At 50.1% G+C, this 138,612-nt stretch overlaps 7 protein-coding genes and 1 long non-coding RNA gene across 14 annotated transcripts; 5 read left to right on the top strand and 3 right to left on the bottom strand.

Moving 5' to 3' along the window:
- Window positions 1-9,887: 9,887 nt before the first annotated feature.
- On the bottom strand, window positions 9,888-18,874 carry NGDN (neuroguidin). 3 transcript variants are annotated; one of them, XM_072840259.1, is made up of 11 exons: window positions 18,462-18,874; window positions 17,931-17,990; window positions 17,025-17,096; window positions 12,688-12,825; window positions 12,360-12,444; window positions 12,224-12,276; window positions 11,891-12,014; window positions 11,626-11,794; window positions 10,716-10,872; window positions 10,506-10,563; window positions 9,888-10,057 (listed from the first exon to the last, which is right to left on the bottom strand). In XM_072840259.1, exons 1-11 carry the CDS (start codon window positions 18,498-18,500, stop codon window positions 10,038-10,040), a joined length of 975 nt encoding a protein of 324 aa, XP_072696360.1. In that variant the 5' UTR covers window positions 18,501-18,874; the 3' UTR covers window positions 9,888-10,037. The 3 variants fall into 3 exon arrangements, with proteins under 3 accessions (XP_072696360.1, XP_072696361.1, XP_072696362.1); XM_072840260.1 differs by having other exon boundaries at window positions 18,327-18,482; XM_072840261.1 differs by lacking the exon at window positions 18,462-18,874 and adding an exon at window positions 18,089-18,360.
- On the top strand, window positions 18,423-22,332 carry LOC140640678 (uncharacterized). The gene is made up of 4 exons (XR_012037322.1): window positions 18,423-18,638; window positions 20,121-20,246; window positions 20,991-21,074; window positions 21,909-22,332. It is a non-coding gene; the product is annotated as an uncharacterized lncRNA (long non-coding RNA).
- Window positions 22,333-43,428: 21,096 nt separating this feature from the next.
- LOC140640676 (myosin-7) lies at window positions 43,429-65,738 on the top strand. Its single transcript, XM_072840258.1, has 40 exons — window positions 43,429-43,631; window positions 45,217-45,270; window positions 45,739-45,947; window positions 46,244-46,387; window positions 46,679-46,835; window positions 47,016-47,043; window positions 47,651-47,759; window positions 47,843-47,935; window positions 48,039-48,102; window positions 48,439-48,537; window positions 48,772-48,875; window positions 49,527-49,665; window positions 49,758-49,876; window positions 49,981-50,130; window positions 50,382-50,552; window positions 51,159-51,468; window positions 51,741-51,808; window positions 52,174-52,261; window positions 52,966-53,083; window positions 53,231-53,354; window positions 53,616-53,752; window positions 53,993-54,248; window positions 54,858-55,100; window positions 55,250-55,426; window positions 56,210-56,355; window positions 57,454-57,544; window positions 58,409-58,798; window positions 59,024-59,150; window positions 59,326-59,444; window positions 60,189-60,385; window positions 60,935-61,118; window positions 61,308-61,473; window positions 61,619-61,743; window positions 62,321-62,629; window positions 62,878-63,081; window positions 63,201-63,326; window positions 63,523-63,798; window positions 64,674-64,769; window positions 64,876-65,010; window positions 65,600-65,738. The coding sequence occupies exons 3-40, from the start codon at window positions 45,747-45,749 to the stop codon at window positions 65,615-65,617; spliced, it is 5,808 nt and encodes a 1,935-aa protein (XP_072696359.1). The 5' UTR covers window positions 43,429-43,631; window positions 45,217-45,270; window positions 45,739-45,746; the 3' UTR covers window positions 65,618-65,738.
- Window positions 65,739-70,435: 4,697 nt separating this feature from the next.
- On the top strand, window positions 70,436-96,284 carry MYH6 (myosin heavy chain 6). Of its 2 annotated transcripts, XM_072840253.1 has the most exons (38): window positions 70,436-70,566; window positions 70,891-71,109; window positions 72,406-72,549; window positions 72,783-72,939; window positions 73,023-73,050; window positions 73,326-73,437; window positions 73,746-73,838; window positions 74,560-74,623; window positions 74,842-74,940; window positions 75,403-75,506; window positions 75,594-75,732; window positions 77,147-77,415; window positions 77,667-77,837; window positions 79,013-79,322; window positions 80,198-80,268; window positions 80,551-80,638; window positions 80,725-80,842; window positions 80,990-81,113; window positions 81,356-81,492; window positions 83,280-83,535; window positions 83,669-83,911; window positions 84,061-84,237; window positions 84,508-84,653; window positions 84,899-84,989; window positions 86,940-87,329; window positions 87,646-87,772; window positions 87,852-87,970; window positions 88,361-88,557; window positions 89,093-89,276; window positions 89,466-89,631; window positions 89,776-89,900; window positions 90,818-91,126; window positions 91,375-91,578; window positions 92,720-92,845; window positions 93,052-93,327; window positions 94,940-95,035; window positions 95,727-95,861; window positions 96,208-96,284. In XM_072840253.1, exons 2-38 carry the CDS (start codon window positions 70,909-70,911, stop codon window positions 96,229-96,231), a joined length of 5,820 nt encoding a protein of 1,939 aa, XP_072696354.1. In that variant the 5' UTR covers window positions 70,436-70,566; window positions 70,891-70,908; the 3' UTR covers window positions 96,232-96,284. The 2 variants fall into 2 exon arrangements, with proteins under 2 accessions (XP_072696354.1, XP_072696355.1); XM_072840254.1 differs by lacking the exons at window positions 92,720-92,845; window positions 93,052-93,327; window positions 94,940-95,035; window positions 95,727-95,861; window positions 96,208-96,284 and adding an exon at window positions 91,726-91,845.
- Window positions 96,285-97,778: 1,494 nt separating this feature from the next.
- On the bottom strand, window positions 97,779-100,535 carry CMTM5 (CKLF like MARVEL transmembrane domain containing 5). Its single transcript, XM_072840256.1, has 5 exons — window positions 100,171-100,535; window positions 99,145-99,297; window positions 98,552-98,644; window positions 98,175-98,259; window positions 97,779-98,074 (listed from the first exon to the last, which is right to left on the bottom strand). Exons 1-5 carry the CDS (start codon window positions 100,294-100,296, stop codon window positions 98,061-98,063), a joined length of 471 nt encoding a protein of 156 aa, XP_072696357.1. The 5' UTR covers window positions 100,297-100,535; the 3' UTR covers window positions 97,779-98,060.
- A 1,036-nt stretch (window positions 100,536-101,571) lies between these two features.
- On the bottom strand, window positions 101,572-104,467 carry IL25 (interleukin 25). The gene is made up of 3 exons (XM_072840255.1): window positions 104,333-104,467; window positions 103,912-104,156; window positions 101,572-101,947 (listed from the first exon to the last, which is right to left on the bottom strand). The coding sequence occupies exons 1-3, from the start codon at window positions 104,339-104,341 to the stop codon at window positions 101,692-101,694; spliced, it is 510 nt and encodes a 169-aa protein (XP_072696356.1). The 5' UTR covers window positions 104,342-104,467; the 3' UTR covers window positions 101,572-101,691.
- Window positions 104,468-113,254: 8,787 nt separating this feature from the next.
- Window positions 113,255-122,700, top strand: EFS (embryonal Fyn-associated substrate). Of its 4 annotated transcripts, XM_072837930.1 has the most exons (7): window positions 113,257-113,563; window positions 117,240-117,320; window positions 117,407-117,518; window positions 117,773-117,913; window positions 118,017-118,739; window positions 119,103-119,192; window positions 120,321-122,700. In XM_072837930.1, exons 2-7 carry the CDS (start codon window positions 117,310-117,312, stop codon window positions 120,753-120,755), a joined length of 1,512 nt encoding a protein of 503 aa, XP_072694031.1. In that variant the 5' UTR covers window positions 113,257-113,563; window positions 117,240-117,309; the 3' UTR covers window positions 120,756-122,700. The 4 variants fall into 4 exon arrangements, with proteins under 4 accessions (XP_072694030.1, XP_072694029.1, XP_072694031.1 ...); XM_072837927.1 differs by having other exon boundaries at window positions 117,240-117,518; XM_072837929.1 differs by lacking the exon at window positions 117,773-117,913 and having other exon boundaries at window positions 113,255-113,563; window positions 117,240-117,518.
- Window positions 122,701-124,590: 1,890 nt separating this feature from the next.
- Window positions 124,591-131,084, top strand: SLC22A17 (solute carrier family 22 member 17; the record flags this gene model as incomplete). Its single annotated transcript, XM_072840239.1, has 10 exons — window positions 124,591-124,911; window positions 125,077-125,586; window positions 125,679-125,782; window positions 127,920-128,074; window positions 128,680-128,845; window positions 129,040-129,185; window positions 129,404-129,509; window positions 129,670-129,887; window positions 130,222-130,333; window positions 130,446-131,084. Coding segments are annotated over 10 exons (2,127 nt in total), but the record flags the coding sequence as incomplete, so codon positions are not given.
- Between the last annotated feature and the right edge of the window lie 7,528 nt (window positions 131,085-138,612).

Raw genomic sequence — 138,612 nt, 5'->3', positions numbered from 1 at the left:
GGATTTAATTAATTCAGCAGCTAATTAAAAATGGGAGAGGAAGAGTGGGAGAGGAGGAGGTCATGAGAGACAGAGCCCGCCTTAGTGCAGAAGGCACTGGAGATGGTTCTGGGTTGGTTGGCACCATGCCACCGCCCTCCAACCCCCTCCCTCCCATAGCACGCAGAACGAGGGGGGAGGGGCAAGAGTGAGGGGCACAGACTGGCAGAGGCTCTAGACAGACTCGTTCAGTCCTGCCGCTGCTTTGTGCTGGGGAGAAACAGAAAGAGGGAGAAAATGAGAAAAAAAAGGGAGAAACACGGACAGATCCACACTCAGGAAGAGCAAAAGAAGAGGGCATCGGATCCAGTGACTCCTTTCCTCTTCAACACTGGATGAAGCAAAGAGGAGAGATTGTTCATCCCAAAAGAGAGCCAGCATCTTGGGGTTCCCTGGCTCCTAAGGACCACTGAGGACAAGATGGGAAAAGATAGCCACTAATCCTCAGGAGAAAAAGGGATAGCTTACTCTGACAACCAGAGACCCACTCTGCAGCCATTCTTCCCATACCTGCCTGTTTTCTCTGCAAGTGTAGGAAATGAGGAAGATAGCTATTGAAAATGAAAGATGGAGGAGTGGAGGGAGTAGGCACAGATGGGCGACGGGGAGCAAGTGGACGAGAAGGAGATTTAAAGGAAGAGGAATGAAGAGTATATATACATGAGGAGGGAAGGGAGAAGTGGGAGAAGGCAAAGGAGAAGAAATAAATAATGGAGAAGGAAGAGGAGGAAGTCAGGGGCAGAGCCACGCTTTGTTTGCCACGATGGATAAAGAGGGATGGAGTGTCCAAGCAGAGGACTTCCACATACTGATCCCACCCAGCCTAGGCCAGGCAGAGGGAGAATGGCAGTAAGGCAGGGAGGGGCAGGACCAGATCCTTCTCTGGGTCAACTAAGATGCCGGAGACAGGGAACTCATCTCGCAGGACCTTCTAAATACTGGATATTTCTGCCAAACCAGGAATTTATCAAAAGCAATGGAGAAAAGCTTCCAAATGAACAGAAAAGGAGGCTAGGATGACAGGAGGCTGCAGAACCCGATTCCAGGAGCTCCAACGGGGAGATGGGTGAGGAATGGGATTTTTAGTATCACCAAGCTGGCTCTCTAAGGGTATCATCTGATACTGAGGGAAATACATCCATTAGGGGGTTGATTTGAGGATTTGAGGGATGAGAAAGAGAGGAAAGACTGGGCTTCAGAAAGCACCCCTTTGGTGGGAGGAATCTAGGAAGCTTTGGAGCTTAAAGCCTTGGAGGGAATAAAGGAGGGCAAGAAGGAAGTCTTCCATCAGTGATAGATTACATAAGGCTTGACTGAAAGAAACAGGAGGAGGGTGTGAAGCCAGATGAAGCTTTTCTGGTGTTAACTGCCATAGAGCTGAATGCAATGGCAGACAGAGGTCATTGTAGCTAAGAGACAGGGTTTTCCTGGCTAGGAATTCTGATTTGATCTCTTTACCACCTAGGGCTTCCTGCAAGAGCTAGCAGTGAGTGAATCACAATTGGGAGAAAGGAAGTAGAAACTCAGGGGCTCTTTATTCTCTAGAGTTCACCAGTGGGGCTAAACCCAAGGCTGGCAGATGAGACAAAGCAGTTCTCAGAGCAAGTTGCTACTGGCTCAGTCAGAATGGAAATACATGAATGCTTTCTGAGCCTATTTTCTAGCTCAGGTTTTAATTAACAGTAAAAACTATATGGACATTTATTAATATAGCCACAATGATGGTTTTACACTAGATTCAGGATCACTGGCACTAGTAGGAGGAAGTAGGTGGTCCATAGCCTTTTGTTCTTTTAGTGGTCCTGGAACTGAAGAGTTAGTTGCAAATAAGCAGCGAGGAAAGAGCAGAGACCAGAGTTTCCGGTATCTACTTCTAAGAGCCAGAGCTATCCAGCTTCAAGATACTTTTAAGGGGGAGAAGTCTTAGGGCAAGGGGCATATTAGCAGTAAGGTCAAATTAAACATGGAATGGGAAATAGAAGCCAGGTTTGGAAATCCCCTCCCTTGACACTGCTGAGGCACTTCTGATAGGCTGGACTGTGGAACACCTAAGGGCGTTCGGGCCAGGTATCTCATTCAGCCCACATACCCCAGCTCTCCCACTGCTGATGCCCTCCCTCAGCTGGCCAACCAAGGCTGGGTTAGTTTAGACATAAACCTGACTTGCTGCTGGCTTCAAGGCTGTCAGTGACTCTGAGGATGCAACGGGAACACTGGTTTCCAAGAGATAGCCAACAAAGTCAGACCTAGATGTCAGAGAGGGTATAGGCTCTAATGCCAGCTCTGCTAATGATTTATTTATAAAATTTTGGACAATCACTTCCCTCTATAAGGCCAGAGTTAGAGAAAAAAAAAAAAATCAACCAATTTTAGCTACAGCACCGTAAGCACTAAAGGAGGAAGTTAAAACTTACAACTTTTCTAGAAGGGAACTAAAGCTGAAAAGTTCCTCCCATTCACTGCAACACATATTTACTGAGCCTTGCTTTTAAGAGAGGGACCTTAAAAGAGAGAGAGAGAGAGAGACAGACCTTATTAAGGGATGCCTCAGTGGCTCAGGAGTTTAACGCCTGCCTTCAGCCCAGGGTGTGATCCTGGAGTCCTGGAATTGAGTCCCTCATCCAGCTCCCTGCATGGTGCCTGCTTCTCCCTCTGCCTGTGTCTCTGCCTCTCTCTCTCTCTCTCTCTCTGTGTGTGTGTGTCTGTGTGTGTGTGTGTCTCTCATGAATAAATAAATAAAATCTTTAAAAAAAAGAAAAAAGAGAGGGACCTTAACAGGGATCACTATCTATATTACAGGAGTCTGTGACCCTAACTAGAGAGTCTGAAAAAGGGCAGTAAAACATTCAGCTGAGAAAACAAAGAGTGCACTGGCCTACCTGCCTCCATCAATATGCACACCTTAGGAAGGTGGGAGAGGCAGGCAAAAGAAAGGTTTTCACAGGCACCTGCAACACAGTGAAGATAATACAGTGAAGAGTGTGGTGTTCTAGCCCCCATTTTCACTGATACTCCTTCCTGTGCTCTGCTGGGCAGGCAACTCTGCTTCTCTCCAATGTAGGAGACAGCCCTGACCCACACATACTAGGGAAGTGGGAGCCAGTCACTCTGGGACAGTCATATATGCTATGGAACATCTCCTCCCACCAGGAAATGAAGGAAGGAGGCCACATATCCATACATAATTCAAGGGCACACACAAGGCAAAGAATCAGCACTGTTGCCCAGAGAGTTGCTAGGATGCTATTCATCCATAAAAATAATTCAGTAAGAGAAAAATTAGGCATTCTATTTTTTTTTTAAGATTTTATTTATTTATTCATGAGAGACACACAGAGAGAGAGAGAGAGGAAGAGACACAGGCAGAGGGAGAAGCAGGCTCCATGCAGGGAGCCTGACATGGGACTTGATCCCGGGTCTCCAGGATCACGCCCTGGGCCAAAGGCGGCACCAAACCGCTTAGCCACCCAGGGATCCCAAAATTAGGCATTCGAGAAATTGGATCACCTTAGGATAAACAACACTACTACGTTAGTTGAGGAGCTATATTGGTCACATGATGGGCCATCACATGATGTCTCCAGATAAAGCAGCAAAGTGGGGTAAGAGCCAGGATAGTGGTTTAATGAATTTGGGCTATATTCTGGAAAGACTAAACAATAAAGGTAGCTATGGCAGAGTAAGGTCACCATGTCAAATTTGCTGAGATAATGGAGACCCAGAATGGCAGGAGGAGGAAGCAGGCTACAAGAGCAAACTGATGTCCTACAGCCAGAACTGTGCTCAGCAGACAGCCAGGATGCCCACCAAGCAGGCATCATAGCTGTCCTGGCAAGAAGGATCTTCTCAGACTCAAAAGATCAATAATAGGACATCTCCTGAGGGACCAGAGAACAGGTTTTAGAGCATGTTTTTCTTCCAGAGTCTTCAAATATAGGGTAACAAAAGCATGGCTATCCTTAGCAATCTAAACCAGAAGTTTTGGGATGTAGCCCTTCTCATCTAAATTTTTGTGACTCTCTATCTCCCATTGTCCCAGCACATGGAATCAAATTCTGTGAATTCAGATAACACAGTATTCCCTTGCCAGCTGAGTGCTCATTATCCAAATCCAGGAACTGAACAAATTTGGACAGCCAAGGATACCTTTGCTTTCCCACTTCCATTCACCCCCTCACAGAGCCTTGTCATTCACCTGACCTAGCCTTCAACAGTGACTCCCCAGTTCCCCTCACCCTGCTCTCTTCTCACCCACTCTCATCCATAGCCACTTTTCATTAGGAGAGTTATCTATAAGATACCAACAGTAGAAGAGATAAAGAAAGAAAAAGGGAGTATGGAAGAGTGTATTTTAGATAGGGATGGGGGACAGAAACCTTGCAGAAAGAAAGAGAGAGAGAAATTAGAGGAAGCAAGAGAGCTGGAGCTGGGGGAGGGGAAGATGGCACTGCAGGGGGTGGGGGAGAGCGCCACAAAATTAATTTGAGGAAGGGAACAGTAGAGGAGACGTCCCTGGAATAACAATCAGGCAGTTGAGAGCTGGAGAAAGGGGGGAGGGCGCCAGGGGGTGGGAGGAATGGTGTTAGGGAGGGGGCCCAGCATTCAGAGCTACAGCAGCACCACCTATGGGCATGGCGAAGGATTACAGACAGCAACAAAAGAGGCCCCCACCTGGGCACGGGAGTCTGGGGTGCAGGTTGGGAGGGAGAAGCTATGGCTTCTGCCTTTCAAACCTCTCGGTAACCAACACGCAGGCTAGAAGAATAAATTCTATATGGCTCTCCTGGGAAAAAAGGGACTTAACAAGGTAAGGGAGGACACAGAACTCCTGGCCTTTTCCATTCCAAGGGGGTCTCCCCCTCAGAATTCAGGCAGTAGAAGGGTATGAAAGAGAAGGAATGCCAGGTACTGAAAGGAACCGTGCGTGGGCCTGCTTCTTTCATTAGCTTGAGAAAGGATTTTATCTTTATTTCCAAGTGATTTCCTTTCCCCACTGGATGCTGGAGCACAGCTCCCTCCCTGGGGCAATGGATGCCCCTCACTCAGCTGCTTTCTCCCAGCATTGCCTTGAAACTCCCAACCATCATTAGAAGCCCCCAGGGAGCCACCAAGCTCAGAGAAGGAAAAGAAGGGTTCCCCCTATACCAGTCAAACAGACCTAGGAGGGGGACAGGGTGGAAAGAATGAAAGAGAGAATGCAAAAGCTCTGCAGAGGGAGGAGAGAGAAATGTGATCAGTGGTATTTGTTGTACTTCGAGGGAGGAAGGATCCGTCACATTTTTAATAATAATAAATACATGAAGACAGATTTGCCAGCACTGCTGCAGCTCCTTAGGAAGTGTGGGGGAGGGGAGCCAATGCAGCTGCAGCACGGACCACTACCCCCCTCCCCTCCCCCATTAGATAGGCTCAGAATTGCAGCAGCTTTCCCCTCCCCCTCTAACCGCAATCCTCCCCATCACAGCCCACCCTTTCCCTGGTCCCTTCACACAGCTCTGCCTCTCCCTCCACCACCTCTCTCCCTTTCTACTCCCTCCTAACCCCAGACTCTTTCTTTTCTGCACTGGTCCTCATTTAATATGGTCTTACTCCAGCTCTCAGAAACCCTAGTACCCATGGAGTCCTCCCCTAATCCTGAGGCCCTGCTCTTTCCTACCAGGCCCCTTTCAGCTACTGGCAATCTCCCCCATACAACACCCCCACAGAACTAATCCAGTACATTTCAGCATTTCCTGAATTCCATCAAAAAGGGCTGGTTTTTCCCCCTATTTTTATTTCAATGTGACCTCCTTTCTCACAACCTTAAATATAATGGCCATTAAATGTGCTTGTGTTCAGGGGGTGTCAGGGCCTGGGGACTAGGTGACTACTGCCACCTACTGACCCAAATTTGTTCAGGACAGACCTTTAATATACTTCTTACACAGTAACACTCTGTTATTTCAAGAGCATCAATAGCTTAAACATGCGAAGGCACGGCTCTTGGGGCTTCTCTGAGACCCTCTCAACAATGAGATCAAAGAAATACAAAAGCAAGACTGGGCAGAGAGCCAGAGTAGTGATGCCTTTCTCCATACAGAGGCAGAAAGAGAGGCTGAGCACTAGAAATGAAGGAACAAGTTTAAGTCTCCTCAAGGGTCCATAAGCAAAGAATAGGGAACAGAGTTCCTCTCAAGAGTTGTTTAAAATTTTGTGCATCATAATATGAATGATGTTACCTCCTGTCCAGTTAGTTCAGCCAGAAAGGGAAAAGGCAGGAGTTCACCCACATGCTTCCATCAAGTTGGCCAAATCCTTGAATAAGTCTAAATATGGATCTGAGAGTTACACACCTAATAGATCCCAGGGAGGACTGGGATACTCAAGATTGTTGCAGACTCTCAATCTGCTACTAATCAGAACGGGAGATTGGACAGATAAACTGGGATCTGCAAAGTGGCAGATCTATACCATGCAGCTTTCTGGATTGGCTTAGCTATGTACCTTCCACCAACAAAGGCAGGAAGATGAGAAAGCCTGAACTCTCCATGGTACTGAAAATGGACACAATCAGGTCATCCCTGCCTTATATTTTTCTAATAAAAATACATCCATAAAGATTGCTGTGAACTCCTGACAAACATTTCCCCAAGCTGACATAAAACAGTAACAAAAATACGCAAAAAGAGGTCTTGGTCAAACTCTCCTCCCCCTTCCTCAGATGAAAAAACTAAGGTAGAGATACTAAATTACTTGACTAAAGCAAGGCCAAAACTCTTTTTACCATGACAAAACTGAACAAGTGCTCATATGCACTAATAACAGACATTACTTAGTCAACATTGGAAATGATCTGTTGTTAGCACTTCACTGAGGAAATCTGACATTCATGCGGTCTAACAATCAGATAACTGAATATATGAGTAGGAGTAAAGAAATAAAAAAGCAAACAAGAGCCATAAAGAAACCCCAAGATAAAAAAAAAAAAAAAAAAAAAAGAAACCCCAAGATTCTAACTCTTAGTTCCGTTGCTCTACCATTGTAACAGTAGTTTTCAAACTACATTCTATGGAATTTGAAAGGTTGCTTGGAGCTACTCAGGAATCTTGAGAAAAGCAGACTATGAGAACACAGAGCTCCAGAATCCTTCAGCCCCACTTTTTAACTTTAACTTCACTTATCCAAGTAAAACTGTCAACAGTGCACTCCACATGGTATTTGATGACCCTGGGGCAAATATTCTCAGAAATTATTTAACATTTCGTTGGAAACCCCTTTTAAATAGTGTCTATCGGGATCCCTGGGTGGCGCAGTGGTTTAGCGCCTGCCTTTGGCCCAGGGCGCAATCCTGGAGACCCGGGATCGAATCCCACGTCGGGCTCCCGGTGCATGGAGCCTGCTTCTCCCTCTGCCTGTGTCTCTGCCTCTCTCTCTCTATGTGTGTGACTGTCATAAATAAATAAAAAAGAAAAAATTAAAAAAAAAATAGTGCCTATCATCTAGAAAACCAGGAATAACAAGATATCCTGGGATTAAAGACTGGATTGAATTAATATACAATCCACAAGGTAGGAGTTTGTTTTTTTTTTTTAAAGATTTTTTTTTAAGATTTACTTATTTATTCATGAGACACACACACACACACACACACACACACACACACACACATGAGGCAGAGACACAGGAAGAGGGAGAAGCAGGCTCCTCGCAGCAAGCCCGATGTGGGATTTGATCCCGGGTCTCCAGGATCACGCCCTGGGCCAAAGGCAGCACCAAACCGCTGAGCCACCCAGGCTGCCCAAAGGTAGGAGTTTTTGTTTGTTCAGTTAACTGGTATACCATGAAGAGGGCAAAATAGCATCTGGAACTTGTCGTTTCTTTGAAAGCAAGACCTTGAATAGAAATGGGGCAGTAGGCAAGGGGGAGCTAGAGGCTATAAACTACCTACCGCTATTTTTAAAAAGGAAAAAAACAACCTGAAGACTTTCATGAACCCCAAGATACTTGAAGGCCTGCATACTCTGTTCTTGTCTAACTTATAAACCATGTAACCTTGGGCAAACTGCTTAAGTGTCTCAGTTTCCTCACCGGTAAAATATAGAGATGGTATATAATTTGTAAGGACTATGTATAAAGCTCTTAGCTTAGTATGTATCACAAAGTAAGATTTTAGAAAAAAAAAAAAGTGATCACTTTCCCTTGGAAGTTCCCATAACCCAAAAATCTTAATAAATTCAAAACAAATGCAATAGTTATTCTTAAGAAGCGAATGCAATGGTCCTAACAAAAGTGTTTTTGAACTGAACCTCCTGTCCAGTTAGTTCAACCAGAAAGGGAAAAGAATCTCTGAACCTGTTCTTGTGGCTCTTTGCTTAGATTCACTGGAGCAAACAATTATGAGGGTCCTGCACAGGTCAGGCTCCCTCAGGTCTGCCAATGACTAAAAGTTCAAGGCCCCAGAAATAAGCCCATCCTGGAAGGAATCTCAGAGATTCAGTCTAACACATTCATTTTTCAGCTAAGGAAAATTGAAGGCCAAGGACGTTAAGTGATCTGCCCAAGATCAGAGTGAATAGTTGACAGTCCCAGGTTATCTCTTACTTTCTATTAGGCTACAGCTGCCTAAAAACAGACCCCACCCTATTGGGCAGACCCGTGTAAATCCAAATTCACAGGACTCAGCATCAATAAGAATTTAGTGATGTAGAACCTAATTATACCTCTCTCCATGACACTGTCCAGGAATGCCAAGACAAAATTAGGTCTTTATGAAATCCCAAGACCTCATAAAAACTCCAATGAATTTATTCTACAGATTCAACTTCTGTCCCTTCCTGTTCCTCTTTTCACTTTCTGTATTATCCAAGGCCTGATGGATCTCTTACCAACAAAGATCGTTCTATGGGCAGAATACAAGATCTCAGGTATGTAACTCCTACCAGTCTCTTGACTTGGACTGATAATTCTGTGAGATTCTCAATCTTTTGGTCTTCAAGCTAGGAATTTTCTGCCTGCCTATTCCTGGCACTCTTTTGCAAGCTCTTTGTAAAAGGACTGGCCTTTACTGACAGGTAAACTGGGGCCTTAGTTGAGGGAGGGACAAAGAGGCTACAAAACACAAGACTATACTGATTCTTCATACTCTAGTCTTCTTGTTCACTCTGCTATTCTCTCCAGATAAATTCTGGAACTGACCAAAGATTGGTCCGATATTTACGCTATTTTAGAAAGAAAAAAACGTTCAGAAGTGGAGACAAGGGCAGCCTGGGTGGCTCAGTGGTTTAGCGCCGCTTTCAGCCCAGGGCCTGATCCTGGAGACCCAGGATGGAGTCCCCCGTCAGGCTCCCTGCATGGAGCCTGCTTCTCCCTGTGCCTGTGTCTCTGCCTCTCTCTCTCTCTCTGTGTGTCTCTCATGAATAAATAAATAAAAGCTTAAAAAAAAAAAAAAAAAAGAAGTGGAGATAAAAGTAACTTGTCAATTGGGAAAGCTTCTATATAGCTTTTCCTAGTCAGGTATCAACGGGGGTTTCCTGAATCACTGATGCCACCTGGTGGGCAGCATGATTCATTATCAAAACCCACACATTTAATATGACTTGTATTTAATTATAACAAATAATTCACAAACTTGTGGCAATGTGGGTTGGAAAAGTTGACTACACTAATCTTCCAATATTTTTTGTTAAATAACCAATTTATCATTTCTGAGGAAAATATACTATCAAAGGAAACTTTGATATAAAAGTTTGATATAAAAGCCAAACTTTTCTCACTCCCTCTCCAAAATTTCACCTTTCCCTTTTATTACCCTCACCAAAAATACCCCATACCCAATGATTCCAGTCATACAATACATGTGCAAAAGGGGCTTCATAAGTAAAATCAATTTTATTAATAAAGATCTTTCCACATATCCAGAACAATCAAGGAATTCCAAGAGAATAAAACCTACATACAGTGAAATTAAAGAAGTATCCCAGGATGACAACAAACATACATATAAATATGCACACCCATAATCACCGCCGCCTCCGAAAACCTGAAAGGAAGGGAAACCAAGAATGAGGCAAAGGAGAATTGGAAAGGCTGAGGGGACAGAAAAAAAGAACACCTAGAGAGAAGGACTCAAGGGTGGGTCCCCTGGGCAGTACTCTCTCCATCCTCCCAGGGCCAGAGACCAGAAGTAGGAAGGAAACTGAAGTAGGATAACAGTTCATTCAGGTGGCACTTTCACAGTTCTACTTAAGGAAGCCTGCATACAAACTGTGGGATCTTAAAGACAGATTCCAGAAATGTTTTTTGTGAATGATGCTGATTTTCGACTTGACAAAGAAGAACAAAGCCCACCTCTACAGAGACCAACGCCCAGTCAGGAGGAGATACTGGAAGCACTGATGAGACCTAGGATGGCAAATCTGGAGAGCTGATATCCCAATTTGTACTGTCTACCCTGCACTTCACTATCCTAGTCCTAGCCATTCACTGACCTTTTTTCTTCCGACCTTTCTTCAGTATCTTCTTCCGCTTCTTGATAGGATTCTGATCCTGGAGACAGATGGAGAAGTGAAGGGATGGTGGTATACTTCCAAGTGCTAGCATCTCTTCCCGCATTCCACATGGTAATAAGCCCTGTGTACATCTGGCTGAAATCAAGGAGGCTATCTCCCTGTGCCTGTGTCTCTGGGCCACAACCTTACCTCATCAAGATGAGGGGTTCCTCCTGTCAAAGCACTGATGTCACTGAAGTGTGTGAGGGAATGGAGTTGTGAGCTCATGACATTTGCCCGTTTTCGCCGTCCTTTCTCGCGTTTACTAACACTTAAACGCACCATCATGCTCTCCTCATAGTTAATCCTGCCACAGAAACACAGATAGTTTACAACATGCTTAGTCCATATGCACAGAAAGCTGCAGCCAAGAATGAGGGCCCAGGTATTTACTCACCCCCTGTTCATACGGTTCTCAAGAAATTTCACAGCAAGTCAACAGAATATGTAAGAGCAAACTAAATGTCCAATATTGAGCTTCCTCAGTGCAATTCTTATATTAGAACCTCCCTCCTCCCTAGAAATGAACTCACAGCCCACCCACAAGAACACTTGAACTATTATATTGGAACTCTTCTACTTCACCTTCGTAAACAGCATTCCCTACATGGGCCCCTTCATTCAAATCTATCAACAGAGACTGATACTGGGGCAAATCTGATGAGTCTATATTCGTGGTACAGTTGCTTTTCTGCTTTTCTTCCCTGAACTTATCTAGCACTCTCAATGTCATTATAAAAAACTGACTTCATTGCCTTGTACAGAGGTGAGAGCTGTGATAGCGAAATACATTATTTTTAAAGCCCCACAGGGTGGAACTGCACAGACACCCCTTCAAATAGCATTTGCTCCACCTAAACTATTGTGAAAAAGAAAACATTCTTCCTCTAGTTCCTATTCTGTACTTCAGATCCCTAATTCTTAAAAACCATCAGCCCGTTTTCCACTCTACTTTCTCTAGAATATGAGTTCTCTTGATACCAGATTTAATTACATTCATCCAAAGCATAAGGACAGTTTCTATGGTATAGCAAACAATTTCCATTGCAAGGACTCAGACCTATGTTGATCCTCCTGACTCTGGCGAGTAACATGAGGATGCCGAGCATCACGGATTTCCTCTGGAGCATCTGAGTATTGCTCCTTCAGTTCTCGAATGACAGAGCTGCTCAATGCCCGTTTTTTAGCCCGTTCTAGGCGCTTTTTCTCCCGCTCAGCTTCTGTTTCATCTACGTGATAAAAAATCAGCAAGGGTTATCCCAGAACAGAGAAAAGGATAAGAGAGATGCAATTTGTGCTGAGGAGGCAGCAGCCACAATTCATACCATAATGTACTGGAACCAAGCGTGGCGGAACATATTTCTTAATTGTTCCTTTTGCAGATTTCTTCCCTGAAGCTTCAGATTGGCCTTCTTCTGTTTGATCTTCCTCCTCATCCTCAGAGCTCAACTACAGAAAGGAACATAATGTCCATAAACTTAGGAAGTGTCAGACAATAAGAAAAAACAAAGCCCGGAGTACCCTGGGGAGAAAGAAAAATCTCATACTCTACATTCTAAGGCACAAGATGGGAGTCCACAGAAGAATCCCAGGAGATCTGGGATCACCAAGATCCGGCTTAGGGTCTTCAGGAAAATCAGGATAATGCAACCCCTTACCTTGCTCATCATATTGCTGGGATGAGGCTTAAAACGGAGTGGGTCATTCTCACCTGAAATAAGAAACCCAAGAGAGTTTACAAGATTTAGAAATTTATGATGGTCCCGACATAACCTTATAGCTTCTGCCACTTACTGAGGCTGCCTGTCACTGCAGTCTTGACTAGTTTGTCAATTTGATACTTCAGTTTTTGGTCCAAGGGACGAAGCTTTTCCAAAACCTATAATGTGGTTAGATAGGATTACATTATCTCCCCAAAATTAAACATACATCAGAGTCCCTATATTAAGTTGCCAGATAAAGCACCTAAAAAGTAGAACAAATGAAGAAGAAAATATTTTTTTTTTCATTTGGCTTCCTTACTTGATCATGAAAACACTAACGTAAATGAGAGCTATTCTGTGACAGTCCTAGAGTTCAGGCTGTGGAAACCTAGAACACTAAGATGCCAAGTGCTTCATACCGTGCGAATCTCCACCAGTCTCAAAACTGCAGGATGTCCCTGAAGAGACCCTCCTGAGGCTTTGTCCAGGATGAGATGGGTTAAATCCATAAGGTACATGAGCAGTAGCTGGTCTTTTACTTCCAAGAGGCTGAGACCCTGAGGTGAACAAGAATAAGAGATGCAAATTCAGTTTTAGCCAGAGAATCAGGAGGAGAGCAGAAGATAAATAGGTTATATTTTCCAAGTTCAAGTTTTTCCCAATCAGTTTATATAAGGCATCTGGAAGAGTCTCAAACAGGTGACTATACCTAAAATGGCCACAGAGAAAACAATTATGCTAACATGAAAGAAGCAAATCTCTGAGAAGTACTAGAAGACACTAAGGGCAGGAAAAACTTATTGTTTGTTGTTACTTTATTAGTATCCCCCAAATAACTATGAGGGTTTCTCAACTTCAGAGCCAGACATTTGGGAATGGATAATTCTTTGTTGTGTAGGCTAATTGGGCCCTGCAGGATGTTGAGCAGCATCCTTGGCCTCTATCCTTTAAGGCCCCTCCAATTTTTGATAATCAAAATGCCTCCACATACTGCTGAATCTTAAATTAACTTAATCAAAACAATTACTGATTTTAGCTCCGTACAATAGAATTATGTGATACAGTTAAAAACAATGACCTACATAAGCTGACATGGACTTAATAATTCCATGTCAGCACACTTCCTACACTACGATTCCAATTAAGGCAGGGGAAGTATGATGCATACACTTATTTAAAAGACTTTACTTATTGAGAGAGAAGGTGTGTGCATGCGTGCAGGAGCAGAGGGAGAGGGAGAAGCATACACCCCACTGAGTGCAGAGCCAGACACAGGGCTCAATCCCAGTACCCTGAGTCATGACCTGAGCCAAAGTCAGATGCTTAACCAACTGAGCCACCCAAGCACCCCAGAGTTTATTCTTTCACATAATAGAAAGTAACACATGAGCCGACTTAAGATACAGCTGTTAAAAAAAAGTCTTTGTGATGACATAAAATGGAACTGAAAAAGTCCACAGCCCTGGGAAGACCTATTTCAGACAGGCTAAATATTCTGCTTAAGATTACAGAGTATTAGGAGTACAGCTGAAATTCAAACCCAGTTTGACTCCAACACCTAAGCCCTAAATATCTTTAAACCAACATGCAAAGCTCTTGATCAAGATAAGCACTAGTGTGATAACAGGAAGAGAAGCAAAGATTTTAAAGACAGATTGCGTTTAAGTTTTGTTTTTGTTTTTAAAGATTTTATTTATTTATTCATAGAGACAGAGAGAGAGAGGCAGAGGGAGAAGCAGGCATCATACAGAGAGCCCGATGTGGGACTCGATCCAGGGTCTCCAGGATCACGTCCCAGGCTGCAGGCGGCGCTAAACCGCTGCGCCACCGGGGCTGCCCTTGTTTTGTTTTTTAAAGATTTTACTTATTTATTCATAGAGACACAAGGGGTGTGTGTGGGGGGGAGAGAGAGGCAGAGGGAGAAGCAGGCCCCATGCAGGGAGTCTGATGTGGGACTGGATCCCGGGTCTCCAGGATCACACCTCAGGCTGCAGGGGGCGCTAAACTACTGCGCCACCGGGGCTGCTCGCGTTTAAGTTTTGAATCAAGCGTTTGGTAGTCAAATAATGGGTAAGTCACTTAACCTTATGGCCTCAGTCCCTTCATCTGTAACATATACAGTATTTCCTTCCTGCCCCAAAGAGTAATTATGAGGCTTAAATAAGATCATATGAAAGTACTCTCTAACCCATAAAACACCTATTAAGGTTCTGGTCCTGAAAGATAAATTACTAAATATCTGTTCAATGAATAAACAAATACACAGTGATTTAAAAAGGTATTTTTTGTTGTTGGTGGTTTTTTTTTTTTTTTTTTTGGTAATATGTCACATGCTCTTCTTGAGCCAACCAGGCACACCCCTATAAGTGATCTAATATACATGTTGGCAGCCCAGAACCAGTCAAGAATTTGAGAAGCAGGTTCTTCTGACAAAGCTTGGACACTATCAAAGTTCAAAGTGAATTATAAACATATGAGAAAAAAAACAAAAACACAAAGATAAAAAAATTAGAAAAAATAAACATAGGGAAGAACAAAACTGCATGAGAAGAAAAGGCAAAAAAGAGAATATATTAAAAATTCTAGGGATCCCTGGGTGGCGCAGCGGTTTGGCGCCTGCCTTTGGCCCAGGGCGCGATCCTGGAGACCCGGGATCGAATCCCACGTCGGGCTCCCGGTGCATGGAGCCTGCTTCTCCCTCTGCCTGTGTCTCTGCCTCTCTCTCTCTCTCTGTGGCTATCATAAGTAAATAAAAAAATTAAAAAAAAAAAAAAATTCTATTAGCTATAGGAGTGCCTGGCGGGCTCAGTCAGTGGAGCATGCAACTCTTGATCTCAGGGTTGTGAGTTCAAGCCTCACGTTGGATATAGAGATTACTTAAGAATAAAATCTTTAAAAGAAAAAAATTTTTTTACAGATTTATTTATTATTCATGAGAGACACACACAGAGAGAGGCAGAGGGAGAAGCAGGCTCCCTACAGGGAGCCCGATGCAGGACTTGATCCCAGTATGCTGAGATCATGACCTGAGCCAAAGGCAAACGCTCAATCACTGAGCCACCCAGGTGCCCTGAAAAAAAAATTCTATTAGCTATCCTTCTAAAGCACAAATCTATCATAAATCCCATATTTAAAAATCCTTCAGGGGCACCTGGATGGCTCAGCTGGTGAAGTGTCTGACTCTTGATCTCAGGTCAGGTCGATCTCACAGTCATGAGTCTAAGCCCAGCTTTCCCTAAGCCTCCTTAAGGGAAAAAACAAAAAACAAAACAAAACAAACTTGACCTTCAATGATTCTTACTCAGCTACTATAATGATTTTCATACTTTTGTTGACCTATGGAGTATTTCGCTTAAATAATAACTTAGGACAAAGCTTAATATATAAAACAGGTAACACCAGTTTTCTAGTTCAAGGACCTTTTTTCATTTGGTTTCAGGAGGACCCAGAGCCCTCCTTCTACACTGCTCCATATCCAATGATCTCTAAGAAGGTTCTACAAGACCTTAATTTGGAAACCACCATATCTTGGGATGCCTGGGTGGGTCAATCGTTGACCATCTGCCTTTGGCTCAGGGCATGATTCCAGGTCAAGGGATCAAGTCCCACATCCGGCTCCCTGTGGGGAGCCTCATTCTCCCTTTGCCTATGTCTCTGCCTCCCTCTCTGTGTCTCTCGTGAATAAATAAAATCTTAAAAAAAAAAAATCACCACAATTCAATTTTTTTAGGTCTCTTTTTTTTTTTTAAGATTTTATTTATTTACTCATAGACCCAGAGAGAGAGGCAGAGACACAGGCAGAGGGAGAAGCAGGCTCCATGCAGGGAGCCCGATGTGGGACTTGATCCCAGGTCTCCAGGATCACACCCCAGGCTGCAGGCGGCGCCAAACTGCTGTGCCACCTGGGCTGCCCCCATATTTCAATTTTATTTTTTATTTTTATTTTTTTAATTTTTATTTATTTATGATGGTCACAGAGAGAGAGAGAGAGAGAGAGAGAGAGAGAGGCAGAGACATAGGCAGAGGGAGAAGCAGGCTCCATGCACCGGGAGCCCGACGTGGGATTCGATCTCCGGTCTCCAGGATCGCGCCGTGGGCCAAAGGCAGGTGCTAAACCGCTGCGCCACCCAGGGATCCCCATATTTCAATTTTAATACACACATCGTTTTCATTTTAACATCTCTAAAGTCAAGATGTATCTTTTTATCAATGGTACCTTAATGTTATGCCACGGATTAACAGGCATTTTTTTAGTACACAAAATAAGTGGTATGTCCCCAATTAACCCAATCTTAGATTAGAAGAAATACTATAGTTGGCCTATGAAGCTCTTCACAGTGACTACTTTTCTAGTCTTATTTCCTATCCCGTCCCCAACACATTGTACATCCAATCACACTAAATGACCTCCTTTCCTGGTATATCACCATGCTTTCAGGTCTCTGCCTTTGTACACGCTGTTTCTTTCTGTCCCCCTAGACTCTGAGAAGCCTTTCCTGACTTCCTCTGTTCTTCTGGCAATTATTTAATCCCTCTCCTTGGCATGCACAGCACTCAGGAGAACTCTATGAAGTGATTGCTATTGCTTATACCTATTGCTTTGATTGGTCTTTTCCACTAGACTTCAGTACAGAAAATGGGTCTTATTCATCTTTGAAGCTCCAGCACTTAGAACCTACAAGACACTCAATAAACCTATGATGAAGGAACTGTTGAGAACAAGTCAAGGGATGCCGACTCTTCAAGTATGTCTTACCTTCTCTGTAGGATAGGCTCTAGCTTGAACTTTTTTTATCAGAGCTTGTATTTGTGCAGTTACAGCCATCACCTGAAATTATCCAAATAAAACAACTGATGAGAATACGCTCAGTCATCTTTTTGACTTATGAAGGGCAAAAGCTAAACAATAAACAATAACACCTAAAAATTACCAGAGACATTGTCTAAAATGCAGGACTACCTTCTTTTCAGTTCTGGGAAAGGACAGGATAGATGATTTTTGATACTGTAGCAAAAATGTATAAAAAAGTTCCACCTCTTCTTAAGGATACAGAAACTATCTTACCAGACTATGGGGAGGGGATGGGAACTAGGACAGTGATGGTGGTGGGGTGAACTACCTTATGTACCTTTATCTGTACTGTTTGAGTTTTTTTTTTTTTTTTTTTTTTAGATTTTATTTATTTATTCATGAGAGACACAGAGAGAGAGGGAGAGACATTGGTAGAGGGCGAAGCAAGCTCCCCGTAGGGGGCCGGATGCAGGACCCAATCCCGGAACTCCGGGATAACACCCCCCCAGCCAAAGGCAAACGCTCAACCACTGAACCACCCAGACGTCCCTGTACAGGTTGAGCTTTCAACCAGTACACTTGGGTACCCAAGGGGCAAATCATACCAGTTTTCCCAGCATAGGTTTCCTTAGCTATAAGAATAGAGGAAATTCATCCAGATGACTTCTTTTTGGAGTTTTCTGTATTGCTTTGGATGCAGGAATCAATTACTTTGAATTCTAGCCTGAGAAGGTTTTCATTGTCACTTGGCTCTCATGGTATTTGGTACTATTCAATACATGCCCTCATACGACCAAAGTTTAGGGGTGAAGCACACAAAATCAAAGCCAATCCGTCACTAAACCGTCCCAAAGGGGTGACATGACTCACCTGCTCCTGAAGGTTTTTCAAAAGTGTGACGGCACTTGGCAGGTCTGACTCCAGCATCTCCTATGAGAGAAAGATGGAGAATTGAGAAAGGCCCTTTTGTCAGAATTATGAGAGGAATAGGCTGTGGGGTGGAAAACCCTCCTCTTTCCCTCAGACACCTCACACTTCCGACATTCCCACTCCACTCCACATGCAGCCTCGCTTCACAGCCGGCCAGTCGTCCGGGTTTCTAGGAAGAGCGGTAGCTTCAGCTCCGTCACCCTACTGCTGCTCTCCCCCTGCTGTGCCCAGGTGGTTACTTCCTTTCATCAGCCCCCTTCCCTTGCGCCAACAATTTGCCCAGAGCCGCTGAAGGTATAGGAAGAGGCCACAATAGCAACGCAAAGAAGCACTCACGGAACTCTCGGGGGCCGCCATCTCCACAAAGCCCGCCTCTTCCGGGGCGGTACTTTCGGAGAGCTAACTTCGTTATAGACTTGATAGACAATCGCCGCTTGCAAATCTGAGCCAATAGGAATAGTGACCCCTCACCTCCGTTCCGAACAGGAAGTGCAGGAGGAAGAGCCACATCCAGCCAATAGAATGGGAGAACTAACTAAATTCGTCAGCTCGAGGGGGAAATCTAATGACGTGAAAAAGGCTCGTGGAAATGGGGCGCGTGATTCGTAGATGGTGCGGAATGTTTGGAGTGAAGCCAATAGAAACGAGGCAAGTGACTGACCGACAGTTAGAGAGGGCCAATAGCAAAAAGAAGTTTGCTGAGCAAACGGAGAGAGTATTGGCTTCCAGACGCCGCAGGACCTAATCGTTTTCACCACGCTGTCCTCGCGTGGCCAGAAGTGACCGCTAGGCGGCAGGCCTCGGCGTCTCAGAGGGAGCTGGGTTGCGGGTTGCAGATCCGCCAGTGCTGGCTGCCGCTCAAGGCAGGCCTCGCGCTTGTTCTCAGACTGCGCGAGATTCCTCAGACCGCGAGGCCCTCGGGTCGGCCTTGTGACCGTTGTCTCGTGTGACCCTGGAGAAGTCCCTCTGTCTCTGAGCTTTTCTTTTCTTCTGTAAATAAGAGAGTTTGGCCAGAGAGGCCCAGAGCCAGGCTTTAGAGACCGACAGCTAGGACACTCGCCCTCTCACCTCCTCGTCGTGTGCAGAGGGGGCGCTGTGGAAAGGCCCCCTCCCCGCCCCCCTCCCCCCCCCCCCCGCGCCTCTCCAACACGCCTCACCCCTACCCGTTTAGGGGATGGGGACGTACGTGAAAGCTCGGCTTACAAATGAGGAAGCCAGTTAGGATTTACGTGACTTGCCCCGTCACACACAGGTTCGCAGCAGTATTTGGTCCAAATCCAGCTTGTGTTTCATTATGCCCTGCCTCATCTTTTCTCAGTATTTCAAAATATGACAACTCATTCCTGCTTCTCACAGGCTGATAAAGTGAAATGGGTCGGTATTCACAGCTTCCATCCTCTGCCATAAGAAATAAGCACTGCAAAGGTTAATAATGGTCTTGACAATTGGTCTTTCCAGGGCGAGGTGACCTGAACTACAAATCAGAATCAGATCTCCTGACTTGGAACCGTATCTCAGGCAGAGTGGGAAGATACTGGTTTCTAAATCTTTGGCTGGACTCTAAGGGTTGTATCCAGTCCCCGTGCCTCTTAACATCGGTTTGCTGCCTCAGGCCCACCATGGAAGCTCAAGGGTGCCTCAACAGCCTATTCATTATTATTATTTTTTAAAGCTGTATTTATTCATGAGAGACACAGAGAGAGAGAGAGAGAAAGAGAGGCAGAGATATCGGCGTAGCGAGAAGCTGGCTCCTCACAAGGAGCCCAATGTAGGACTCGATCCCGGATCCCAGGATCTCGATCTGAGCCGAAGGCAGGCACCCAACCCGAGCCACCCAGGCGTTCCCAGCCTATTCATTCTATCAACCAATAATCTTTGTACTGTTTGTCAGGATTTGTATTATGAAAGTTGACATTTCAACATAAATTCTCATACTTGTTAGGTCACAAATAAGCTTTTCCTTTCCTTGAACTTGAAACTAATCTGTTCATATGCATTGTGATGTCAGTGAGGAAACAAATATACTGTTTTGTTTTGATTATTAATTACTTGCCAATCATTCTTTCGTAAGAAAATCTTGGAGTTAACAGTGAAGTACGTCTTTTTTTTTTTTTTTTTTCTTCATGACAGAATGAGAAGCAGAGACACAGGCAGAGGCAGAAGCGGGCTCCCCATAGGACTCAATCCCAGGTCTCCAGGATCACACTCTGAGCGGAAGGCAGCCCTAAACCACTGAGCCACCCTGGCTGCCCTGAAGTAAGTCTTTGTAAAAATTTTCCAAGACTCAACCAACACGTATTGGTAAAGAACACATCATTAAATTTATTGTTTTCTATTTCTTTCAGCAATTTCATAAACTGTCAGTCATTAATATTTGCATGCACTGTAATTCCTGTCCATTCCTCTAGATAAAAGGACATGTATTTTTTTTTGCTCTGACTTCTTTCGGAATTTTTCTCTTTGGTTTTTGCAGTTCGAATATGATATGTCTAGGTATAGGGGTTTTTTGTTTTTCTTTCTTTTTTGTTTGTTTGTTTTTCTATCTTTGAGGTTTTTTGTTTATTTGGTATGTATCCTGCTTGGTGTTTTCTTTCTTTTTTTTTTTTTAAAGATTTTATTTATTCATAGAGACACAGAGAGAGAATGAGAGGCAGAGACACAGGCAGAGGGAGAAGCAGGCTCCCTGCAGAGAGCCTGAGGTGGGACTTGATCCAGGGTCTCCAGGATCACGCCCTGGGCTGCAGGGGGCGCTAAACCGCTGCGCCCGCGGGGCTGCCCTGCTTGGTGTTTTCTAATCTAAGTGTCAGGTTTGGTTTGGTTTCTGTCATTAATTCTGGAAAATTTTCAGCCATTATTATGTCAAGTACTTATTCTCCTTTATCTGTTTTTTCTACTTTTGGCATTCCCATTATGTGTGTGTTACAACTTCTGAAATTGTGCCACAGTTATTGGATATTCTGTTCCTTTTTTTTTCATTTCTTTTTTCTCTTTGTATTTTAGTTTAAGAAGCTACTATTGACATTTCTACAAGCTTACTGATTCTTTCATCGACCTTTGTATAGTCTACTGATAAAACCATCCAAGGTATTGTTACTTTTTGTTAGCATTTTTTACTTCTAACATTTCTTTTTTATTCTTTTCTAGAGTCTCCATCTCTACATTACCCATCTATTCTAGCATGTTGTACACTTTTTTTTTATTAGAGCCATTAGCATATTAATCATAGTTATTTCAAACTCCCTGTCCAGGGGCACCTGAGTGGTTCAGTCAGTTGGGTGTCTCTCAGGTCATGATCCCAGATGCCTGGGATGGAGCTCTGCATTGGGCTTTCTGCTCAGCCAGCAGTCTGCTTCTTCCTCTCCCTTTGCCCCTCTGTCCACTTGTGCATATGCTCTCTCTCTCTTAAAAATTTTTAAATAAAAAATTAAATTAATAAATAAAAAATAAAATCCCAGTCCAATAATACATTAATCATGTTTTAAATTTTCTATATATTATGATGCTTTGACATCATAGGGGCCTTGTTAATCCTGGAAAGCCCTTCCCTGAGCTAGCTAAATTCTAAAGGTAAACCTACCTTTCTTTTTTTTTTTAATTTTTAAAAAGATTTTATTTATTTATTCATGAGAAACACAGAGAAAGAGACAAAGGCAGAGAGAGGAGCAGGCTTCACGTGCAGGGAGCCCAACGCGGTACTCAACCCCGGTCTCCAGGATCACGCCCTGGACTGAAGGTGGCGCTAAACCGCTGAGCCACCGGGGCTGCCCTAAACTCACCTTCCTCCCTTCCCTTCCCCTTCCCCTTCCCTTCCCCTTCCCTTCCCCTTCCTTCCTTCCTTCCTTCCTTCCTTCCTTCCTTCCTTCCTTCCTTTCTTTCTTTCTTTCTTTCTTTTCTTTCTTTCTTTCTTTCTTTTTTTAGATTTATTTATTTATGAGAGAGAGAGAGAGATGCAGAGACACAGGCAGAGGGAAAAGCAGGTTCCATGCAGTGAGCCCGACCCGGGACTCCACGCGGGACTCCACGCGGGACTCCAGGATTGCCCCCTGGGCCAAAGGCAGGTGCTAAACCGCTGAGCCACCCGGGGATCCGCTAAACCCACCTTTCTTATGCAAACCACTCAATCCAAAGTCCATGTCTCCATCCATCTCCTTTATCTCTTAATATCAAGCCAATATTTCTCCTGCTCTAAGTGACCCCAGGGACAGGTACATAGACAACTAGAGACCACCACTATAACCAAAAGCTCACTACAAATCATTCAAATTAACCAATCCTAAGATGTTTGCCCTGTCCTGTCTTGCATTTACCACAGAAGATACAATAAAGGATTGTGTTCATGCTTTCTTTTGTCCTTTTGCCTCCTGACTGGCTCTGGTGCTCCCCTGTGTGGCCCTGTGTCTCATAGCATGTCCCCTCTTCTCAGGGATTGTGAGTAATGAACTCTTCTTTCAAGGCCATTTACTCTGTCCTCTTACCATACCTGATTAAAACAAAATCCTGGGAACATGTATGTTCCCTGCCATGTATGAATCTGGTTCTCATGTTGCTTTGTCTCCTCAGATTTGGGGGGTCATTTTTTGTTAGCTTTTTAGCATGACTTGTAATTTTTTCTTAAAAACAGGTAACGATGTACTGGATAATAGGAACTGAGGTGGATAGGTCTTTCATATGAGATTTTATGCTTATCTGGCTAGGAGTTAGGCTGTGTTTACTGTTTGCTATAGCTGTAGGTGTCAGAGATTTCAATTTCCTCTAATGTCCTTTTTGTCTCCTCCATTGTCTTGGGTTTCCCTTGAAACTCCTTCTTAAACAGAATCCAAGCCTTTCAATTCTTTCAGCTATAACCCACTGTTATTACATAGGAGTCCTATTGATATGGTGATAAGGTGAAAGGGAAAGCATCCTATCATCCTATGATTGGATCTCAGTATTCTAGTGGGCCTATGTCCCTGGGCTGTGACCTTCATGAGTGCCTCTCAGGTTTTTTCCCCCTTACGTGAGACAGGAAGACTGGAGGAGTCTTGGAGTTGGGTAATCCCCCTGCCCCAAAGTCATGTATGGCTTTGGTGAAGGCTTTTTCCTTGCTGGATAGGCTTTTGTTATGGAGAAACCTCTGAGCTTATTTAAAAATCATTACATTACCTTCCCTTGGCCAAACATGAGGGAATTTTTCTCTAGCCTTCACCATGAGAACCTTGTGGGGCTCCTGGATGTAAACTCCACAGAAGTCAGGAGCTCACCTTAGACTGGACTCTTAGGAGTTATTAACTCTCCAACTACCCACACTCAGCCTCTGGCAAGTCTTCAGTTATCATTGGAGTGTTCCTATCAGTTATTGGCTCCAGCAGCTCCTGACTTTTGTCTGTATTCACCTACCTCTCCAGTTTTTAGGGTGGCAGTTTGTTATGTGACCTCAATTCTCTGATGGAACTAAAAGTTTGTAGTTATTCGGGTCAGCCTTTTTCTTGTTGTTAGGATGGGAGAGATGACTTACAAGCTATTTACATGTTGTAAATAAAGTACCCTTGGGACGCCTGGGTGGCTCAGTGGTTGAGCACCTGTCTTTGACTCAGGGTGTGATCCCGCAGTCCTGGGATCGAGTCCCACATCAGGCTCCCTGCATAGAGCCTGCTTCTTCCTCTGCCTGTGTCTCTGCCTCTCTCTCTGTATCTCTCATGAATAAGTAAAATAAAATCTTTAAAAAAAAGTCCCCTCACCAGATTCTTCATCAGCAATATGCCTTCATTTTAAACTTAAAAATGTTGTCCATGCTTATCTTTCAACTAGAAAAGTGATTTGTATTTTAACTAAATAAGTACTAAAATTTAGTTACCACCTATGATCTACATAGACATCACTGTAACTTGTGCCGTCTGCATAAAATACTCAAACACGTTATAAAGTTACATCAATTTGATTGAACAAATCAGTCTTTTGACACCAATTAGGTTGGCGGTGTGTTTAGGGATAAATACTGGACATAACACATGCTCTTAATATGTATACTACAGTATAACAATATCTTATGTTTACTAGTTAAAATAATCCTACCAAAAGAATAAAGCCATATTGAAAATTGGTATAGCCATTATGGAAAATATTATGGATTTTCCTCAAAAAGTTAAAAATAGAACTACCTTACCATCCAACAATTGCACTGCTAGGTATTTACCCAAAGAATATAAAAATGCTAATTCAGAGGGATACATGCACCCTAATATCTATAGCAGCACTATCTACAATAGCCAAATTATGGAAAAAGTCTAAGTGTTCACTGACTGATGATGGGTGGAGCTAAAGAGTATAATGCTAAGGAAAATAAGTCAGAGAAAGACAAATACCGTATGGTTTCACTCATATGTGGAGTTTAAGAAACAATACAAATGAGCAAAGGGAAAAGAGAGAGAGAGAGAGAGAGGCAAACCAAGAAACAAACTTTTAACTATAGAGAACTAACTGATGGTCACCAGAGAGGAGATGGTTGGGTGGGGGAGTGGATTAAATAGAGGATGGGGATTAAGGAGTGGACTTGTGATGAGCATCAGGTGTTGTATGGAAGTGTTGTATACCTATATTGTACACCTGAAACTAATATTACACTGTCTGTTAAGTAACTGGAATTTAAATTAAAACTAAACAAAAGAACAAAGCTGTATTTTGTAGAAAAGCTGTCTAAAAAAAAAAAAAGCTGTCTACACTGCTTTAGTTTTTTAAAAAGAGTTTTATTGAGGTATAATTTATATACCATAAAATTCACCTGTTTTAAGTGTGTAATTCAATAACTTTTAAAGAAAATTTACAGAGTTGTACAATTATCACCACAACCCAATTTAGAATATTCCCATCATTCCAAAGGGATCTTTCATGCCCATTTGCAGTTTATCATCATTCCTGTTTATAGCCTTAGGCAATCACTGCTTTCTTTCTTTATAGATTTTCCTTAACTATACATTTCATATATATGAAATCATATAGTATGTAGACTTGTTCATCTGGCTTCTTGCACTAAGCATAATGATTCTGAGTTTCATCCATATTTTAGCATATATCAATACTTCATTTCTTTCTTTTTTTAAATATTTTATTTATTCATGAGAGACACACAGAGAGAGGCAGAAACACAGGCAGAGGGAGAAGCAGGCTCTACGCAGGGAGCCCGACGTGGGACTCGATCCTGGGTCTCCAGGATCATGCCCTGGGCTGCAGGCAGTGCTAAACCGCAGTGCCACCAGGGCTGCCCCTACTTCATTTCTTTTTATTGCTGAATAATATTCCCTTATGTAGATATACACATCTTATTTATCCATTCATCAAATAATGAACATCTGGATTATTTCCACTTTGGGGCTATAATGAATAATGCTGCTATGAACATGTTTATGCAAGTGTTTATGTGGATATATACTTCCATTTCCATTGGGTAATTAGAAGTATGGCCAGGTCATCTGATACATGTATATTTACCTTTTTAAGAAACTTTCGAACAATTTTCTAAAGTAGCAATGCCATTTTACATTCCCACCAGCAATGTTCGAGGGTTCCGGTTTCTCCACATGTTTTCCAAACTTCTTATTGTCTGTCTTTTTTAGTATGGCCATTTTAATGTGTGGATGTGTGGATGTGAAATGGTATCTCATAGAGTGTGGATGTGAAATGGTATCTCATAGAGGTTTTAATTTAAATTTAATTTGAGGAGAGCCCTGGTGGCTCAGCGGTTTAGTGCAGCCTTCAGCCTAGGGAGTGATCCTGGAGACTTGGGATCTCGTCTCACATCAGGCTCCCCGCTTGGACCCTGCTTCTCCCTATGTCTGTGTCTCTGCCTCTCTCTCCTTCTGTGTCTCTCATGAATAAATAAATAAAATCTTTTTTAAAAAAATAAATTTTATTTTAGTATCTTTTCATATGCTTATTTATTAGCCATTTGTATGTCTTTGTTGAAATGCCTTTTTAAATCTTTTGACAAAAAAAAATTTTTGACCATGTTAAAATTCAGTTGTCTTCTTATTGAGTTGTAAAGTTTCTTTATATATTCTTAACACAAGTCCTTAATCAGAAACATGATTTGCAGGTATTTCTCCAAGTCTGAGGCTTAAATTATAATTTTCTTAATGGTTCTTTTAGGTACAAAAGTTTTTAATTTTTATGAAGTCCAATTTATCAATTTTTCTCTTATGGATTGTGCTTTTAGTATCATATGTAAGAATTTGTGCCTAACCAAAGACTTTCCCTGTGTTTTCTCCTAAAAGTTTTATAGTGTGGAATCTCAAATTTAGGCCTATTGCTCATTTTAAATTATTTTTGTGTATGGTGTGAGGTTAAGGATCTAAATTTATCTTTTTGCATGTAGATTTTCAGCATCATTTGTTGAAAAGACATTTTCCTCCAGTTGCTTTGGAATTTTTGTTGACAATCAATTGATCAGGTTTAGTTTTAAATTTTAATTAAAATTCAGTGTCTCAGTTGTTCTAAACACATTTCAAGACTTTAATAACCACATTTGGCTGGTAGCTACTGCACTGAACAGTAAAGCTCTGGGGACACAAAGATGAAAATATTACAGTCTCTGACCCCAAAAACCTTACAGTCTGGTAAAACAAACTTAAGAAAATCAAAACAGAGTATAAAATGAGCAACATGCTAAAAATAAAAAGCATTAGCAGAGGGGGAAGGGGAATATTTGTGAATATATTAAACAAGTAGCTATATATATTGGTCAGGGATCTCCAGAAACAAAGCCAATAGGAGATATTATAAGAAATTAGCTCACACAATTATGGAGGCTAAGAAGTTCCACAATCTGTTGTTTGTAAGCTGGAAACCCAGGAATGCTGGTGGTTCAGTAGCAGCCCTAATCCAAAGATCTAAAAGCCATGGAGAGTCAATGGTGTAAGTCCTAGTCCGAGGACATAAGATCAACATCCCTTCCTCCACCTATTTGTCCTGTTCTGGGACTCAATAGATTGGATGAGGCCTATCCACATTGGGGGGGGGAACCTACATTACTCAGTCTACTGATTCAAATGTTAATCTCATCTGGAAACACCCTCACAGACATACCCAGAAATAATTTTTTTTAATTAATTTATTTATTTATGAGAGAGAGAGAGAGAGAGAGAGAGGCAGAGACACAGGAGGAGGGAGAAGCAGGCTCCATGCGGGAGCCTGATGTGGGACTCGATCCCAGGACTCCAGGATCACGCCCTGGGCCAAAGGCAGGCGCCAAACCACTGAGCCACCCAGGGATCCCCCCAGAAATAATATTTAACCAAATATTTGAGCACCTTGTGACTCAGTCAGATTTACACATAAAATTAATCATTACACTATACATAAAAGTACTCATAAACATTGACTCAGAAATCTATCTCTTAGCATTTGACAAAATCATTCAAAAGACAAAGTAAATATTTATACATGTATATGTGTTTACATGTGTATATGTATACATATATGTTTATTATATGTTATAAAACATTATAAGTTAAAAAAACTACAAAGGGTGTTGGAGAGTGACTGTCAGTAGGTATGAGATTTCTTTTTGGGGTGATGAAATGTACCAAAATTAAAGGTGATGGTCATACAACTCCAAGTACACTAAAAACTAGTGAATTGTACACTGTAAAAGGGTGCATTTTGTAGTATATGAATTATATCTCAATAAAGATGTTATAGGGCAGCCCCGGTGGTGCAGCGGTTTAGCACCGCCTGCAGCCCAGGGCGTGATCCTGGAGGCCCTGGATCGAGTCCCACGTCGGGCTCTCTGTATGATGACTGCTTCTCCCTCTGCCTGTGTCTCTGCCTCTCTCTCTCTCTGTCTCTATGAATAAATAAAAATAAAATCTTAAAAAAAAATAAAAATAAAGACGTTATAAAAAATATAAACAATCACGGAACGCCTGGGTGGCTCAGTGTTTTAGTGCCTGCCTTCGGCCTAGGGCATGATCCCGGAGTTCCGGGATTGAGTCCCACATTGGGCTCCCTGCATGGAGCCTGCTTCTCCCTCTGCCTGTGTCTCTGCCTCTCTCTCTCTCTGTGTCTCTCATGAATAAATAAATAAAATATTTTTAAAAATATATAAACAATCTAAATATTCAATAAGTAAATTTTCATATTCTCAGAAATTTAAAAAATAGCCCCATAGCTCCATTTATTGATATGTAGCTTCCTTTATATGCCAAGTACTATTCTGAACACTTACATGTATTAATTCAGTGGTTTTCAAAGTGTTATCCTCAAACCAGTAGCATCAGATATGCAAATTTGGGTACCCCACCTAACCTATGGAATTGGAATCTTTGAGGATCTCTGAGGCTGGGACCTAAGAAACTGTGTTTCAACAAGCCTTCCATGTGATTCTGCAGCATGGCCAAGTTTGAGGTATCACTGAACTTACTTAATCCTCACAGCAAACCCATAAGATTGGCAATAATGTTTTTGTCCTCATTTTACAGATATTAGTGGAATATCTACAGTCATAAATATGATAAAATCTAAGATTGTAGAAACACAGAATGCTCACTGATAGAACATAAGTTTGTATATAGTATGTACACACAGAGAAAAATATCTCTCACACACACACGTTCTCTACTTGGAAAGAAGTAGAGAAATAAAAATAGTTAACGTGATTGGATAGGAAACCTTGGGTGTCATTTTTTTTTTAAGATTTTATTTACTTATTCATGAGACAGAGAGAGAGGCAGAGACACAGGAAGAGGGAGAAGCAAGCTCCCTGCAAAGAGCCCAATGCGGGACTCAAGCCCAGGACCCCAGGATCACACCCTGAGCCGAAGGCAGACACTCAACCACTGAGCCACCCAGGCATCCTGAAGAGACCTTTATTTAATACAGAAGGCTTGTTTAATTCACTTCACAAAAGCATGAACAGATGATGCATCTCTTCTGTAACTTTTTAAAAAATATTTTTATTTTATTTATTTGATGCAGAGAGAGAACCAGAGAGCACAAGTGGGGGAAACAGCAGAGGGAGAGGGAGAAGCAGGCTCCCCATGGAGCAGGGAGCCCCATGCAGGGCTTGATCCTGGGACTCTGGAATCAAGGTCTGAGCCAAAGGCAGCTGTTTTACCAACCAAGCCACTCAGGCACCACTCTCCTGTAACTACTTAGAGACAAACTGAATTAACACTAACACCAACTACGATAGAGGAATACTTAACTGCAAGAGCTAAAAAAAAACCTCTGCTCAACAAAGTTGTGATGACAACCAACAAACCATTAAAGACATGGATTCCCAAACATGGCTAAGGATGGGTTACAGGGGTGACCGACTACATCTCACAGCACAGCATCATAGACAGGGTAGGGCCAAGGGGGCCTGGAAGGGTCGGTTGACATGTTAACTGTGATGCATAAAACTGAATCTTACAGCAGGGCAGAAGATATAGATCTTTACCTCTCAGAGAGCTTTATCTGTACTGGTAGTTCATGCTGTGGTCTATGCTATGTGATGACTAGGAGGAGTGAGGAGGGCCTGCGTTGTGCCTAGAGGGGCAGACAGAAAGAGTCCTGACCAAGTCAGGAAGATAGGAAAACCCAGCCTGGGATAAGGGAGCTATACATAGTCCAGTCCAACCTGTGAAGGGATAAGCTGTGACCAGGTTATGAAGTGTCTTTAAATGTCAGCCAGAGGACCCTAGGCTTTGTCTCAGAGACAACATGGAGCCCTAGAAGTTTCTACAAATGACAGATAAGTAAGAAATGGTACTTTAGAAAATGGAGTCTGCCAGCCATTTGGTGCAATGAACAGTTGGAAGACTAATCAAGGTGCTGTTGCAATTATGCAGGTATGAAAAGGGGCACAACTGAACAGGTAGACTGCAAGGAACTAAGAATTACTAGATGGGACCTACTGAAATGGGGTAGATCTTGGAGAATGTTGTCACTGTGGATGCTAGAAGGAAGTCCAGACTGGCTCGGCAGCTGATAAAACGAGTATGTCTGTTAAATAGTCAGGAAGATGTTCTAACAAGGGGGCACTAGAACAGGTTTGGAAAGCTAAGCAGACTAGTGGTAAGGATAGATATCACTCAGGGCACCTGAGTGACTCAGTCAATTAAGCATCTGCCTGTGGCTCAGGTCATAATCCCGGGATCCTGGGGTCCAGCCCCACATCAGCAGCTTGCTGCTGCTCCATAGGGAACCTACTTCTCCATCCTCTCTGTTGCTCCCCCTGCTTGTGCCCTTTCCCTCTCAAATAAATAAATAAAATCTAAAAAAAAAAAAAAGAAAAAAGAAAAAAATAGATAACACTCACTGAACATTTGCTGTTTGTTGGCAGCTGTGCTTATAACTTGTTTTCTTTTCCCTTAGCTTTCTTGAGGTGTAGTTGACAAATAAAAATTGTGTGTATTTAAGATGTACTATACGATGTTTTGATACATATATACATTGTGAAATGATTACCACAATCAAGCTAATTAACAAATCTATCACCTAATATAATTACCTTTTTCTTTTGGAGGTGGTGTTAAGAACAATTAAGATGTACTCTCAGCAAATTTCAAGTACACAATACAGTATTGTTAACTATAGACACTGCGATATACATCAGATCACCCGAATATATACATTTTGCATGTCTGAAATTTTGTACCCTTTGAACACTTCCCTCAGAGGTTGGTAAGCACCATTCTACTCTGTTTCTGAGACTTCAACCTTTTAGATTCCACATACGAGTGAAATCATGCACTTATTTCCACATGTACTTATTCCACATATGAGTGAAATCCTGTGACTTATTTCACTTATCATAATGTCCTCCAGTTCCATCCATGTTGTCACAATAATAAGATTTCCTTCCTCTTAAAGACCGAATAATATTCCTTGTGTGTGGAGTCAGATTTTCTATATCCATTCATCCATTGACAGACACTTAGGCTGTTTCCATGATTGACAATTGTAAATAATGCTCCAATGAGCATGGGAGAGGAGGCAGATATCTCTTTGAGATGGTGATTTCATCCCCTTTGGATATATACTCAAAAGTAGGATAACTGGGTCATGTCATAGTTTTATTTTTAATTTTTTGAGAAACCTCAATTTTTTAAGTAACTCCACATACATGATTCTTAAGCCAAGCGTATGGAATAGATATTACCATCCACCTGTTACAGTAAAACTGAGGTTTAATGCTGAGGTTCCAAGCAAGATCTTCCTGGTTCCAAAGGCTGTGCCCTTTCCTCTGGATTAGTGGTTTCAAATATCAATGTGCATTAAATCACTTGGGGGGGAGTATCTTGTTAAAATACAGATTATGTTTCAATAGACCTGTGTTGGGCCTGAGATCTACAGTTCCAGCAAGCTCCCACTGATGCAGATGCATGAGTTCATGGATCACATTTTGAGTCACAAGACTTTGCAGGACACTCATTTTTTTTTCCTCAGAGCGGTTAAGTAATTCACCCAAGTCACACAGCTGGTCCATAGTAGAACCAGGGTTTTTGAACACAAGTCTATTTGATTACAAAACCTATGTTCTTAGATATTAAGATATGTTGTCTCCTTTTATTAGCAGGAGACAGGGCCCCCAGCTTCCCGTGTGGGGCTTAAGGGAAAAATCTAATCTCTAATCTCTGGGTAGATGGGAGCCAGAAAAACTAAGAGGGTTACCAAGACAGGGCCTCTGGCAGAGGGAACACAACCAGGGCTCAGTTACCAGACTGGGGCACAGGGTGGGGCCCAAGTCTTAGGAACAAGATAGAGGCTAAGTTTCTGGAACTATGCACAGGGGCAAGGATAACTAGATGCTGAAACTCCAAGTCCAGCTGGAGCTCACTTTATGCCTCCTGTGTGGGGCCTGATCAGGGACAGGACTGACCTGCAGGTGAGACAAAGTAGAGCAGAGGAGAAAATAGACACAGAGTTGTGAGCCAGGGCACCTTCCTACCTTCCTCCCCAGGATCCTTGGCACTCCCCAGAGAGGCTAGGCTTTCTTACAGCTCACCTGTATCCTGGGGGGGCTATCAACCCCATTCCCTGCACTCTCATTTCCCACCCTCCATTCTCTTGATTTCAAGCCTTCCTCTCATCTCAGTCCTCCATTGTGCACACTCCCTGTTTGTACAACAGGATAGTTCCATGTTTCAACACCTTAACCTATCAACCTTGCTCTATTAGGACTCATAAAAAAAAGTCTGCTTTTCTCCCCGCCCCCCCCATCCCTCACTCATTTTTCTTCCCTTTGATTGGCCAGGGCATAGGGTAGGTCTCTGGGAAGTCAGAAAGCAGTATTAGTATTACTATTAGCAGTACTAGTACTAGTACTAGTATTAGACTCAGTGCATCTGCAGTGGGGTATGAGAGGCCCATGGGAGCAGCATAGAGCAATGTGAGAGTTGAGAGTAGGGTATTTCAGATGCTTCTGGGCTTATACTTTTGCATCAGGAAAGCAGCCATCCATGCTACACCAGCTGTCGACTCAAGGGCTGCATCAGATCATCAACTATATTAGGATCTTGGACAGAACTTTTGATTGACTTTTGGCTAAAGGCCACCTCAGAACTTCCACAACAAAGGACAGATACAAATGTGAGTTAAAGAATAAGTTATAGAGCCTAAAACAGAAAAATGACCAGATAAATTTTTGAGCATGAAACATGAGACATTTCAGAATTGCCTTTGCCAAAGAAATGATCAGAGATTATCAAGTCTTGTATACAGATACAGATAATAGCTTCTGCTACATACTAGGATGATTTCCCATGACCTGAGAATCCACCATGTGCGTGCTATCACTTCTGCCCCCAAGAAGAGTCTCTGTCCAAGTTAGTCTCTCCTAAAAGGAGAATGTCCAAGGGGCAAAAAGAGCCAGGGCAGAAAGAGGATGTTTGTCGACATCTTCTTAGAAATCCTTTATCAGCCTCCTTGAGTCACCTTAAAATTCATTTTGGAAAAAAAAAAATTAATTTTGATTCATTTTTGAGAGCTGATTACTGGTTAGCCTCTGGAGACTCTGGTAACCATGCAAATGCAAAAAAAGAAAAAAATCATGCAAATGCAAGATGAGAAGAGACCTCTGGAATCAGAAGCCTCCAAAAACTACAAACATTTAATTTTTGTATATCCCAGTTAAATAAAAATCTCAATGTATATTTTATCCATACACATAAAAGGGCCTGTATGGATACCCTCTAACTACTAACCGTGGTCACCTTTGTGGAATGGGACTGTGAATAGGAAAGAGGTTTCGCTCCTTTTGCCCTATAGAAGATGCACTGTTTGAACATTCAAAGTCATGAGCATTTCTTTTATATTAAGGACAAAGGAGAGGAGGAAGGGAGGGAGGAAAGAAAAAGAGATTTGAAAGAGAAAAGAATATACAGAAAGGCAAAAAATACAAAGAGAGGGAGTGAGAGAAAGAAAGGGAATAAGAGAGAAAAGGAAGAAGAGGAGCTCCCTCTACCCTCGCCCTGAATAAGATCCAGGGAATCTCATCTATGTCCCTTATCCTGCAGGAGCAGTTGGAGCCCTCAGAGGAACACAGAACAGCAGCTGTCCACCTTCTTTGGTGTATTATTCATCACGTATTTATTTTATTTCAATTTGCCAGAGTTGAAAGAGCTCAAGATAAAAATACACATAGTTTTAGACATTTAAAATATTTTTTTAAAAAGATTTTATTTATTTATTCATGAAAGACACAGAAAGAGGCAGAGACACAGACAGAAGGAGGAGCAGGCTCTCTGCAGGGAGCCCGATGCAGGACTCCTCAGACCCCGGGTTCACGCCCAGGGCTGAAGGCAGAAGCTCAACAGCTGAGCCACTCAGGTGTCCCTGGCCATTTAAAATATTAAACAATGAACAACATTTAGGGAGACTTAGGAACAAGAGGCAGGGGAAGGGAACACATAAAAAGAACATGTTGAGCAAGAAAGAAATAGCAGGTTCAAGTAAACAGCAACACATACCAGTCTGTTTAAAAACCCCAGGAGGCCTCTACTCCTTGTCTAAGCTCTGAAACCTTGTTCCCTAGAGGCTGGGCCAGAAAGGTAAACCTAGAAGACTTAGTCTCCCTTTTTCCTTCAGAATGCCTGCAGCATTGGCCAGTTACCATGGATGTGGTTGCTCAAGACCCAACCCTCTGTTCAGGATCCATCTGGCACTTACCTTCCACAGAGGCCTCCCCTCATTGCCCTCTGCCCTGCTGCTCTGCCTTCAGGGACAGCACTTCTCCATTCCTGTACTTATGTCCTAAAGTTTTCTGTTATTTTGCATATGCTAACTATTGTCACTCTGGACCTGTGATCATGTTGGCCACGTGTTCATGGATCTGAAAACTTTGAGGACAAGGAGGCCTCTGACCTGGCCCTTCACCCCTTTCAGTGTCTAGGGGCTGCCTGGTCCACAGAAAATGTGCAGTGACCTTCCCTCCCCTTCTCATCATCTCTCCATGCTCTCCCCCAGTGACATTGCCAGAAGCCAAGAAGGGACCATGGTTAACAGATGACCACACAGGCACGGCTGTCTAATTCTAGCCAAGGGCATGAGGGAAAGGACAGAACCCAGGGACCTGTGGCCTCTTCTATGAGAGGACACAGGGCTAATAATAGGAGGGGAGATTAGGGAGGGATTTGAACTGCATTGTTATCTCACAGGAATGGCCTTTCAGAGTCTTTTTTTTTCCAAGCTCTTCCAAGACCGGCACCACCCCCTCCTTTGCCCTGTGTCCCTCTGAAGGAGTGCTCAGTGTCTTTCACCACTTCTTTCTCTCCTCTTTCCATCTGCTCTTCTCTGTTATCCCCTGTCCATTCTCTCCCCATCCTGTCCTCCCAGCCCCAGTCTTCTTCTGCCCCTCCCCAGTCCTCATCCCTTTTCTATCTCCTGCACCTATTTTCCCTACTTCTCTGCCTTGATCTGCTTCCTTCCACCACTCCCACAAATCTTTCATACATATCCTCCTTGCCCACTTCTGGGCACCACTCCCAGCCCCTCTCCTCCCAGGCACCTCACTGTCTTCAGCTTCAAACACCAGACCTGTTTTCTAAGCTGGTGGACTTTGTCTCCCCTTTCCTAACACATTTGAACCAGCTTCTCCTTCTGCCTCTGTCCCCTTGCTAAGCCCTCCCTCAAAGCTGAGCTGCACAGGTGCAAGTAAAAGAGAGATTGGGGTGGGCTGACAGACTCCACTCCCCTAACAACTAAAAATCACCACCACCAGATACCAGGCATTGGGATACCTCTGAGAACAAGACTCAGGGCACACAGGCCATAGGAGACACCTCCCTGAGCCGAGCCACAGCTATTCTTAGGAACCCAGTACCACAAAAGGGCCTTTTGCTGTATTTCACACCACGCCCACGGAGCTGCTCTTGGGAGCCAAACTGTAATCTCAGAAACAAGGGGCCCAAGTTCGGGGAGGTCAGGCTGGAAACTGTGCCCCCAGCCCAAACTTCTCAAACCTATGAGACTCTGCCCTTGGGGCAAGGTCACCTCCCCGCCATGACACACAGCCACAGCCACACAGCCACACAACTCTGCCACTCTCTCTGCATTCTTGGCCTATTCACTCTACAGCTGAACCTCAGCTCTGCTGGCCCCTACCCCTACCCCCCCACAGTACCTCCTGGTCTGCCCCTCTCACTCAGGCTCCCAAAGGACCCTTTTCTGGCTCTCCCCTACTCCCAACAAACCAACTGCCTCACCATCTTGCTTCCTCCCCATTCTTCCTGCTCAGAATGGTTCAGGCTGTTTTGATCTAGTAAATCCTCAGCCTGTTTGATAAAGGCCTTTCCTTCCTTGCTGTTGGTAGGGAAGCTAAGATCCCAGCTCTGGTGCTTTCAGGGTGGAAGAGACTGACCAGCTCTCAATCTTCAGTCTGGTCTGTGGTTCTGAGGTGTTCTGGCAGTCAGGCTGTCTGCTGCCCCTGAAAAACTCCCTTAGGAGAAAACAGCAGCCAGCTTCCCGGGCTCCTCCTTTGTTCCCAATCAGGTCCGGGGAAGTTGCTTGCGACCCGCCCTCAGGGCTGAAAGGACCCACTTAATGTGGTAATGTGGGTATCTCTTCGTGTTCTTAATCAGTTGCTAATAGTTGTATGGATTTTGCCACAAGTGCAGCAAAGGGCAGGAATTAAATAGAAGGGTCAGCCTTCCACCCTACCTCCCGCTGCAAGGAACCAGCAGCAATCCCCTGGCAGGGTTATGGGCTGGGGCAGGTGGAGGCACCTGCACAGTCAAAGCGGCAACATCATCATTCCAGGTAAAATAAAAATAGTGAGGCATTAGCAAGCAGAAGAAGCTGAATGACAGGCGCTACTTGTGCTTCTGGTTCACTCTCTAGGGTGAGATCCCTGCCCTCCAGCCCTACTTTGTCCTCATATAGTGGGCCACAGGAGGCCAGGACCTTTCTCAGGCAAGTGGGTAAGGATCACAGGATGACAGCATGGCTGCTCCAAGCTTTGCTCTGAGCTCCTGAGAAGTGTGTTTGGAGGTGAGGGGGAGTTGGCTGAGCCTTTCGCTTGCAAGCCTGCTTTATGGTGGTGCGTACCACAACTCTCCAGGTATCCCAAACCACCACTCAGGCTTCCAGAGAGAGAAAGGCAGGTAGGAAAACAACTGGAAAATGCAAAAGGGAATGGGAAACAAAATAAGGGTATTTCTTATCACCTCTCTTCATGAGTTCAGGATTGCCCGATCTTTTTTTTTTTAACGTTTTTAAGATTTTATTTATTTATTCATAAGAGACACACAGAGAGAGGCAGAGACACAGGCAAAGGGAGAAGCAGGCTCCATGCAGGGAGCCCGACGTGGGACTCAATCCCAGGATCTGGGATCATGACCTGAGCCGAAGGCAGATGCTCAACCGCTGAGCCACCCAGGCGTCCCAGGATTGCCCGATCTTAAAAGCACAACTAACTGTGTTACTTGACCCTCTTCCCTTTTAGTTTCTGTCTAATCTCTTTTATTTCACTGCCAAGCTCCTCAAATACACGGTGGCCACTCACTGCCTCCACTGCCTGGCCGCTCATCCTTTTCCTAATACCTTCCTGCAGCCTGGCTCTGCCCTGTGACTCTATGGAAGGTCCTTGCTCCAATGTCACCCAAGTTCCTTATCTCTGTCTCCCTGCCACTCAGCCTTTCTTTGGCATCTGACACTGTGGCCACCTGCTCCTCTTGAAACTTCTGGCTTCTAGGAAACTGCCCTTCTCCTGTACTCCTTGGTTCTTGAATGTCCTTCTCCCTTCTCTGTGAACTTCTCTTTCTTCTCCCATCTTTGCACCATGAGTATCTCCTGGAGATTTTCCTCTTGTCTCCATCCCATGGCTCCTTCTGTGTGCCCTCCCCACCAATGCAGTAGGTCTCAGGCACCAGCCCTGACCCCTAGTCCCATTATTCAAGCTTCCTACAGGAGAGCAAAACGTCCTCCATTAGCTGCCCCTCCAAACCCCTACACCAAACATTTTGTCCTTCCTCCTGTCTGTGGAAAAGCTTGTCCCCGTTGCTACTACCCCCATCCTTGCCAACATCTTGTGGTCATGAGTCTTCCTTCCTCCTTTCCTGTGTCCAGTCTCTCAGCAAGGCATTTCTTTCTTCCTTAGAAACCCTTTCATCGGGCAGCCCCGGTAGCGCAGCGGTTTGGCGCCGCCTGCAGCCCGGGGCGTGATCCTGGAGACCCAGGATCGAGTCCCATGTCTGGCTCCCTGCATGGAGCCTGCTTCTCCCTCTGCCTGTGTCTCTGCCTCTCTCTCTGTGTTGCTCATGAATATATAAATAAAATCTTAAAAAAAAAAAAAGAAACCCTTCCATCCTTGCCCCTTTCTCTTCACATTTGCTGGCCCTGCCCTCCTCCCAACCTTGATTGCTACTCTCCCCTCCTCTGTGTCTCCCTGCCTCCAGCCTCTTCTCCCTCAAAGCACACAATAATACCCCTGCTTGGCCCCTCCGATTCTACTGTCATGATGTCATAGTGACTATCCCCGATTCAGAGCTCTGGTCATTTTTCATTATATATTGTCCACTTTACTGGTCCGGGAAACAGGGCAGCATTGGTAGAAAGCACCCTGTAGCAAGACAGACCTAGATTTGAATCCTAGTGCCACACTTGCTGCTTGACCTTCAGCAAACATCTTGGCCTCTCTCAACCCTGTTGCTCAACCATAAAATGCAATTTAATTGGCAAGCAAGTGTAAGATAATATGTATAAAACACCAGGTTGTGCCTGGCACATGTTGACTTTCCACACACAAACAACCATTTCCCCTCTTCTAGAGTATGATCCCACCTCAATCTCCAGATTCCCCATAGTCCAACCAGGCATACATCATCTGAGTCTTCTTGACTTCACCATGCCTTTTGCCTGCCATGCTTTTTGGTCATGCTATGATTCTTAATCACCTACACCACATCCCCATTCCTAGTGTATCTCAAAGCCCTCCCCTCCCTTGGAGCCTGTTTCAGGTCCCCTCCTAGAAACCTTTGACTGTTCCAACCCACACTGAACAAGAGCTTCTCTGCTCTTAGGTTGTTCTGGATCTGGGCCACATCGTGTAGCCCTGAACCATTCTCCCTTGGTTTCTAGTATGTTGCCTGGCTTCCCAAGCTGATGGCAATGCCTGTGGGTCAGATGTCATGTATCCTTCTGTAGTCTCCACAGAACTGGGCATGCAGCAGAGTCAACAAGGCATCTGATTAAGTGACTGACTGGGACCCAGCTGGGGGGAAGAAGGATAAGACAGGCTGGAGGCTGGAAGGGAGGCACTCCTGGCAAGTTCACAAACACCAGTGCTCTGTCTTCAGACTGGCTATAGAAGGTAGCTCAGACTCTGTATCATAGGTGCGTACAGAGATGTATGCATACACAGATATATATGTATATATGTACGTAGGCATGTGTGCTTGTGTGCACTCACCTGCGTTTATAATTGAGGGTAGAGGTGGAGAGATAGGTGATGGGCCAGGGAGGCCTGCTTAAGAAAGTGGTGCCTCTAGCAGAAATAATGAAGTAGAGAATCCCTTCTCCCCTTGGGAAGGAGGGCAGATGGTTACTCAGCTTCCCCACTGAGCAATTACTATCGGCTCCTTGTAAATTGCATGGTCTTTCCGTATCTTGGGCTGATCTAGGCATGGCAGCTACAGGATACTGCCCCAGGGGTGCCTGTGACCAGAGCAGAGGTCCTTGGGTGAAGGAGCAGGGCTTGTGCTGGGGCTCTAGGAGAGGCCCAGCATAGAGAGTGCAGTGTAAGGCTCCAGCTCTAGACACCAAAATGTCTGGCAGGCAACTCTGGGATTCTGTTTCTCAGTTTGCCCAATTGTTTCACATCACAATACCCTGGCCATTCTCCTTCCAGAAGTGTCTAGCCCCCTCAGTATCCTAAGTCTGGCTCTAATTCAGTGATGAGTAGGACTGCTGAAGGAACCCAGGTCAGCTCCATCTCTGAAGGCTTCAATTTAATCTGCCTCCCCTCTACAACCCAGCTCCTGAATCCTAGAGCCAGCCCACCTCCACCAGGCAGTTCCACCCAGGATCCCTAAGATCCTCAGCCAGGACACATACAAAACAATGTAGCTGACAGTTGGTTTGAATGGCCAAGCAGCCTCCAGCTTGGGACCTCTGTTCCCATCAGGTATCCTTGTCCGATACCATCACTGAGCCTGGGTGACTCCTGGTGGACTGCAGTTCAACATATTGACCTCCCTTGAGGGCAAGCCCTTGGGCAGTAGTCAGGCACTGCTGCCTCTCCTGGCTTCAAGGCTTGACTGTAGGCCTGGACTGAGCCCAGGACAGCTTGAACACGTGGCCTCTTGGTCATGATGTTCCCAAGGGCAGCCCTGATCTGGGTGGAAGAGGCCACAGGATTCCTAGATCTCTGATCCACCCTGGCCTTGCACCAAGTTGACTTAACGAGGCTGAGAGAGATGTAAAGATGTAGAGGACCTATGGCAAGGTAACCAGTCCTACCACTTGTAGTCAGGTCTGTATTCCTAATGGTAAAAGCTGCCACTTCATGAGGGGCCACCATGTGTCTGGGACTGTGCTGGGTCCTTTACCTGTGCAAACCCTAAGGGACTTAATAGTCCTGAAGGGAAATGTGACCATCCCCGGGTTACAGATGACAAAACTGACTCAGTGAGTTGTGACTGATGTTGAACACACAGCTGGAAATGGCAGGTACAGGTGGGTTTTTTTTTATTTTTTAAGATTTTATTTATTTATTCATGAGAGACAGAAAGAGAGGTAGAGACATAGGCAGAGGGAGAAGCAGGCTCCTTGCTGGAAGCCCAATACGGGACTCAATCCCTGGACCCCAGGATCACAACCTGAGCCCACGGCAGATGCTCAACCACTGAGCCACCCAGGTGCCCACAAGAACGGATTTCAAAGTGGATCTTTGTTACTGACCCCAAAGCTCCCCAGGCTGTTCCTTGCCTCCCTTCTGAGGCTTCCAGCCTTGGCCATGCCCCACAAAGCCTTCCTTTTCAGGAGTTGTACCCCTGGAAACACTCCCTGGAGGCCAGACCCAGCTTCCCAAAGACCCCAAACTAAACTGAGCCAGCCCCAGCCCTGGCCCATGTCCTCTTCCCAGCTGTCCACTGCCTATCAGAAACCAGAGACTCTGGAGTAGAATGGGGCAGGGTACAGAGGGGTACAAAAGATTTTGAAGCTAGCAGGAAGACAAAAGAATGACAAGAAGGAACAGCTGTTTGTAAAGGGAAACCTGACACAGGCACAAAGCTCAGGCCCTAATCCCAGGCTCGTGTGGAGCCAGGGTAGGGGTCCCCCCAAGGTCAGGATTTTAGGGGTAGGCATATAGGAGCACTGGACCCCACCGCAGGGTGGGCTCCTTCTCCCATGTGTTCAAATAACTGATGCCTCATTCCTCTCCCTGGGCCAAACCCCCTGTCTCTCCCTACTCCTCTTTTGCTCCTGTTTCTGGGGTTGGGGGTTTCTTTCTGGATTCCCTCTTTCCATACTGAGGTCCATTCTAACTTACCCTAGTGTACCCCCTCATTCTCCATTCCTGGTGGTAATTTTAGCAACTTTTTCTCTGAACTCCTGCTGGCATGTCACAGCAAATGGCCCCTGTTTGGGCCTGACATTTGATCAGGGTGGTGACAGAGCTCAGACAAAGCGGGCACCATGCCGGGGGAGGGGAGGGCAGAGCAGGGCAGGAGAGACAGATCACCTTCCTTTCTCTCCAGGCCTTATATGGTCTACCTTGGTGAAGCTGCCCTCCCTCCAGCCCCTCTTTATTTATAGCATTTTGCTCTGCCCTCCTTTGTCTTGTCGGCTCTCACTCTACAGTACACTCTGCACGATCCCCACCCGCCCCCACATGGTGGGGCCCCCTGGCCCCTTACTCTCCCCACTCAGGAATGTGCATGCAAGCAAAAGCACTGGCTAGAAGCTGAGGTCCATATTGCACTTCTACAGACAGTTGAATAGACCTGTCAGGAGGAAGGGTCTTTATTTTGGTCCCTGTTAGATCCTTATTGACTAGAACAATGCCATATCAGTAGGCGTCCAATAAATACTTGTTGAATGAAGGGATCAGCAAAGCTGCAGCTAGTTGAAGGAAGAGAATCCTGACAGAGTCAAGGGAAGGTGCCTCAGGGCTGGGGAATGAGTGGGGTCTTTAAGGATATCAGACCCTCCAACCTGTCTCCAGATCCTGGGGAAATGAGGCAGAGAGCTTAGCAGCAGAGGGGGTAAGTTCCAGTCTGTAGTGGAGCGGTTGGAGCACTGTAATGCTGGAACACCAATAAGTCAGTGCCCTCCAAGCCCAAAAGAAGGAAACAAAGTTCAACTGATCTCCTAAACGTAGAAAAGACTTCCCAACTCCACGGTCAAGGAGGCTGGCCCATGGTGAAGACACTGACTTGGAAAGGGCTCGGCATCCTCTGGGTATCTCAGTTGCCCGCACCTATACTTGAGCCCTGGGAAATCTCACAGGGGCAGTGGCTTTGGGCTTGGGAAGCTGGATGGAGAGAATAAAAAGAGATTTTGCCCTTTGTCACCAAACCCTGAGGTCTCTACCAGTGGGCCTAATTCCTCAGCCCCTGGGAGGGCTTAGTCCAGATCCAAAGTTTGTTCTGCCTGGTGTGTTAGCAGCAGAGTCCACATTGGCCCCCCTCAGCAGACCTACCATTCACTTGCCTGTGCCTTCTGCTGTTCAAGGCCCACAGATGGTGCCTGGGTTACCAAGCAGTACCCCCTGGGGCCCCACCTGGATTTGCCCTTCCCTGCCCTGCCTACCCCACCTTCAAAATGTACCTGTTCTGCACACCCCATCCCCCAGGCCTGGCGCCCTCCTTCCAAACTGACAGCTAATCGGCTGGATTAAACCGCATGCGCTGAAGAGCTGTGCTAGGGAAGGAGGGGGATTTCAAAGCAAACCACGCAGTGGTTGCCTGGACACGGAGCCAGTGAAGCTTGCACGCACCGCACTGTAGCTAGAAGAGGGTGGCGTTAGCTGTGTTCTGTGCTTGTATGTTGAGGTCCTTTTCTTTATCTCCTTTGTGCTGCTTTTAAGGCCTGCAGGAAAGGAGGATATTTTTCCTGTCCTTCTGTCCCATTTGCCAGAACACCAGTCTCACCAGGTCTGGAGAGAGACCGCGCCACAGAACACAAGAGGATAGGTGGGCCAGGCAGCAGCTGTCTTTGTGAGGGGTCTCCTAGCTCAGAGCATCTATGTTATCTATGCCTCCAAGAATGTCTGGCTCTGAGCTAGAGCGTTCAGTACCTGAAGGCTGAGCCAGGAAAATGAGTCAGGCAAGGGGCTCCTCTAGGACCACCAGGCAGCAGCTGGGTCGGCCCTCTGAGTACAGTGGGTCCTGACCTCTGCCCTATCTGCTTAGCTCCCCGCACTGCCTGGAATCTCGCCCTGCCTAGCTGCATGACCTTAAAGAGGGCACTTCCCTTGTCCATAAAATGAAGGACTAACGAATGGCCTGCCTGGCTCTGAGGTTCGGTGACCTCAACACATTGCCTGGCTGGTCCAAGGAAATCAGTGCCCAAGCCAGAGTCCTCATCTCTAAGCTCCCTGGTCTTGTTCTTGCCACTTGGCTGGGAAAGCTCTTTCCAGCTGCCCTAGTCTAGCCCCCACTGGGGGGCCGTGGCCCCAACTCTGCCCTACCCCTCTGCTGTTGACACTCACCCCCTCCCATCTCACTGGTGGACATAGGACCCAGGCCAGGAAGCAGAGAGACACTGTTAGTGGGGCTGGGCCACCAGCTCAGGGGGCCAGGGGCCAGAGGGGCAGCAGTGTCAGAGGCCAGGAGAGCCCTGTGGGGGAGGGGGATGGAACAGAGCCCTGCCTGCCTGAGGTCATTGGTGGTCTGACCAGTCCCCTCTCCTGCCAGCTATGGAATGTTGAAGCCTGGCCTGGGAGATATTTTGGCTGCACTTTGAGCCATCCCCGCCCCCTGGAACTCAGACCCTGCACACTCCATGCCATAACAATGACGACCACTTCCAATTGTTTCCTAGCTGGATGGGGGGTGGGGAGCACTTTGGGAAAAGGGGGGGAGCCTGGGGGAAATGCTTCTAGTGACAACAGCCCTTTCTAAATCCGGCTAGGGACTGGGTGCAGGTGGGGGTGGGGGCGCCTGCTGCCTGATATATACAGCCCCTGACCAGGCCAAGCTCCACAGCTCTCTCTCGTGCTCTGTCTTTCCTTGCTGCTCTCAGGTAGGAGCGCCGAGCAGGAGGCCTTCCTCTGGGATAAGGGGGCCCCAGCTTTAGGAAGGGCTCCTCTAGAAACAGCAAGCTGCATGCAGGGCTTCATGCAGAATACCAGGTCTGATCATTGAGCACACCCAGTGCAGGTGTAAACATGAGTCTAGGTGCCCTGGGAGTGGGGAGGTTCATGTATTGGGGGTGTGTGTATGAATATCTATATCTGAGCATATGGGACCAGAATGTGTTATGCATTAGAGGTGTATGTGTGTGTGTTTTGTGTACAAGTGTGCATGGTCTCAATGTATGGTGAGGGGAGGGTGTGTACCTCATTGCCTAATTAAGATACAGAAATATCAAGTGGGAGATGTGTTTACGATCATGCCTTAAGACAGCTGATCCATTTGAGTGGAGGGAGAAGAAGATGGGAGAGAGCAATTAGGAAATATATATGCTTAGAAGCTAGTTCTGTGGGGTCTGTAATGAGTAACTACCCATATCCATGCACATGGAGGTACTTGTATGCACAACCAGGAGTCAAGACTGCTACAGTGTGTGTACACTCTGCAGAAGGAGTTCAGAGGCACATGGTGTAATATTCCAGGGTTTTGTGGGGTTTTTTTTTTGAGATTTGTTTATATATTTTAGAGAGAGAGAGCACATAAGTGGGAGGGGCATACAGAGAAGGAGAGGGAATCTCAAGCAGACTCCACACTGACTACAGAGCCCAACTCAGGACTCGATCTCATGATCTCACCGAGATCATGACCTGAGCTGATACCAAGAGTCAGACGCTCAATCTACTGGGCCACCCAGGCGGCTCTGCTCCAGGTCTTTGTATACTTGAAAATACATAGTGATCTGGGTTTATTTATACCATATACATACTTAACAAGCATCTCTGTGGCCAAGGCATAACGGCACACTGGGAGGGATGTGTGTGCTGAGGTATAGGAAGGAAGCGTGTCTGTATGAGGCATGTGCATGAGCAGCAGAAATGCATGTTCATCAGAGGACATGTGGAGAGTGTTTGGCTGTGTGATGGGTATGTCTATGAGAGGATGCCCACAAGGGTATCCTCTCTGAGAATATCCACCAAGATTGACAAACGAGGACAGAATGAAAGAGAACTGGCTTTGGAGTCATGGGATATGGGTTCAAGGCCTGGCTTTGCCAGTTATTATTATAGGTTCTTGGACAAGTAAACCCCTTAAACTTAATTTCTTCATCTGTAGAATGGGGTGAGGCTTGGGTAAGAGAGGATGTGTAAAAGTGCTTTGGAGACTGTAAAGCACTGAACAAATGCAACCATTAGTTGTTTCTCAGGTGGCTCAGAGTATAGGCAATACTAGATGAGTATAGGCAAGGGTAGGACCATCTCCCAGATGGGAGAAGGAGGAATAGGCATCAGGAAATCATTAGAATTAGAGCTCAGGATAAAGAACAACAGTGTTCAGAAAGCCAGATAGAAGACAAGACCAGGGAAGCTGGCCACCACTCCCCACCTGTTCTCAGGCCTGGGGGAGGGGTGGATGCTGAAGGGCAGAGCCAGGGAGCAGCAAGGAGGTGGCCCTGACACAACCTTCCCTCTTTCCAGGTCCCCTGCAGGCTTGAGCCCCTTTCATCTAGTACGCACATTCGAGAAGCCAAGGTAAGAAAGGTGAAGATGAAGTGTGGGGGAATCCAGGAAGATTGGCCATGACAGCCCCAAAGCCAGGCTATGGGATTCTAGTTTCTGCCTTGCCTTGGGGAGTATGTCTTGGCAACCAAGAGCCCCTTGCCTGTGACTAGGGAGGAGCCAGGGAAGGACAAGGATTTGAGATGGACACAGTTAGCTTTCTGCTCCAGAGAAGCCCAGGATGCTCCTCACTCTTCCAGGAGACCCCCAGGCTGAACAAAAGTTAGCCTCCCCTTCTGCCCTGACAGGTTTGCTAGGCTATTTTCTTGAGTTGAGGGATCAGCTTGAGAAACTAGGGATGCAAGATGACCTGCCCCTGATTCATGAGTATGGTGCTAGATTCTGGGGCTCCCACTGAAAGAGAGAGAGCCTAGGGAAGGGGGTGGAGGGTGAGTGGGTGGAAGGACAGCCAGCATCCTCTCTCACTCCCACCCACTGCAGGTGCAGCCATGGTGGATGCAGAGATGGCCGCGTTTGGGGCCGCTGCCCCCTTCCTGCGCAAGTCAGAGAAGGAGCGGCTGGAAGCCCAGACCCGACCTTTTGACCTCAAGAAAGATGTTTTCGTGCCCGATGACAAGGAGGAGTTTGTCAAGGCCAAAATTGTGTCTCGAGAGGGTGGCAAAGTCACCGCTGAGACTGAGAATGGCAAGGTGGGTGACAGAGCTGGCATGCGAGGCCCTCTTGGACCACCCCCTACCCCCTCTGGGGTACGCAGAGGGGTTACCACCAGGCCCCATTACACACAGACCTGAGGACAGTCTGATTTCACTTTCTTTGGGGCAGCGATCCATACCTTCCCAACAGCCCTTCTCATTCCCACTATCGCATCCATCTTCTTTCTGATCCTGGGCCCTTCTCTCTTGAACACCACTGTCCTAGAACTGGTCTGACTCCTTTCTGGGCAGAGGGAGAGTTGACAATAGGCCCTGCGTGGGGGCTGTTGCAGACGGTGACCGTGAAGGAGGACCAGGTGATGCAGCAGAACCCACCCAAGTTCGACAAGATTGAGGACATGGCCATGCTGACCTTCCTGCACGAGCCCGCTGTACTCTACAACCTCAAGGAGCGCTACGCCTCTTGGATGATCTACGTGAGTGCGCCACCCAGGACATCCTCTGAGTCTAGTAGCTTCCTGATCCACATAGGCCCACCTCCTAGAGCCACAGGTTTCTGTTCTTTGTGTCCAGACATTACTGCACTCTATACTGGCCCCTGCAACAGGTTCAGTTCTAATAACCCCCGAGGCTGGGATAACTCAGATTTAGTGCTTTCATAGATTTTTCCTTTCCCTTCTTCCCTTCCTGGGATTGTTCTCTAACTCTGAAACCTGCCATTACTCCCCCTTCATCACTAGTAACTCAACCCTCCTTCTCTACACTAGACCTACTCGGGCCTCTTTTGTGTCACCGTCAATCCCTACAAGTGGCTGCCGGTGTACAATGCCGAGGTGGTGGCCGCCTACCGGGGCAAGAAGAGGAGTGAGGCACCGCCCCACATCTTCTCCATCTCTGACAATGCCTATCAGTACATGCTGACAGGTGACAGGCCTTGACTGCAGGGTTTTCTCAGGAGCCACATGGGAGGGAATGCACATGTTGATTTGGACAACTGAGAGATGCCTGGAGGGAAGCAGGGAGGTGGGGCAAGGGGGTAGGTGGATGCCAGGCAAGAGCATCCTCTGTGGCTCCTGACTTTTCTTCCCTGCTTGCTCCCAACAGACAGAGAAAACCAGTCCATCCTGATCACGTGAGTGTAGCTCCTAACTCATTCCCTCCAGACTTCCCTGATCCCAGTTGCCATTAGGGACCCCAGCCCTCATGCATGGACCCGGAGTTCTCATTTCCCTCCACCTTCATGCCAGCTCCTCCTTCTTCTGTGACTTTTACCCCTGCCTTTACTTCCTATTTCCTTTCTGCTTCCCACCCTTCTTAGAGTTTCCTTCTCCCATTCCCTGCACTCACTCTCCTCTAAATCATTGCTTACTTATCCATAAGCCCAGTATCACCATGTCTTCTTCCCCTCACTTTCTTTCATCTTTCCCTTCAGAAACCTTCCCCATTCTGCCACCACCACCCATTCTTTTCCAAAATGGCCCAGGCCCACTTCTTCACATTGACCTTGCCTAGCTAAGACCAGGTTCCTTCTGTTCAAACCCAGCAGCTCCTTGTGGTATCCTTCCCAGTGCTCCCCTTGATCCCATGTGTGTTCGGGATGCACATTACCCAGCAGCTTCCTGCTTCGGGGGTCCCACTCAAGTGGGACCAGACACTCTCTCCTGACTTGAGGCTTGTTTGTATCAAGCAGTGTCTGTTCACTGCTTGAGCCCCTGACGAGCCCCTGACTGTCCCAACAGTGGAGAATCTGGGGCTGGGAAGACAGTCAACACCAAGAGGGTCATCCAGTACTTTGCTGTTATTGCCGCCATTGGGGATCGCAGCAAGAAGGATCAGACCCCCGGAAAGGTAGGCCTGTTGTTCTACATGGGCCTGCACTGCAGGAAGAGAGAGGGAGGCCTCTCACCTGCCATCCTTCCTGACCTCTGCAGGGCACTCTGGAGGACCAGATCATCCAGGCCAACCCCGCCCTGGAGGCCTTCGGCAATGCCAAGACGGTCCGGAATGACAACTCCTCCCGCTTTGTAAGTGGTCTCTGACATTGGGTTGGGGATTCAGGGTGGTGGAGGGATGGCGTCAAATATGAGCCTTGCCTTAACCCATCACTGCTCTCCTCCTTCTCGCCAGGGGAAATTCATTCGAATCCATTTTGGGGCAACCGGAAAGTTGGCATCTGCAGACATAGAGACCTGTGAGTGCCATGAATCTGCTAGGACTCAGTTTGAGCTCACCCTCATTCTCTGTGATCTCCATCCCAACCTGTCTCTCTCTTCTCTCTATCTATGTTTCTCTTAAGGTCTCTGCCCTTCAGTCTCTCTCCCTCTCTTTCTGTCACTGACTCTGTATCTCTGTTTGTATATTCATCTCCCTCTGAGACTCTCTTTAGTTGTTCTCTGCTTCTGTCTCTTCGTGTCTGTACGTGAGTCTCTCTGTCTCTCCCTTTTACTTGCTACATTGACCATTCCTTTTCCTCTATTTCTTTGTACCTAAATCTCCACATTTCTCTCTCTTTCTTCTTCTCTTACAGACCTTCTGGAAAAATCCAGAGTTATTTTCCAGTTGAAAGCAGAGAGAGATTATCACATTTTCTACCAAATCCTGTCTAACAAAAAGCCTGAGCTGCTGGGTGAGTCAGAGCTACCCACCGAGACCAACTATCTCCATGGCAACCTGGTCCCCTCTGCTTGTGTCTGCTTGCTGGCATGCCCTGGGTTTATGGCACTGTTGGATTCAGTTCTGTGGGATGTGGGACCACATTAAGCCTTGTCACGTGCTTTCCTGCAAGCCCTGTGCTGTGGCAGGCAGCCCAAGTGAGAGCCAGAGGTTTGTGCCCCATCCTAATCACATCTTCTCCTCCCAGACATGCTGCTGATCACCAACAACCCCTATGATTATGCATTCATCTCCCAAGGAGAGACCACAGTGGCATCCATTGATGACTCTGAGGAGCTCATGGCCACTGATGTAAGTGTGTGAGAACCTGGTCAAGAGGTGAGGGGACTGTCAATGAGGAGTAAATGAGGCCAGTTCGCTGGCTCAAGAGGAGAGCTGAGATATTGTTTATCTATTATGCAAAGTGGTATGACCCTCCCAAGGGCCAGAACATGTCCTATGACCAGGATGTGTTAGGGAATGGGGATGTTGAGATAGGGTGGCTAATATTTGGTATTCGAGCAAACAGAGAATGTTGAACATCATGAGACAGAAAAGCAGACAAGCCAAGAAGCAAGGCATCATCAAGGGAAGGGGGTGGGTCATCTAGTCGCCATGGGGCTGGAGCAGACTATTAGGTGAAGACCAGATATAGACAGGTATGGAAGGTTCAAGTAGGGAAGCAAGTGTAGGGTCTAGAAGAGGGACAAAAGTAGAAAACATGAGTGGGTAACCAGAGCAGCTTCAGAGGACAGCTATGACCATTGATGCCAGATCTGGGGCAGTATGCACACCATCCTGCTCTTATACCTCCAGTCTTGGTTTTGGAATTCGTTGCTGGGTATGGGAGTCTTAGAAGCTACAGAGATTCAGGAGAGAAATTCTCTCTTCAACTGAAGAGGGATCTCATTTGCCTGCCATACTTCCTATTTTGGGGTCCACCAATATGGGATCTGCCTACAGAATGCCTTTGATGTGCTGGGCTTCACTTCAGAGGAGAAGAACTCCATGTACAAGCTGACAGGTGCCATCATGCACTTTGGAAACATGAAGTTCAAACAGAAGCAGCGAGAGGAGCAGGCTGAGCCAGATGGCACTGAAGGTGGGAGTCTGGAATGCTGGGGGACAGCTTTGGGCCACATCTGTAGAGGAGTCATCCCTTTACCAATTTGGCTGCCGGCTCTCTCTTTCCAGAGGCTGACAAGTCTGCCTACCTCATGGGGCTGAACTCAGCTGACCTGCTTAAGGGGCTGTGCCACCCTCGGGTGAAAGTGGGCAACGAGTACGTCACCAAGGGGCAGAATGTCCAACAGGTGGGTCATGTTCAGAACATAAGTGGGGAGGGAGCTGGCATGCTGCGGTGGAATTCACTCTCTGTACTAACTCTCCTCATCTGGGTCTCTCCCTTACCTTCCAGGTGGCATATGCCACCGGGGCACTGGCCAAGGCAGTGTATGAGAAGATGTTCAACTGGATGGTGACACGGATCAATGCCACCCTGGAGACCAAGCAGCCACGCCAGTACTTCATAGGAGTCTTGGACATCGCAGGCTTTGAGATCTTTGACGTGAGTGGGGGGAGCCTATGCATAACGGGCAGCGGGGGGACCGCGCGGGGAGAGTGACTCACTCATTCCCATCTATTACCATCATGGCCAGTCTCAGGAAAGGCAGTGGGGCTCAGGAGTGGCAGACGCCTCACCCTGTCTTCCACAGGAGCTCTCCTTCCCTGGGAGGAGCATGGGCACGGGCCTGGGCTGATCCCACTGGCCACTCAGACCCCTGCCTGCCTGACCCACTCCACCCCCACCCCCTGCAGTTCAACAGCTTTGAGCAGCTGTGCATCAACTTCACCAATGAGAAGCTGCAGCAGTTCTTCAACCACCACATGTTCGTGCTGGAGCAGGAGGAGTACAAGAAGGAAGGCATCGAGTGGGAGTTCATCGACTTTGGCATGGACCTGCAGGCCTGCATTGACCTCATTGAGAAGGTGCTGCCTCCACCTGCTGCCTGTGTCCCCCTCCCCTGTCATCCCAGACAGAGTGCCTGAACTGCTCACTCACATCCTACCCGAATGCCCCAGTCAAAATGGCAGCCCCTCTCCCTGTTGGAGAACATGATCTGGGTCCCAAGCTCTGTGTTGTCCTGACCACCTAGGACAGGGTGGCACAGGGAGAGCTGAGGTCCTGGGGGCTTGAGAATGGACACAGGGAGGATGGGCAGCTCCAGAAATCCTCCCATACCAGTGTGTTTATCAACCTTAGGTTTAACCTGGCTTGAATATGGGGCAGGGAGTCATAAGAATGTGCCTGTTTTCAACCACAACATCTCAGGGATCTGGGCAATAGAATGATGTCTAAAGCATCTAAAACATCCACATTCCCAGACTTTCACAAAGGTCCCTCTGAAATCGAACAAACTCTTCCACCTTGGGAAGCCATGAACAGGTGCAAGTTGGGAAATAACTGGACTCAAAGCTGAGGCTGATACTTTAATTCCCAAAGGGGAGTCACCATAAGCAAATATCGACCTTAAAGCAGGAACCTTCTGCATCTGCATGAAGCATGCTCAGTGATGCTTTCCCCCCTACCCTCAGCCCATGGGCATCATGTCCATCCTGGAGGAGGAGTGCATGTTCCCCAAGGCCACTGACATGACCTTCAAGGCCAAGCTGTATGACAACCACTTGGGCAAGTCCAACAACTTCCAGAAGCCACGCAACATCAAGGGGAAGCAGGAAGCCCACTTCTCCCTCATCCACTATGCTGGCACTGTGGATTACAACATCCTGGGCTGGCTACAGAAGAACAAAGACCCACTCAATGAGACGGTGGTGGCCTTGTACCAGAAGTCCTCCCTCAAGCTGCTCAGCAACCTGTTTGCCAACTATGCTGGGGCTGATGCACGTAAGTAGAGACTGGAGCCCTGGGACAAAGGAGCAGCATCCCTGCCATGGTTCTGAAGCAAGTCCGTTGCTATACTCCATCACTTTTCTGTCAGGTTGTGCCCTAAGGTTTACAGGTTCAGTGAGGTAGAATGGGGTGGAAAAACTGAGCGCCCCACAGTGAAGACCCTCTCCTGGAGACCAAATGCCAGTGAGGATGTAAAGAGTCTGTGATGGAGCCTCTGGCCTCTCACACGGCCCTTCAGCTCCCTTTCCTTGACTCTCCTCCCTCAGCTGTCGAGAAGGGCAAAGGCAAAGCCAAGAAGGGCTCATCCTTTCAGACTGTGTCAGCTCTGCACAGGGTAAGCATGTGCTCTCACCCCAGCCCAGCGTGGCTCCCCAGCAGCCACCAAGCCTGGTGGCTTCCCACCACTCCCCTTCTCTTACCTGACTCCTCTGTCTCCTCCTTCCCTTGTGGTTTCTTTCCCTCCTTGTCTTTCCTCATCTCCATTCTCTCCCGCTTTGTGGGTGGCCTCTTCTCTCCCTGTTTCCCATCTCACTCTGCTCTTCCACCTCTCCCCTCCTCCGTGTCCTCCCCACCATTCCTTCATTCTCTCTGTCTGTTTTTCCCTTCCTCTCCTCTCCCTCCCTACTTCTCTCTCCTCCCCCTCCCTACATCTCTCTCCTCCACTTGCATTACTTTTCCCACCTGTGCTTTGGACCACAGGAAAATCTGAACAAGCTGATGACCAACTTGCGCTCCACACATCCCCACTTCGTGCGTTGCATCATCCCCAATGAGACAAAGTCTCCAGGTAAGGCCCAGAACTCAGCCCAGCCATCTACTGGCCACATGCCCCATGCTCTGGGAACAAGGTCTCTTAAGCCATGGCTAATCCCCCACCATGGTGGTTTCCAAATGACACTCTCCTCCCATCCCCCATGAGGTAGCAGACTACTGTCCACTCATTTCCTTGTATTTGCAATGTGGCTGGGGGCGGGGGTTGTAAGGCACTTTCATGGGCATTGCTTCAGAGCATGCAACCCTCAATGAGACATATAGAGATTGTTTATCCTTTTTTTGACTGATTAGGAGTTGGAATCTCAGGGGCCTCGATTCAAAGCGTGACTCTGCTTTGGTCAGCTTAGTGACCTTGGTAAAGTGCCTTAACTTCTCTGGGCTTAACTCCTCTGGGCTTAGCTTCCTCTCTAGAAAGTGGGATATATCCACCCTGGCAATTGATAATAATCACAACATAATTATATGATAATAAACACAACATAAAATAAGGAATGTGAAAAGCTTTTGATTACTCTTAAGAGTACAGCTAGTAAAAAAAATAAATAAATAAAAAGAGTACAGCTAGTAAAAAAAATGGGAAGAAAAAAAAGGACCATTATTAAGTGACTTGCTAAGGTTGCTGGCTAGTGAATGGTAGAGCCAGAATCAGAGCCCAGAACTTTTGGCTTAGTCCAGTACTCTCCCCACACCTTCTTCCCTCACCCCCTACTGCTGCAGGGGTGATAGACAACCCACTGGTTATGCACCAGCTTCGCTGCAACGGTGTGCTGGAGGGCATCCGCATCTGCAGGAAGGGTTTCCCCAACCGCATCCTCTACGGGGACTTCAGGCAGAGGTGGGTACAGGAGTGCCCCCAGAGTTCAGGGAACAGGGGGAGCTTGGGCAGACCTGGTGGGAAGAGGAGTCCACAGGTGGCCCTGAATGCTGTGGGAAGAGCAGATTGGCGCAGAACATGGGTGACTCAGGGCACCTTCCTCTCCAGGTACCGCATCCTCAACCCAGCAGCCATCCCTGAGGGCCAGTTCATTGACAGCAGGAAAGGGGCAGAGAAACTGCTGAGCTCCCTGGACATCGACCACAACCAGTACAAGTTCGGCCACACCAAGGTGAGGGAAGGAAGGAGATGAACTGATTACAGAAAGACCTCTCTTGTCCTTTAGTTCCTCAACTCACGGCTCCTTCCCTTTTATCAGTTGGCTTAGGACCATCTCTGAACTGCATGTTTCCCTCCCATAAACCAGTACCACTCCCGGTCCGAGCTCCAGCTGCCATTGGCCTCTTCCCTTGAGTTCTTTCCTAGGGTGTTACCTTCCTTAAAAGAACTCTCTCCTCTTTCCTCTCCTGGCCCACCCACCCCTTGGCTATAGGTGTTCTTCAAGGCTGGGCTGCTGGGACTGCTGGAGGAGATGCGTGACGAGAGGCTTAGCCGCATCATCACCCGCATCCAGGCCCAGTCCCGGGGTGTGCTCTCCAGAATGGAGTACAAGAAGCTGCTGGAACGCAGGTGAGAGCTTCAAAGGAGGCTCCTGGTTATCTAAGTAAGGCTCAGGATGGTTCAGGGGCAGTATCAGGAGAAAGTTCAACAAGACTTCAAACAAGACCACTGGAGGGGCTCCTATGGACCTAGGGTGGGCCTATGGCCAGAGAGACATGGAGGAAGCAAGGGCCATTACTGAGGAGTCCTGACTCAGGACAGGAAGGAAAGATGGGATTCTCTTACAACCCTCTCGCTGTGCCCCTGCAGAGACTCCTTGCTGATAATCCAGTGGAACATTCGGGCCTTCATGGGGGTCAAGAACTGGCCCTGGATGAAGCTTTACTTCAAGATCAAGCCACTGCTCAAGAGTGCCGAGACAGAAAAGGAGATGGCCACCATGAAGGAAGAGTTTGCGCGCATCAAAGAGGCGCTGGAGAAGTCAGAGGCTCGCCGCAAGGAGCTGGAGGAGAAGATGGTGTCCCTGCTGCAGGAGAAGAATGACCTCCAGCTTCAAGTGCAAGCGGTGAGGCTCCTGGGCCTCTGTTGGCTCACCCACCCAGCTCAGCCAACATCTCCTACACATCCTGCACCTCCCCACCCAGGGCTCACCTTGTCCTCTCACAGACACAGGATTTTGGAATCCACACTCCAACGGCCTCCAAGGGGGTCCCCACAGAGAATGAAAGAGAAGGGGAAAAGAACTAACTTTTAAAAACACAGGCTTTCCACTTGGGTTCAACCTGGATTCACAGCTCAATAATTTTGTGAACCTAGGCAAACCATGCATTATCTTTGAGTCTCAATGTCCTCATCTCTGGATAGGGGATAAAGCTGGCCATCTTACCAGGTAGTAAATATGTTAAGTAAATGCAGTTCCTTCCCTTCAGTGAAATAGAACAGAGGAAAGGGCCAAGTAAAGAGACTTCTGAGTTCCCTTCCTCTGCTTCCATCCTCCAATATTCCCATCACATCGTCCTGAAATTCTTCCCTTCCTCATCCTTCTGAGGTTCTTCTTAGCTGGGTTGTCCTGGAGCTCCCCTCCTACAGTGAGGGCTTAGCTGCTCCCTCCTTGAGCCTGCCAGGGTGAGAACCCCACCTACTGAAAAGCCTCCCCTCTATGCTTTGTCCTCAGGAACAAGACAACCTGGCTGATGCAGAGGAGCGCTGTGACCAGCTAATCAAGAACAAGATCCAGCTGGAGGCCAAGGTGAAGGAGATGACTGAAAGGCTGGAGGATGAGGAGGAGATGAATGCTGAGCTCACTGCCAAGAAGCGCAAGCTGGAAGATGAGTGTTCTGAGCTCAAAAGGGACATTGATGACCTGGAGCTGACGCTGGCCAAGGTGGAGAAGGAGAAGCATGCAACAGAGAACAAGGTGAGGGCAACTCCTTCTGGCTCCAGCTCAGGTCTCCTCAGGATTCCCAGACCACAGTGTGGTCCTGGTCCTTGGCATTGGACATCCCGATAGATGTCTCCAGGCTGATGACCTCAGACCCTAAAGGGAGTGGGGTTCTTGTTCGGCAGGTGAAGAACCTGACAGAGGAGATGGCTGGGCTAGATGAGATCATTGCCAAGCTGACCAAAGAGAAGAAGGCTCTGCAAGAGGCCCACCAGCAGGCCCTAGATGACCTTCAGGCTGAGGAGGACAAGGTCAACACTTTGACCAAGGCCAAGGTCAAGTTGGAGCAGCAGGTGGATGATGTAAGTAGATTGTCCAGGGCCTAGATATACCATGTCCATATCCGTGTGTGTGTGTCTGTGTGTCTGTGTGTCTGTGTGTGTTTGGAGGGATGAGATTGGAGAGTGGTCCCTCCCCTGAAACCTTTCTAAAAGGGAGCTGGGGAATAGAAAAGGAGAAGGGTAATCATTATCAGTTATGTATCTCATCCCATGATAGGATCAACAATAGAGATGGGCTTCCTTATTTCAATTTAAGTTCAAGCCTTTGAACCAAAGATATCTCTATCTTTGACCACAGGGTCTAGAGAGTTATCACATAAGGATATAATACATTTCTTTGGGAATTTTGTGAGGCTCTGAGGATCTTTGGACCTCTAATATTTTACGCAGGATCTGGTCCTCAGTGATCATTGTTCCAGATATTTCTCTCTGCATATCTCCATTGGATCATCTATCACCCATATTATCATTATCGAAGTATCTATCTCAGCCATAAGACTGTAAGCTGCCTTTAGGTGAGAACTTGGATTGATTGATTCAGTTTTGTATCTGAAGTGCCTAGGACAGGCCTACAAGAGCCTGCTGAATGAACAAATGGTACTTTGGGGTTTAATAACATGGTCATTCATGGAATCATTTATCAAATAGTTAGGTGCTCTTACAGCTCCCTGATCCACTCTGGGGAAGCTTTCCCAAGTCCTGGATATCTCTTAGGATTCCCTAAACCTGGAGTGACTGAGCTTCCAAATCACCAAATCAGGGTGATTGGTCTTACAAGGCACACTGGTCCTTCTCCCCCACCAGCTGGAGGGATCCCTGGAGCAGGAGAAGAAGGTGCGCATGGACCTGGAGCGAGCAAAGCGGAAGCTGGAGGGTGACCTGAAGCTGACCCAGGAGAGCATCATGGACCTGGAGAATGACAAGCAGCAGCTAGATGAGCGGCTTAAAAAGTAGAGTGTTTCCCTCCCCGGCACCTTTCCTTCTCCCCAGCTCAGCAGTCTATTGTGCCTATGACAGTACCGGCTGTTCCGAGATGTCCATCCTGAGGCCACAGCCTCATGCAGCCTCCATCAGTGGGTGCAAAACTGTGGACAGAGGCCCCCAGGAAAATGGCTCCCTTCCCCCAGCCACATGCAGCAGGGCCTTGCAATCTTCCTCAGCAGAAAATCTAACCTGGATCCCTCAAGCCTTTTCTTCCTGTTGGGCAGCAAAGAGGGATGGAAACTAATAGCTTACTTCCTTCTACACACAAATTCCTTTGGAAACCAGTTGCTTAATACTGAGGAAGGCTCCACACAAAACCCTCTCAGGAAAGACCTTTTGGGTCCTTTGCAGAGAGCCCAGAGGATCACAGAGAAATAGGGTAGCCACCACGCTTGAGCAGTACAGGGGTCTGATGAATCCAATTCTTATTGGATCCAATTCTTATTACAAGTCTTACCAAGATATACAAATCCACTTCCCACACTTGATAAACTGAGCCTACAGGATAGGTTTGGATAATCAAGGACCTTAGGGAGCTTTAGGGTCAGGACTTTGAAAGGCTCTGAGAATCATGATTACATCATCATGGGGCTTGCATCTGCCCAGGAGTCTTCACACTTCCCTGGGCACAGCATGTGTTGAATTAAAGAAGGAATATATGATCCCAAGGATCCTCAAACCACCTTCTAAGGATGGTATCTTGAGCCCACTTTACTGAAGAGGCAATGAAGTCTCAGGAAGGTTAACCAAAGTGCCCAAAGTAATGGTGATAGAATTAAAGGCCACCTGAGCCAGAAGGGGCCTTTGAAGCCATCTAATGTAGTGCCCTTGATCCACAGGATCAGAGAGTCCAGGTCTTGTCACTCCACCTGTGGTGCTCTGCCCATTAGGTTTCTTATTCCTTCAACACATTTCACATTTTCAGGGACCCTATGTCATCCCCAGATGCTATTTTTCTGATGAAATCTTGCTCTTCGTCTTTTGTATTACCATTTCCAATCACTGGTGGGCCCTCCTGGTGCTCAACCAACCTTCCTCATCTTTCCCTCCCTCCTTCTCCACAGGAAGGACTTTGAGCTGAATGCCCTCAATGCGAGGATTGAGGATGAGCAGGCGCTGGGCAGCCAGTTGCAGAAGAAGCTCAAAGAGCTTCAGGTGAGGTGTGGGATGCCTAGGCTGGAGCCCATGGGCTGGCTGCCAGCTTCCTTGACCCCCTCCTCCAGGATGTCCTCCCCCCAGCATTACAGGAACTTGCTATATGTCCAGAGATGCTGAGCTACCACAGTACACACACAGAGCAACACCCCAAGGAGGGGCTGGGTGATCCAAAGATGACATAGGAAGAGACCTTGAAAAGGTTACAGGTGTAGGGGCAGAAATCCTGGCTTCCTGTCTCAGCTCTGGTTTAGCTGGTAACTATGAGGAGCCCACTCCAGATATCTGGGTCTCTGTGTCCTCCCTTATTACCAGTGGCTTTAAGATCTCTTTAGCCTTGACAGTCTGTGACTTTGATTCTTACCCCTAAAGCAGAGATTAAACTGCTTATAATATCCCTAAAACACAGGTCTTTTTGTCCCTCTTAAAGAGTAAGCTTCAGGCAGCCCGGGGGGCTCAGCGGTTTAGCGCCGCCTTCAGCCCAGGGCCTGATCCTAGAGACCCTGGATCGAGTCCCACATCAGGCTCCTCGCATGGAGCCTGCTTCTCCCTCTGCCTGTGTCTCTGCCTCTCTCTCTCTCTGTGTGTGTCTCTCATGAATAAATAAAATCTTAAAAAAAAAAAAAAAAAAAGCAAGCTTCAACCACTTTCCTTTCAACAGAGAATGTATAATGTTCTGGCCTAAAGGAAGGCTAGTTCAGCTGTCCAAAACATCTTCTCCAAATCCTTTTATTTCCATTTCTCTGCTGATAGAATGGAATAGGCTTGCTGTTCCAGACAGGCCAGGAATGTTGTAGAGCTCTGGGGTGGGGGCTCCGATGGAAGGCTCCAGGTGGTGGGTCTGAACTCTGCATCCCGGCCCAGGCTCGGATCGAGGAGCTGGAGGAGGAGCTGGAGGCTGAGCGCACCGCCAGGGCCAAGGTGGAGAAGCTGCGCTCAGACCTGTCCCGGGAGCTGGAGGAGATCAGCGAGCGGCTGGAAGAGGCCGGCGGCGCCACGTCCGTGCAGATCGAGATGAACAAGAAGCGGGAGGCCGAGTTCCAGAAGATGAGGCGGGACCTGGAGGAGGCCACGCTGCAGCACGAGGCCACGGCGGCAGCCCTGCGCAAGAAGCACGCCGACAGCGTGGCCGAGCTGGGCGAGCAGATCGACAACCTGCAGCGCGTGAAGCAGAAGCTGGAGAAGGAGAAGAGCGAGTTCAAGCTGGAGCTGGACGATGTCACCTCCAACATGGAGCAGATCATCAAGGCCAAGGTAGGCTGCCTGTTCGGGGCCCTTGTGCCCAGTTTCCTGCACCCACTTCTACTTTCTGTCCATGTCTCCTCTCTTCTCTGATGGTTTGGTTTCCTGCTTTCCTTTTTCCACCCTATTCTCCCATCCTCTCCCTTCAGTGCCTCTCTCCTTCGCTTCTATAATTACAACTCTGACTACCCATCAGTGCCCCCTACATCCATCATATGACTCCCCTTCCTCCCTCAGGCTAACCTGGAGAAGATGTGCCGGACCCTGGAAGACCAGATGAATGAACACCGAAGCAAGGCTGAGGAGACCCAGCGTTCTGTCAATGACCTCACCAGCCAGCGGGCCAAGCTACAGACTGAGAATGGTGAGCCCCACCCCATCTTCCCTGACTTCTTGAGCCACCCAGCCTTAGGGAGACACACACACACACACACACACACACACACCCCTCTCCAGAGAATGGGGCCTAAAGGTAAGGGGAGGGGAGGGAGGAGTGGGGCTGACCTTCCAGAGCTGAGTATGCCTTTGTGCCCCTCCAGGTGAGCTGTCCCGGCAGCTGGATGAGAAGGAGGCACTGATCTCCCAGCTGACCCGAGGCAAGCTCACCTATACCCAGCAGCTGGAGGACCTCAAGAGGCAGCTGGAGGAGGAGGTTAAGGTGAGGCCTAGACTAGGGCCACTTGGCCCAGGCAAGGAGCAAGTAGGGCCCAAGGATGAGGCTTGCTGTCTTTCTATTGTTCTCCCATTTTCCAAACAGAATCCCAGCCCAGAACCTACCATATGTCTCCTGAATCTGTTGCCCTCTGCTTTTCTGTTGCCATTTCTGGAGAGAGAGGGCCCTGGGTCAGGGGGGAAGTGAGGTGGAAGAGAGAAACAAACTAGGGAGGGAATGGCGGCCTTGGCTGGCCACAGGTGTGGGATGCAGAAACTGCACAAATGGGTCAGGACAATCTGAAAGCTAGAGAAAGAAACTAAACTGGAGCCTATTGTGCTGGCACTTTGCTGGCCTCATGAACAAAAGGGGGAAAGAACACAACCTTTTGAAAAGGCCAGTGCTCCAATCCTGACCTTCCCCTTAGAGCTTTGTAATCTTGAAGAAACCACCTGGCCTCTCTGAGCCCCTGCCTCCTCCCCTGTAAATGGGGATGAGATTGACAATGCCTGAGATAGTGAGGAGCAGGAGTGGTGGGCATGACACGAGTAAACAGTGCTATATGCTCTGCGGACATTCTTTGTCATTGGTCCTCCATAGACTGTTCCAGGTCCCCTGGGGATTTAGAGCTAGGTGAGGTCTGGAGAAATTAGGGTGAGGACTGGAGAAATTAGGGTGAGGACATGGGCACTGACTGGGGTGTACTCTAGAGAAAGCTGAGCTCTCTTCTGGGCGGTTGCCCCTCCACAGGCGAAGAATGCCCTGGCCCATGCACTACAGTCGGCACGCCATGACTGTGACCTGCTGCGGGAACAGTACGAGGAGGAGACCGAGGCCAAGGCCGAGCTGCAGCGCGTCCTGTCCAAGGCCAACTCGGAGGTGGCCCAGTGGAGGACCAAGTACGAGACGGATGCCATCCAGAGGACTGAGGAACTCGAGGAGGCCAAGTGAGTCCCAGGCGGCCCACCTCTAGCTGAGGCCCATCTGCAGGCAAGACACAGCCCAGCCCAAGGCTGGGAAGACTCCTCACTGGGTATGGATGCTTGGCCAGGTTTGGACAACACAGGAGAACCCTGTCCAGGGCCCCAGCTCCTTCTCCTCTCAGGGAAGCTTTTTGCTCGCGTTATGTTTCTCATCCGAATATAAGACGAACAAAAGGTTTGTCTGAGGGTAGAGTGCTCCCACCAGGGGCAGGATGCTCTGGCAGAGGAAGTGGGGTGGGCTGCCAAAGCCCATGCCTCCTCCATGTCTGCAGCCTAGAGGCTGGCCCGGGGTCAGACCACCTGGAAGGCCCTCCTGGGTCCTGTTGGATCTTCATAGTGTGCCATCAAGACCCTCTTTGCCTACCTGGTTCTTAACCCCATGGGGCCTCTCCTCAGCTTCTCCAACAACGCTTCTGAATTTTCAAGGATTGTTTTCTAGAACACTCACATTATTTCTCCTTGTCCAAACCTACACCCTCTATCCTCCCCACCTTCTCCCATCCTCCTGGGCAGGAAGAAGCTGGCCCAGAGGCTGCAGGACGCAGAGGAAGCCGTGGAGGCCGTCAATGCCAAGTGCTCTTCACTGGAGAAGACCAAACACCGGCTGCAGAATGAGATCGAGGACCTCATGGTGGATGTGGAGCGTTCCAATGCAGCCGCCGCAGCCCTGGACAAGAAACAGAGGAACTTTGACAAGGTGGGCCTGGGCTGGGGGTCTCAGCCAGGGGCAGAGCTGGAAGGCCAGCATCACCATAAAGCCAGGGGCCTCCTCCTTGGGGGCAAGAGGGGAGGAGGCTGAGCCCTGCTGAGGGGCTAGGGCAGCCCTGGAGAGGGTGAAGTGCTGGGGCTGGGAGAGGGGGCTGTGCAGTGAGCCGGGTCCCCACAGATCCTGGCCGAGTGGAAGCAGAAATATGAGGAGTCGCAGTCAGAGCTGGAGTCGTCACAGAAGGAGGCGCGCTCCCTCAGCACAGAGCTCTTCAAGCTCAAGAACGCCTATGAGGAGTCCCTGGAGCATCTGGAGACCTTCAAGCGGGAGAACAAGAACCTTCAGGGTGCGCTGGGGCCTGGGAGGCTGGTGGGGTGGATGAGGTGGCTGGGGGTGGTGTTCTCATGTGGCACCACCTAGGGGCTCCAAGAGGGGTGCCTCCCCATTGGACCATGGCAGCCCCCAACTGAATGGCCCGACCCCTCCCCCAGAGGAGATCTCCGACCTGACTGAGCAGCTGGGTTCCAGTGGAAAAACCATCCACGAGCTGGAGAAGGTCCGCAAGCAGCTGGAGGCCGAGAAGCTGGAGCTGCAGTCGGCCCTGGAGGAGGCTGAGGTGTGTGTGCAGGGTGTGGCCCAGTGGGTGTGTGCAGGGGAGGGAGCTGAGCGCTAGTCTATGGTCCCTGTTCTCATCTCCCTTCCGTCTGTTTTATTCACTGTCCCATCCTTAGAGCCTAGAACAGTGCCTGGTACATAGCAGCCACTCAGCAAACATTGTGGAATGGATGAATGAATGAATGAATGAATGAACAGCTCACTCTATTTCCTTCACACATTTTACCCATTACATCTTAGACAAGATTTCCTGTTTCCACTCCCCTCTCCTTTCTGCCTCTGCCTCCCTCTTCAGGATTTTTTACATTCTATGCCTGATTGCCTCCGTTTCCTTGGCAACACCTTTCTCTTCATTTTCTTCTTTGTCTTCATAGCTCACTCTCCTCTGTGAGGGTCTGAACCACCTCTCCTGAGCCTTCTTTTTTCCTTTTAAATTTTCTTTTCTTCTTCCTCCTGCTTCTTTGACTGAACCACTTAATACCACTCTTGAATTCACTTTGTATCCATGATTCATGGACAGACTCCTGCCCCTGGCCCTATGCTCTCATCCCCGACCCTCTCTCCCCACCTCCTCCCAGGCCTCTCTGGAGCATGAGGAGGGCAAGATCCTCCGGGCCCAGCTGGAGTTCAACCAGATCAAGGCAGAGATCGAGCGGAAGCTGGCGGAGAAGGATGAGGAGATGGAGCAGGCCAAGCGCAACCACCTGCGGGTGGTGGACTCGCTGCAGACCTCCCTGGATGCGGAGACGCGCAGCCGCAATGAGGCTCTGCGGGTGAAGAAGAAGATGGAGGGCGACCTCAATGAGATGGAGATCCAGCTCAGCCATGCCAACCGCATGGCTGCTGAGGCCCAGAAGCAAGTTAAGGGTCTCCAGAGCTTGCTGAAGGTACATGGAGACTCCCAAAGCAGGAAGTCCCCTTACTCGGAGATGGACTAGCCTCCATGTGGCCGGGTTGGGTGGTGGTACCCCATTACAACAGCAGGTGCCTCCTGGCCTCGGCTACTGCAGAGATATCCCACAGGCCCTCCTGACCCAGCACACTGGGCTCCCCACTGGCATCCAGCCTAGCCTAACAGCCTTCTGATGGACCCAGAGGCCAACCTGTCTCTCATACCCACCCTCCTGATCTACAGGACACCCAGATCCAGCTGGACGATGCAGTGCGTGCCAATGACGACCTGAAGGAGAACATCGCCATCGTGGAGCGGCGTAACAACCTGCTGCAGGCCGAGCTGGAGGAGCTGCGGGCCGTGGTGGAGCAGACAGAGCGGTCCCGGAAACTGGCGGAGCAGGAGTTGATCGAGACCAGTGAGCGGGTGCAGCTGCTGCACTCCCAGGTGAGTGACTCCACCACATTCCTAGACAGAAACACGGCTAGCAGAACTCAGCAGGTGAGGTTTGGGAGCCACCCGTGAATGCTCAGTGCTTTTCATGCTCTATTCACCTTGATCCTCAGAATACCAGCCTTATCAACCAGAAGAAGAAGATGGATGCAGACCTGTCACAGCTTCAGACTGAAGTGGAAGAGGCGGTACAGGAGTGCAGGAATGCCGAGGAGAAGGCCAAGAAGGCCATCACAGATGTGAGTGACTGCTACCTTTCTCGCCCCCACTAGTGACATGAACAAGGGCCCTGGTCCCAGCCAGGCCACTGTGCCCTGACAAGTGGACTCTCCAGCTGCATGGGTTGGGAAACAAGCGCCAGGATGGGGCAAAGGTGATCCTGGAGGGAGAAGGGGCCACAGGTCCTGTTCTCTTACATGTCGCTCCCGTCCCCAGGCTGCCATGATGGCAGAGGAGTTGAAGAAGGAGCAGGACACCAGCGCCCACCTGGAGCGCATGAAGAAGAACATGGAGCAGACCATCAAGGACCTGCAGCATCGGCTGGATGAGGCTGAGCAGATCGCCCTCAAGGGTGGCAAGAAGCAGCTGCAGAAGCTGGAGGCCCGGGTGCGGGAGCTGGAGAATGAGCTGGAGGCGGAGCAGAAGCGCAATGCAGAGTCAGTCAAGGGCATGAGGAAGAGTGAGCGTCGCATCAAGGAGCTGACTTACCAGGTGCGGGCATGGTGGCTGCTCTGGGGCTGGACCCCTTGTACCACAGCCTGAAGCCAGGGCAATAACACCTAGAGGAATGAAGTGTTCTCTCTTAGCCTCCTCCAGGGAAAAGAGTGGGAGTGCAGCTCCCCACTGCCCTATTTCCACTCTGCAAGCCGTCTTCTACCCTGGCGGTCCCCTGGGCTAGACATGAACCTCTGAGCCTTGTGGCCTAGGAGCTCCACCTCCAACATCCCCCTCCACCTGTCCCCTGGGGACAACATCCAGAGCTCCAGACAGAGCTTACCCAGCACAAATTCCCAGAAAGCAAATATGTTACCAAGCCCTTGTTGGGTGCCATGACCACAAAAATACATCAAAAACAATACCAAAGTCTTTCAACAAATCTCAGAACTTTCTCGTTTGTTTTCTAGAATCAGACTCCTAATTAGATTTTGCTTCTGTGCCAATCCAGAAAGTTATCATCTCGACACACATGTGTTCTTAACTTAGATCAAATCTATGTCATTTCCTTGCAGCCCAGGAAATCTTATTCTGCTGCAGTCCCAGAGTTACTCCCAGGCATGCTGGCTTCTAGAACAAGAGAATTTGTTCTCTGCGGGTCCCCAGAATTTCTAAGGGCCTGCTCCCCAGGATAGTGCATACAAATGATTTTGTGCAGAATTGCAGGATTCCATCTACTCTGGTACAAGGCATTAAAAAATATTAGTAGTTTTTTACGGAAAAAAAATTATAAGGAGAGTGCAGGTGTTTGTTGAGGATCAGAAAGGAGAAGTGAGTGAAGATATTACATTCCGGGTAAAGACAACAAGCAGGGGGAGGGGGCATGCTGCCTCTGAGGACCAGGCCATCCTCATCCCTAACCCCACCCCCAGACGGAAGAGGACAGAAAGAACCTGCTACGGCTGCAGGACCTGGTGGACAAGCTGCAGCTGAAGGTCAAGGCTTACAAGCGCCAGGCGGAGGAGGCAGTGAGTGGCCCTGCTAGGGACTGGGTCTGGGGGAGGGACATTGGGGAGTTGGTGGCCTCCTCTGGCCTCCTCTCACCTCATGGTCCCTGTCCCCAAACCCCCACAGGAAGAGCAGGCCAACACCAACCTGTCCAAGTTCCGCAAGGTGCAGCACGAACTGGATGAGGCGGAGGAGCGTGCGGACATCGCCGAGTCCCAGGTCAACAAGCTGCGAGCCAAGAGCCGCGACATTGGCGCCAAGGTGGGTCCCTCTACTGGGCCTCACTAGTCGCCCCGGGTCAGCACACCCACCAACACCAGTGCCCCTCAGACAGAGCCCACTCATACCAGGGATGCCTCCTCTTCATTCATCCCCCACAACTGAACCATGAAGCCCCAGAGGGCCATGTAATGCAGTCCTCTGTGATTTCTAAGATTCTTCAAGCTCTAACTTTCAATGACTTTGTGAATCCCAGCTCTAGGGTGGTCAGCAACCCTAGAAGACCCCAATTTGTATACACCCACCGTGTCCCAATTCCCCCCAACTGCTGATCTCCTCTCGTCTTTCACCTAGTTTTGTCCTATAGCCTAGCGACCCTACTGACCCTAAGATGGACAGCCCAGATTACTCCTAGGTCCTCACCCAGGCAGTTTCCCTCTGGCTGACCTCAGAGCCCTGACCCTTCCACACCGACCCCTAGAAAACATCTCTTATTACCATGGGGGTGTGCCTCAGGCCTAGAGCAGTCCTCCACCCCATCAGGTGCCCCGTCTCCCCTCTGTTTTCTATGCCCATCCCTGCCCAACACCCACCTCCCCAGAACTAATTTGGATTTTATTTCTTTCAAAAGGGCTTGAATGAAGAATAGCTTTGCCATATCTTCTTGATCTGCCCGGTCCTGAGGGTACAGATGAAACCCCCAGTTCCAGAGCCTATATAGCAGCCCCTTTGGACAAAGCAGAATAAAGTTATTTTCCTTAAAGCCAAAATCCTACCTCCAGACTCTTCTTCCTTGCCTGCCAGCCACAAGGACATGAAAATTGGGGTGGGCCATGGGGCTTGGGGGCTGGGGCTCCAGGGAAGGAGGGGCAGCTTCACAGACAGCCCAAGGAGGCCTTCCTAGAGAGCTCTGGAGGCTCTGAGCATCCTTGGTACAGCACTGGCTCAGACGTTCCCCTTCGTCTCCTCCTCAGCAGACAGGTGACAACTCTCCTCCCAACCTTCTCCCTGGCCCAGAGACCCTTGGGGTTAAAGGAGATTTAGAAAAATCCTTAGGGCTTGCTTAAAGCATGCAGAGCATATCTGCAATGGACCTACACTGACCAACACTACCCCCCACCACCATGGACAGCACCAGGGCTGGGCCGCCAAGGAGAGGTTTAGCACATAGGGATGCCCTCAGAGGCATGGGGTAATGACCCCCAAGCTCCAGCCTATGGCACGTCTCTGAGAGGGTACAAGGACTTCTGGCTGCAGCCCATTAGCCTTGCAGACACCACCACTATCTCCAGCTGGAGATGGCCCAAGGTCAGGGCCCCCACCCCATCACCGCCAGAACTGTACCCTCAGCCCACCCTCTCCTATCTCTCTCACATCCCTCTCTGTCCACAGCACTCCTATCTTGTCCTTCACTTCCTGCTGAAACTTCCTTTTCCAGGACCCTCCTCATCTGGGCTCACTGGAGATGGGGCATCTTTGGCCGGTTTATGACTGGCCATCTGGAGGGGAGACAGGCAGACAAGGGATTGTGGAGAAGAGAGTCCCATGTGAACAGGACTCTGGGAGGGGGCAGTGGTGGTGACCAGAGGCTTGGGAAGTGGAGAAAGAAGCAAGCCTTCTCCTAACTACATAAGACCAGGCTCCAGAGCCCCCACCACACCTGGGCTTCGAGGGAAGGCCCCACACTTCCAGAAGTGTGCAAGATACGGGGCTGTTGGCTACCAGCCCCAGGGAGCCCTGGAAGGCCTAGCTCAGCCCTGGACCTATCTCTTGCACCGGACCACACAGCTGCGCCAGCCAGGCTCCTCCTCAGCCCCGACTCTGAGCAGCCAGGAAGAGTCAGGAAGAGTCAGAATCGGAGGAGGAGGAAGCGGGGAGAGCAGGGATAACCAAGGAGAGTGGTAGTGTGGGGCAGGGCGAGGAGAAAGGGGGGGGCAGGGACACTAGGGGAACCAGCAGAGAGAAAAGATTTGAGCAGTGAGGAGGCCTCAGATCCTCAGATCCATGAGTTCCCACCCTTGTCCTTGTGGCCCCCTCTTCTGCCCACTCCATCCACCCACCTCAGGACCACTCGTCTTCCTAGGAAGGACTCAGGGAGCCATGAGGAAGTGGGCAGAGGAAAGGAAGGCACAGGGGACACCCTGAGAAGGCAAGCCGCAGGAGCAGAGGAGAGATGTGGGAGTGCTGCTGCAGACCCTGTGGCAGCTGGCAGCAGAGCCAGGCACCAGGCAGCGGGTGCAAGAGCAGAAAGGCAGGGTGAACTTTAGACAGAACTGCTGCAGGAGTTCAGGGGGCTGCCACTGAGCAAGGGAAGAAATCCTGGATCACCTTCAGATGTGAGGAAAATTGGCAAGGCCAGAAATAGTGACATCGGAGAGAGGAGGACCCAGGCCCCGAAGCAAGACGTGGAGGCAGAGAGGAGGCTGCCAGAGGGGGAGCAGAGACACGTGGAACCGGAGGCCTGTCAGACCCCAAGACAGGCAGAAAGCTAGCACCAGGGAGAATGGGAGGACAGACCCAACCTGGACACAGGGAACTGGGCAGAGGGAAAGGAAGGCCAGGCCTAGACAGAGATCCAGGGAGCCGGGGACAGGGTTTCAACCTGGTGTCCTCTGTGGCAGGAGTCTCCATCCCATACCCTCCCTCTCCAGGACTGCCAGCACCACGAGATGCTGCCTGTGGGAGGCAGCTGAGGCAGGATAGAGAGCAGCAATGGATAGGAGAGGAGGGGGAGAGGAGGGAACCTGGGGGAAGAAGAGGAGGGGGAGTGGCCCAGACAGAGGTGCAGAGCCCTGGAATCAGCTGAACCTCTTCCCTCTTCCTCCTTCCACTGGAGACAGGAGGAACTGCCTGCCTACCCCTCACCCATCACTCCGCCTGTACTGGGGGTCTGGCCTGCTCAGAACACAGGGTTCCCTGAGGACAAAGCCTGGTCTTTGTTGCCTGGACCTGACCCAGCCTGACCTGGTGTTCTTAGCCCCTTATCGCCTCCCCAGGGCATTGGGAACCCAGCACTGACATACTGGGTTAACCGTCCAATATGCACACCAAGGGCCTCAAGTGACCTAGACTGGGGACGGTCGGTCTGCATCCTTTGGGGTCACATTTTAGTGTACATACCTGCAGGAGATGTGGATGTGGGGTTGCCTCAGTCCCCGCCCCCCCACCAAGGATACTGGGTATAGGGTACAAGTCTCCTGGAACAGATGTGTGTTCCTGAGTCTAGTAATGGGACAGCAGAGGGTCCCTAGGGAGTTGGGGACCTTGGAGGAGGAGCCACATATTTAATGGAAACCTTTCCTACCCAGAGAAACTGACCCTTGTCTGTCCCACCCACCTCCATGCTCTAGAGCTATATTGAGAGGTGACAGTGGATGGAGTGGGAGGGGGGAGCTGGGAGAGTGTTTCTGCGTGTGAGGGTGTGGGAGAAAGCCAGAGCAGGGGAGTCTGGCTTTGTTTCCTGAACACAATGTCCACTTAGTCATACCAGGCGCGGCCTGCTGAAGACCCGACACCTACTGCCTCTGAGAGGTGGCATCGCTGGAGACCAAGGAGGGGGGCCCTGAGGTCCTGGGGCACTTAGGGACACCCACAGAGAAAGGCATGTGAGTATGAGCCTCAGAAAGATTGAGAGAGGACAGTGGAGTTCTACCTGAGGAGGGGGAAACAGACTGCAGAGCACCCCCTGCCCCCACTCCATGGAATGCAGAACCCGGGGCCCAACTGGTGTAAATCCCTGGGCCTGCCAGGCGCCCCAGCCAGCCTCAGCAGCACCTGCACCCTCTGGCAGCCCCAAGAGGCGGAAGGGAGCAGCCCCCCCACCCCCACCCCTCCTCCCTCAGGCCCCGGGATTAACACCTCCAGCTTCTCCTCACCCCCTCCCTGCCCACACCAGGAGCAGTGGAGGGTAAAATTGTGTGTGAATGCTGGTGTGCAAATGTGCATATCAGTGTGTCTAACAGCAAGTGGGAAAATCTGCAGTCATAAGCAGGGACGTGTGAAAAATCTGCATGTGTGTGGCTAAGAGTGCACATGGATGTTGGGTGGTCAAGTCGATATGCGTCGGTGGTGAGTGTAAATCTGCTACGGTGGGGTGGGCGGTGGTGTGGGTGAATTCCTTCTCCTTTGAGAGGACAGACAGTGGCCACTGTATCAGGAGCATCAGGGAGGGGCTGGGGGCTCCAGATGTGTCCCCAAAGGAACACACCTTCTTGGAAATCTGGGGAACAAAAGGAAACCAGGCACTGCATTTGTACAGAGAGGGCAACACAGACACTTGTTTCCTTACAAGGGGAAACTGAGTCATGGAGCTGGGCTGTAGATGCCCGGTCCTGGGCATTCCAGCTCCAGTTCCCAGCCCTTAGCACTGTGGGGCTTCAGGTCAGAGAGGGTGGGCAGATGCTCTCAGCCCAGGGCTGTGCGAGGACAGGCCAGGGTAGAAACGGGAGGGGAATCCGTGGTTGGAGGGCAGGGGACCAGCATCTGGCCTGCTGGAGAAGGTGACTCTTGCTCAGTGTGCTCAGCTCACTCTTCAGGTTAAAAATAACCAAGGTAAGGGCCTGGCGGGCAGGGGCAGGGGCAGGAGCGTTCGTGGAGAAGGTCCTGTCTTCCTGCTATCTGTCCATCAGTTCTTTGGAGGGGAGGAATGTACCCAAGGACTAAAAAAAGGCCCTGGAGCCCGAGGGGCTAGGGTGACAGACCTTTCATGGGCAAATCTAGAGGCCCTGCTGTCCTCTTGTCACCTCCAGAGCCAAGGGATCAAGGGAGGAGGAGCTGGGAGGGAAGAGAGGTAGGGGGGAGGGTCCCTCCGGAAGGACTCCAAATTTAGGCAGGGGGTGGAGGCAGTGGGGTATAAAGGAGATGGCTCCTGAAGACAGACAGACACGCTCCTCTGAACCAGGTAAGAGGGGGCTTGGGGGACTCTGCAGCCAGCCCCCGAAGGCCCCACCTTGAGGGGCTTTGCCTTCTTGGAGAGCAGGGTGCAGGTTGGTCTGTGGCCCAAAGGTTATACTAGAACTGCCTTGCTCCAAAGCCTCTGAGAAGTTCCCACGGACCGAGGAGAGGTTCCCAGGGAAAAACCAGAAACCCCCTTTCTCCTCTGATGTGCAGTTCTTTCTCTGCCTCTGCCCTCTCCCACTTTCTCTACGCTCCATGCTCTGTCTCCATCCTCCTCCCTCCTTGGATGGCTTTCTATTTGTCGAGTGGTTTTGTTTTGTCTCCTGTCACAAGAGGTCTCTGTGGCCTGGTCTCTGTCATTGCTTGTCATTGTGGTACTTCCTTGTCCCCCTCACCCTGCCTTCCTGGCTGTGTGTTCTAATCTCACCTCTCTTTGTTACAACTCTGATGCCACCTCCACCACTGACACTTTCACGAACTCTACCTCCTTTCTCTCCTGCTTCTCTGCCTCCTCTCTCTTCCGCATTCCCCATTTCTGACTGTCCTGCTGTCTGGCTCTTTGGGTCCATCCTCCCGGCTCACTTCTCCCTGGTGACCTGCCTCCACTCTTCTTTCTCTTTGGTCTTCCCTCTGCCAGTCTGTGTCTCTGTGGCTCTACCCACAGTCCAGAGTCTTCAAGATTCTCTGTGAAGAGATAATCAGGTGAGAACCACCCTAATTTTCTCGTGGGAACCAGCTTGCTGGAGCAGGGTCCCCTGTCTCTCCTCCAAGCAGCTCAGCACCTCCCCTTAACAAGCTTCAGCCAATTTCAACCCCATACAGATCCTCAGATATTCTCCTTCCACATCATATCAGAGGACAAAGGAAGCAGAACCTGCAGCACGGGGAGGGTGGGACCCAGGGTGGGACCCTACCCCTCTCCGTGGTAGGGGAAGAACATAAGACGCAGGTGGGTAGGAGTTGTGGCAGGGAGTGGGGGTGCTGAGGGCAGTGCCACCTACTGAAGCTTGGGCCCTCCTGCCTCAGGCGCAGAGAAGCACCAGGATGACCGATGCTCAGATGGCCGATTTTGGGGCAGCCGCCCAGTACCTCCGCAAGTCCGAGAAGGAGCGTCTGGAGGCCCAGACCCGGCCCTTCGACATCCGCACTGAATGCTTTGTGCCCGACGACAAGGAAGAGTTTGTGAAGGCCAAGATCTTGTCCCGAGAAGGGGGCAAGGTCACTGCTGAGACAGAGAATGGCAAGGTGTGTGGGGCATAGTACCAAGGAAAGGGAGAAGAGGTTTGGTGGGGAATCGCAGGGGTGGGGCCACTTGCAGGAGGAGCTGAGGGCTCTGGGGAAGAGCCAAAGCCACTGGGAGTGCAGAACATGTTCCCTTGAGGAACCCAACATTTCGGTGAGAACTCTGACCTTTCTCAGATGGACCTGAGCAGGTGAGGCAGGGCACCACACCACGGAGGAATGCCTTCACCAGAGAGGATGCTGGGGCAGGGACGGGGCGGGGGGGGGGGGGGGGGGCGGGGTGCTCCACCAGTTTCTATCTCAGCGGGGTCTCTTAGATAAAGAAGACACAGACACAGCATCAAGTAAAGTTCCCTCTTGAATGTGTATCCATCCTTTCTGTGCCTCAGTCTCCTCCACAAACCAAATCTACCTCACCCAAACCAAGAGCAAACTCGTAGACTCAGATAAACACAAAAAAAGCAGGAACTCTTGTGCTGAACGCTCTAGTCTCAGGGTTGGTGACTAGCGCTCAGAAGTCCACAGTACCCTGGTTCCTCATGAGAGCCTTGAGATTTGCCCCTGGTCACTGGTAGCAGCTCTGAACCTTTTGCCTTCAGACATGCTTATTGAATGCTGTGCCCCAACGAAGTGTGCAGTGACAGGCCACAACCTGCTGGGGACTTTGACTCTGATCCCAGCTCTGCCACTGGCTATATACCAAGCCCGTAAACAATTTAATTATTCTATCTATAGTTTCTTCCACTGTAAAAAAAAAAAAAAAAAAGTACTAGAATACCTACCTGCAGGATCTGATGACATTAGGACATGGCAAGCTGACTGGTACCAATCAAACCACACTGACAGTGACCAATAGGGAGTGTAGGGTTGGTGGATGAGATGTTTTCCAATAGGGCAAGGTTTGCCCTGAGCAGCTGATGCCCACAAGCAATGCCCCCAGGAGTCAGGGTGAGGTGTGTGATTGGAGAGCTGCTGGCCCCGCCAAGTTTGTCTCTAGATGCTTGAAGTAGGGGCAGTAAGGTGTTGCTCAAGGGCACAACCCCTGGGGTACTGGCAGGACACAGAGACTCTAGGAGAGTCCCTAGGGTGGGAGGGACAGTGAGCAGTAAGTTGTCTGGGGAAAGCCTTGTAGGGGAGCTATGAGGTAGGGCTTGGCCACTGATCAGAGAAGAGTTGGGGGATCGAGGCCAGGTTGTGGCTGGTGTTCTGGGGAGACCTAAGTGGGTGAGGCAGGCAAGCGCAGACTGGCAAGGGTCCCGGTGGGAGTGCAGTCATCCCTGTCCACACACCCTTCCCCAGACAGTGACCGTGAAGGAGGACCAGGTGTTGCAGCAGAACCCACCCAAGTTCGACAAGATTGAGGACATGGCCATGCTGACCTTCCTGCACGAGCCCGCCGTACTCTTCAACCTCAAGGAGCGCTACGCAGCCTGGATGATCTACGTGAGTACACGTGGCAGGAAGCCATTCCTGGATGGAGGCTAAAGTAGGCCACGGAAACTCACTTAAGGGGAGGGGTCAGAACTCTCCCAAGCTCCCCTCTGCCCTCTTCCTACTCCTGGTCAGCCATAAGAAGAGAGGAGCCACCTAGGGTGGCCAGGGACTCCCTTGCCTGTTACCACCTGCCCCAGGCGTCCCCCTCTAGCCCCTCATGCCTGCCCTCTCTCCTGCTCCAGACCTACTCGGGCCTCTTCTGTGTCACCGTCAATCCCTACAAGTGGCTGCCGGTGTACAATGCCGAGGTGGTGGCCGCCTACCGGGGCAAGAAGAGGAGTGAGGCGCCGCCCCACATCTTCTCCATCTCTGACAACGCCTATCAGTACATGCTGACAGGTGAGTCTGGCCGTCCTGACCCGTGCCCCCTTGGCCCCATACCCATGGACCTGACCTTATTGCCCCCCTTTTTTCTCTTTCAGATCGAGAGAACCAGTCCATCCTCATCACGTGAGTGAATGCCAATCACCCACCTAGGGACTTGGCAGGGACCCTGGAGTGCAGAGGGGAGGAAAGGTTTAAGGTTGTTATTGCAAAGGAGTGCAGGGAGCTGGGCTCTCAGAGGGGTGTTGGAGTGACCTATAATGATATGCAAATTCTGCAGGGCCCTGGGCTCTGGTGGAGGTTAGAAGGCTGGGATTCTAAGGGAGGAGGGGGTGGCGCTGAACTTGATCCGAATGAAGCATGGGAAATCTTGGGTTCTAATGGGTCCCTGGTCTCTCCAGTGGAGAATCTGGCGCAGGGAAGACTGTGAACACAAAACGTGTCATCCAGTACTTTGCCAGCATCGCGGCTATAGGTGACCGTGGCAAAAAGGACAATGCTAATGCAAACAAGGTACTGGATGAGCCATATGCTCAGCAGAGGGCTGGGGGGGGCGGGGGGGTGCGCGGTGGGCAGGCTGACCCAGATAACCCCTAGCCTTACCCTGGGGAATTGTGGGGACAGCACCACTGAGCCCAGTGCTTGAGACTTTCCGGGCAGGAGACACACTCTGATGTTCGAATATGGCCCTTTGGAGCCACAGACCCACCTGTAGTCCATCCAGCCCCACTCCCATCCCCCAGGACCAGAGCAGTCCCCTGCCCTCCCCACTCCTGGAAGCAGACAGAAGATAAACCCTTGGGGTTCTGCTGCCTTCGCAGGGCACCCTAGAGGACCAGATCATCCAGGCCAATCCCGCCCTGGAGGCCTTTGGCAACGCCAAGACGGTCCGGAATGACAACTCTTCCCGCTTTGTGAGTACCTTTGACAGCTGCCAACTGGCCTCACCTGGCCTTGACAAGAAAAGGGGGGGTTTTGTTTGATCTACAGTCATTACACTACACCCAGTCGATCATCCTGTGTTTGGCTTTGCAGTATCAACAAGTGTGTGCGTGTGCATGAGTGTGGGTGCATGCACACACACATTCAAACCCTCCTGACAGCCTGGCTCCCTGAGCTCTGAGAACTCAAGAGACCCAGAGTCACCACAGCTATTCCCTAGCCAAGTAACGAAGCTGATTTTTGTCACATTCTAGATTTTTCCGAATGACTTTTTCCAAAGCTCTTCCACATTGGAAGGTGAGAAGAAAGCATAGGTGCTAGAGCCCATTCCCCAGCTTTCCACCTATCCAGCAAGTCCTCACACCTCTCTAAGTCCCAGTTCCTTTATCTATGAAACAGAGGTAGCAATATTTACCTTGCGGGTTATTGAAAGCATTCACGAGATCATATCAGAGGTACAAGCAGGAGGCATTGTACCCGTGTTCATTCCCATGTTGTTGGTTCTGCTCAGAGATACTTAGTAATATGGAGATAGGCATCCTTTTCCCTGTTTTACTGATACTAAACTGGAACACCAAGTCAGTCATTAACATTTCCAGAACAATCCAGGGATTTCTGGGTTGTGTTGAGGTCCAAGATCTCCATCTGTCCCTTCTGGCCAGTTCCCTCTCTCTTTGTCCCATCCATCCACAGGGAAAATTCATCAGGATCCACTTTGGAGCCACTGGAAAGCTGGCTTCTGCAGACATAGAGACCTGTGAGTATGGCAGGGAGCCCTGCACACCCCTCTGGTTCTTCCGCCCCTGCCTTCTTTCCCAGCTGGGTGACCCTGTCTCAACATTCCCTCTCCATCTTCTTCCTCTTCTCCTGGCTTTCTCCATTTTGCTCTAAGAGCCTTTCTCCCCTAATCTCCATCCTTCTGCTGGATCGACTCTCTCCGTCCTCACATGCCTTCCTCCCTCCTCCTCACTTCAGATCTCCTAGAGAAGTCTCGGGTGATCTTCCAGCTGAAGGCCGAGAGGAACTACCACATCTTCTATCAGATCCTGTCCAACAAGAAGCCAGAGCTGCTGGGTGAGCCTGCCCAATGCCAATGCCCCCATTGCCCTCCCCAGGAAGGGGTGGGTGTCCTCCTCCTCCTCACCTACCCCTGCTCACCTCCCTCATCCTTCAGTCTGCTCAGGTCTTCTCTTCCCTCCCCGTCTCAGATCTGCCTTTGTCTCCTCTTGCCTCCCTTCCCACTCTTTCTTTGTCATATTTCTTCTCCTCCTGGTTGGTTTTCCCCTTCTCCTCCTTGTGCGCCACCTTCTCCCAGGGCCATTCTCCCACTGTCTTCCCTCCCCAGTCCTCTGCCTGCTTTTTCATGTCTTTGGGATTCTCTGCATGGTCTGCTGACTCTCCTCCTCTCTCCCTGCTTCTGGCCCTCTCCTCCTTTGCCCCTGCCCAAGCCCACGATGCCCTTCTCTCAACCTCTCTCTGCCCATCCTCTGCCCTCTCCTGTCTCCCTGTCCCCTGCCCTGCTCCTTGCCTGGACAGACATGCTGCTGGTTACCAACAACCCCTACGACTACGCCTTCGTGTCTCAGGGAGAGGTGTCCGTGGCCTCCATTGATGACTCCGAGGAGCTCATGGCCACGGATGTAAGTGAGGAGGCACCATGAGAGCTCCTGAGGGTTCCTGCACCACCCAATCCAACCACCCTCTTTGGCTCTCTTGCTCTGTCCCAGAGCGCCTTCGACGTGTTGGGCTTCACTTCTGAGGAGAAAGCTGGCGTCTACAAGCTGACAGGTGCCATCATGCACTATGGGAACATGAAGTTCAAGCAGAAGCAGCGGGAGGAGCAGGCCGAGCCGGATGGCACCGAAGGTGGGGGCAGGTGCCTAAAAGGCCTGAGGTGCTGGGTGTTCGTTCGCCTGTCAAGTGGAGACAGTGCACTGGGAGCAGGGTCTCCCATGCTGTATCCAAAAGTTATGCTTTTCAACGATTCTTGAAGAGCTAGGCTAACAATTTAGTTTATTAGGATTATTAGGATCATGATAGAGAAAGTGGGAGGAAACCAGAAGTATGAAAAGCACATGGTCAGAGGGCAGTACCTTTTCCCAGGGGCAGGGCCCTCACGCCATCCAGCCTACCTCCAGGCTTCTCCTCGTGAGGGCCTAGTCACAGGTCATCTACTGTCCCCAGACAGGCTCATTCCTGGGGGCCTGAGGCCTGTGGGGTAGATGGTTGGGGCCAGAGCCAGGGAGGGGCAGGGATATGCGAGAGGCAGGCAGACAGGGAAGCCCCCCACAATCCTGCCAACTCTTCTCCCCAGCTGCACTGACCAGAAGTGAGTTGGGGATGTCTCCTCCTAGGCCCAAGACTCACCCAAGCTCAAGAAAGCACAGATTCTGAACTCTGCACATCCCAGTCAGTAATGCAATGTGTATGTAGAGGGTGCCCAGCCCTTGACTGAGCTCCGTTTGGGCTCTCTTGGCATTGACATGTCACATACCTCGTTGGGCCTCAGTTTCCTTCTCAGTGAAATGGAACAACAGTACTTCTCAGTCACTCTGGGGCTGTCGTAAGAATTCTTTGAGAAGGAGATGTCAAGATGTGAATAGGGCCAGACAAATGCCCAAGAACATTCCTCTTAGCCTACCTTCAAGGACCTCTTCTCTGTGTCTATCCATATCAAAATGCCAAGCCTGGGTTTCATCGTAACACATCATGATCAGCTATCATAAAACTCTCGAAATTGAATCAAACAAATTTCCTCTAAATAGAAATCGTATGTTGGATGGCACAGGTGGAGAGCTGGGGTGGGGGTGGGGGGCTTAACATGCTGTTAGGAATCTTGATTTCAAGTTGGTCAACACATGAATTAAGAGTGGAACAGGCCCAGTCCTGGATTGGATCCTGGGATGGGAACTAAGGAAGCAGAGAGCAGCGCATATCTCCTCTGTCAGCCACAGTCCTTGCCCTGGAGACACAAGGGGTGCAGTGAAGGCAAGAATGTGCTCACAGCAATGCTGGTACAGGGCCTGGACCAGGGACACCCAGTAGATGTTAAAGAGAGGCGAGAGGCACTGCTAAGTAGTGGGAGTTTCTGGACAGACAGGAAGCCTGGGCTCCAGCCTGACTCTGCACATGGGCTAGGTGCCCCCTGGCAAGCCTGTTCCCTTCCAGGCCTGGATTTGCAATTCTTTAGAGAAGGGCCTGACTGGACCCAATGCTTCAGAAAGGTTCTGGCCCTGGAGCAGGAAAAAGGAGCTTGCTTACTTCTTTCCTTCTCCTCCAGATGCCGACAAGTCTGCCTACCTCATGGGGCTGAACTCAGCTGACCTGCTCAAGGGGCTGTGCCACCCTCGGGTGAAAGTGGGCAATGAGTATGTCACTAAAGGGCAGAGCGTCCAACAGGTGTACTACTCCATTGGGGCACTGGCCAAGGCAGTGTATGAGAAGATGTTCAACTGGATGGTGACACGGATCAATGCCACCCTGGAGACCAAGCAGCCACGCCAGTACTTCATAGGAGTCTTGGACATCGCAGGCTTTGAGATCTTTGACGTGAGTGGGGGGAGCCTATGCATAACGGGCAGCGGGGGGACCGCGCGGGGAGAGTGACTCACTCATTCCCATCTATTACCATCATGGCCAGTCTCTGGAAAGGCAGTGGGGCTCAGGAGTGGCAGACGCTTCATCCTGTCTTCCACAGGAGCTCTCCTTCCCTGGGAGGAGCATGGGCACGGGCCTGGGCTGATCCCACTGGCCACTCAGACCCCTGCCTGCCTGACCCACTCCACCCCCACCCCCTGCAGTTCAACAGCTTTGAGCAGCTGTGCATCAACTTCACCAATGAGAAGCTGCAGCAGTTCTTCAACCACCACATGTTCGTGCTGGAGCAGGAGGAGTACAAGAAGGAAGGCATCGAGTGGGAGTTCATCGACTTTGGCATGGACCTGCAGGCCTGCATTGACCTCATTGAGAAGGTGCTGCCTCCACCTGCTGCCTGTGTCCCCCTCCCCTGTCATCCCAGACAGAGTGACAAGGCTGTCCCTTCTCCAGCCAAGAAGCTAGAGTCCCCAGAATCTTAAGCCTCTCTCAGGCCCAACTTCTACTCACTGTGAAGCCACAGTCATACACGAGATGAGCCCCCTTCTCCTCTCTCCAGGATCTAAGACCTTGTCCTGTATGGTGGTCACCTCCCAGAATCTTAAGAAGGAGATGTAGTGAGGTGATAACTCCTGGCCCCTCTGACAGCCCATGAGAAGCAGCATCTATGGGAAATCCTAGGCTGAAACTAGAGACATTTGGCTTCCCATCCTCTTCCTGAGAGCTGAGAATAAGCCTGTCTTCAGCCCCTATTGACTATAGACTTAGAGGAGACAGGAACAGAGCTGATGTGAGGTTCCCAGTGCTGGCTTGTTCAGAGTATGCCTTTGCATTTTGCTGGTATAGACCAGAGCCCAGAATAACTACCCTCACCCAGCCAGTGGCCCATCAGAAAACAGGAGCTTCCCAGAAGTTCTGGGTGGTTATCCAGGGTGCTGCTCTTCCAGAGGTCTCAGAATCACCTGAAATTACATGGGAAAGACTGTGTATGTGTATGTGTGTGCATGCACACACACACGTGTTTACATGCATTTTTACAGGGAGGCATCTTTAGTTTAATCAAATTCTCATTAGGATTCCTGCCCCAAGAAAAGTCAAGAACCACCATACTTTCAGAAAGCAGGATGTTGTGCAGAACATGGATCCCTCTAACCATCTCTTAAAGGACTATTACCCATTATATAGGAAGAGGTCTGGCCTGCCCCTTAGTCGGACACCACTGACACACACCTGTCCCTGGAGCAAGGAGCTTGCCCTTCCGAGAACGGACTTGCTGCAAGGCCTTAGGGACCTGACAGGGTAGCTAGGAGCACTGGGCTGTTCACTAGGCCCACTGAAGCAGAAAGAGGTTATAGGCCAGGTCTGAATAGAATTAGAGTTAGGTTAATTCCAAGAATATTAGTGTCCTGTATTGGGACAAGAGGTGGTAGCATAGATACTCTGAAGCCTGCCAAGCCCTATGGGCTATAGTTTTTCCTCTGGCATGGTGTGGGACTCTGGAAACCTGGGAGTGCATGCAGTGATGCTCTCTCCATCTACCCTCTGCTCTCAGCCCATGGGCATCATGTCCATCCTGGAGGAGGAGTGCATGTTCCCCAAGGCTACTGACATGACCTTCAAGGCCAAGCTGTATGACAACCACTTGGGCAAGTCCAACAACTTCCAGAAGCCACGCAACATCAAGGGGAAGCAGGAAGCCCACTTCTCCCTCATCCACTATGCTGGCACTGTGGATTACAACATCCTGGGCTGGCTGGAGAAGAACAAAGACCCACTCAATGAGACGGTGGTGGCCTTGTACCAGAAGTCCTCCCTCAAGCTCATGGCCACACTCTTCTCCTCCTATGCTTCTGCTGATGTCGGTAAGAGGGCAGCTGCTGCACTGGGCCAGAGCAACTCTGAAGTTGCCAGGGGCCAGGGTCCTGCTGCTTCAAAGCACAGAACCCTAGAGGCAGAAGGGATGGGGTCAGGGGATCTCACAGCAGTCCATGTGCACCTGATGTGTAAAAGGGCCACTTTGTGTTATGGATATTGTTGTACATGTTGAGTGTCTCCTCAAGATTGTGAGCAACTGGAGGTGAATGAGGGTGGCACATGAATTACTGTGCCAGGCCCATTGTAGAGCTGTGCCTGAAGGAGGTCTCGGTAAATGTTGAGAAGATCACTGAATATATGGTAGAACAAGTGAGTGTCCCGTTCAGAGAAGGAAGAGAAAGGGTGTGGAGTGGACAGAGGAGGAAGAACTACAAGAAGGAAGATAGCCACGGGAAGATGTAAGCATGAAAAGTAGGGTCAGAAGGTGGGAGAAGAGCACTCATACTATTTCAGCACCTACTAGGTGACAAGCAAGCTTCTCTAATCTCCATCCCAGCTATTAGAGGCAGTTATTGTTCTCCTTCTGGAAAAACTGAAACATGGAGAATCACTTTTTTTTTAAGAGATGGCATTTTTTTAAAAATTATATTTATTTATTCATGACCCCTGACACAGAGAGAGAGAGGCAGAGTCACAGGCAGAGGGAGAACCAGGCTCCATGCAGGGAGCCTGATGTTGGACTTGATCCTGGGGCCTCAGGATCACGCCCTGGGCTGAAGGCAGGTGCTAAACCGGTAGGCCACGGGGGCTGCCCAAGAATCACTTTGTGAAGTCACATGCTAGTGAGCGGCAGAGCCCTGCCCCTGCCTGAGGATTCCTTTGCTTTCAGACTCTGGCTCCTCATCCCTTCTCTTATTATTAGGGGACAGCAGTAAAGGCAAAGGAGGCAAGAAAAAGGGCTCATCCTTTCAGACAGTGTCAGCCCTCCACCGGGTAAGAAGGGCCCAGAGAGGCCGGAGGGCGGGTGGTGTGTGGTGGGCGCCTAGCCCTTTGGCTGTATCACCCTAATCTGATTTTCTGAGTCTGGGGAGGAAAGAAGCTATATGGTCATTTGGTGCATGTTAATTCTATACAAGCCTGAACTCACATCATAAATTATGTGTAAACACTTGGTCCCTTGGAGAATTCTGGAGACAGGCTGTCGGGGGCCCAGGGCTTAGGGACCAAAAAGATGATCCCTCTGGCTCCTGACTCCCCACTCTCATCCACCCCCAGGAGAATCTGAATAAGCTTATGACCAACCTGAGGACCACCCATCCTCACTTTGTTCGCTGCATCATCCCCAATGAACGGAAGGCTCCCGGTGAGTGATGTATAAGGGTCTAGTCTGGGGAGGGCATTTGGCATCAACTTACCCTGAGGCCGACACCTTCTTCTCTTCTGCTGCAGGGGTGATGGACAACCCCCTGGTCATGCACCAGCTTCGCTGCAACGGTGTGCTGGAGGGCATCCGCATCTGCAGGAAGGGTTTCCCCAACCGCATCCTCTACGGGGACTTCAGGCAGAGGTGGGTACAGGGGTGCCCCCAGAGTTCAGGGAATAGGGGGAGCTTGGGCAGACCTGGTGGGAAGAGTAGTCCACAGGTGGCCCCAAATGCTGTGGGAAGAGCAGATTGGCGCAAAACGTGGGTGACTCAGGGAACCTCCCTCTCCAGGTACCGCATCCTCAACCCAACAGCCATCCCTGAGGGCCAGTTCATTGACAGCAGGAAAGGGGCAGAGAAACTGCTGGGCTCCCTGGACATCGACCACAACCAGTACAAGTTCGGCCACACCAAGGTGGGTCTAGAGCCCCACAGGGATGTGTACCCACCTTGAGCAGAGCAACTGAGAGTTTGGAAAGCAAACCTCTGATTCTGGCTTCCTGTATTAACTCAAGAGCTGGAACCCAGGCTTCCTTTCTGTCTTGTTTTTCATGTTTCACTCCTGAGGTCTAGAATATATGCATGATGGGTCCCCTGGGAGCTTAGCACCTCCAACTCTCTTCCTCCACCCTTCTCTGAGGGCCCTCTTGCCCACAGGTGTTCTTCAAGGCAGGACTGCTGGGGCTGCTGGAGGAGATGCGGGATGAGAGGCTGAGTCGCATCATCACCCGCATCCAGGCACAAGCCCGGGGCCAGCTCATGCGCATTGAGTTCAAGAAGATCGTGGAGCGCAGGTGAGGCAAGAGAAAAGGTGAGGCTCACCCAGAGATGAAAAAGACAGACAAGCAGTGCTAACTGGTGTGACTCAGAAGACCTGAGTTCAAATCCTGACTTCACTACTTATTAAGCTGGCTTAAACAAGTGACTTTACCATGCTAGGTCTCATTTTGAATTCTTTAAGAAAAGACAATTCACCGGGATCCCTGGGTGGCGCAGCGGTTTAGCGCCTGCCTTTGGCCCAGGGCGCGATCCTGGAGACCCGGGATCGAATCCCACATCGGGCTCCCGGTGCATGGAGCCTGCTTCTCCCTCTGCCTGTGTCTCTGCCTCTCTCTCTCTCTCTGTGACTATCATAAAAAAATAAAAATTAAAAAAAAAAAGATTTAAGAAAAGACAATTCACCATAAGGAATGCAAATTAAGTTTCAATGAGATACCATTTCACAACACTAACTTGACAAAAATTGAGAAGTCTGACCCACTGCTTACAGGTATGTAAATTAACGCAACCTCCCTGAAAAACAATTTATCATTATCTTTTAAAGATGGACAATTGCAGGGGCACCTGGCTGGCTCAATCCATAGAGCATACAACTCTTGATCTCGAGGATATGAGTTTGAGCCCCATGTTGGGTATACAGATCATCCCTCCCCAAAAAAAGATAGTCAATTGCATACGTTCCAATTCCACTCCTTTTTTTTTTAACTTTTTTTAAAAGATTTTATTTTATTTACTCATGAGAGATACAGAGAGAGAAAGAGAGAGAGAGGCAGAGACACAGGCAGAAGGAAAAGCAGGCTCCATGCAGGGAGCTCAAAGTGGGACTCGATCCCGGGTCTCCAGGATCATGCCCTGGGCCACAGGCGGTGCTAAACCGCTGCGCCACCGGGGCTGCCCCGCCAATTCCACTCCTAAGAGCATTCCCACAGAAACTCCTGCATATGTACAACATGGGACAAAAAAAGAATCTTCATAGCAGCTTTGGCCAAAATAACAAAGATCTGGAAACAACGCTAATATCCATCTCCAAAGGAATGGGTAGAGTGATATAGTTGTTCACTGGAATATTATAAAGCAATGAAAGGAGGGACTTACAACCACATGGTACAATGTGTTTGAACCTCAAAAGCAGATCCTTGAGTGAACAAAAGCAAGTTACAGAAGGATATATACAGTGTAATATAATTTTATTTCCAGTGTAATACAATTTTTAGAAAACTCAGAGATAATAAAAATAGTGACACATACATATATGGTTAAAGTATGTTTTTAAAAAGTAAGGAAATGAAAAAGATAAGATTCAGGGTAGTGGCTGATTCTGGTTGGGGGACCAGGAAAAGGGATGAGGAGGAGCCAACACTGGCAATGCTCTAGCTGTTGTTTGAAGGATCAATAGGTTTATGTGTAGTCATTTTGTTTCATTCTTCATAACTTACAGATATACTATATTCTTACATGTAAAATACAATTTTTAACATATTTGTGGTTCTTATGGGATTAGAAACATTGAACTTAGTAGGCAGTCTATGAGTAGTATAGCTTTCATTGCTGCTAACACCCCAGTAGGGAAAATATAAACTGCCCTTTTGTTGAATTCCTCAATTAATAAATATTTATTGAGCAAGTCCACATTCAGTGTGGTAATGTTAGACTGGGGGTACATATCAAGGCAACAACAGGGCTCTTGCCCTCAGATGCCTCTGAGCATGTTTAGATGTGCTGGGAGCCAAGTACAGTTCGTCCCATGCTTGGGAAGTGCTCTTTCAGAGTGCCCCTTCCTGTTTCCATGTTTCCTTGCCAGGGATGCCTTGCTGGTAATCCAGTGGAACATTCGGGCATTCATGGGGGTCAAGAACTGGCCCTGGATGAAGCTCTACTTCAAGATCAAACCACTACTTAAGAGTGCAGAGACAGAGAAGGAGATGGCCACCATGAAGGAGGAGTTTGCACGCATCAAAGAGGCGCTGGAGAAGTCAGAGGCTCGCCGCAAGGAGCTGGAAGAGAAGATGGTATCCCTGCTGCAGGAGAAGAATGACCTCCAGCTCCAAGTGCAGGCGGTGAGGCCACGCAATTATCTCTTCATCCCTCCCCTTTCATCCCCTGGATTATAGCCCATCTCATCCCCAGGAACTAAGACCCTGGATCTCTCCTCTATAATCACCAGCTCTCCTCTCTGTCCTCTTCTCCCAGGAACAAGATAACCTCAACGATGCAGAGGAGCGCTGTGACCAACTGATCAAGAATAAGATCCAGCTGGAGGCCAAGGTGAAGGAGATGACTGAAAGGTTGGAGGATGAGGAGGAGATGAATGCTGAGCTCACTGCCAAGAAGCGCAAGCTGGAAGATGAGTGCTCTGAGCTCAAGAAGGACATTGATGACCTGGAGCTGACGCTGGCCAAGGTGGAGAAGGAGAAGCATGCAACAGAGAACAAGGTGAGGGCAACTCCTTCTGGCTCCAGCTCAGGTCTCCTCAGGATTCCCAGACCACAGTGTGGTCCTGGTCCTTGGCATTGGACATCCCGATAGATGTCTCCAGGCTGATGACTTCAGACCCTAAAGGGAGTGGGGTTCTTGTTCGGCAGGTGAAGAACCTGACAGAGGAGATGGCTGGGCTAGATGAGATCATTGCCAAGCTGACCAAAGAGAAGAAGGCTCTGCAAGAGGCCCACCAGCAGGCCCTAGATGACCTTCAGGCTGAGGAGGACAAAGTCAACACACTGACTAAGTCTAAGGTCAAGCTGGAGCAGCAGGTGGATGATGTGAGTAATAAGAACCATGCTCTGGCTCTCTCAGATCAATATTTCACAGGCAATATCCTGATACCTAGAACTAACTTCTCTGACTCCTGGGGCCTCTTTGCTCTTTGAGGTTCATCACTAGGCTGGGGCTTGGGATATTTTGTGCTTGCAGGGATTTCTCTGCTGGTTTGCCCTCCAATCCTACTGGACTTTGAGTTTAGATGGGGCAGAAGAGCATGCACTGTGGATCTCAGGTTTCCAACACCTTGTTTATTATCTTCTCCCCACCAGCTGGAGGGATCCCTGGAGCAGGAGAAGAAGGTGCGCATGGACCTGGAGCGAGCAAAGCGGAAGCTGGAGGGTGACCTGAAGCTGACTCAGGAGAGCATCATGGACCTGGAGAATGACAAGCTGCAGCTGGAAGAAAAGCTCAAGAAGTAGGAACCTGAGGTGGCTGGGAAGGGCTAGTGGAGATATCTGGCCTGAGGGTTAGAGCACAGGGTGCTGCATCCCCACTAGCTAGCACTGTTCTGGTCATAGTGTGAATGAGGAGGTGAAACAGCCCTCTTGCATTCACCCTCTGGGCCAGGGAGGAGGGGATTGGTCCTGGAATCCCATGGCAAGAGAAGAGAATGGGTACAAAGGAAGGAAGACCATCTGTTACCCTCTACTTCTTCTCCAGGAAAGAGTTTGACATTAATCAGCAGAACAGTAAGATTGAGGATGAGCAGGCACTGGCCCTTCAGCTGCAGAAGAAACTGAAGGAGAATCAGGTGAAATTTTTCCTGGTGCAGCCAATGGGGAGCTCAGTGGTGAGGCAGCTGAGGTTACCGGAGCTACCTAGGGCTCTAGACAGTATATAGAACTCCAGGCAGCCTTGGAGACCCCACCAGCCTTCCCCCATTTGAGCAATGATGTCTTATTTCAGCAGAGCTATTTGGGGAGGCAAACAAGCCTACCAAAAGGTTCTGTTGCTAAGCTATACCCTACCTCATGGGCGTTTGCTACAGCACAAATAACAGCGTTCAATTCTCCTCTCACCCTTCCCCTAGTACTTCTCCCCTCTGCATGGGCATGAGAAGCGCCTTCATGGACCCCCTTCCTTTGGGATGCTCTGCTTATACTCTTCACAAGTACTGATCTCATGATTCGCAGTAAACTCCCTGAGCAAGTCACTTCCCCTTGCCGAGCCTCAGATTCTCTTCTCATCCATGAAATGAGATAATAACACCTGCCTTACAGAGGACTAGAGGAGATAATGTTTTAAAACCATTTTGTCAGCGAGCAGTTAGCCAACCACCAGCAAGAAGGTGTTCTTTTGTTTTCTCCATGGCCTTCTTGTCCCTCTGCAGAAGAGAGCAAATAAACAGCCACAATCTCCCTTACTTTTAGTGCACCCTGAATTTTAATGAACTTTAGTCCTGTATTTGTCAGAAGAGCTCTGCAAGCAAGGAAGGCAGGTCCTATCATCCCCATCTTATAGCTGTGGAAGCTGTATGATCAGGTCTGGACATAGTGGCCCCAAGGACAACAGGTACTCAGCCATTAGGGGCAGGGCCTTATCCTCTGATTTTCTGGTAGACTCTGGCTACTGGAGAGAGCTGATCTCCCCTCAGCATTTAGGGCCCATGGTTCAGGCTACAAGTGATGCACGAACACAGTTCTCCTTGTTTGAGGAACTGCTCAGGAACTGGCCTGACCTTCAGTGACAATTTGCCCTCCCATTTTCTTGGGTTTTAGCCAGAATATCAGGATATTCTCCAGGTTCTTCTGTTTGGGTCTAGGCAAACTCTTCAGCTGTTAGACCAAGAATAACAGTGCTGTTATCCTCATCAGGTCTTGGCAATGGGCTGTGGCTCCTCCTTCTTCCTGCCCAAGCTCTCACACCCAGTACCACCTTCTTCATCTTGGGAGCAGAGGCATGGTGGTCCTCTCTCTCCTGCTCCCAGGACCCACCCATGCACATTCTGATAACATTCTGATAACACAGCCACAAATGCAGGGACCCCACTGATTGATATTCACCTTTGCTCCTGACTGGTCAGGGAACAGATCAAAATGACAGATGGGACAGTTTCCCAACTTAGTCAAGCCCAAGGCTAAGGCCAGAAAAATGAGGTAGGGGCATGGTAATGATAAGGGCAACCTGCTTATACTTTCCTGGGCTGGAAGGGAATAGTCAAGGTGGAACCCACCCTAGGCATAAATAAATAAAGCAAGCCCTGGAGGGTGAAGACTATGGTTGACATGACTTCCTGGTTAACTTGGAGGGTTACAAAAGTTTTGATTGTTTCAAGGCATATTGTTGCAAATATTTGTAAGATACAAGCACCGGCTGTCCTGCCTTAGGTTTAGCTGAGCAGAGCCTAGTGAGTCTGTGGAATCATTGAGATTCAGATCTCACAAGATCTCTGAATCCCCATCTGAACACAGATTTTCAGACTAAGTCTAAATGCCTTGAGGGTTCAGCTTCGACCAAATTGCTATTAATGGCCTATGCATTACAGAATGTCTAGCAGCACCATTGGCCTCTACCCACTTAGATGGCAAGTCATGGCAAGTGACTATGTCTACAGACATTGCCAACTATTCCCTGTGGCACAAAACTTTCCCTAGTTAAGCACCATTGCTCTAGAGGGACTTGAATGTTGTAGAGCTCTGGGGTGGGGGCTCCGATGGAAGGCTCCAGGTGGTGGGTCTGAGCTCTCTGCATCCCGGCCCAGGCTCGGATCGAGGAGCTGGAGGAGGAGCTGGAGGCTGAGCGCACCGCCAGGGCCAAGGTGGAGAAGCTGCGCTCAGACCTGTCCCGGGAGCTGGAGGAGATCAGTGAGCGGCTGGAAGAGGCCGGCGGCGCCACGTCCGTGCAGATCGAGATGAACAAGAAGCGGGAGGCCGAGTTCCAGAAGATGAGGCGGGACCTGGAGGAGGCCACGCTGCAGCACGAGGCCACGGCGGCAGCCCTGCGCAAGAAGCACGCCGACAGCGTGGCCGAGCTGGGCGAGCAGATCGACAACCTGCAGCGCGTGAAGCAGAAGCTGGAGAAGGAGAAGAGCGAGTTCAAGCTGGAGCTGGACGATGTCACCTCCAACATGGAGCAGATCATCAAGGCCAAGGTAGGCTGCCTGTTCGGGGTCCACACTGCCTTCTCCCTCACAGTGGCCTTCCTTCCACACTCTCTGCCCTGTCTTCTCATTGTTGCTCCTTCATCACCCCTTGGTCTCTGTCTCGCTTCCTTCCTTGCCCTCCCTCCCTCCACCCACAGCTCCTCACTGTCCCTCCTTTAATTCATGTACCTCCTTCAGACCATGCCATCTAGCACCTCTCTGTTTCACCCCTCTGCACCCTGTGCTCTCCCCACCTTGGCCCTCCCTTCCTTTCTTTGGTCCACCCAGCCCCTCTCAATGACAAGTTGTCCCTTACTGCCTGAAGGCAAACCTAGAGAAGATGTCCCGGACACTGGAGGACCAAGCTAATGAGTACCGCGCAAAGCTGGAAGAGACCCAACGGTCCCTCAATGACCTTGCCACCCAGCGAGCCAAGCTGCAGACCGAGAATGGTGGGTGCCCCTAGCCAGCCCTGCATCACCAGTTGCACCCTTCCATAGCCCACGAACTCTCTCTTGTTCCCCCCTCCAGGTGAGCTGTCCCGGCAGCTGGATGAGAAGGAGGCACTGATCTCCCAGCTGACCCGAGGCAAGCTCACCTACACCCAGCAGCTGGAGGACCTCAAGAGGCAGCTGGAGGAGGAGGTTAAGGTGAGGCCCAGCTAGGGTACAGTGGGACAGGCTCAGTGACAGCCCAGGGTAGTCAAATTATATCAACACCAAGCATGGAGTGTAGAGGCTGGAGAGAAGCCTCTGTCAATGGTGGAAAGGCCCCCAATCTCAGTTCCTCTACACTCCAGCTAAGCCACACCTGAACATCATGGAATGCCTCTTTCCTTATTTCTAAGGGGTGCAGTGGTTAAGCTGGAAAGCTACTCCAAGATGCTAAAATCCACACCAGCCTTCATCCTGAATGAGGCCAGGCTTGTTTGAAGTTCATGGATATGAAAAGGATCTAGAGAATCATGGCGGGGGGTGGGGACATTCCCTCCCACCTTCCTGGGAGATAAGCCCTCCTCCCGGCGGCCACCCCCTCCACAGGCAAAGAACGCCCTGGCCCATGCACTACAGTCGGCACGCCACGACTGTGACCTGCTGCGGGAGCAGTATGAGGAGGAGACCGAGGCCAAGGCCGACCTGCAGCGCGTCCTGTCCAAGGCCAACTCGGAGGTGGCCCAGTGGAGGACCAAGTACGAGACGGATGCCATCCAGAGGACTGAGGAACTCGAGGAGGCCAAGTGAGTCCCAGGCAGCCTACCACCCTGATTCTAAGGGAAGAAGGAGTAAGAGGATCTGGGGTGGGGACAGGCAGAGTGGGCATGGGAAGGACATCTGCAAAGGATGGGAGAGGTCAGGGGGGTAATAGAGGTGCTTGAAAAGGAGCCTGGACCCTGGCCTCTGAGTGAACCTGGCTGGCCCCGACTCACTTCCTGTGACGCATGAGCTTTTGGCTCGGGTTATACCTGATGCTCACGTATAAGACGAGCAAAAAGCTTGTTGGTCAGAGGAGCTTCCATCGATCAGCCTGATGTGGGGAGCGGTGGGGGCTGCCACCCAGATGCTGCTACACATAGGGAGGACATCCTGTTCTAGGCACGTGCAGGCTTGGATTGCTTGAGGCTGGGTACCCAGGGCCTTAAGGGCTGCTCTGGTTCCCAAGGAGCTATTGGGGGGCAGGGGGAGGGTTGGGTCACCCTGATCTGGGGAGGAGGTGGTTCCAGGGCCTGTTGTTTCCGGATAGAGACACACCCACACACTAACCACCTTGGGCAGGAAGAAGCTGGCCCAGAGGCTGCAGGACGCAGAGGAGGCCGTGGAGGCCGTCAATGCCAAGTGCTCTTCACTGGAGAAGACCAAACACCGGCTGCAGAATGAGATCGAGGACCTCATGGTGGATGTGGAGCGTTCCAATGCAGCCGCCGCAGCCCTGGACAAAAAACAGAGGAACTTTGACAAGGTGGGCCTGGGCTGGGGGTCTCAGCCAGGGGCAGAGCTGGAAGGCCAGCGTCACCATAAAGCCAGGGGCCTCCTCCTTGGGGGCAAGAGGGGAGGAGGCTGAGCCCTGCTGAGGGGCTAGGGCAGCCCTGGAGAGGGTGAAGTGCTGGGGCTGGGAGAGGGGGCTGTGCAGTGAGCCGGGTCCCCACAGATCCTGGCCGAGTGGAAGCAGAAATATGAGGAGTCGCAGTCAGAGCTGGAGTCGTCACAGAAGGAGGCGCGCTCCCTCAGCACAGAGCTCTTCAAGCTCAAGAACGCCTATGAGGAGTCCCTGGAGCATCTGGAGACCTTCAAGCGGGAGAACAAGAACCTTCAGGGTGCGCTGGGGCCTGGGAGGCTGGGGGGTGAGTGAGGTGGCTGGGGGTGGTGTTCTCATGTGGCACCACCTAGGGGCTCCAAGAGGGGTGCCTCCCCATTGGACCATGGCAGCCCCCAACTGAATGGCCCGGCCCCTCCCCCAGAGGAGATCTCCGACCTGACTGAGCAGCTGGGAGAAGGAGGGAAGAATGCACACGAGCTGGAGAAGGTCCGCAAACAGCTGGAGGCCGAGAAGCTGGAGCTGCAGTCGGCCCTGGAGGAGGCAGAGGTGAGCCTGGCTCTGCCCACACCCCTACCTAGTACCCTCTCCTACCCATGCCCTCTTGTCTCTGACTCTCCACTCTCCTTCACCCCAGGAGCGACATGACCCCCGGCTAAGAGAAAATGTATTAGCTCCTTTTTTTCAGTCTATCCACTAATCTGATACCCATGACTGCCTGCAAAGCCAAGGTTTGCACCAAGGAAAATATCACAGTCCAATCATAGGAGAAAAGGTTATGTTTCCTACCATGTTTATAAAGTTGAAATATGGTCATCATAATAACCCCTCTGATCATGGGAGTGTAGGCTTCAGGGTCAAACAGATCTGAGTCTGAAACTTGGCTTCAAGACCTCCACTGTGTCACTGGGCAAGTTTCTTTTCTTTTCTTTTCTTTTTTTTTTTTACTGGACAAGTTTCTTAATATCTCTGTACCTTAGTTTCCTTATGCCTAATGGAATTAATTGAACATACCTAATAAGATTTTGTGCATGATTGTTACTAAGATTAAATGAGGTAACAAACGTAAGCACTTCATCGTATTTGCTATTGTCACTGCTCATCTTTATAGAACCTACAGATAGCCATGAGTTTGGGGTCTTCTTTTTTCACTGAAGGGTAAGTGACCTAGGAAACAAAGAGGAAGTTTGGAATGTGTGCTCATAAAAATCTCTCCCTTTTCTACGATATTTAGAAGGTCAGGATTATGCAGTTTTAGTGCTAACAGGTCTTGACACTTGAGGCTGAAGCGATTTCCTTGATAGAGGAATCTCAGGGCATCCTGTACTTCTTCTGCCAGGGCATCCCAGACCTTCCTCTCCAAGCCATAGCCCTCGCTGATACTCTACATCTTCTTGGCACCCCTCCCCACCTTGCCCTGTGCTCTTACTCTCTGCCCCTGACCCTCTCTCCCCACCTTCTCCCAGGCCTCTCTGGAGCATGAGGAGGGCAAGATCCTCCGGGCCCAGCTGGAGTTCAACCAGATCAAGGCAGAGATCGAGCGGAAGCTGGCGGAGAAGGATGAGGAGATGGAGCAGGCCAAGCGCAACCACCTGCGGGTGGTGGACTCGCTGCAGACCTCCCTGGATGCGGAGACGCGCAGCCGCAATGAGGCTCTGCGGGTGAAGAAGAAGATGGAGGGCGACCTCAATGAGATGGAGATCCAGCTCAGCCATGCCAACCGCATGGCTGCTGAGGCCCAGAAGCAAGTTAAGGGTCTCCAGAGCTTGCTGAAGGTACATGGAGACTCCCAAAGCAGGAAGTCCCCTTACTCGGAGATGGACTAGCCTCCATGTGGCCGGGTTGGGTGGTGGTACCCCATTACAACAGCAGGTGCCTCCTGGCCTCGGCTACTGCAGAGATATCCCACAGGCCCTCCTGACCCAGCACACTGGGCTCCCCACTGGCATCCAGCCTAGCCTAACAGCCTTCTGATGGACCCAGAGGCCAACCTGTCTCTCATACCCACCCTCCTGATCTACAGGACACCCAGATCCAGCTGGACGATGCAGTGCGTGCCAATGACGACCTGAAGGAGAACATCGCCATCGTGGAGCGGCGTAACAACCTGCTGCAGGCCGAGCTGGAGGAGCTGCGGGCCATGGTGGAGCAGACAGAGCGGTCCCGGAAACTGGCGGAGCAGGAGTTGATCGAGACCAGTGAGCGGGTGCAGCTGCTGCACTCCCAGGTGAGGCAGTCAGGGGCCACATGGAGAAACCTGCTGAGAGGCAGAGCCCAGGACTCCTATAGGAGTTCTGAACCAGATGTTCTGACTGAGCACATCCAACCGGGATGGCCACTTACTTCATCTCTTGGGCCGTCTCTCATCTGTCAGTCGTGGCTGTCGGAAACACTGCCTTGAGAAGGTGTCATGACTGGTTGGTGCTGTCCACCAAAGTCACAAATCTGGGAGTAGTGGAATGCCTGCTGTTATGTGACAGTGCTGACCTAGAGGACAGCCTCCAGCTTGCTCTGTAAAGATGACATCTGGGGAGTTTAAATGCATCTACACGCAAACCAAATTCTCGACGGAACACCATTTTTTTGTAATCCCAGACACCCTGTCATCAGATGTTCTCTGCAATGAATTTTTGTGCCCGTCTTGCAGCAGGTCTGTGGAGCTTTTTCTGTAATCTAATATGTGTGGGAATGACATCATGCACTGACCCCGTCCCCTCTTCCTTACTCTCTGACATTCTTTCTATAACTATAATCATTTCCAGGATATTGTCCTGGTAAAAACGTTGTTCCCATTTTCCTTGGAATATTTTCATGCCTCTAAGTAGACATGTTACTAAAGATGTCAGAAGTAGAATTGACGACCTTTCACTGCTTGAAGTCTATCTTCAGAGCTGAGCAATTTTAGCTATAACATCTAGAATGTATCTGTGTTCATAGGAAAAGGAAAAGTAGATACAAAACATAAAACACACAATAACAAAGGATACAAGGAATAAACAAAAGCAAGACTTTTTTTAAAAAAATGACTAGTTTTGGGGGGCACCTGGGTGGCACAGTCCGTTAAGCCCCAACTCTTGGTTTTTGTGGGTCATGATCTTGGGGTCATAGGATAGAGCGCCATGTCAGGCTCTGTGCTCAGCATGAAATCAGTTTGGGATTCTCTCTCCATCTCCGTCTGCCCCTCCTGTTCATGCATTCTCAATCTCTCTCTCAAACAAATAAATAAACCTTTATAAATAAATAAATAAATAAATTTTTAAATAAATTTTTAAATAAAATTTTAAATGACAGTTTTAATTTCCTGTGAATAAAGATATAGAATCAAATAACAAAGTATATATTTGATAGTTTTCTCTACCTACATCTAGAACACCAGCCTCATCAACCAAAAGAAAAAGATGGAGTCAGATCTGACCCAGCTCCAATCGGAAGTGGAAGAGGCGGTACAGGAGTGCAGGAATGCCGAGGAGAAGGCCAAGAAGGCCATCACAGATGTGAGTGACTGCTCCCTTTCCCGCCCCCACTAGTGACATGAACAAGGGCCCTGGTCCCGGCCAGGCCACTGTGCCCTGACAAGTGGACTCTCCAGCTGCATGGGTTGGTGGGCCTTGGGAAACAAGCGCCAGGATGGGGCAAAGGTGATCCTGGAGGGAGAAGGGGCCACAGGTCCTGTTCTCTTACATGTCGCTCCCGTCCCCAGGCTGCCATGATGGCAGAGGAGTTGAAGAAGGAGCAGGACACCAGCGCCCACCTGGAGCGCATGAAGAAGAACATGGAGCAGACCATCAAGGACCTGCAGCATCGGCTGGATGAGGCTGAGCAGATCGCCCTCAAGGGTGGCAAGAAGCAGCTGCAGAAGCTGGAGGCCCGGGTGCGGGAGCTGGAGAATGAGCTGGAGGCGGAGCAGAAGCGCAATGCAGAGTCAGTCAAGGGCATGAGGAAGAGTGAGCGTCGCATCAAGGAGCTGACTTACCAGGTGCGGGCATGGTGGCTGCTCCGGGGGGCAGTCAAGAGTGGATGTAAAAGCGCTTCCTCAGCCCCACTTCCTGGCCCCCATGCACAGCCACTTACCAGGAACGCCACCCAAACCTCTGGCACCTATTACTTGAGAAGCTGTTTTTAGATTAATTTTCTTTCACATTCCCTGGAGTCCACTAGGCTTGAGTCCATGATTTCTTCTAGCAAATACAGAACCTACCTCTACTTCCTGAAAGCTGTTTTTTTTTTAAAGATTTTTATTAAAAAAAAAATTTTATTTATTTATTCATGATAGACATAGAGAGAGAGAGGCAGAGACACAGGAGGAGGGAGAAGCAGGCCCCATGCAGGGAGCCCGACGCAGGTCTCGATCCCAGGACTCCAGGACCGCGCCCTGGGCCAAAGGCAGGCACTAAACCACCAAGCCACCCAGGGATCCCCCTGAAAGCTGTTTTAACCAGCATTTCCTCTGTTTTTTGTTTTTGTTTTGTTTTTTAATAACCCAAGTGCTACCTTGATGTCTTTAGTACAGTCCACGGAATCATTCTATCAGCCCAAGAGGGAAGGACACAGTATGGCACTTTAGGGATAAAGGTCGGGGAGGGGAAAAGATTCCAATCTTCCATGGAACTTGTGGGACATCAGATAGATGGCTTTTGATACATGTTGATGATCCCAAAATGTTCTAAGACCTGCACCTGCATAGCTCAGAGCTTTTGACCTTGACCTATTATTTTCACAGTATGCCTGAGAAAGAAGGACAAAGAAAGAGGGTATTGGTTCCTTTGATAGCTGGATATGAGAGGTGTGAGAAAGAGCTACAGCTATAGAATGGCAAATCTGTTGTGTACATAAGAGGAAGTGGCATTCTAGCACATACAACGATGTGGAAAAAAAAAAAAAAAACAACGATATGGAGATAAAAATGATCAGGTGACCTTAGGGCCAGTGATCCTGATGCCCAAATCTGCCCAGTGCAATATACGTCTGATAGGTTAGAATGGTGTGACTATGACAGCATCCGCTTCATTCTGTATTCTTCATTCGGCCGCTCAGCTCACTCTAAAACCACTGACTGGGACGCCTGGGTGCTCAGCGGTTGAGCATCTGCCTTTGACCCAGGGTGTGATCCTGGGGTCCTGGGATCAAGTCCCACTTCCTGCATGGTGCCTGCTTCTCCCTCTGCCTGTGTCTCTCCCTCTCTCTCTGTGTATCTCTCATGAATAAATAAATAAAATCTTTAAAAAATTAAAAATAAAATAAAACCACTGGCCAAGAGCATCTATGGTGCTCCAGGCTGGAGCTGGAACAGCCTCAATGTCTCCATATTATCAGATGAAGGAATTCCATTTTTTTCTAGACCCCTTCCCTCACTTCCAGCTTTAGGGCCACAGCCCTCTTGGCTTTTCAGGTCCAGATTGAGGACCTTGCTGTGGCCCTCTGACCTACAAGTCGAGGCAGAGATGGAATTGCCCAGCCCTGTCTTTGACCTGGCCCATTGGAGGGAGGGCCAGCTAAGGCCTGGGGAGAAGAGTGGTGTATTGAGGGAGGGAACAATGATTGTACTTGCTCCTCCCCCAAATTGGCTTCTCCCATCCATCCACCCCCAGACAGAAGAGGACAAGAAGAACCTGCTACGGCTGCAGGACTTGGTGGACAAGCTGCAGCTCAAGGTCAAGGCCTACAAGCGCCAGGCAGAGGAGGCAGTAAGTTCATGGTTCTCTCCATTCTCTGTCAACACACCTCCCATGTGTGAGAATGGACAGGTGGCAGCCTCAGCACAGGGACTGGACGTTTCACATGTCTCATGTACTCAGAGCTGTGTCAGGCCCTCTAAGCAAGCAAAAGCAATTCCTACAAATTGCTTGTAATCCACACACCAGTAGAGCCAAGAGAAGGCACTATAGCTGTGAAGCAGGCCAGGGGGCCAGAGGGTGCTGACGGCTGGAAGGTGGCCATGGAATTGGCCCCAGGAGAGGACCTGACCAGAGGGCAGCAGGAAAGACTCTGGGTGGGCAGAAAAGTGTGAAAGGAAAGTGTTGATGAGCACACATGTAAGGGAAACCTCAGGGTTGGGAGCATGTATCAGAGCCACGGTTGGCCATGTGCCATGAGGCTAGAATCTGAATGGGACTGGACCAGGCAGCATGTGATTCACCTTGGGCAGTGGGTGGCCATGAAGGATCCTGGATGCTGGGCAAGTTGAGGAGGGTGCCAAGCCAGGAGCAGGATACCCTTGGCAAGGCTGTTGTTGTAGGAACATACTTGAGGGGTGAGAGCCCTGAACCCCTGGCTCAGGGACAGGGAATCCCTCAGACTGGGAGGCTGGAAATGCCCACTTCCCCCGCTTCCCCTTCTGCCTCTCACCTCATGGTCCCTGTCCCCAAACCCCCACAGGAAGAGCAGGCCAACACCAACCTGTCCAAGTTCCGCAAGGTGCAGCACGAGCTGGATGAGGCAGAGGAGCGCGCGGACATCGCCGAGTCCCAGGTCAACAAGCTGCGAGCCAAGAGCCGCGACATTGGCACCAAGGTGGGTCCCTCCACTGGGCCTCACTAGTTGCCCCGGGTCAGCACACCCACCAACACGGGCACTCCTACCTATGTTGTGACGGGCCTGGGAGGCGTCCCACAACACCTGGACCTGAGAATCCCCTTCCTGGTCACTGCAGCCCATACAGACCGACCGGAACTCTCAAGAAAGCCCAGCCCCACTCCCTAAATGAAAAGGGCTCCTAAGTGAGACCCACGATCCCTGAGGCCAGAACCTCTCCCTCTAAAGGCATCCCATTTAGGCCCCTGAGAGCCCTAGAGATTCCTCCTCACACTCTTCCTCCTTCTTGCCAGCTGCCCCCTCACACTTTTTATTCTTTTCTCAGCAAAAACTGCATGATGAGGAGTGACACTGCCTCAGGAACCCCACTCTTGCCAACCTGTAATAAACATGAATGCCAGACCTGCCTGTGCCCTGTCCTTCCCGCCGCCAGCCAGGAGCTGTCTTAAGGCTCCCAAGAGGAAGGAGGCCCTGCCCCTGTGTCAGAGCTGTGGGAGCTAAGGCATTCCACATGTACAGAGGAGGAGGCCAAGGCCCAGAGCAGTGAACTGTCCTCCCTGAACCCTGGTCAGTAGGAGAGAAAATAAAGGTACCAGAAGGGTGAGCCAATTCTATGTGCTAAGAGAGCTTTAGTGTCAAAGCTGAAGCTCCCATCCACCTACCCCAGTTCTGTGCTGCAGGGCTTAAAGGTGTCCTGGGACACCTGTTCCCCCCACCAGATGAATTTCCCACTGATGCCAGGAGAGGCTCAGGACTCACTGGGGGTGGAGGTTCATAAAGGGCTTAGCATAGGTCCCATTCTGGCCAGCCCATTCTGAGTAACCCATAAGGAGCCCCAGGCACAGTCGGCTGGGGCCCAGGTCTGACCTCAGCCTCTGTGATCAGCACCTCACCATGAGGGGATCCTGAGGCTCTGGGGCCAGCTGACACTGGCCATATGGGTGGGCAGGGACATCCCGGGAGCCTCCCAGGCGCCTTGGAGTACTATGGCCCTGGTAGGACTGATTCCTGAGCCGTAGCAGTGCCTGCCTTCCAAACTACCCCCAGCAAGCTCTCTCGTAGCATTCGCTGTGGGCAGTCATGACTGTCGTTCACTAGCCTGTCTCCTTCTCAGGCTGTGAGTGCCCAAGAACAGGCCTGCCTGTTACCTCTGGATCCCTGGAGCCCAGCACAGGGTATGCACACAGGAGAAGCTCAGGAAATGTTTGCTGAGGTGCTAGCAAGCTGGGAGAGCATACCTACTGGTAGAGGGGGCTGGAGGTGAGGCCGGGCCATTTTTTTCTGCATTACCGGGAGCTCAGTACCCTATACCTGGATAGGTATTAGGCAAGCTAGGTTCTAATCCCAGCTGTGTCATAAGTGAAGAGGTCACTTCCTGCAACTGGGCTTGTTTTCTCTTAAGTGAAATGAATGAAGTCATGGGACCAGCTGATATCTAAGAGCTCTTCCAGAGCCAGCGTTTCGAGTTCTGCCCTCATCTAATGTCGCAGGCCAACCTCTCTCAATCTCTCTTTCGCGCGCGGTCTACGGGCCGAGTCCTCCCCGCACCACAAGGGGGAGCTCCACACACGCACCTGGCCCCCAAATGGGCTAACAAACCTGTGTGCACAGGTGTGGCAGGTGGGCACTTCCATGGGGAAGGCTTGTGCCTTTTCAGACATGGAACTCTGGGAGCCCAGCCACCTGGCCCACCACACAGTAGCCTGGCACACAGAGATTATGGAGAGGAAATCTGGTGTTGAAGGAAGTCTTCACACCTTCAGCCTAGCCCCCCTTCCCCAGTGCCTAGACCTGGTTGCAGAGGAGGGACCATGACCTGCTCCAGGCATCATTTTTGTCAATGCCCTCTGGCCTTCCTGATCTGCCTAATTTCTGGGGAAGAAAAAGACTCACCAGTAAGATTTGAATCTTTTAATTTGGGAATGACCACCTTCCTCCTGCCCTCCCTCCCAAAACACCTCCTTCCTGGTAGAGCTTCATCAAGAGCCAGATCTCAGAGCACTGAGCCCCACAGACAAGTCCCTGGTGACTCCTCAGGCCAGACTCCATCTCTGAAGGCTTGGCTGGAGGGAGGGTAGCACAGTGGGCTGTGAGCTAGGGAATCCAAAGGAAATGTGTCTGGTCTGGGCTACACTGTTTCTTTTGTCTGGCTGGGCCTGGGAGCCAGGTAGCTCAGGATCACTGCTGGTCCTCTGCAAATATGGAGCCGGGCAGGAAAAGGCATGTCAGGATGGGGTAGCTGGGGCAAAGGGTAGAGAGGACATCTCCTCTCCCCAGAACACAGACACTCACCCTGGCTGGTCCTCGGAGCCATCTCAGTCAGGTAGATCTTGAAGGCATCGTAGGCAAAGACAGAAACCAGGATGATGCCAAATACCTGTGGGAGTAGGAGCAGGGATGATACAACAAAGGTCAGCATCCTTTAAGTGTGTGTTAAGCAACTACAGAATACTAAATAAAGTTTGGCCAAAACCAACAACAACAACAACAAAAAACACCAAAAAAAAAAAAAAAAGTCAGCAGCCATCAGTATTAGGGAGAGGGAGGTGGGCGGTAGCAGGCAAGGTGTGAGCCAGAGCCCCAGGCACTGCCTTGGGCTTGTGAGGAGGCTGTGCAAATACCAGCCAGAGGTCCTTAGGGCCTGGAGAGCTTTGTAGGGCCAGACTCACAAAAGCGGCAATGGCAGCTCCATCCCGGGAGGTCACAGCTGCAAAGGAGACCACCAGGAAGATGATGATGGCGCTGATACAGCGGAGGAAGTCCTGGGAGATAGGGGGGCACAGGGTCAAAGGGAAGTCAGAGGGCAAGAGAATATCACCCTCAGGTTTTCCAGACTAGTCAGCGGCTTGCCCCTTGGCACTGGGAATCCCTACAGGGAGATACCCCTGGACACAATATAAAGTACTTGAGAGAGAAAGAGAGAGAGAGAGAGAGAGAGAGAGAGAGAAAACTCACACGGCTAGCCAGGGAAGGGATGCAGACGAATGCAGAGCGACCTGGGGCCCTCAGTGGGGCACAGCTGGGACATGCCAGCCAGGAGAGCCAGGGCAGGGTTGGGGCCAGGGCTGGATCTTTGGTGAGGGGGAGAGTGGCTCTAAGTGACCTGCATCCCCACCACCAGTACCCGGTAGCTGTGAAATCAGTGTCGGGCCTGGGGCCCATACTGACCCAAGAAAAGGAGAGAGGCTGGGAGGGAAAAGAGAAATTTAGCATTCAGAGAAGAAAGGGACCCAAATGGGGGAGGAAAGGCAGGGTCCCTCACCAGACAGGGCCAGTTCAGCCGATCAAAGTGCTGGTAGTACTGGGTGGCATAGAGGAAGAGGAAGGCGAGCGTGATGAAGAACTCCAGCAGCGCTGCAGCCATGTAGGCGGAGATGGAGGCCGTGAAGCAGATGAAGATGATGAAGGTCAGGGCCTGCAGGACCAAGTATGTGAAGCTTGCCAGGAAGGGGACATGGGCCTGGCCAGATATTTGCCTTCCCCTCCTTGGGAGCTCCTCCAGGCTGGCCCTCTACCAGCCATCCTTTGAGGTCTCCCCATCCCTGTTAACAGGAGCCATACTCCACGGCATTTGCCCATGGAGGGCAGTTTCCAGCTTCTCACCTCCCCCTGCCCAGGGGTCCCAGCAACACCAGCAGTTTGACCAAGCCCACCCCTCCAGGGGGCACCATCCTGTAGAACCCACGAAAGAGGTGTCCTGCTGCAGCATAGGGTAAGGGGTAAACACCAGCCTGGAGTCATGCCTACAGCAGCCCTGCACCTCAGGAGGGACCCCCTATCCCAGAGTACTTTCCCCACTCTCAGATGTCTGAACCACCTCTAAACAAGGACCAACACAAGGCCTTCAGTTTCACACCAAGAGACGAGGTTTAGAAGGCAGATGCTCCACGGTGGACTCTAAGGGTCCCTTCAGCTCTGACATGGAGGGTGACACATATGCAGTGGGCTTACATTAACACTAAGGTCTTGCTAAGTGACAGAGGAAGGTCCCTTCGGGAGAACAGATGTTCACAGGGAGCAGGCCACAGATAAAGTGGGGCTGCAGGAAGTGTGCCCTTTATGTCCTGTCTAATTCAGTTCTTCCTGCTGCCACTGAAGCTACTATAAGGGCCTTCAGATGGAAAGGCAGCCAGAGGGCGGGGTGGGAGGTGAGGCCGGAGCAGGGGGGTGTCCAGAAAGCCTGGGAAAGGAGACCGCTGAGGGGTGAACCCAGTGGGGGCACTGGGGCAGGGAGAGGGGGAGTGGGATCACACTGGGAGAGGTGCCAGCTTGGGAAGGTGGCTGTTACCAGCTCGGTTTCCAGCAGGATGCCTTTGAGGGAGGAGAGGAAGGTCTTGTCCACGGCGAAGCCCTGGAGCCCCACAGCTGCCCCCTCTGCAGGGGCCCCGTCCCGGCGATCCCGAGCACTGAGCATCTCCACAGAGCCCACCAGGCACAGCCCCCACTGCCACCAGCCCAAGAAGGGAACTGGGAAGACGGAAACCTGGAGAGATGGGGGAAGCAAACAGGAGCAGGGAGGCACTTGGAGGAACCTGCAAGAGAAGCAGTCAGGCCGGCCGTGGGGCCGCCGGGGAGTCTTGCCCAGATGGGCGGTCTCCCAGCTGCCCTGAGTGCCCCCGCTGGTGCCTGCCCTGGCCCCCCAGGAAGCACATGGGGAGGGGAGGGGCGGGACGGGGAGGAGTGGCCAGCCGGCTCCTTACTAGAGCCCCACCCCACCTGGAGAAGGGGAGCAGGGAGGAGGGGGAAAGGAGGAGGGCCACACAGAAACTGGGAGGAGCTGGGAGGGGAGCAAGAAAGGAGCCAGACTAGGAGCCCCCCAAGGACCCGAGGCTGAAGAAGTTTGCATCCCCCTCCACTAACTCCCCTCTCCCTGGCTGTCCTTTCTCCCTTTTCCTTTAAGGGAGGGTGGGAGCTGGAGCCCGGCCCAGGCAGCACCCCCCAGGACCGGGCTCTAGCAGCCAAGACTGAGGACAAAGGCAGATTGTTGGGGGGACAAGGGGGCGCTGTGTGCCTGCTGCAGTGCCTCAATGGGCCTCTGTGTCTCCAGCATGCCGGGAGGGCAGCCTGACCCCCACCTCAGTGTTCAGGGGTAGGCCAGGGAGCCAGAGAAGGGGAGGGATGGGAGGCCACAGCGGAAACTCTGGGAGGCAAAAGGACAGGATAACAGGTGAGGGCTGACCGTGGGGAAGAGAAGGGACCAGGCTGGGGATCCTGGTGTTCAGGTACCAGGGATACCAAGACAAATTAAGGCCTTTTTAAATACAGATTATTTATTTGGACAAATCTCTCCAAGCTCAATAACAGCCTCTTTCTCAGAGCCTAGTAATTGCATCAAGGTATGTGCAGAGTAGATGCTCACTGAGGGTTGGATGGATGAGTGGGTGGATGGGTGGATGGATGGATGGACAGATGAACAATCAAATGAAATGAGGGGCTCTCCATCAGCAAAGGGGAAAGTAGCAAGAAAGTGCTTGTGCTGTGCCAGGTAGCTGGGAATGGGAGAAAGGGAAGAGATGGGGTGGTGGCCTCCAGAAACGGGTAGAGTCTTAAAGACCTTTCCCAAGAGGAAATGCCAGGATGTCCTCTTCCATTGGCCATAAGAAATTCTGTTGCTTTCACCCTGCATTTCCCATCCACTCCAAAAAGTGAAACGAGCGACTCCCTCCAATCCACCATTCTGTCCAATGACACTGCTGCTCCAGCTAGTGCTTTGGAGGGGCTGAACATTCGGGCATCCTGGTTCACCAGGGCGGGTGGTTGCACACCCAGGTCCAGTGTTCCAACCAGGAACCAGGCATGGGCAGCACGACTAGGCCATCACTCGGGGCCGCACACACACACAAGCCAGGGAGACACGGTAGAGTCTTTGTTCCAAACAGTAACCATCAGGGGCACCCTGCTCTCCAGGGCACGGCCGCCGGTAGAAGACGGTTTGGTTGTGGTAGAGCAACTCCGAGTTGCCCAGGGGGTCCATGTGGGAGCCCGTCTGTAGGCTGACACAGTGTTGACACAGGCAACGGGCGTGGTACAGGTCCTGGGGGAGCCGGTTCAAGTCCCTGTCCAACCTGTGGGGGTGGCAGTCATCAGAGCCTGGAGGGAGGCTGGCCTGGCAGACAGGGGATGGACCAGATGCCAGGGGAAGGAAGTGTGGCGAGGTGGGCCAGACTTTATGTCCCAGCTCTTGAACCCACTTGCTGAGTGACTTTAAACAAGTCACCACCTCCTCCCTGAGATTTATTTTCCCCCACTGTTGGTGAGGGGCAGGGAAGGAGGAGTGGATTTCTGGTACTGGGAGCCTTGCAGAGGCAGGGGAAGGTGGGCCACATCCACCAGACAAACTCTACTTCCATCTGATATACATGCTGGGCTCTGGCATAAGGTTTCTTTTAGTAATTATTATTACGTTTTTAGGATTTGGGGTTTTTTTTTATTAAAAAGTAAAACTGCTCTTACATCCAAGTATAAAAAACTGTAAAATGAAGACAGTGAGTCTCCCTACTGGTCCCACTCCCCAGAGGGAGCCACGGTCAGTCAACCATTCCCTGCACTTCCATCCAGACGCTCTTCATGCACATATCATGAGCACATGTAAGCATCCTGGTAATACTTATTCTGAAAGGATTTTGTGGCCAAAACAAGACTTAAAATGTAGATGTTCCAAAGCCCGGGGACTCCCAAAGGCTAGCGGGAAACAGCTGCTCAGTTATAAGACCATTCTCCATACAGACAAGCCCTCACTAGCTGGGGCTCAGCTAGAGAAGCATTTCCCAGGGTGGGTTCCCTAATAAGTACCCCGCAAGAAAAGGGGCCTGTGGCCAAATGAGTTTGGGCAACACTGAATTTGCTATTTCTTTTCTGCGGACTTCTTGCAACTTTTAATGTGCTGAGCACATCATGAATCTCTGAGGGGTGAGGGCTGGAGCAGCTTTTCCCACACTTAACTGTCATCACCTTTTTTCTGAGGAGCAGCCTGTGGGACAAGTATCACAAAGAACACTTTGGGGAAGATCAGCCAAGTAATTATCAGATGTTAACAGCCTCCAAACAGGGGGGTGTCTGGACCCCAGCCAAGTCAACCACCTGGCACCCAGCCTCCCCAAAGGGGCTCCCACCTCTTTGGATTTAGCCCAGGACCCAGCCAGACTTCTAAGACCACTTTAACACATGGAGACCTGGAGTCTCCACCCTGGATCTAGTCTCAACCAAAGTTCACCTTCTCCCTACCTACTGAACTTGTCCACCCATCCCCAAAGCCAAGGCCAAGCCAGAATTAGACCTATGGGGAATGGGAACACAGACACCCCAGGAAGACAGACACAAGATAGGGATCCCTAGAGCCCTAATATTAATATTTAGTATTTTGCTTCATTGCCCTGATTTCAGTGCTTCCAAATATTTTTTATATCATGGTACAAATAGAGAATTTTTTTTTAACAAATAGAGAATTTTAATATTCGTGTGGCACACTGAACGAAAGAATAAGACAGCCTATAATCAAAAATAACCAGCCCAGGGCTCTGGCTACTCCCATAGAGTTGAGGGTTTCACTAGCTTGATATGCATATAACCCATCCCTACTGGGCCAGGGCAGTAGCATGTGGTATTGGGGTGCTTCATGTGTGTATCATACCATTATTCCCTGATATTTCAGTTAGAACAAACATACCATTGTAGGGACAGAAGAAGAGGAGGAGGAAGAGTTTCCTCTAGAAAAGAAACAACCTTTCCTGTATAAGGTACAAATTTTACATACATTATTTCATCTGATCTGCACATTGGCCTGAGGGTTTTACTGCATTTTACAGATGAAAAAAAACTAAGCTTTGAGACCTTGAGGGAGCGGCTCAAAGTCACCTACTAAGAGGCAGAGCTACACCCCAGAGTGGGCTTTGCCTAACACCCAAACCTTTATGGCCTCTCTGAGATAAAAGGGAGTGGGCAGGCTGGACTTAGATGGAACTCCCCGGCCCCTCACATACACCCTGATGGGCACATATGCTGGCATTTGGGAAAGGGGCAGCAGACTCACTCATATTTCCAGGGGGAGATAGACCTGCTGTTGAGCGGTCCGTCTTCACTGGCTTTGCAGGATTCTGGGTGGTGGGTGAGGCTAGTGGTCTCTCCGGGGAACTTGAGCACAGTGTCCCGCTTCAGCCACTCATGAGTGGGGTCCTGCCTTTTGCTGGGACAGCAGTTAGGCCAGTGGGTGCAGTCCTTCCGGATCCGAAAATTGAGGGTGTGGGTTCCCATGGCCATTACCAAGAACACGATCACCTATGGGAAAAGGCCAGTGAGAGAACTGCTCTCAACTAATCAGGCTGTTCCCTCCCCAGCTGCTCCCTGAGAGCCTGGTTTCCAGCTCCACCTGGTCCCCAGCCCTAAACCCGGAGCCTGGCCTCTCTCCACCCTCGGCAACAGTCTCAGCACCTGTCGGGCCTCTTCATACTCACCTGATTCATGCCTGATGCTGCTCGCCCAGCCACGGTGCTACACTAGCTGACAGGTGGGGCAGGCTGACTGGAGCAGCTCCGGTGTCCTGGTTTTATTTTCAGCAAACCTGTTTTGTTTATTCAAATTTATTTCCACGACCTTTTGGAGGGAATGACCTGACATTAAAAAAACAAAACAAAACCAAAAAAACCCTGAAAGTGTTTCCAAAAGATGCTTCAAGGCTATATTCATGGAAGTTATAATTCACATCACACCTTGGGAGCTTATTGGGGAAAATCTGTTCTTTGTACCTTTCTGGGTGTGGGAGTCAAAGTAATAGTATTCTGCTACACTGGGCATTGGAGGACTGACATTATGGGAATTTCCCTGGTTGGCTTGGTACCCCAAATCAGGGAACATCATCTGGTCTGTCTTCAAGAGGCCTCATTTCTATGCTACCCCCAGGGCTTTCTCTCCACCATTCCCTTTCTTCTCAGACAGCCTCCTGATCACACATCTTAGTGAATACTTCCTTCTTTCTCCTTTGACCCTCAACCCTTCTGCTCTCTGACCCCTTCCTCCCTTTTGATGACCCCAGCATCTAGGACCATCATCTAAGACTTCTTTCTCACTGTCCATTACCCACTCCTTGACTTCCCCTCACCCTCTTCAGTAGCTGCCAACCCCCATCCCACCCTTCCCTGACCTCTTCTGGATCAGGGATGCAGGCCTAACCCCACAGGACTGCCAGGAATGCTGGATGTGCAGAGTCTGATGGAAGAAGATGTGGGTGGTTGCTCCCATTGCACAAATGAGGTAAACCCAGGAAGGGGAAGGGCCTGGTTGTTAACAGCCTCACCTAAGACCCAGCAGGAGGTCTCAGCTCCAGAACAAGCCTGCCTCTGCCCCCCACTCACAAGGCACTGGAGACAAGGGCCACAGCAGAGGCAGCTGCCCCTCTTGGGCCACAGGGCAAGTCCACCCAACCTCAGCCCCACTCCCAGCAACTTGGGCCACCGTTGGCCAGGAGAGGGCATACGTGCTCAGAAATGCTTTAACTAGGCCTGACCCCAAAGACAAGAGTCAGCCAAGGGTCACCCCTCCTGGGAGACACTGCTGAGAGGAGGTCACCTACTTTCCGCCAAGCCTTTTCTCTCCAACCTTGCCCATCGACCCCCCCCATCCCCACACCCACGACCCTCCCCGCCAGCACACTCATACACAGACAAGGTCTCTAGAATGATGTTTTCTGATTTGCATGTGCTTTCCCTTAGAAAATACTCCACTAGTAACTAGGGACTCAGAAAATAAACAAAGGGAACCAGGAATAACTGAAACTGCAAAATGAGGAGGAATCCTTCAAATGTCGTAGGGCAAAGCAACCCCAAAGCAGAGGAGTGATGAGGTCAGGGGGCAGTCTGGAGAATTGGGAGAAGTTTTTCTGGTGGGTTTGGGGGAGGTGAGGCGGGGGCTTCGGGGAAACAGGTGGTAGCTGGGAGAGCAGGAGCTCTTAAGAAAATCACTGAGGTGGGGAACACATCACCCCGCTCCCATTGCCCCCTTGTCTGCCCCATGTTCCCCAACGCCCTCTCACTTCTGCATGCCACTGGCGTCAGCTCCTGTGTATCACATGCCAAAATGGTGCCAAGCCCTGTATGTGCATTAGCTCATTTTATTCTTGCAACAAAACCATGAGATGGAAACTATTATCTCCATATTACAGATGAGAAAACTAAGACCCAAAGGAATTTAGGAACCTGCCCAAGCTTGCACAGTTAGGAGGAGGCAGAGCTGGCTTTTTACTCCAGCCCTGGCCAACCCCAAATCTAATCTGGCACACAGGTGCCACACTCTGCTGACACCTAGTCAGCTGCAAATGGGAGAGAAGCCCCTGCAGTCTGTGCTTTCCTACTTATCCAGGTCTAGGCTGGGACAGGTCTCACCTGAACCTGCCAGAGGCCACAGGATATTCCTGCCCACTCAGGCACTCAGCCCTGCTGGCTGGGGTCCACTGCTCTAGCTAGCTCCTGATCCCCTAGCGTTTGGTCTGGCACGTGGCCACCAGGGTGGCTTTTGGTGTTCCTGAGAAACCCCTAACCCCAGAAAAGACTGTCAGAGGGCACTGCTCTTCCACAAGAGCTCAATCCCCATGGGTGTCCCCCAAATCAATCATAGCCTCAGAGCCTGACATTGGCCCAGATCTTCCCATCTTGGCCCTGTCCAGGAGGGGGTGCTGGAAAGAGCCAGAACTGATTCCAGTTGCTTGGTTCAACTGTTGATGCTGCCAGAGACCCACACTGCCTTTCAGGAGAAGCCTTTGGGGTATCTCCTGCCTCTGTACCAGAATATCCTCTGAGGAAAGCCCTAAAGAGCAGAGGGAAGGCCCCTGTGAGCACACAGTTGCCCCCAGAGCTGGCCTTTCTCCCACTGTGGTGATCACAGTTGTGACCTGAGAACCTGTGCTCTGAGTCACAAGTACCCCACCCCCTCCAGTTTGTTCAGCCTCTGTCCTTATCTCACCAGCCGCTCTGTGGGATTCCTTTGGGTGATTCCCTGCCATGAGAAACATTTTCCAGAGGGTTTCCTCCTCAGGGAACTCATTTTGGAATCCCTGAGTCACTTCAGCTTCCAGGGAATCCTTGGGGGTGTGGGGAGATATGGGTGGCAATGGGAACACTGGAGGGGGAAGCAAAGGAAAGTTCACTCCACACCTGTCCTCACTTGCCTGGGCATGGCCCTGTAGCCAGAGGGGGTTGGCTGAGCCTCAGGGAGGAGGGAAGAGCACCCAGCAGGGAAGGGCAGGAGAGAGGGGATGGAAGGCATCCCCACCCTTGGCCAGGAAAGACCCCAGGGGGTTGCAGGATGCTAGAATGTGGGTGTCCTTCTCTTCCCCAGAAAGACACCCGACTCCTTCCCTGCTGCTTTGAAAGTCCTGCCCCTGCCTCTGGTCATTTCTTGACCTTGGGCCCTCCCTGGACCTTTCTCCTCATTTGTAGAAGTGCTTGTAGATTTTTTAGTTTTCGGTTTTGAGGGGGTAACCATGGATGACCATAAAACCACCAACCAGCTCAGTTGCTCTGGACTTCGGCTCCAGAAATACCACTGAAACCACAGGATTCAGCAGAGTCTTGCTGCAGCTCATCTGCACACACCTGATGTGAGGGCCACGCAACAGCAGTTAAAAGGCTCAAATACGGGATCCCTGGGTGGCGCAGTGGTTTGGTGCCTGCCTTTGGCCCAGGGCGCGATCCTGAAGACCCGGGTCGAATCCCACGTCGGGCTCCCGGTGCATGGAGCCTGCTTCTCCCTCTGCCTGTGTCTCTGCCTCTCTCTCTCTGTGTGACTATCATAAATTAAAAAAAAAATAAAAAAATGGGATCCCTGGGTGGCGCAGTGGTTTGGCGCCTGCCTTTGGCCCAGGGCACGGTCCTGAAGACCCAGGATCGAATCCCACGTCGGGCTCCCGGTGCATGGAGCCTGCTTCTCCCTCTGCCTATGTCTCTGCCTCTCTCTCTGTGTGTGTGACTATCATAAATAAATAAAAATTTAAAAAAATAAAAATAAATAAATAAATAAAAGGCTCAAATACTTCTGCCTCTGCTGGTAAATCCATGCTGTCCTCAGGCTGGGGCACCTCCTGTATCATCACAACCTACCTTTGATCCAGCCACTGAATACCTGGCCTAGATGGGGGCCTCTAGGCTCCCGTGTCCTGATTAGTAAATGATAATGGTACTGATTGCTAGTTATTTGTCGCATCACCTCAAGTTACAAAGAGGCTTGGGCTTAGGAGCCTTCCTTCAAAGAGAGCCCTGGCTGGAGCGCCTGGGTGTCCCAGTCAGTTAAGTGCCTGACTCTTGGTTTTTGCTGGGATCATGATCTCAAGGTCATGAGATCGAGCCCCAAGTCAGGCTCCATGCTCAGCTGGAAGTCTGCTTGAGATTCTCTCCCTCTGCCCACTCTGTCTCCCTTTCTCTCTCTCTCTCTCAAATAAATAAGTCAAGAAAGAAAGAAAGAAAGAAAGAAAGAAAGAAAGAAAGAAAGAAAGAAAGAAAGAAAGAAAGAGGAAAGAAGGAAGGAAGGAAGGAAGGAAGGAAGGAAGGAAGGAAGGAAGGAAGGAAGGAAGGAAGGAAGGAAGGGAGGGAGGGAGGGAATCTTGTCTGCCCTGGAAGACACATGGAAAATCTGGGTGAAATAGACAGAAGGCCCTGCACCTCCCTGCCCGGCCCAGGGCTCATACCCACCCATGGGGGACCCTGTGCTTACTCAGACTTGTCCTACAGTCATGGTTGCCCTGCTCATTCATCCACTCACCAGCTATTTACCGAGCATCAGTATATGCCAGGCACTCTTCTGAATGCTGAGGGTACAGAGGAGGACAAGCCAGATCAGATCTCTGTCTCCTCAGGCTTACATTTTAGGAGGAGACAAATTGATAAACAAGGAAACCAGATAATTTCTGATAATATTAGTGTCATGAAGAAAATGCAACAGTGTTATGAGACAGGAGGCTCAGGGGGGTGGAAGGAGTATCCTGCTCAAACGTGGAAAGCCAGAGAAGGCCTTTCTGAAGATGAAGAATTTGACAGGATGATGGAAAGCATGTGGGGAAAGGGTGGTCTAGGCAGAGGCAGTGGGACAGGCAGAGAACTACAGGTGGGAAAGAGCTGGGAGGAGCTGAGAACCAGACAGGACAACACGCATGGGAAACACGTGATGAGGGCAGAGCAGGATGAGACAGGTAAAGAGGTGGGCAGGGGCCACATCACAGAGGGTCCTACCAGGTATGGCAGAGCATTTGGATTTACTCCAAGATCAGGGGGAAGGTCCTGACTGGATTCAAGCTTGATCTATGATGTGAGTTTCTCAAGACCATGCCCTCTGTCCTTGACCTTCTGCTGCCCCCATAGGGCTGGCATCATATAACAATAATAATGGTTGTTTTCATCCAACATTTATACAGCATGGGCCAGGCGCTGTTTGCTGTTCTCGGAGATCTCTTAATCCTGATAAAAAGCCTGATGCTGGGATGCCCGGATGGCTCAGCGGTCTAGCACCTTCCTTTGGCCCCGGGCGTGATCCCGGAGTCCCGGGATCGAGTCCCGCATCAGGCTTCCTGCATGGAGCCTGCTTCTCCCTCTGCCTGTGTTTCTGCCTCTCTCTGTGTCTCTCATAAATAAATAAATAAATAAAATTAAAAACAAAAAAGCCTGATGCTATGGTTCATTATTATCCCACTTTACGGACAGGGAACCAGAGGCTCCAAAAGGTCATGCCAAGGTCACTAACCAGCGTTGAAACCAGGATTTAGAACCCAGGCAATCTGGGTGCTGTGGGCTTCCAAGAGAGGAAAACTGGAAATCCTGAGTGCCTGAGTTTTGAGCAGCAGGAGGAGCAAAAACAGGCCAAGGAGGTCATGATATGGGATGGAAGAAAGCAGCAGTCGGCCCTCCTGGGAGATGAAGAGAAAGTGGACCCCAGAAAGCCAAATGGGGCGTTTCCCTCCTTGCTACCTTATGAATATGGCCTGGGGAAGCCCTGAAGCCTGAGGGCCAGGCCACCTGAGGCTGCCCCCCAACTCCCCACCCCACCCCAACCCCACCTCCGCTCCTACCTCCCACTCAGGTTCTAAGTGTCCAGCTGGGTTTTATCCAACCTCACCTAAAGCCCAGAGCCTCCCTGAACAAAGTAGAATCACCTTAAACCTCTGTAGAGGTGACGGCAGAGATGAGATAAGGTCAGGAAAAGGCTCCTCCTGGCCTCAACAAAGAAACACTTTCAGTTTTTATGAAAGTACAAGTTGTGGGGGTACGGGGAGGGAGATCTCTGTGCTAGGCATTTTACGTGTATTTGCTCTTCACCAAAGACTCTGCTGCAGATGAGGAGCTGAGACTCTGAGATGTTATATAACTTGACCAAGGTCATACAGCTAATAAACCAGGATCTATTCCCAAGTCTGACCAGGTCCTTTCCCTGCCTGGGCTCTCCAGAAGCACAGTCTTGTTTTCCTTCAGGTTTGTATGCTGCTCCTCCTCACCTACATTTTTTTTTTTTAAGATTTTTATTTATTCTTCATGAGAGATACACACACAGAGAGAGAGACAAAGAGAGAGAGGCAGAGATATAGGCAGAAGGAGAAGCAGGCTCCATGCAAGGAGTCCAATGTGGGACTCGATCCCTGGACTCCAGGATCACGCCCTGGGCCAAAGGCAGGCGCTAAACCGCTGAGCCACCCAGGGATCCCCACCCCACCTACATTTATCTCCCCAGGACTGAGCAACGGCCAGTAGGCTCCAATGCCCAACCTCCCAAACCACCATTTTTCCTGGTCCTTGCACTTCTTTCCTGCCTCTTCTGGCTGCCTTGTGGCTGTCTGAGCATTCATCTTTGGGAATTGGATTTCCTGCCCATCTCTATCTTGGGTCCCAATTCGCCTTGACTGTCGTTTTCCGTCCCCCACCCCTCCTGCAGAGCATACTAAGGTCACTCCCCAGCGGCTGAATGTCTGTGTTCCAGGCAGCCAGCCCCCCACCCCCACCCCCATCAGGGCTCAGGTCTGGAGGAGATTGGACTGGGCTGGAGGTCTCCCTTCAGATCCATCTGGAAATTTATAAGTTCTTCTACCATCCTAAGGGGTTTTTTTTTTTTTTTCTTAAGATTTTATTTATTTGACAGAGAGAACATGCACAAGCCGGCAGAGTGGTAGGCAGAGGGAGAGGGAGAAGCAGGCTCCCTACTGAGCAGAGAGCCTGATGTGGGACTCTATCCCAGGACCCTGGGATCATGAGTTGAGCCGAAGGCAGTTGCTCAACCCACTGAGTCACGCAAGTACCCCCTAAGGGGTCTAAGTCTATTCAGAATTCCTAGGGCCACGTTCAGGTCTGCCCCCATCTGTGAGCCAAGCCTAGAACCCATACTGTACTGTCCAACCCCACGTTCACCCCAGAATCTCTTCCTAACCCACCCCATAGGTCCCACTTCTCACCTCTGCTTCTTCACAAGTGCCTAGGTGTCAGGGAGGGGGAGCCAGGCCAGATAGCCCCCTTCCCTCCTAAGAAATGGATGTGTGGGCCTGGATGTGTGGGCCTGGAGAATGTCAGGAGAGAAGGAAGGGAGCATCTGTTCAAGGCCCCAGGGTCACAAAGCCTCTTAAATTAGACTTCTGATGTTATCTCCAGATAAGGTTATACACAGTCATTGTCTGATTTATGCATTTGAGGTGTTAATTTGTTAAACGTAAACACTAAAAATCTACAGCTTCTCAATCTTTTTTGGCATCTCACTTTTTAAATACCAGGAACCTCAAAAGTGGAAAAAGGAAAGCTCCCTTCCAGCCTCGGAGGCCTTGAGGTGTGCCCCAAAAGGAAGAAGCAGGAGGGAAACGGCACACAGTAAGGAGAAATGTGGGAACCCAAGAACCCTGTCCTTTCAGCTGATCCCAGCTCCTGTGAAACAGGTCTGCCCTTTTGTGCTAGCAGGTCCTCGCTCCCGCCCCCAGCCCCCACCCCCCACCCCCCACCCCCGGGGCAGCAGAGTGAGCCAGAGTGAGGGCCGGGGACAGACAGGCCAGGGCTGGTGGAGGAGTGGAAGAGGCGGCACGGCCCGCCCGCCCGCAGGTCCGGGGCCAGGCTCTGTTCTCTCGCCAGGGCCGGAATCCCTGTCCGGCCTCAGACCCCGGCCCGCGCACCCCCGCCCCCTCCCTCCCCAGGAACGGCCGGCCAACCCTAGCGCCAGCGCGGAGGCAAGGCCAAGGGAGCAGAGAGGCTCGGCTGAGGACCCCAGAAAGGAGGAGGGAGCGCGCTCCCTCCCACGGGACGGATGTGGGGCTCCTGCAAGGGACGCTGAGAGGCGCGGGACCCGCGGGCTGGCGCGGCAGAGCGGGGCGTGGCGGGCGAGGGACGCTCCCCGGAGCCCGCACCCCCGCGCCGCAGGTCCGCCGCGACGTCGGGAGGAAGAGGCGCGGCCGCCGGGGCCCGGGAGGGGGCGTGCGGCGTGGCCCGAGGGTCCCGAGCTGAAACTCTACACCCGCCTTTGGAGGGTTCGTCCTCCTTTCTCCTCCGCCCCTTCCCTTCCCCTCCCTTTCCCCCTCCCTCCTTTCTTTTAATCCCCGGGACTGGAGCCCCGCGCCGGAGCCCGGAGGGCCCGAGGGGAGGAGAAAGGAGCTTCCCCGAGAGGGAGCCGGGAGCCCGGGGAGGGGAGGAAAGGGGAGCGGCGCGCGCGGGGCTGAGCCCGAAGGCCACGCGCGGCCCCCGGAGCTTTCGCAGCCCCCCAGTGTCCCCGCCCGCCCCCCTCCAGGCGAGTCCCCAGGACCCCGGCTCCTGCTCCTTCGCCTTCTCTTTGCTGCTGCTTTTGCTCCGTGGCCTTTCTCTCCGTCCCCAGAGATCCCGGGAGCTGCCCCGAGCTCCGGGGCGCGCCGAGGGGCCCTGCGGAGGGTGCGCGGGCGGGCCGGGGGCGGCGGCGCGCGGGGGCCGGGCCGCGGCGTGGGGAAGGCCGTCGCGCCCCTTCGGGCCGAGCCCGCGTGCGGGGAGCGAGGTGCCGTCGCGGCCCCAGGGCCCCGGGCGTGCGGAGGGTGACCGTGCCTGGCCGCCGGGGTGCGCGTGTCTGGGCCGGGCGCAGCCACCTGGGCGACGCCGCCCCCCGGCCACGCGCCCCGGGGCCTTGGGTGCCAACCCGGGCGAGTCTGAAAAGGGCGAACGTCTCGGGGCGCGCTCGCCCCACGCCCTCGCAGCTGGGGCCGCCCCGCCCGCCGCCCTGGGCGCCCCGCTCTCGGCAGCGGCCCCCGGGTGGGGAGGGTTGGCCCCTGAACTCGCCCGTCCGGCCCAACCGCCCCGGCGGCTTCTCCCGGCGCTCGGGGCGGCCCCGGGCGGCCCGGCGAGGCGTCGAGCGCGGCCCCGGGAGGGAGCCCTCGCCCCTGCGGCCCCGGGGGCCGACCGCGGCCTAGGGCACGCAGCTCGGGGGCCTGGCCCACCCGCGGCCCCCGGGACGGCCCGGAGCGCGCGCCCTTGGATGAGGTCCCGCAGCGACGCCCCGGCCCGCCCCGCTCCTCCTCCTGCCCTGCCAAGCTGCCTCCCATCTGGGGAGTTTTGTGGGTTTTCTTTCTCCTCCTCCAACCTCCGCGGAGGCCACGACTCAGGCGCCGCAGCCGGGGGCCGCCTCCATGGTCCCGGGCGGCCGCTGCTGAAGTCAGCGAAACCGAGCTCGGCCTGGAGCAGGCCGCGCGGGAGGCCAAGGCCATGGCCGTAGCCACGTCGGTGAGTCCACCGGGCTGAGGAGGCTGCGGGCCTTGGGCCCTCACGGTCTGCCCTGCACTCCTGTCACTTTATTTCTGCCTTCGCTCTGTCTCTTTGCCTGGGCCCTTTCTCCGAAAGGCTGTGTCCTCCCCTCACCCCCACTTTTGTTTCCGTTTCTCCCTCTCCACCCGAACTCCTTGTGGGTCTAGGTTCCACCTTCTCCCCTCCTCCTCCCCATTCTCCTCTTTTTCTTTCTAGAGGCTACCCCTGATGGAGGGGAGGGAGCAAGCCCAGCCCCAGGCCTGTCTGCTGTTTTATGGGAGGGAACAGATGGCTACCGGTGGTTGGCAGGGGCTTGTGACTGGGAGGCACGTAAAAGTTTGGGAGGGGGCTGAAGGAACAGCGGTGGTTCCTGGAGAGTGGGAGAGGCCAAAGAGGCCCTTCTCTAGGGGAAGGATGGAGGGAGGGGGGGAGATAGAGCAAAAGAGGGAGATTAGGCTGGGAGAGAGAGAGAAAATAGAGGGAGGAGGAGAGGTGATGTCAGCCAGCCTCAGGCCACTTTCTGGGGACTGGGGACAAAGGGAGGAGGCAGCTGGCATGATGGGACAGTGGGAGGAGGCCTCCCAGAGAGTGTCAGGCCCACTGCCACCCCCCAGTTAAGGCAGCCACTCCCTCAGCTGGGTCCCTGAGGAGGGGGTAGAGCAGAGGTGGCCACACCCATCATCAATCAGTCTATCAGCAACTCTGGCTTGGGTTCCTTGCTTGTCTCAGAGGTTTGGCCCCACTGGACGGAATTCAAACCTTAACACAAGGAGGAGCTCTCCACACAGCCCCACCTCTTTCTGTCCAGCATGCCTTATAGTCTGGATCCAAGCAATTCTGTCCCCTCTCCACCCTTCCCTAGACCCTGTGATTCCCCAGGAATGTAAGGCTGCCGCTTACTCTCTGGTCCCCTCCTAATGGGGACTCTGGGAAGGAGCCCTATGAGGCTGGCAAGCCGAGAAGCATGGCTCCAGACATCCTCCCATACCCCTCAAGGGCAAGTTCAGTTTTTCACTCCCTCTAAGACCAAACTCCTTTGGTCTCATATCTCAATCGGTATGATGGTGAGAAGATCTTCACTCAGAGCCTGGGGTGGGGCGGGGGGGGGTCCTGAAAATAGTGGGGGTACTCTGATGGAAAGATGCTGGCTCAGGAGCTAGCTGGTCAGCTGGTTGGCTTTGTAGTCCCAGGAGGAGGAGCTTTCTTTTTACCTAGAGGTGGGGGTGGCATTTATACTAATCAAACTTAGGATCCTAATAACAGCTAATATTTATTGAATATGTGCTGGCCTCTGTGCTGGCCCTAACCTTTGTCCTGGTTGTCTGATGCATTATCTCTTCCAGTCCTCGAGACAATCCTGTAAGGATAGTGCTATTATTATCCAGAAATGGATATTTGGATATGGCCATGGAATTCTACAAAGCAGGAAACCAAGGCTTGGGAAGGTCAAACAACCTGCCCAAAGTCACCCAGCTAGAAAAAGACAGAGAGCCAGGACTCCGCCCGGGGTCTGAGTCCCCCTGCCTAATCCAAAGCACTAATTATTTCTTCTTCTTCCACTACTACTACTTCTTCTTCTTTTAACATTATTTACTTATTTATTTGAGAGAGAGAGCAGGAGTAGAGGCACGGGGAGAGGGAGAAGGAGAAGACTTCCCGCTGAGCAGGGAGACAGTGCAATGCAGGGCTCTTTCCCAGGACCTTGAGATCACGACCAGAGCCGAAGACAGACACTTAACTCACTGAGCCACCCAGGAGCCCCCCAAAGCACTAATTTCTAATTTGCAATTAGAAAAGTGCTGAATTAACCAGGAATTTGTGCCATCTGGTTAGCATGTTTTCTTTCTGTGGGACAATATCCTTTTAGAATCCAAAATATACTCAGAAAATGGTTTGATGAGTTTGGAACCAGGCAAAAGGAAAAGCCAGTTTGTTGTTAAAATCCCCACACCATGAGGGCTGGACCACCTTTCCACCCCAGGGAAATGCCAATTAAGAGGAACATGTACTCATGCTGGCTGAGCAGGGCCTCCTCTCCAGGGCCTTGGGGGCCAAATGCAGCCTGCTAGAGATCTTTAGCTTGAGATGTTTTCCTGAATTCGCCAGCTAACATGGATTACCCGCTCAGTGATGCCTAACCACTTGCTCTCCACCATCACTGCCTGGAATCCTGCCAGTAGGCACAGTCACTTAGCAAGCAGAATCAAACCACAATATTTTTTTGATACTGTGAGCGGTGTAAGTTTTTCTACCAAAGGACAACATGGAACCAGAGCCCTATGAGGGGTGACTGACAAAGCAAAATTAGGTATAATGAAGACTTCATATGCACTTGAGTCATGTTTGAGTCATGGACTATACTTAACCAAGTGGTTAAGTTACTAATAGAAGAAAAAAAGTAGAACCTCCTGTTTGTGATCTTGGAGAGGCAGTGGGGCAGGGGCGGGGTTTGAGAGCGTGGGCTCTGGGGTCAGACAGCCTGAGGTTCAGGTCACCTCCACCAGCAGCACCCACTCTCTGTTGCGGGCAGAGTCCTACCCTCTCTGTCCTAGCCTTTTCAAATGGGGATAATGATGGCTCCTTCTTCATAAGGATGTTTTGAGATTAAATGAGATGAGATGAAATGAGATGATTAGCATAAAGACTTGCACAGTGTCTGGACACATAATTTGCACTTGATATCTGTGACTAACCACCTGAGCAGGTGACTCTCGAAGCAACAAAGCTTAGATGTCCCTACCAGACACAACTGGCAACAGGCTGATAAATGTATGCTCTTGGCCTGCTAGCCACCCATCTATACACACACAGACACACACACAGTAGCGTGTATACTCTTCTCCTCTCCATGGTAACTTCTGCTTCCTCTGATAGAACCTTATTTGCTAAGACTGAGAATAAAACAATTGCTTCAGTTTTTCTTTTCTTCCTTTTTCTGCCGAGGCACTATCTGTGTTGGGTTTTTCCCAGGCTCTCTCAAATTGGTGGGGCTCTGCTGCCACTCAGTCTAACCTGCTTGGGGCAGGGACAGGGGTGGGGAGATGCTGCCTGGAAAACAGGGAACGTGACGGAGGTGGGCCTTCTCAGGGCTTTCTCGTGGCCTTGGAGGAAATTCACTTGACATAGGTTCATTGAGACTCAATTCCAGGTGAAGCCTTTTTGTAGGGGCTTACGAGTATAGCCATCCCTGTTCTCCCAGAGCTTACAGGGAAAGGGAAGAAACAGATTAAGAAACGAAATAGGCAAATAGTGTGAAGTATGATGGAAGAAAACAATGGTGGAGACTGACACAGAATGGGGTGGGGAGAAGAGGGAAGAAAAGACCTCTTGGAGAAGGAAACACTTAAGCAAAACTACAGGATGAAAAGGGACCAGTCAGGTGATGAGTCAGAGCAAGAGCATTCTGGGCCAAGGAAACCACAAGTGCAAAGGCCCTGAAGTGGGAAAGGATTCCTCTAATTCAGGGAATAGAAAGGAAGAGTACAGGGGATGAAGCTGGAGACAAGGCAGGACCCAGTCACGAAGAGCTGAGTCAGGAGTTTAGATTTTTAGCTTGAGGGAAATGGGGAGCTCTGTAATATTTTGAGCACAGGACCTACCTGATGACCTGATACATGTGTGAGACCCCTCTCCCCACTTCCACCTCACCCACCAGGCCCAGCTGGCCCGGGCACTCTACGACAACACCGCTGAGTCCCCCCAGGAGCTGTCCTTTCGCCGAGGGGATGTTCTACGGGTACTGCAGAGGGAGGGCGCTGGTGGGCTAGACGGCTGGTGCCTCTGCTCTCTGCATGGCCAACAGGGCATTGTGCCCGCCAACAGAGTGAAGCTCCTTCCTGCTGGCACGGCACCCCAGCCCAGCCTCACCCAGGTGCCCCCAGCCCAGCCTGGCTCACCATATCCAGCCCCAGAGCACGGCAATGAGGACCAGGAGGTGAGAGCTGGAGCCCTACCAACCCCAAGCCAGAAGAGTCCCATTCCCCTCCACTGGTACCTGCAGCCAAGTGGGGCAGGGTGATCCCTGAAACCACAGCTCTGCACGGATCCTGTGCCATGTGAAACCTGCTTGCCAACCCTTCCCCATTGGTACAGGGTGGGGGCTGGAAGGGGTGTAAGCTCCTCTAAGGCATACATTATGGGCTTCCCTGGTCTTCACTCCTGATCCACCCATTTGCCTTGACCCCCCAGGTATATGTGGTGCCACCCCCAGCTCGGCTCTGTCCTACCTTAGGACCACCAGCCAGACCCTGCCCGCCCTCCCCTGATCCCATCTACAAGATCCCCAGAGGGAGTGGGACCCAACCGGCTGCCCCCGGAGATGCCTTGGAGGTGAGGGCTGGGTGTCCACGTGTGTGTTGGGCAGGGAACTGAGGGCTCCGTGGGCATCCAGTGCTGCGTCTGAGGATAACCGGTGACTCTGCTCCCTCTCCAGGTCTATGACGTGCCCCCCGCTGCCCTCCGAGTTCCCTCCAGTGGTCCCTATGACTCCCCTGCCTCCTTTACACGCCCTCTGGCCTTGGTTGCCCCGCAGTCACCTGGAGAGGATGAAGCTCCCTATGATGTGCCTTTGGCCCCAAAGCCACCATCAGAGCTGGAACCGGATCTGGAGTGGGAGTGGGGCCGGGAACCAGAGCCCCCCCTCTACGCTGCCCCTTCCAACCTGAAACGGGCATCAGCCGTGCTCAATCTGTACGAAGCGCCAGAGGAACTGCTAGCAGATGGGGAATGTGGAGGCACTGATGAGGGCATCTACGATGTGCCCCTGCTGGGCCCAGAGGCACCTCCTTCTCCAGAGCCCCCAGGAGCCTCGGCCTCCAATGACCTGGACACCTTGGCCCTGCTTCTGGCCAGAAGCCCCCCACTCCCACACAGGCCCCGCTTACCCTCAGCTGAGAGCCTATCCCGTCGCCCTCTGCCTGCCCTGCCTGTCTCTGAGGCCCCCAGCCCTTCCCCAGCTCCATCTCCTGCACCGGGCCGGAAAGGCAGCATCCAGGACCGGCCTCTACCCCCACCCCCACCCCGCCTGCCTGGCTATGGGGGCCCCAAGGCTGAGGGGGATCCAATGAGTGAGGAGGTAGAGGACGATCCAGCAGGACACCGCAATGAGTATGAGGGCATCCCAATGGCCGAGGAGTACGACTATGTCCACCTGAAGGTGAGCTCATCTCCCACCAGCCCCACCAGAAATGACCCCAAGATAATCAGAGGGAGGAGTGAGGAGGCATGGGGCCCAGAGGGACCCTCCCTTTCTTTCCTCCTTCCTCTCTCCACTAGCCCTTCACCCTATGCCCTGGGACCCCAGTACTAGGCCCTATCACTTGTAGCAGGGCCACACTCCTAAACCCAGCCTGAGGTCCGCAAGCCATCTGACCCTCCCACCAGAACTCAACTCTCAAGGGACTGCAACCTCTGATGGCGGGAGAGACCTGGGGAAGGGAGAGGAGGGGCCAGGAATAAGATTGGGGGCCACCTGCCCTGCTCCCCCACCCCTGCACTGAGACCCTGATCCCTCCCACAGGGCATGGATAAAGCTCAGGGATCTAGGCCCCTGGATAAAGCCTTCCCAGGGGATCCTGAACTGCTGGAGAGGGGGCCACCAGAGCAGCAGGTAACCCTGTGCAGATGGCCCTGGAGAAGGGGGACAGGGAGGAGGAACCAGCCAGGGAGAGAGATTAGGATGGGGATAAGAACTCAGTGAGGCGGAGCTGCAGTTGAGAGGAGTGAGAATTCAGCAGGAACCTGGGAAAGGATATCAGGAATTCAGAAAGCGGGGAAAGAATGTGTTGGAGAGGAATTAGAAAACCAAGCAGCCAGGGAAGCAGAGAGAATTTTGGACTGTGGGTCAGAGCTGGGCGGGGGGCCTTCCGAGGCTCCTTCCAACTGAATTCCTGGGTTCCTAAGAGACCTGGCTTCTAATCCCAGCTCCACCAGTAAGAAGCCAGGAGCCCTGAAGTCACCAGTTAATCTCTCTGGGCCTTGGGAAAAGTGAGGTGGTCTCCTGGACTGTCTAGAATGGTCCTCAGTATAGTAGCTACGGTTTATCGGGTAGTTACCAAGTGCAGACCCTGTGCCAAGTGCATCGCATGTGTCAGCACTAATCACAGCCACCGTTAGTACCCATACAGTGCTCGTGGTGTGCGACGTTCTGTTCTAAGCCCCTTCATCCCGTGGCATTAACTGCCCTGCAGCCTTGGGAGGCGGAGACTAGAACTGACTACTCAATATGGGCAGCCGCTGGCCACACACGGCTATTGAGCACTGGAAATGTGGCTTGTCTGAATTGAAAGGCCCTGTAAATAGAAACCACACATCAGATTTTGCAGACTTAATATGAAAAAAAGTCAGTAATTTTTATATTGATTACATGTTGAAATTATAACACTTTTTATATCTGGAGTTAGATCTTTTTACTTTTTTTAACATGGCTACTAGAAAAAATTCTATTACACATGTGGTTCACGTTGATACTGGACCTCCCCATTTTAGAGATAAGGAAACAAGTTCAGAGATTCGTTGGCAATAGTTTGAATCCAGATTGATCTGACATAGACTCCGGGCACTTTCTGCCACAGGCAATGAGAATTTAGATTTTCTGATGGGCAGAGGGAAGAGCCCAGGTAAAAAAGAAGGAATGGGGAGCAAAGGAAGGGAAGGGGGGAGGAGGGGGGAGGGAGGAAGCGATTGTAAAAGTAGCACTATTGAGAACCTGCCCGCCAACCACTCCTCTCACCCTCAGGAGGCCCTGTCCCCAGGGGAGCCACTGGATCTGCCCACCGGAGATCTGCAGCTCCTGCACTTCTACGCAGGGCAGTGCCAGAGCCACTACTCAGCACTGCAGGCAGCCGTGGCGGCCCTGATGGCCAGCACCCAGGCCAACCAGCCCCCACGCCTCTTCGTGCCCCATGGCAAGCGGGTAGTGGTGGCCGCTCACCGCCTGGTGTTTGTTGGGGACACTCTGGGCCGGCTGGCAGCCTCCGCCCCTCTGCGAGCGCAGGTCGGGGCTGCAGGTACGGCGCTGGGCCAGGCACTGCGGGCCGCCGTGCTGGCTGTCAAGGGGGCCGCCCTGGGCTACCCGTCCCACCCTGCGGCCCAAGAACTGGCACAGCGCGTGGCAGAGCTGGCCGGGCAGGCCTTGCAATTCACCACTCTGCTCTCCAGCCTGGCCCCCTGAGGGCCCCTCGGCCCTGCTCTGCCCCTCTCCTGCCTACCCCTTTTGGGCCTTGGGCAGCCAGAGAGCTCTGTTTTAGGGACCAGGAGAGGTGGGGCCATCTTTCCGGTCTTCTCAGTCTCTCACAGAGATGTCCCTCCCCCTCCCACAGCTTTTTGTACGAGCCGTTTTGTATAAATTATTTATATTTAATATTATTCCCTGCTTTGTCAGGGGCAGGTGCCGGGCCCTTTGGGGCAGGGAGGAACTGGTCTCTTCCCTCGGCCTGGGGTGGAGGTTCTTGGTCACAACACTGCCACCCACCTCTGGAAACTTGGCCCCACAGAAATCAGGTGACTGAAACCTTGGGTCACTTGGAACCCCTGTCTTGTCCTGGTTCTTGGCTCTAAAACATCAGCACCTCACTGTTAGCTGAGGCTGAGGGCAGGACGTTGACTGCGCAGAAGGTGGAGGTCTGGGAGAGGCCAGAAGGCTCCTCCCCCCAGGAGGCAGGACGGAGTGGGGCCTCAGTAAGCCCTGCTCTCTGGTTCTCTGATTCTGCTTCTTGGGTGCTCGGGGAAGGGGCCGGGCCTGATGCCCCTTGGCCAAACCTACAGGACACACACTGTGGACAGAATGTCCTTGGGTTTGGGGGGAGGTTTTGCTCTTATTTTCAACAACTATTCATTCGGCGGGCTTCAGCTCCCATGATGTGCCGAGCACAGTCCTGAGGGTACATTGTGGAGTGGGGTGAATATAACCAAGTCAGTTAAAATAAGTAAATAACAAAATAAACAGGGTGATGTGAGGGACTAACTGGTTGAGGGAGAGGCTGTTGAAGGACTTTGGACAGGATGGTTGAGAGGTGATAGCTGAGGGCACAGGGATAAGAGCCCCAAAGAGAGTCTGAGAACCAGCATTGCCAGAAGGCAGACACTTATTACTGACTGGTGGCCTTTCCTCCAAGACTTCATCATCACACGATATCATTAGAGAGGTGCACGTGTGGAGAGATTGGCCTCACGAGAACCTTGAAAGGTGCCATGCTGAAGAGATCACCCCAGTGAAGGTCTGTCTTCAGCTTAGCGCCACAGGAGCACTCTGGCCAACTGGAAAGTGCTGCTGGCTAACCTCTCCTTATGGGTGCCCTCTCTTATGTTAACCCAAGAAGGTCTGGCCCCTTAAATCCCCCTTCCCAGGCCTCCTGCTGACCATCCTTCTGAAGGAGCTGAGGGGCCAAATGAATGCAATGTGTCATTAGTCCATAGTCCTCAAGCTTTGGTGAAATTGACAAGCCATGGCTTAGATGGAAGATCACTCCAGGCACTTACCACAGGAAGAAGTCCAAGCCACCGATCCATTGCTTCATCTCTGCTTTCCCCAGATGACACCTTGGCACTGTGACTGGATTAGAGGCTCCCCAAACTTCAATCACAATCTGAGTCTCTTGCCCCACTCTGCATTTGCCTTCTCCATTTTGGGTTCCTTCTTTCTCATTTCACTCAAAGAAAATTCACTTCCAGATTCTGGAGTCACCCAAACTTACCCTTGGGTGTTGAAGATTTATATCAGAGCTATTTTTCATCATCTCCCAAAAAGAATGTCAAGAGATCAACCTGGAAATAGAGGTTTCAGTGCAAGTCCCAGATCTGCCTTGTGCCTATCTGCAAGTAAATCTTGTCAGTCCCTTTGAGTCCAGGCTTTATCTTTAATAAGAGGATGATCATAATGGTCTCACAGGATTGTGAGGCCATAACAATAAAATGCCTGTAAATGGCCCAGTGCCACATAAAGTTTATTATGTCTAACTCCAGGACAGGATGCCTGGGTGGGTCAGTGGTTGATCCCTGGAGTCCCGGGATCAAGTCCTGCATCGGGGATCCCTGTGGGGAGCCTGATTCTCCCTCTGCCTGTGTCTGCCTCTCCGTGTGTGTCTCGTGAATAAATAAAATATTTTTAAAAATAATAATTCCAGGACAGACACAAGGACACAGACAAACAAATACCCAAGGAACGTTGGCTGTGACAGCACCAAAATAAATCCTAAAGAGATACTGAAATGATTTGGGGTAGGGGAGCAGTGGGAAGCTGCTTAACATATTAGAGCTCCCGTATTTGGAAAATATCTGAACAGAGGAGACAAATTGGAAGTGTATTGTGCAGTGGAGAGAAGAGGCAATCGATTTCCCGGGTGAGACTAACAGGACGCTCCTTTCTAGTCCTTAACCTTAGACTAGAAAATAGATATTAAATACCTAATAGATATTAAATCTTTTAGAGAAGTGTGTCTTTAACTTGAATGTACATATACCTAGGGATCTGGTTAAAAGGAAGATTATGATTCAAGGGCTTGGATTCTGCATTTCTAACAAGCTCTTGGATGACATGGGAGCACTGGTCTGTAAATCACTCTGAGTAGCAATTCTAGGGGTTAGGGAAGGCTCCTCTGAGGTGGGTATGCTTGAGCTGAAGGATGAGAACTTGACTAAGGGAGGAGAAACCTTCAAGGCATAAAGACCAAGTTGTGCAAGGGCCCTATGGCATTGGGAAAACTGAATGAAAGAAGGCCAGTGTAATGAGTGCAGTCTGGGGAGAGAAGCAAGGTGGAGCACCAGGAAGTATGGGATCCAGCATGTAGAACCATATGTGAGGCTTCTGGAATATTAGCATTTCCCTTGTTGAAGAGGAGAAGCCATTGAAGTCTGTTAAGCAGAAAAGGGAGGTGAATAGATCTGCATTTTGAAAATCACTCCATCTGCACTAGAAATACAGATGGGGAAGGGGGCGGAAATGAAGCAGATGCAGAACACCAGATAGGAGGCTCAAGAGTCCTGGGCAACAGGTAGCTTGACTAGTGGTGGTAGTGATGTAGAGAAGCAGAGTATCTGAGAACTTGTAGAGAATAAAATGGATTCTGTAAAGGATTTGACACGGGGGTAAGGAGGAGGCATCATAAGGGGTGTCACCTGAGCACCTGGCCACAGTTGAGTGATGAGGGTACCATTCACTGGGGGGAAAGAAGCACTAGAAGACTGCCATGTTACAGGGGGAAGAGTGTAAGTTTGGTCTTGGATATATGGAGTTTGAGGTCCCTGTGAGTCACCCAAAGTTCAGAGATCCTGTGCTCAGAAGAGAGGTGGGAGCTGGAGATCAGATTTGTATCGTTTATATCAGGGGTGAATGAGGCCATGGGCATGGGTGAGATTTCAAGGTGAAATGAAAGGGGGACCCAGGACCAAGCCTCAGGATTGCAGACCCTGAATGATGGTGAAGAGGAGGACGAGCCTGCCGTGGAGAAAAGAGGAGCTAGAGAAACAGAATGAATGTGTGAGATTTAGTAGCCAAAAAAGAAAGTGTTTAGAGGAAAGGGTGGTCAACAGTGCCAAATGAAAAACAAAAACAAACAAACAAACAAAACAGTGCCAAATGATGTTGAGAAATGACAAAGACTCAACCGAGGTGGGGGTAGGGCAGTCTTATTTAGAGAATGGCAGCCAGCGCTGCGTACAGGGCCCAACCCAGCCCTCCGTGTGCATCCCCTGAACTGTAGATGCCAGTACACACAGCTGTCCCCCAAGTAAGCTACTCCAAGGTGGCCTTGTCCATCCTGTCACCCCCCAAAGCCTAGCACAAGGCCAGGCACATAATAGACACTTAATAAATTTTACTGACAATGAGTGGATGGATGGGAAGATGGATGGATGGATGAGGAGGAATTGGAAGCAAAGACGGAATCTCTGGCAACTGCCTGGATAGCTGCTATCCTTCAGCTTTCTTTCCTTTTTACCGCAATGACCTGCAGACCCAGGGAACAGAGACAGAGCCCCTGGGCCCTGGCCCCCCTTCCTGCCTCTGACGAAGAGTCTGGACCGAAGGTTCTGCTGACGTGGGAAGGGGAGGAGAGTCTGGAGGAAGGGGAGGGGAAAGCCGCGCCGAGATCGCAGAGACGAAGGAGGCGCCCGCGGCTGCAGAGCTGCGGAGCGGGGTCTCTCCGGCCGCTGAGTCCGCGCATCCGGCGCCCCACCGGGCCAGAGCGCAGCGCATCCTTTCGGTGAGGGCCGGCGGGGCCCCTGCGGTCGGCAAGCTGGCTCCCCGGGTGGCCACCGGGACCCCCGAGCCCAATGGCGGGGGCGGCAGCAAAATCGACAGCACTGTGGAGATCACCCCCAGCTCCAACGGAGTAAGTGCCCGCGCCCTGGGGGCTACGCCATCATCCCCCCGCGCCCGCGCCTGGCGCCCTGCTCCCGCGCCCCCGCCCCTGACGCCCGCTGCGCGCCCGCCCTCCTCCCTTGCTCTGCGGCTTTCCCCGCTTCTCCGCTTCACCCTTGTGCCCCCCGCCCCCCAGCAGGTCGGGACCCTCGGAGATGCGGTGCCCACGGAGCAGCTGCAGGGTGAGCGCGAGCGCGAGCGCGAGCGGGAGGGGGAGGGCGACGCGGGCGGCGACGGCTTGGGCAGCAGCCTGTCGCTGGCCGTGCCCCCCGGCCCCCTCAGCTTTGAAGCGCTGCTCGCCCAGGTGGGGGCGCTGGGCGGCGGCCAGCAGCTGCAGCTCGGCCTCTGCTGCTTGCCCGTGCTCTTCGTGGCGCTGGGCCTGGCCTCGGACCCCATCTTCACCCTGGCGCCCCCACTGCATTGCCACTACGGGGGCTTTGCCCCCAACGCCTCTGGCTGGGAGCAGACCCCCAACGCCAGCGGCGTCAGCGTCACCAGCGCGGCCCTAGCAGCCAGCGCTGCCAGCCGCGTCGTCACCAGTACGGACCCCTCGTGCAGCGGCTTTGCCCCCCCGGACTTCAACCATTGTCTCAAGGACTGGGACTATAACGGGTTGCCGGTGCTCACCACCAACGCCATCGGCCAGGTGAGGCGGCCTGCCGGGCCGCGGGTCTGGGGGTGGGCCAAGAGAGGGGAGCATAGGGCCTGACGCCGGCTATATCCCTCTCACATCCCCAGTGGGATCTAGTGTGTGACCTGGGCTGGCAGGTGATCCTGGAGCAGATCCTCTTCATCCTGGGCTTTGCCTCCGGCTATCTGTTCCTGGGCTACCCTGCGGACAGGTGAGGGCTGCTGTGGGGACAGGGCGGGTAGAGAGAAGGGGACGCTAGGGTGGCTAGCCCAGGCAGGTGGCCTTAACAGGAGGCCGAAGAGGATTCACTGGACTCTGCAGTCTTCTGGACTTCTTCTGTTTAATGATCTGCAGCCCCAGCCCTGTCTCACCTTCACTTCACTCCCCATCAAGAAATACTCCTTCCATACCTCTTCTGCACAAGAGAATAATACCACCCATTAGCCATCCCCATATCCATGGATCAGTGGCTCATCTCCAAAGATGATAGCCCCATCCCCACTGACTAAAACTCCTACCTTTACAGATCAAAAGTCCTAGCTCGTCCTCTATTGTCCCTGTCATCACTAACCACCTCCTCTGTACCCTCATAGATTCATAGACTCATACCCAGTAATAGCCCCATCTACACAATGGGCTTCATCTTAATGGTGTTATTCCTACAGATCAGTATGCTAATTCCTAAATATCAAAAGCCGCATTCCCACTGACCTATATAGTTCAACACTACAAATGACTCCACCCCAAAGACCAATAATCATAATAGTACCCCCCCCCCCAGAGATTAATAGTCTCATCCTCATGGTCTTCAATGCTCTTAGATCCTCTCAGATCAAAAGCCCAATTCGCATGAATCAATGGCCTTATCTCAAAGACCAACAACTTATCCCTGCCAACCAGTAGCTCTCCCCTGGGATCAAAACTCCCAATTCCTGTGGTTCCTGATACCATCCACTGACCAGGTGCTCCATCTCCACTGACCATCATCATGGATTATTAGACTCATCTCCATCCATCTACAGTCCCATCCAAATGGATTAATAGCTCAACTCCCATAGGTCAAAGGCAACACAACATTCAGTAATGCCAAAATCAATATGCCCTCACTGCCCAATAGCCACACACCTGTTGGAAAAATGTTCCTAAAACCACACGTCAACAGCCCATTCTCATCATGCATTAGTGGTCTCATTCCCACAGACCAAGAGCATCATTCCTATGGAATAATACCCTCATCCCCAAAAACCAATAATTCAGTCTCCTAAATTCAATAGCCTTAGCTTCATTAACCAATAAGTTCATCTCCATGGAAAAATGACCCCATTGTATTGGGGCAGTAGTTTCACTCTCAAGGATCAGCCCCCCTTCTCAATGATCAGTGACCCCTATCTTCATCCCTACAGATCAGTGGTCCTATTCTCAAAGATCAGTAGCTCAGCCTCCAAGGATCGGTAGCCCTGTCCTCATTGACTCATAGTCAGTAAGCACCATTGCTGACCAATAGTCTCAGCTTCCCTGGTCTCACTGCCAGCTTATTGATTATCCTTGTGGATTTATATCCCCGTAGATTCATTCCTCATTGACCAATAGCTCCATCCACCCAAGAACTAATGTCCCCACTTCATGAATCAATTGCCTTATCCCCAAAGATCATTTGTCCAGTCTTCAAAGATTAATGATCATCCCCATTGATCAATAGTTTTACCCCATGGGTTAACAAATAGTTCTATTCTCATGGATCAGTGGATCTTCTGGCAAGTGACCCCATCCCCACTGACATCTGTATGGATTAAATGACCCATAAACCAACCCATGTAACAATGGCCTCATCCCCCCAAATCAATTATTCAGTCCCTAAGGTCAATAGCTGTGTCTTCACTGACTAATACCATCCCCATGTATAAGTAGCCAATGACCTCGCCTTCCTAGATCTATAGTTCCAACTCCATATATCAATGACTTCATCTCCTCTGACCAGTCTGAGCAAGACAAGTTCTATCTCCAATAGCCAATAGCTCTATCCCCAAGGATCACTGGTTCCATGTCCCCCAAGCAATATCTAATCTCCTTTAATGGCTGGTCTCACTTCCATGCTCTCGTCTCTGACCAACAGCCTCATCCACAAGAGTCAATCCCCTGCATAGCTACAGAACTACACTCCAGTGCCCAGTAGCCAGACATCAATTACCCATGGTCCCCATCCCTTCCCATCTTCTCCAGCCCCAGTCCAACTTTTTACCCCAGGGCCTCATCCTCATACCTCCAGCTTTGAAGTGGGCAGCTGGGCCCTACCCGGCAACTCCTTTTCCAGGGAGTCTGGGTGACCAGAGGCCCTTCCCACTTTCCAGGTTCGGCCGTCGAGGGATTGTGCTGCTGACTTTGGGGCTGGTGGGGCCCTGTGGAGTGGGAGGGGCTGCCGCAGGCTCCTCCACAGGTGTCATGGCCCTCCGATTCCTCCTGGGCTTTCTGCTTGCCGGAGTTGACCTTGGTGTCTACCTGATGCGTGAGTGGCAACTTCCCAGATGTCCTTCCCTTGAGGCCCATGCCTGCCTGTCTGTATACACAGGCTGTTCCCACTTCCCCCCCTAGAGCCCCCTCAGTCTCTTCTCAGCCCCAAATTTCAGCTGTCCAGGATCTCAGCTATCTTTCTGCCCTAGCCTTTGAAGGATCCAGGGACTTTGCTTCTCTCCACACCCCTCTTCCTGAACACCCCCCCCCCCCATCTTTAAGGCCTTCCTTGCCCTTGACTCACTGTTGTCAGGGAATGGTGCCTCATTTAAAAATGAAATCCTGAGTAGCTGTATGCGGTTGGACAAGCATTGATAATGCAGGTCAGATAAAAAGTCTGATGTGAGAGGGACTGTAAAGTAGGAATGCCGAACACTCACTCACCAGGGACTCTGACCCTTGAGTCCTCCTAGGTTTGAGCAGGAGAAGAGAGAGGACTGAACAGTCTCTCCACTCTTTGCCATTCTGAGGTTAGTCTGTGGGAGGTGATGGCTGCAGCCTCCACTCAGGGTCTGACCTCGCTCTCTGTCCCTCCTTCCCTCTCTCTCCCATCCCTCCTTCCCCCCTGGCGTCTCCTCCCTGTCCCTGCTGTATCTCTAGGCCTGGAGCTGTGCGACCCAACCCAGAGGCTTCGGGTGGCCCTGGCAGGGGAGTTGGTGGGGGTGGGGGGTCACTTCCTGTTCCTGGGCCTGGCCCTTGTCTCTAAGGACTGGCGATTTCTGCAGCGCATGATCACCGCTCCCTGCATCCTCTTCCTGTTTTATGGGTTAGTATCATCCTCCACCTGTTGTCTGGCCATTCCCACTTCTACCTCCAGCCTGGCTCTAGCCCGGAGACCCTTCCTCCTCTCCACTACCCCTTGTCCCCACCTTTCCCAGCCCCAGCCCCTCAGGGTGGGAGTTTCCCACCCCTGGATCAGGAGACGGAAGACCTGAGAGTGCACCCCTACTCTGTCCCTAGCTGGCCTGGTCTGTTTCTGGAGTCTGCAAGGTGGCTAATAGTGAAGCGACAGATTGAGGAGGCCCAGTCCGTGCTGAGGATCCTGGCTGAGCGGAACCGGCCCCATGGGCAGATGTTGGGAGAGGAGGCCCAGGAGGCCCTACAGGGTAAGAGACAGGGGTCCCTACAGGTGATAGACACCTCACATGCACACATGATAGTACCCTCTCAAAAAAAAAAAAAAAAAAAAAAAAAAAAAAAAATTGATAGTACCCTCTCCATAGTTATATCTGTGCCACATCCCAGGGTCCCCACCACCCATGTGGGATGACCCTGGGTTCTCAGCTGTTTCTTCTAACAGACAGCTCCTCTCTCTTTCCCAAAGACCTGGAGAACACCTGCCCTCTCCCTGCAACATCTTCCTTTTCCTTCGCTTCCCTCCTCAACTACCGGAACATCTGGAAAAATCTGCTTATCCTGGGCTTCACCAAGTGAGCCTGGGTGTCTGAGCCAAGGGCCAGGCCAGTAGCTGGAATGGGGGCTGGCTGGGTGGGGAAGGCCTGAGGACCCCTGCAGAGGGCAGCCAGGGCAGTGGAAGGCTATGTGGATGGGGATTCAGACACTCCTCTTTGTTTTACCCCCTTCTCACAGTTTTATTGCCCATGCCATCCGCCACTGCTACCAGCCTGTGGGAGGAGGAGGGAGCCCATCGGACTTCTACCTGTGTTCCCTACTAGCCAGCGGCACAGCAGCCCTGGCCTGCGTCTTCCTGGGGGTCACCGTGGACCGATTTGGCCGCCGGGGCATCCTGCTACTCTCGATGACCCTCACTGGCATTGCGTCCCTTGTCCTGCTGGGCCTGTGGGATTGTGAGCATCCTCCCTTCCCCACAGTGTGGGCTGAGCAAAGGAACCCCAGCAGAGGTGCTCCAGACAGAATCAGCCACTGCTCCTGGCATAGGCCTCCCAAGACCAGACCCTGCTCAGATCTTCCACAGTCCACCTTCCCTGCCCCTCACCCCCCACCCCCCAGCCACACAACCCTGTCTGTTCTCCCAATCAATTAGTGGATGCCCAGAGCCCACCTGGCTAGAGCCATGGGACCAGAGAGAGCCATGGGATCAGAGAGCCAAAGGGATGATGCCAGGACCTAGACCGAGCTTGATCTCCTCACCTCTGTTCACATCCTCCCTTGGTCCTCCAGATCTGAACGAGGCTGCCATCACCACCTTCTCTGTCCTTGGCCTCTTCTCCTCCCAAGCTGCTGGCATCCTCAGCACCCTTCTTGCTTCTGAAGTCATCCCTACCACTGTCCGGTGAGAGCAGTGCTGCTCTGGCTGAGGAGGGGCCTAAGGGAGGCAGGGAGGCTGCTGGAGAAGGGTCGGCTAGCCACAGCTAGAGGCTGAGTACCTCCTCCCTCTCTCCCAGGGGCCGAGGCCTGGGTCTGATCATGGCACTGGGGGCTCTTGGAGGGCTAAGTGGCCCAGCTCAGCGCCTCCACATGGGCCATGGAGCCTTCCTGCAGCATGTGGTGCTGGCAGCCTGTGCCCTCCTCTGCATCCTCAGCATCATGCTTCTGCCGGAGACCAAGCGCAAGCTCCTGCCCGAGGTGCTCCGGGATGGGGAGCTGTGCCGCCGGCCTTCCCTGCTGCGGCAGCCACCCCCCAATCGCTGTGACCATGTCCCACTGCTTGCCACCCCCAACCCTGCCCTCTGAGTGGCCTCTGAGCACCCTGGCAGGAGGCTGGCTCATACTGAAAGGTGGCATAAGGCCCTGGCAAACAGATTGGGAGGACTGGTGAGGAAGGCAGGGCTGCCCAGGAGACTGAGAGGCACCTCACGCCAGCCATCAAGGAGGGCTCAGAGGGCTGTCCCCACCCCCATCTCCTCCCTGCTGCTTTGTGTTCACTTCCTTGGCAAGAGTCAGGGGACAGGGAGCGAGCTCCACAGTGTAATCACTAGGTCTGGGCATCATCCTGCGCCCAAAGACATCCTCCCAGACCTCATTCTTTCTTGCTCTATCATTCTGTTTCAATAAAGACATTTTGAATAAATGAGCATACCATAGCCTGGACTTCCCTCCCTTCTGTTGTCCTGTCTCTTGGGGGAAGGTTTCTTTGAGTGGAACTAAAATTAGTAATAATCTCCCTCCCCACCTCCCTGTGCCTTGCCCCGCTGTTAACTTACAGCCACCACCTTTACGGATGACTTGCTATGCTGCTCAAGACTGGGTTAGGCACTTAACAAACTTCACTTAACCATTTAGTCCTTCCAACACCACAAGGTAGGTGTTTGGATCAATTAACAGTTCTTTTGTTATTGCAAGCAATAAAAACTGCCATAATGAAGTTAAAAGGGGGAATTTATTAGAGGTGCGTGGTGGGGAGCTCACAAAACAAAGAGAAGCAGAACTAGTCATAAAAGTTCAGGAACCAGAGAGGCCCACTGGTCCAGGGAGTAGGGACTGGGACCTCACCTGGATGAATGACCACCAGTGGGATTCCATCCCACTGAAGATTCACTTCCAAAGAGCAAAAGCCTGGCTAGCTTGAGTAACATACCGCATCCCCACCCATATTACTGAGAACCGGGAAGATGGAACACAACTAAGTGCTGTTAGCAAAGGTAGGACTGGATATTGTGCAGGTAAAAACGACGGATGCCCACTACCGTATTCTTCTTTTACAAATAAAATTGATGCGGACGCCTGGGTGGCTCAGCGGTTTAGCGCCGCCTTTGGCCCAGGGCGTGATCCTGGAGACCTGGGATTGGGTCCCGCATCGGGCTCCCTGCATGGAGCCTGCTTCTCCCTCTGCCTGTGTGTGTCTCTCTCTTTCTCTCTCTCTCTCATAAATAAATAAAATCTTTTAAAAAATTGATGCTCAGAGATACTCAGTAACCTAGTCAAGGTTACAAAGCTAATGAGTGACAGAGCTGACACATTAGATCCTGGAGTTGGAGCTCTTAATTGGCGCACACTGTGTCCACCTTCCTAACTCCTTCCAATCTTTAGGCACTACCGTTGGAAGCAAGGATTGAGTCTTGAGGCACCCAGGAGTTGGCTATAGGAGACTAGGACTTCCACCTTGATGACAGGGCCTCCCTGCCTCTCAAACTAGCCCTGGCCTGGCTTTACCACTTTGGGCAAATTTCTTCCAGCTTCCTTCAAGGGTTGCTATGAGATTAAACAAGATAATGTATTATAAATGCCTCTTAAATTATCCCACTAAATGGTAAGCTCGTTGAGGACAGGAACTTTGTCTTTCTCAACTTTAAAACACCAAAGCCTGACATGGTAGATGTTTTTTTGTTGTTGTTGTTGTTTTTTAGATTTTATTTATTTATTCATGAGAGACACAGAGAGAGAGAGAGAGAGGCAGAGACACAGAGGAGAAGCAGGCTCCACGCAGGAAGCCCGATGTGGGACTCGATCCCAGGACTCCAGGGTCACACCCTGGGCCGAAGGCAGACACCAAACTGCTGAGCCACCCAGGGATCCCCCCGGGAGAGAATTCTTAAAGAAACTGGCTTCTTGAAGCCAGTCTCTTCCAGAGGAGGGAGGCCCATTCTCCACAGGTTCCTGCAACACCAGTGTTCTCTCTCCTTCCCCTCTGCTGATCCATGTCGACAGCCCAAGGCTCTACACACCAAGCCATGCTGCTGGACTCTCGATACTAACCATGTCACTGGAGAACTCTTAAGAGCCTTTCTCAGTGAATCTTTACAGCCCACAGAAGTGCGTATTGTTATTTTTGTCCTATTTAACTACTGAGGACATGGAAATGAGAAGGCTCTGCCATTAAATGGTAGAGCCAGGACTCCAATTTGGGCCTTCTGGCTGCTCTTTCAACTCTATCAGTTCCTTCACAGTTATGTACTCTGTATCTCACATTCTGTAGAACAATGTCTGTGAACAATGTAACTGATTCCAACGTTCACTGTTGAGCTTGGGATAGACAATGATGAAATGAAATCTCACTCCCTACTGTCTCCAGGGATTCAGCGAAAACCAACATGATGGTAGATAAGAAAGCTCTTGTACTTTTTGGACGGGCCCCTGTTAGTTATATGCTAATGACACTGTCCAATACATACTGTGAAGAATGACGTTAAAGGGGCATTCCAGTAAACTCATTCTTTGCACATTACAGGAAGGTTTAGGGAAAAAAAGTAAAAACAAAGAGCAGCTCTTGTAGGAGGATAGGTGAAAGAGAACATGATTATCTGACTTCAACCAAAGAGGTGAAGGCAAAGAAAATGAAAGCATTCAAGAAGCATCAACGAAGCACGGGGGAAGATACAGTCCCTTATCCCTAAGCAATTCATAGGCTAGGTAAAAAGGGTCAGTGTATAGCTAAAACAATTGGCATTTTGTTCTAAACCCACCAATCACTGGACCCTAGTCAATAATCCCATGAGAAACAGGTCTCCTGGGCAGCCCGGGTGGCTGAGCGGTTTAGCATCGCCTTCAGTCCTTGGCCTGATCCTAGAGACCCGGGATCGAGTCCCACGTAAGGCTCCCTGCATGGAGCCTGCTTCTCCCTCTGCCTGTGTCTCTGCCTCTCTCTCTCTCTCTCTGTGTTTCTCATGAATAAATAAATAAAATATTTTTTTAAAAAAGAAAGAAACAGGTCTCCTTTTTAAGGCTTTTACAGATGGGGAGACTGAGGTTTGGAAAGGTAACTTCTTCAAGATTTTGTGACTGTTGACTAATTAGAGTAGCCAGATCTGGAGAACTGAGAACCTGTAATCTTCGTACTGCACACCAGATAGAAAATATTTCTGAACACCATGGAAGTATTACTTATTCTGTAGTCAGTTTGGAAGGTACCTCAGGAACTTGAGATCGTTTTTAGGCAAATAAGGAAATGACTACTTTCATGAACACAAAACAGATTTTAGAAATGTTTTAGTTGGATTCACAACTATGGGCCATAATGGATTCTGAGGGGGAAATTAAAATAATATACAGGGTACATTTCTAAACTTAAGTTACATGAAATGACATGAAGGCCACTCTCATCCCTCTCATTTGGTCAACCTTGCCTGGCCACTATGGAACCGATTTCTACCAATGACCCACTACTGTCTGGTACTGCCTCAGCTCTGGGGGAAGGGACATGGTCCTGCCCTGTGAGTTCCGAATACCGTGCAACTAATACTTAAAATCCTATATGAAAATGCAGAGAAGGGCAGCCCCGGTGGCTCAGCAGTTTAGCGCCGCCTTCAGCCCAGGGCCTGATCCTGGAAACTCGGGATCGAGTCTCACGAGTCTCACGTCAGGCTCCCTGCATGGAGCCTGCTTCTCCTCTGTCTGTGTCTCTGCCAATCTCTCTCCCTCTCTCTCTCTTATGTTTCTCATGAATAAATAAATAAAATCTTAAAAAAAAAATAAAATACAGAGAAATATAAAAAGCACTGCAGCAACTCTGTCAAGGGAACGGTCTCCTCTTTGGGAGACAGTCAAGGAAAGCTTCTCAGATATTTGGACTGGAACAATGCAAAGCTCAGGGGCATGACAGAACATGAATGGTGTGCACAGAGAACAGCAAGTGTTCAAAAATCAATGAAATAAAAGGAGACTCTGAAAAACCCACAGCTGATCCTATTTATCATGACCAACTGAGAGCTTTTCCCCAAAGATCAGGAATAAGACAAGGATGTCTGCTCTCACCTTCTATTCAACATTATACTGGAGGTTCAAGCCAGGGAAATGAGGCAAGAAAATGAAAAAAACAAAAACAAAAAAATACTCCTGGAATATAAAGAACAATGTAAAACCCTGTATTTGCAGATGGCATGATCTTGTATATACAGAATCCCAAGGACTATACACACACGAAAACTGTAAGAACTAAACAAACAAATTCAGTAAGGTTACTAAACTTACAATTAAACTTGTAGGATACAAGATCAATGTACAAAATCAACTATATTTCTATACAATAGCCATGAATAATCTGAAAGTAAATTAAGAAAACTCCACTTAATACAGCAAAAAATACTTAGGAATAAATGTACTAAAAGAAGCATTGACTTGTGCACTGAAAACTATAAAACATTGTTAAAGAAATTAAAGACAAATAAGTAGACATAGTACTTTCATAGTTTGGAAGACTTAATATTGTTACAATGGCAATCCTCCCCAAATTGTTCTACAGATTCAATATAATCCCTATTAAAATCCTGGCTTTCTTTTTTGAAAGCTGACAAGCTGATTCTGAAATTCATATGAAATATACAAGACCCAGAATAGCTAAACAATCTTGAAAAGGAACAAAATTAGAGGTCTCCTACTTCGCACTTCTAAAACTTAACTACAAAGGTAAAGTAATGAACACAGTGTAGTACTGGCATAGGACAGCCATATAAATTGATGGAATAGAATTGAGACTCCGGAAATAAACCTATACATTCATGGTTAATTAATTCATTTTCAACAAGGATGCCAACATATTTAATGAGGAAAGAACAGCTTTTTAAACAAATGGTGCAGAGAGAATGCATATCTGCATGCAGAATAATGAAGTGGCCCTCTCCCTCGCACCATACACAAAAGTTCATCCAAAATGGATCAAAGACCTAAATATAAGAGCCAAACTATAAAACTGTTAGGAGAAAACATAGGCATACATCTTCATGACTTTTGTGCTTCAAAGGATACTATCAAGAAAGTGAAAAAGCAACCTACAAAATAGAGGAGAAAATATTTGCAAATCATATATATAAGGGTCTAGTATTCAGCATATAAAGAACTCCTACAACTCATCAATAAAAAGACAAGCCAACTAAAAAGTGGGCAAAGGATCCAAACCAAAGTTTCTTCAAAGAAGATAAACAAATGGCTAGTAAGCACAAGAAAAGATGTTCAGTATCCTTAGTCATTAGGGAAATGCAAATAAAAAACACAAGATACCACTTCATACCCACTAGGATGGCTATAATCAAAAAGATGGACAGTAATGAATTTGATGAGGATGTGGAGAAATTGGAACCCTACTACACTGCTGGTAGAAAGGTAAAATGCTGCTGCTGCTTTTGAAAACAGCCTGGCAGTTCCAGCAGTTCCTCAAAAGGTTAAACGTGGTTTATTACCTGATAACCTAGCAACTCCACTTCTAAGAGAAATGAAAAGGTATGTTCATAGAAAATCATATAGCTTGTAGCAGCACTGTTCCTAACAGTAGAAAAAAAAATGGAAACTGCAAATGTCCATCAATTCACAGATAATCAAAATGTGATCAGTCAACACAAGGAAATACTCAGCTATGAAAAAAAAAGGAAATACTTAGCTATGAAAAAGAACGAATTATTGATCTATGCTACAACATGGATGAATCTTTAAAACATGATACCAAGTGAAGGAAGTCAGACATAAAAGGCCACATGTTGTATGACCCCATTTATATGAACTATCCAGAACAGGCAAAATCAGAGAAACAATCATTGTTTGTTAGCGGGAGGGAAAATTAAGAATGCTTGCTAATGGGTATAGGGTTCTTTGGGGGATTATGAAAATGCTCTAAAATTAAGTAATGGTGATGGTTAACATAGATGTATGTATAGATGATAACATATATGTATGTTACATAAAATACTACTGTACACTTAAAAGTTAAATTTTTATGGTATGTGAATTATATGTAACAAAATCCATACAACTTTTCAATGGGATGCAATCAGAGGTATGGCAAACCAACATTTGCCTTCAGCAAATAAAATTAAAGTTCTCTTACTAGGTGGATCCCTGGGTGGCTCATTGGTTTAGTGCCTGCCTTCGGCCCAGGGCATAGTCCTGGAGCCCCAGGATCAAGACCCACGTCAAGCTCCCTGCATGGAGTCTGCTTCTCCCTCCTCTGCCTGTGTCTCTGCCTCTCTCTCTTGTGAATAAATAAAATCTTTATTAAAAAGTTCTCTTCCTAAATGATTCTTAACAAATGACATGCAAACAAATAACATCCAAAACAATGCCCAGCACTTGGTAAATACTCAGTAAATGTCTGTTGAACCAATGATTACCACAAGCACAAACAAAGGAAAAGAGATTTGAGAAATTAGCATTAGCAGAGTTGAAAGATGTTTTAAAATTAGTTGATTTACTAATTTCATTTCAACCATGTAGAAGAGCAACCATTTTGGGAGAAAAAAACCCCACAAAACATCATTTTTCTCTATGCTGATGTCAAGTTGGGCAAATTCTATCTGAAAAGGTTGTGTTGTCTTCATTTGTTTTCTATCACTCAGTCCCTCAGTCTCACTCCAGAGAAATCTTGTAGACAAGCGCCCTTAAATCTTCTAAACACTTCCTTCCCCCATAGTCCCTCCCAGTGAGACTGAGCTCACTCCAATCCCTTGGTTAAGAGGTGGTTCATCAGGAGTGATTGACCAAAAAAAGCAATCCTTCCCAAGGAAAGTAACTTTCCTTCCATGCCACTTCCTTTAAAATTACTAAAAAAAAAAAAAAAAAAAAATTACTAAGATATTGGAAAAATTAGAAGTTCAGATAAGGAGGGAAATCTGATTCTTGTGAGGACAGGAACCAGCAGGTCCCAGATAAAGGGAACCCTCAAGGGGAATTAACATCTGAGTACCTACTAATTTATACAAAGGCACAATCCATGCCCACAAGGAGCTTGCAGTCTAGTGAGGAAACCAAGATATAATTGTTCTAATTATAAAACCATGAAATGCTTCAACAGCGATAGGAACAATTTGCCCTGAGAGCAGAAGTGACTCATTCTGACTAGGGAATGAAGAAAGGTTTCTGGCTGTGGTGTTTGGCTTTATGCCTTGGCTTACACCTTGATTCTGAGAGAGTAAATGGAATGGGCACAGCATGAACAGTACATAAAACTCAACTGGAATGCACAGGGCATCAGATGTAGAGCAAGATGTGGCAGGGAAACTTAACCAGGATCAAACTGGGAAAGGGCTTAGTTCCACACCTAAGTGAATTTGTAATTACTGGTGGTAGAACAAGGGCCCTTCAATGGCAACATGAAGTCTGGAGCCAGACATCTATCAGCAGCCCAATTAAGGTAGGGAGTTGCTCAAGAAGTTAAAACAGAACGGAGAATGGGCAGGATGTTAATTGGACGTACAAAATTAAAAACAAAGGTTAAAAAAATGACATTCTCCCTAAGATCTCTAACAATTTGTGAACTTTTTAGATGGCCGTTTAGTGCCCTCTGGTGGATAGAAGAGACCTTCCCAGTATTAATGCATTAAGCTTCCCAGCATTAAGTAGTTCCATGCGATTCTAGCCAAGTTGATATTAATATGCTATCCAGATTTTTACCAACCAGCCTTTGCAGAAATCTCCATTCAGATTACAAGGCACTATTCTAGTTGAATCATTAGAGAACAGACAGACCTCTGAATACTTAAATGATGCAACGGAGGCAATATAATAGATGAGTGAAATGCTAATGTGGTTGATGCTGCCCTGAGAATTCAGAATACAAAGCCAGAGAGAGGTGGGTTAAGGCTTCATGGATATATAGGGAACTCATTTCTTTAACCTAAGATTACTGGAGTATGTAGGTCAGAGGCAATCACAAAACACCCTATGAACAGAAGTAAATGGTTCAATAGA

This window comes from Canis lupus, chromosome 9, assembly GCF_048164855.1.
Source record: "Canis lupus baileyi chromosome 9, mCanLup2.hap1, whole genome shotgun sequence".
Lineage (NCBI taxonomy): Eukaryota > Metazoa > Chordata > Mammalia > Carnivora > Canidae > Canis > Canis lupus.
Note: the sequence above shows the minus strand (reverse complement) of the source record. Positions and strands in the feature narration are given on the sequence as shown.

Coding starts and splice junctions, on each gene's coding strand:
- NGDN (XM_072840259.1), bottom strand. CDS start 18,500: ATGTGGCTCTTCCTCCTGCACTTCCTGTTCGGAACGGAG. Junction 11,795..11,890: donor CTTGGTTCCAGTACATTATG/GTATGAATTGTG, acceptor TTTATCACGTAG/ATGAAACAGAAGCTGAGCGG. Junction 10,058..10,505: donor GAAAGGTCGGAAGAAAAAAG/GTCAGTGAATGG, acceptor CCTTCCTTTCAG/GTTTTCGGAGGCGGCGGTGA.
- LOC140640676 (XM_072840258.1), top strand. CDS start 45,747: ATGGTGGATGCAGAGATGGCCGCGTTTGGGGCCGCTGCCCCCTTCCTG. Junction 55,427..56,209: donor TGGAGCAGCAGGTGGATGAT/GTAAGTAGATTG, acceptor CTCCCCCACCAG/CTGGAGGGATCCCTGGAGCA. Junction 63,799..64,673: donor TCAAGGAGCTGACTTACCAG/GTGCGGGCATGG, acceptor CCCCACCCCCAG/ACGGAAGAGGACAGAAAGAA.
- MYH6 (XM_072840253.1), top strand. CDS start 70,909: ATGACCGATGCTCAGATGGCCGATTTTGGGGCAGCCGCCCAGTACCTC. Junction 91,127..91,374: donor GTCTCCAGAGCTTGCTGAAG/GTACATGGAGAC, acceptor CCTGATCTACAG/GACACCCAGATCCAGCTGGA. Junction 93,328..94,939: donor TCAAGGAGCTGACTTACCAG/GTGCGGGCATGG, acceptor ATCCACCCCCAG/ACAGAAGAGGACAAGAAGAA.
- CMTM5 (XM_072840256.1), bottom strand. CDS start 100,296: ATGCTCAGTGCTCGGGATCGCCGGGACGGGGCCCCTGCAGAGGGGGCA. Junction 99,298..100,170: donor TCCTGCTGGAAACCGAGCTG/GTAACAGCCACC, acceptor TTGGTCCTGCAG/GCCCTGACCTTCATCATCTT. Junction 98,645..99,144: donor GGCTGAACTGGCCCTGTCTG/GTGAGGGACCCT, acceptor CCTATCTCCCAG/GACTTCCTCCGCTGTATCAG.
- IL25 (XM_072840255.1), bottom strand. Junction 101,948..103,911: donor ATCTCCCCCTGGAAATATGA/GTGAGTCTGCTG, acceptor CCACCCCCACAG/GTTGGACAGGGACTTGAACC.
- EFS (XM_072837927.1), top strand. Junction 117,914..118,016: donor CCCCCGGAGATGCCTTGGAG/GTGAGGGCTGGG, acceptor CTCCCTCTCCAG/GTCTATGACGTGCCCCCCGC. Junction 119,193..120,320: donor GGGGGCCACCAGAGCAGCAG/GTAACCCTGTGC, acceptor TCTCACCCTCAG/GAGGCCCTGTCCCCAGGGGA.